A 144,179-nucleotide genomic window follows, 5' to 3' on the forward strand; every position below is an offset into this window, starting at 1 on the left:
CTTATGAACGTCAACCAACTCCTCTCACGTTCGAGAACACCATTCACAGCGGAAGTGCATTTTGGCTGGTGCAATATATTACAGGGCAGTGAACAAAAGACTTTAAATTAAGCCCACTGATTACCTTTTAATCTGTTGAGCTAACAAATAGTTAATCCCCTACTAGAATTCAAGCAAATACACAAAATCAGATTTCTGTTATGCAATACAAAAACCTGTTATAAAAATTAATAGTCTCCTAAAATGTTTTGGGGTTAATTGGAGTTGTTCGCAAATTCGAAAACAGAGTTAATTTATGATAGATGTAGATAATATAAAGGGTTATTCTTCTTTAAGGGAAAACTAGATGTAACACAATAAGTTAGCTCCAATATCTGCTACAGTAACTAAATCAAAATTTTCTACAAATTACTCATAGATTATGCAAAGGAGAATGGTAGCTTCCCAAAATTCTCAAAAACACACCTTTATTTGCCTTGATGTACAAGGAAACTCAGGTTTCATATAGTCTTTGGCAGTAGCTATGTACCACAAATGCTGATTTGCTACAAAATAGGTTATTTATACTTACTCATACCAGTAAGTTTTGAAAGAGTCCGAAAATTCTCAAAAATAATATATTTCTCATGTAATTATACAGTGAAATTAGAAACGATTGTTTTGAACGATGATAGGCCTCCTGTTCTCAAAAATTTTTAAAGAGTACAATTAAGTTTAAGCCTAAAATTGACATGTGGGGATATGGGGTACCATAGAGATTTCCACTCTATTTATTAGTGAGCACAATACACATAAATAGTGTAATCGTTATGAGCGTACAGAGCATTCTAACTCTCCTTGCCTCCTGTTGCAGCAGTCTTCCTACTTCCTACTCTCTAGTCAGGGACGTTATGCTACCACTGAGACCCCCCCCCCCCCTCACCACTACCTACAGTGCGGAGCACATGAGGAGAGACTGCTGGGCCATCGCCTATCAGAAGATGGAGATGGATGTGTGATAGTGGATGTGGTGGAAGACACATCATAGTCAGTGAGGTGCACCAGGGTTGCAGGACGTGCCCGAAACATGACTCCGGCAGTACAGCTAATGGGTTGCTGCTGGCAGCAGTAGCAGATAAGGATGTATTCACAGTAGCATCTCTAATGGTTGCTGGCTCAGCGGCAGTATTTGAAGAGGGAGCCATTTTGGCGGCGTTGCCTTGCATTGTTGCATCCACAGGAGGTGTTGTGGGGCCTGTGTTGGTGTAAGTTGTGGCAGTGTTGGTGAATGTACGAGTATAATTGCTCACATTTAAATACTTGCTGTTTCTATGAAACTGTAAAACAGTGTTAATGTAAGAATGGAAATAATCTTTGATGTGAGAATTACTAGCTTTTTTTTGTATGTTGTCATCCTACTGTTAATGTTCTTATAGTTCTATTGAAATTTTAATGTTTAAGTGACAAGTAAATTCAATTATAAATTTTCAAGTACATGTATTTTAAATTGTAATGTTTATTGACAAGTCCTATGTCATTTTGAAGACGTACTATAAGGACGCTAATAAATTGAATTGAATTGAATTGTACCGTCTGTTGAAAAAACGGGAAGAGAGTTCTGCCATGTCAACTTCTGGTGGGACAGGAGTGGTGCGCATGAAACCGTGTGTGACAGTGCTTGCACATGACAGCCTGTCCATGTAGGTAGCAGTAACCAAAAGGTGGGCACAACATTATGTGACGAATATGTCGTCAAGAAGAAAGTCATGGAGATTCACATGCACTAGGAAATCGACTAACAGGTACATAGGAGGCAGTGGGACAGGGAGTATCTCTTGTGACAGCTACACTAAGGCCATGCCAGTTTAAACTGATTCACCAACACTGTTGTTTGTTTTCCAGCAATTTCGGTATCACAAATTTTTGTACCTCGTCTCAACACTCAGTATGGTCCTGTAAATGGAGGTTATAGGGCGGTTTTCGCTGCGTCTGTACTTAGCATCATATGAGAAAATGTGGCCAGATATTTATGAATAAAAATTTGTTGTGTCATATGATGGGAGGGAGGGCACACGGATGTTTTATAAACGTGTGCACATGCGTGTGACTAGGTCTGGTAAGTCCTGGTCTGTGGGGTCCATTTCACGCACTACAAGTTCAGTGGGTAGGATGAAGGGTTCTCTGTATAGTAGTTCCGCGAGTGACGCGTCAAGGTTTACCTCTATGTGGTTACTCTACTATTCACAATAAAGTGCCTGGCAGAGGCTTCGAAGAAGCTTCAAGCTGTCTCTCTACCTTTCCACTCTCGAACGGCGCGCGGGAAGAAGGAGCACTTAAATTTTTCTGTGCGAGCCCTTATTTCTCTTATTTTATCATGATGATCATTTCTTCCTTTGTAGGTTGGTGCCAAACGAATGTTTTCGCAATTGGAGGAGAAAACTTGTGATTGAAATTTCATGAGAAGATCCCGTCGCAACAAAAAACACCTTTGTTTTAATGATTGCCACTCCAATTCACGTATCATGTCTGTGGCACTATCTCCCCTATTTCGCGACAATACAAAACGAGCTGCTCTTCATTGTACTTTTTCGATGTCATCCGTCAGATCCACCCGATGCGGATCCCACACCGCACAGCAATACTCCAGAATAGGGTGGACAAGCATGGTGTAAGCAGTCTCTTTGGTAGACCTGCTGCACCTTGTAAGTGTTCTGCCAATGAATCGCAGTCTTTGGTTTGCTCTACCCACAACATTATCTATGTGATCGTTCCAATTTAGGTTATTTGTAATGGTAATCCCTCAGTATTTAGTTGAATTTATAGCCTTCAGGTTTGTGTGACTTATCGCGTAAATGAAATTTAGTGGATTTCTTTTAGTACTCATGTGAATTACTTCACACTTTTCTTTATTCAGGATCAATTGCCACTTTTCGCACCATACAGATATCTTATCTAAATCATTTTGCAATTCATTTTGGTCATCTGATGACTTTACAAAAAGGTAAATGACAGTATCATCTGCAAACAATCTAAGACGGCTACCCAGATTGTCTCCTATGTCGTTAATATAGATCAGGAACAATAGAGGGCCTAACACTTTCTTGGGGAACGCCGGATATTACTTCTGTTTTACACGATGGCTTTCCATCTGTTACTATGAACTGTGGCCTTTCTGACAGGAAATCACGAATCCAGTCGCACAACTGAGTCTATATTCCATTCGCACGCAGTTTGATTAGAAGACGCTTGTGAGGAACGGTGTCGAAAGCCTTCTGGAAATCTAAAAATATGGAATCAATTTTAACATCCCCTGTCGATAGCGCTCATTACTTCATGAGTATGCAGAGCTACTTGTGTTTCGCATGAAAGATATTTTCTGAATCCGTACTGATTATGTGTCAATAAATCGTTTTCTTCGAGGTAATTCATAATGTTGAACACAATATCTGTTCCAAAACCCTACTTCAAATCGACGTTCGTCATATGGGCCTGTAATTCAACGGATTACTCCTGTTTACCTTTTTGAGTATTGGTGTGACTTGAGCAATTTTCCAGTCTTTAAGTACGGATCTTTCTATGAGCGAGTGGTTGTATATAATTGCTAAATACGGAGCTATTTTATCAGCATACTCTGAGAGGAACCTGACGTACACAATCTGGACCGGAAGCCTTGTATTTATTAAGTGATTTAAGCTGCTTTGCGACACCGAGGATATCTACTTCTATGTTTCTCATCTTGGCAGTTGTTCTTGATTGGAATTCAGGAATATTTACTTCTTCTTCGTCGGTGAAGGAGTTCCGGAAAACCGTGTTTAATAACTCTGCTTTAGTGGCACTGTAATCAGTGACTTCACCATTTTTATCGCGCAGTGCAGGTATTGATTGAGTCTTGCCACTGGTGTGCTTTATGTATGAGCAGAATTTCTTTGGGTTTTCTGCCAGACTTCGAGACATTTTCATGTGCTGTGCGAATGCCCAGAAAATCCATGGAATGGCCTCCACCCACGATTCTGAGTGGCACATGAAAAAAAGTTTCATCTTCTGATGCCATCGCTCCATGAGGCCATTGGATTGGAGGTGATAGGCGGTTGTGTGGAACCGATGGCATCCACATAGGTGGCATAAGTCGAACAGTTGGGATTCGAACTGCTGACACTGGTCCGACGTTAAGGAGACTGGGCAGCCGAATCTGACAATCCAATTGTTGATGAAAGTTTTTGTTACAGTCTCTACTAATATGTCAGAAACGGGGATGGCCTCGACCCATTGTGTCAAGTGATTTATCATTGACAGAATGTAATGATAACCACGCGTTTTGAGGAGTGGCCCTATGATGTTAATGTAGATGTGTTAGAACCACCGTTTTGGAATCGGGAATTTACTAAAGGGGGAGGGGGGAGAGGGGCTGTGCGTGGCGACCAGTTTTTGCCTGCTGGCATGGAATGCAAATCCTGGCCCACATGGCACAATCCTTTTTTATTATTATGCCAGACAAATTGTTCCATGATGAGGCATACGTAGGGCACATGCTGGGATGTGCAAGGTTGTGGAGAAGGTCAAAAATTGTCCTGCAGTACGGCCCTGGGACGACTGGTTGGACCTGTCCATCCGAAAGATCGCACCAGATTTATTTGGTAGAGGCAGGTAGCGTGCATTGTTGCAATTGAAGTCCGGTGTCTGCTTTGTTAAACGAGCTGCAGAGATCGGCGTCCTTTGCTTGTGCATCTGCAATCCTATCAAAGTCCATCTCGGCTGAGGTAGCTACGATACGGGGAGCATAATGCCCCGCAATATTATCGGCACCTTTGCCTGTTACACATTGGTAGCGAACTATGGTACAAAATCTAGGTGACGGAATCTCCTGCGTGCAGAATCCGCTGACGGGTCGCGGAATGCGTCTGCCAATGTGCGATGGTCTGCATATATGGCGAGGGGTCTCCCCTCAACATCATCTTGAAAGTGACAAACTGCTTCATATATACACTCCTGGAAATGGAAAAAAGAACACATTGACACCGGTGTGTCAGACCCACCATACTTGCTCCGGACACTGCGAGAGGGCTGTACAAGCAATGATCACACGCACGGCACAGCGGACACACCAGGAACCGCGGTGTTGGCCGTCGAATGGCGCTAGCTGCGCAGCATTTGTGCACCGCCGCCGTCAGTGTCAGCCAGTTTGCCGTGGCATACGGAGCTCCATCGCAGTCTTTAACACTGGTAGCATGCCGCGACAGCGTGGACGTGAACCGTATGTGCAGTTGACGGACTTTGAGCGAGGGCGTATAGTGGGCATGCGGGAGGCCGGGTGGACGTACCGACGAATTGCTCAACACGTGGGGCGTGAGGTCTCCACAGTACATCGATGTTGTCGCCAGTGGTCGGCGGAAGGTGCACGTGCCCGTCGACCTGGGACCGGACCGCAGCGACGCACGGATGCACGCCAAGACCGTAGAATCCTACGCAGTGCCGTAGGGGACCGCACCGCCACTTCCCAGCAAATTAGGGACACTGTTGCTCCTGCGGTATCGGCGAGGACCATTCGCAACCGTCTCCATGAAGCTGGGCTACGGTCCCGCACACCGTTAGGCCGTCTTCCGCTCACGCCCCAACATCGTGCAGCCCGCCTCCAGTGGTGTCGCGACAGGCGTGAATGGAGGGACGAATGGAGACGTGTCGTCTTCAGCGATGAGAGTCGCTTCTGCCTTGGTGCCAATGATGGTCGTATGCGTGTTTGGCGCCGTGCAGGTGAGCGCCACAATCAGGACTGCATACGACCGAGGCACACAGGGCCAACACCCGGCATCATGGTGTGGGGAGCGATCTCCTACACTGGCCGTACACCACTGGTGATCGTCGAGGGGACACTGAATAGTGCACGGTACATCCAAACCGTCATCGAACCCATCGTTCTACCATTTCTAGACCGGCAAGGGAACTTGCTGTTCCAACAGGACAATGCACGTCCGCATGTATCCCGTGCCACCCAACGTGCTCTAGAAGGTGTAAGTCAACTACCCTGGCCAGCAAGATCTCCGGATCTGTCCCCCATTGAGCATGTTTGGGACTGGATGAAGCGTCGTCTCACGCGGTCTGCACGTCCAGCACGAACGCTGGTCCAACTGAGGCGCCAGGTGGAAATGGCATGGCAAGCCGTTCCACAGGACTACCTCCAGCATCTCTACAATCGTCTCCATGGGAGAATAGCAGCCTGCATTGCTGCGAAAGGTGGATATACACTTTACTAGTGCCGACATTGTGCATGCTCTGTTGCCTGTGTCTATGTGCCTGTGGTTCTGTCAGTGTGATCATGTGATGTATCTGACCCCAGGAATGTGTCAATAAAGTTTCCCCTTCCTGGGACAATGAATTCACGGTGTTCTTATTTCAATTTCCAGGAGTGTAGCTAGCAGTTTTCTGGGTATCCATAAGTTAGTGAGAGAAAAACCTGAGTAGCTGAATGATTCCACCAGTCTCTTGCTGTAAAGCAGCCCCAATCGCGTGATCGCTAGCATCAGACACGATGATTAGATGTGAATCGGGTGATGGGTGGGTGAGGGTCGTGGCATGTAATGGATATTCTTTTATTTTGTCAAAGGCCCTGTGCATTTACGGTGTCCAATTGAGACGTCGTTTACCAGACGTATTCTTGCCAAGCAATGCTAGTGTGAGTGTTAGTAAAGTCTCGGCGCCGTGTGATAACTGGTTCCCGTAGAAATTCATGAGCCCCAAAAACTTACACAGCTCGTGTTAGTTGTTGGGAGGTGTGAGGAGGCGTATCTATTCAGTCTCCTCAGGAGTACGATGCACTTCAGATGTGTCAATGTAGTTTCTGACAAAGGTCGCACAGGGTTGCCAATGTTAGCACTCGTCACTATTTATCATGACCCCTGAAAGGCCAGCTTATCAAACAAGATACGCCGGTGGTCTTTGTGGTATTGCTCATTTTTCAGAAAGATTATAACGTCATCAAGAAAAGCGTAAGGAAAAGCCGAATTAAACAGTATTCTGTCAATAAATATTTGCCATGTCTGTGCTGCACTTTTTAGTCGATGCAGCATATGGAGGAACTCAAATAGACGAATGGCGTAATTATCGAAGTTTTCAGTACGTCTTTGGTCACCATCAGAATCTGCAGGTACGCTGTTTTGCAGTCGACACACTAAAAATATTTGCACCGGTCAAGACGTGGAGGTAGCAGTAGTCGCCACATACGCCCCAAGTACCATTATTTTTAGGAACTATTTTAACGGGGAGGCCCAAGCACTGTGTGATGACCTGACTATGCCAGCACACAAAAGTTCCTCCACCATAGCTTTAGGCCCTTTAAGTTTGTGGGGAGCTAGACGTTGGGGGTGGTGATGGACAGGAGGACCTAGTGTGGCCTCAATTTGGCGGACGATACCGCCCTGCACAGCGCTTATTATGTGTAGTCTAATGAGGGAGCATGGAATGACTCCAGGAGACGGGGCGCAATGTGATTTGCCGTTGCTGTTAACATCACATGGCATCATCTCAGGAATGCACGCAAGTGGGCATTGTGATACCTCAACAAACTGAGAAGTGTAAGTAGTATCGGCATCAATAATCAATGTCGAGATGACAAAGGTCGTCGAGGCACTGCTGAGCTTCATGCAGTGATGCAGTGGCATCCGCTATTCATCTCCGTAGTTGTTCATTGTTGAGGCATGTGACCTCACTGTCGTGATGTAATGGTGAATACTCGGCTGCCTTTAAGCATAGCTGGTTGAAAAGTGGTTCACTTTGTAGTGTCAGGTCGAGTGGTGTGTCGAGCAGTAGCAGCAAAACCAGATAGTGTGCAGCTGACAACACCACTCATCGGATGCTGGCCATCCCATCGTAATAGGAGGACGCAATTTAAATCTGACAGTAGTTTCTAGTGTTGGAGGAAATTGGGTTCCATGACTGGTTCAGCTGACTCTGCCACTAGGAATGCCCAAGCTATTTGTGTATCTGTTCTGAGGTCGAGTGTGATGTGGGCAGTTCCAGCAACTGTGATTACAATGTCCACGGTTGCGAACAGTTGCAGTGGCGACAGCGACAGTGTAGCAGGCATGAGACCCAGCAGTAGAGCGTTCACATCAGCCATAGTATCAACGAGGAAATATGTGTGTAGGTGCCTGTCATGTTCGAATAATTGGCAACCACCTACCTATTGAAATGCTGCAACAGTGCTGTTTTGTCATGGTGTGCAGAGGTGTTTTGTTAGTGAAGAGCGGCCAAGTGCACCTACATCATGTAGCCATTCTAATTTGGGTATGAGCAGGGTTGTCTGCAGCACTGTGTGTCCTGCCCAGATCTGGTGTGAAACTAGCAGCAGCGTAGTTCTGTGTTGGTGTGGAAGCAGGCGATGCACTTGGACAGCGCAGCTTTTGTTTATACACAGAGTTGGGGTGGTGGTCAGCTGGGGGGCGGGGAGGGGGGGAGCAACAATCTCACCTGTCACAGTACGCGACTGTTGTATGCTGGAGCCGTGATAGGCAATTGGGGTGGTAGAGGCAGGGGCATGGCTAGGTTCGTGTTGGTCCGGCCATCGTTGGGCAGTCTGTGACTGTGCAGGATGTCAGGACAGCTCACTTGCGATTGCCCAAAATAGGTTTCAGTGCAGGTGTACTTGGTGTCAACTGCAGCACAATTCTGTTGATAGTTGATTAGAATGCGGTGCTGTGATAGTGCCTGCATTCTGCCAATGAGGCGAAGATTAAACTTTAGAGATGCCTCCTCGTGTGCTAGCATCACTGTCTGGGTGTTTTCTGGCAGTTTTAAGAGCCTAAGTGTCCATACCTTGTGATCAGGCGGTAGTGTTTGATCGGTTAAAGTTCGTAGGCGGAGACAGAACGAAGATGGCCTGCTGTTGACCAAAGTAATCTCATGGATGAAGAGATGTAGCTGCTGTTCAAGCATGTGTGTTAGTCATCGTAGCAGCAGTGTCTTAGCAGTTTCATATTTGTGGGAAACTGGAACGTTCAAAAGCAAAGGGAAAACCACATTGTGGGAAAATGTGCATGGAACAATGGTAGTTTCAGATAGTTGTAGATGGTATGATGGTCATCAGTGGTTTAATTTCGAGCCAAGTGATGAGGAGATTCATAACGCAGCGTGGGTGGCGTCAGCGTCATGTGGCAATGTGCGTTGAACTCAGGTGGTTGTTTGAAGAATGGCTGCGCATGAGTGAAGTTCCAGGGCTGACACAGTAGATACGGCTTTTCCACTATCAGCCTGAGACAGCGGAAAATGTATATGAGAATGCACATGAGGTAGTGGCACCATAAAGAAGGAATGCGTGGTCCATTTATTATCCAGTGGTACCAACTGTGTTTCATGGAGTTAGCGCAGACGTGCAGTCACTGACGACATGGCTGCCGCAGGTGTGACGTCACTCGAACTGGGAAGCAGCAGTATCTAACCAAGCAGAGGTAAGGTCGTGAAAAACGCGTTCTCGAAGTCCATAGGTGGTTTTGGTGCTGGGTGTGGGTGATGCAAATGTGAAACACGGTGCTGGACTGGAAACGAGCCAATTGTGATGCCTGTCATGGCTGGTGCAGCTGGGATATGAGTGACATCATAGCCTGTCTCACGGTACTCGCGTTTAGTCGCAACGGTCGGAACCAGGTTGGGAAAATCAGATTGCACAGGAACAGAAAGAACATGTAAAGTTTGATCCTGCAGTCTGCTGGCAGATGGGTGATGAAACAGAGCGACAGAGTGGTACAACACAGACCTTTGTAGTTCAACCATAATGGTAGTGTGGAAAACATCATATCGTTCAGGTCATTAAAGCGAGTGTTATAATGCTCATAATCACTAGTACTGGAACAACTGATGTTTTTCCCTGTGCAGATGTTGAAGGTACTTAGATTAACATTTGTTATGGAAGCAGGTGGCCATTGTTTTTATCATGTTCTCTGCACCACTCTTGTCTGAAGTACCAGGAATAGATCCACTCGGTCTCCAATCTGGAATGTTTATTGTGAAGTCATCGGTAAATTCGACACTCGTCATGGCACAGTTCACTGCTTGATATCGGCAGTGATGCGAGGTTGGTCCGAAGATAGTGTAAACAATGAAGGAGTTGTTGCTATGTCGTTCGGCAATGTAGTATCGTCGAAACCTTGGTGGATATTTAGAAATTTTGCACACAGAATGTTCTTGGAATTCATGAGCACTAGTTGAGAGATAATGTTGACAATGAAGAAACAGTGGGGTTGTACTGTTTGTAACTGCAGCATTCTCGACAGCGAAAAGAATATCACAGATTTTCAACTTAGCAACAAAATCGCGGCGCGATGTGGAAACTCGGGGTCACTGCTGTGGGAGATGGGGTACCAGACGTGTGAAAGCAGAATAGTGACACACCATAGAGACACGATTTCCGCACTATTTATTACAGAGCACAATATACATGACTAGTGTAATCGTTACAAGCGCACAGAGCATATTAATTCTCCTCGCCTCCCAGGCTAGGGATCTTCTTTTTCTCCAGTCAGAGATGTTACACAACCACAGATGATAACAGTACGAGCTTATCACAGTACTTATATTCTCTATAGGTATTCAGTGAGAAAGTATAATGATGCTGGAAGGTGTAGAAATCTGGATCACATACTTTTGGACACAATGATTGCTTTCTATATATATGTCGCCTTTATCCTTTCTAATGTTGTTATTTGTGTACTATATGTCAGTATTAGCAAGATATTGATTCCTAACAGTGCGTTTGGTGTCAGGGAAGTGATGTGCTTTATTTCATAAATAGCCATTATTATTTGCATTGCCTTCTTAGTTATGTACTATGTGAAACTTTTTGCACTCGATTGTTTCATGATGTCTAGTTGCGATTTTTTTTCTCTCCTGTATGAAGATCTCTTCTCAAGCAATTAGTTTATCTGTATTTCTGAGCATCATCATTTCTGTTTTTGCCGCATTTATTTTGAGGTCATGTTTGTTGCACCAATCTTCAATATCGTTTATTATTCCATGTAGCTTTGTAAAGCCTCTTGAGCTTATTACAGTATCATCTATATATGGTTATGAGGTTCATCCTCCTTTTGGGATAGTCTTACAATTTCTTCCACGGAAAGGATAAATAACAATGGACTTAAATCGGCTCCCTGAAGTACTCTTCTTGTTGGAGTATCAACTCTAATATTAGAGAGAGGTTGTCTGAGATCCTTATTTCGATCTAGTGAAGTATTACACTTATGATTCATGTTCATATTTTGCTTTTGCTGAGGGTTTCCTCTAGTGCTTCTGTCAATAACGTTTTGTTTATAAGGTCAAAGGTGTTTCTGATGTCTATAAATACTACCTAAAACTTTTCTCTCTGTTCAAGGACTTCCCGTATGCTATTCAGCAGGAGTTTTATTGCTGTCACAGTTGATCTCCCTTTCCTAAAACCCAAATGGATTTTTGGGAGGTGTTCATCGATTCTTTTGTTTAGTCATTCCATTACTATTTTTGTGAATGTTTTAAAAGGTACAATTTCTAATGCTGTGCCACTGTATTTTTTGGGGTCCTTGGGTCTCCTTTCCCCTTATATAGCACTTTTATTATTGATTCTCTGCACTGTCCTGGAATGGACGTTGCTTTGTGCACTTGTAAAGTTTTGTCCACACTGTTGTTTGTATTTGGACTGTGTCTTTTATACATTTGTAAACAGGCTGTCAGAGCCCATAGCTTCTTTGTTCTTGGTGCTGTTAATGGTATCTTTGACCTCTTCTATAGCCAATGTCCCCATTCCATGACACTATCTCTTGTTTGCCCTCTAGTTTGAGTTGCCTCCCATTCTTTCATATCACTGTAAAGTCTTTCAACTCGTTTCCTGGAGGTAGCACAATGTATGATAATAATAATAATAATAATTTTGTTGTCACTGGGCCATTACAGCAATAGACAATGTCAAGCATGTACACTTGATAATGTAAGAGAAACAGTAGGCCATTATTAGGATTATAGTGTAATGTTACAATTAGTAAATTTTTTATGTTGTAGAATGGGTGGGCTAGTAACCAGTCATACAGCGTTTGTTGGAATGCTTGTTATGATAAATCTTGTACAATTTGTGGAAGTTTATTAAATAATTTGTGCCCCATGAGTTCATAGCTGTTAAGTGTTTTTGACAGTCTGTGGTGTGGAGTTTACATACATCTATTGCTTTTTCTGTTCAAACAACAAACAATGTAAATTACTAGTGTGTTTTGCTTCTGGTAGCTTCTTCTTTGTATAAAATAAAAATTTTGAGTGTGTATTTGTGTGTTTGTGTATAACATTATCACAATCAAGTTTTCTTGTTCAAAAAAACAAAGGTTCACAGTTTGCATTATGGCAAGAACCAGTAATTACTCCAATAACTTTCTCCTGTATTATTAAGATGTCATGCACACAACTAGCGTTACCCTATAAAATAATATCATACTTTATTACTCTTCGGTAAAATGAAAAATTGGATGTTTAATACATATTTCTGGTATACAATCCCCAAGTTGCCTTAACAAATAGATTACTCTTGACAAATTACAACTAATCTAATTTATTGTCTAAATATACCCCTAAAACCTTAAATATAACTTGTATCATGTGATGGAAGCTTGTCTTTTAGACTAAACACATTTGTTGTGTTTTGTTTTCACTTAGCAAGGATCCATTTGCCTTAAACGAACAGGATGCTTGACCCTGCAGCGGAGTGTGCGCTGATATGAAACTTCCTGGCAGATTAAAACTGTGTGCCCGACCGAGACTCGAACTCGGGACCTTTGCCTTTCGCGGGCAAGTGCTCTACCAACTGAGCTACCGAAGCACGACTCACGCCCGGTACTCACAGCTTTACTTCTGCCAGTACCTCGTCTCCTACCTTCCAAACTTTACAGAAGCTCTCCTGCGAACCTTGCAGAACTAGCACTCCTTTCTGATTCTAAACTGTCTGATGATTCCAATTTTTTATTACTTTTATAACGAAACTAAGTGAGATCACATTGAAGGTAAATATACTTGTATTTGTTGATGATCTACAAAACTTTTTTGAAAGTAACTGTGATGAACTGATATCAGGTTTGGTGTTATTCTTTCGTTCTTCTTCAACTGATTTAATAAAGAAGCATCATTGAGTTTTTGGGAGCAGATATCATTGATTTAATAAAGAAGCATCATTGAGTTTTTGGGAGCAGATATCAATCTTTTGTTTCTTGGATTTTTGCAACAACTTTTATTAGTTTCCTTGCAGCTTTGCACTTATTGGAGGAATTCTCCATACTGCTGCAATTGTGTGCTTTTTTGGCTTCCACAATCGCTTTTTTATACTTATTGCTACATGCAACATAGGCTAATCTGGAACAGTCAGTTTTCAGACTATTAAATCTATTGTACAACAACATAGCCTGATATTTCAAATTTGTCAGCTGCTTAGTGTAGCATGGATTTTGTTTGCTTGGAACCTTGGTTTTGAAACCTTTGTCAATTAATTTGCATTTATTTATGAGGATGCTGTCATTAAAATGAATCAAAAATGCTTTAAAAATCCTATCAAATACTACGTCTGCTGACAGATCATTACTTAAAATATATTGTGTGTCATCATAACATTCTCCAAACCAGTCTCTGTTAGCAAGACTCTTACAAAGCCTTTTTCATCAGTGACAGGCCTGGTGATGACAACTTTTGAGACAGGCCCTGTTACATTATTGTTGTTCTGTAAATTAAAGAGACAGAATTATGACCAGAAAATGGAAACACTGTCACATCACATGATTCTTCAGTTGTTTTAAAATGGACAGAACTATTGTCAAGACAGGCTTGGTCTCTTGCTGGCTATTCTTAACAGAGTGTAAATTACACTATCTTAGTCGCTTTTTTCAGTTCTGTAACATTACATTTACGTACTGTTATATTAAAATCGGCATTGAGATCTCCACCTATTACAATGTATAATGCATCCATCTTGTCCTTCTAAAGCCATCTAACAACACATCCAATTTTTTTCTAAAAATACACTGATGATAACCTTAAGTGATTTGTAGACGGTGGTTATTGCTAATTTAAAACTGTCCATAACTATACCAGCACCTTCAAAGTTTTTCAAAAAAGATATTTTGATTCAATTTAATAACAGAGCCATGGAGAGAATGAATAACATAACTTGCCACACCACCTCTTAGTGCAATTTTCTACAGTAACTCTTGACTATACAATAGTTACCAAATTTAACAACTGTAAGTTCACTCTCAGTAACACAATTTTCACTCAACCAAAAAATATCAACTTATTCTCAAGTTCAAAATTATTTACACTAAACTGTTTATCATTTACTCCTTGAATGTTCATATAGCATTTTCTTAGATCAAAACTGTTATTCTTTTTAAGTTTAACATTTTGTTGAGGGCTATAAAATCTTTTACACTACTATTACTTATCTTATGGGCTTCTTCTACCTGCTGCCTTCAATAAAAAAATCATTTAGATAGAGAGGAGGCATTGTTTTTCATTTATCCACAACATTTGTCACTGTTTCGTCTACCTTGGCTCTCTTCCTTCTATTTGATGGTATTGCTGTTGGTGTTACTGTTGCTGCTACACTGCTGTTATTGGCGCTGCTTCTGCCACTGTTGTTGATGTTTTTACTGGAGTTAGCGCAAATGCTGCAAGTTTCGTCAGTGCTGGAATAAATGTTGATATTAATACTGATGATGTAGCCATTGGAGCCTGGTGTATCCCCAGATGATTCTCCATATGTCTCTAAGGTGGATGGTGATGTATCAGCTGCCAGATTTTGAAAGGGATGTTCTTCATTTGGATCCAATGATGATGCTGCAGGTGAGTCTGATGTTTGGTGATATTGTTGCTGTCAGTACCGTCCTTGGCATAGCTGCTTTAACTGTTTTGTAACAATATTCACAATTTGTTTGGCTATCAGTTGCTTATCTGTCTGTTGAGATGCAGTATGAAACCTGTGACCAACAGAGTAGGTCATTTGAGCCTCCGCCCCTCCAGCCTATTAAGATAACAAAACCATGTTGGTTTATTCTGGTACAGTCTGCAAATTTTACTAGCTTCCATACTTCTGACAATGGGGCACTTGGTTCCATAATACTGCTTGCTTTCAGCAGTGTTGAATGGTTAATAATTTTAGTAAGTCCACGCCCAAGGCCGTCTGATAACACTAGTATTTTACTTACATGTTTTGTAACGCTAGTCCAGCGCTGTTCCGAAGTTTGTTCACGTTGGTTAACGAACAGATTTTTACCACTGTGCACTTGGGCTCTATTGAGACGTGAAACTAAAAGACTTTCCACATTTTTTTATCTTATCACTATATGATTCACTGTTGCAGTTACTGGTTGGGTGCTTGTATTGGTAATATTTATATTTTAAAGTACGTATCTCTTGTAAAAGCACTGTAATGATTACATCTTTATGGTTCTTTTTCCTCCAGTTTTTGGCCCAGCTCACCACATTTTGCACAAAGCCACACTTTTCTTTTCGAATGTATGCTAACATAGTTGAAGTGATTCTATAATTTAAGAACATTATATCTTGATACCATGTTTCTTACAGGAATAGGCATTTGTGTTCAGAAATTTTCATGGTTCGTTGTAAAATTGTGTATTGGGTCTAGATGTGTTCTTTTATAGACACTTTCAACATCACTGCTGCTTCTGTTTGCTACTTTTTCGATAACATAACATGCTTTGAACATGTTTTCATAGCATACATCGTCGTCTTATCGAGATGAACACTTTTGTCTGTTTCCCATATGTTCATTTTCAAATCCTACACATTCCTGAACTACAGTTGGCGCTCTCTTGAGTTTCTGTTGAGCTGTTTGCATAGTCATACGACTTTCTTCGATTTTGTTATGTTGCAGGATACTGGTAATCCCATTTTCTTTTGTTTATTTATATATTCCATATTCCATTAATCTGTATTGTGATAAATCACAAGGATGTGGAACGAGTCATAATTGCATAACACAGATATAATACATGTATATAAAATGACAAAAATGCCCCATAAAATGATTAGTAAACTTGACAGTTAAAAACAAATCAAAGGTATAGCTCAAGTAATATAAAACAATTACTGAAAAAGAAAATATAGTACTTCGTTCACTTAAACAGTTAAGATGAGTTACTGCAAAATACATTTAAACAAAGTTTTAAGAACATAAACACCAATCACAATATAATTTACAAAAAACATTCATTGCTTTATCTGCAGGTACTCTTCAACAGAGTAGAAGGAATTTCCCATTAGGTATTCTCTTAATTTATGCTTAAAAGTAGGTAAGACATTAATGTGAACTTTAATATCTAAAGGAAGAAAGTTGAAAATTTTTGTGGTAGAATAATGAACACCTCTTTTTACAAAGCTTAAACGTTTCAGATCCCTATGTAAATTATTTTTTGACCTAGTATCATGATCACGACATTCACTATTAGTTTTATAAGAGACTGGTTATTAGAAACATAAATCATCAAAGAAAATATGTATAGAGAGGTGACTGTTAATATTTGTTACTTACAGAACAGATTTCTGCAAAAATATTGTAGATAAACACCACTCATAATTCTCTCAGCTCTCTTCTGTGCAGTAAATATTTTCTGGATAAAGGATGGTTACCCCAAAAAGGATGGTAACATGATAGAGTGTAAATAACTAAAGTAGGCAGCTTTGATAGCGTCCACGCCACCAGTGGGGGTGATTACACACAGAGCATAACTTGCCGCACCAAGCCTTCTATGTAGGTCTAGGATATGAACAGACCAGTTCAACTTGCCATCAATTAGAATGCCCAAGAACTTAGATGATACATGGAGTAATATATTTAGTTTACCACAGTGTAACTGGCATACTTCATTTTCTTGCTGAGATGTATGAAATTGCATAAACTGAGTTTTTCAATACTTACAGTAAGTCCATTGCACTTAAACCAGTGTAGGATGTCAACAAGTACAGCATTATATTTATTTTCTAGGTCCTTGTTTGTTCGACTTTCAAGCTGAATAGCGATGTCATCAGCAAAAAGAGTAAATTTACACTCGGTGTCTGTACTAAGTGAGAGACCATTGATGAAGATAAGAAAAAGTAAAGGTCCCAAAATGGACCCTTGAGGCACTCCACACTTTAATATGTCCCAATCAGATGAGACGGGACTATCATCAGCACCATTAATGATCAATTTCTGTTTTCTTTTTGTAGATATGATTCTATCCACCGATCCAAGCTACCTCTCAAGGTATAAGAATTTGCCTTCTGTAAGAGAATGTTGTGGTCTACACAGTCAAAGGCCTTTGACAAGTCACACAAGATTCCAATAGCCGACATTTTAGTATTTATTGACCCTAAAATTTCATTTGTGAGACAAAAAATAGCCTGATCATAAATCGGTAGCTAAGGTAGAATATTCAAAATTTCTAGGTGTATGCATTGATGAGTGGTTGAACTGGAAAAAAACACACTGAAGATCTGCTGAAACGTTTGAGTTCAGCTACTTATGCTATTAGGGTCATTGCAAAGTTTGGCGATATACATTTCAGTAAACTAGCTTACCATGCCTAATTTCATTCTCTGCTTTCGTATGGCATCATATACTGGGGGAACTCATCATTGAGTAAAAGAGTGTTCATTGCACAAATGCGTGTAATCAGAATAATTGCTGGAGCTCATCCAAGATCATCCTGCAGACACTTATTTAAAGAGCTACAGATCTTAACTGTAGCCTCACAATATATATATATTCGCTTATGAAATTTGTTATTAACAATCCAAACGAATTCAACAGTAATAGCAGTGTACATTGCTACAACACTAGGAGAAAGGATGATCTTCACTACTCAAGGTTAAATCTAACTTTGGCTCAGAAGGGGGTACATTATGCTGCCACAAAAGTCTTTGGTCACTTACCTAATATCATCAAAAGTCTGACAGATATCCATATAGCATTTAAAAGGAAATTAAAAGAATTTCTCAACGGCAACTCCTTCTACTCATTAGATGAATTTTTGGATATAGTAAGTGGGTATTTTCCCCAACCCCAACAAAAAATTAAAAATATTGACTGTCATGTAATATTTTGTGTAATGAAAGATCTTGTATAGACACCTTTTATTAACCTGATACGTTCCACATCATTACAAAGTGTCGTATTCATGATTTATGGAACAAGTACTAATCTAATCTAATCTGTGCTTTGTTGATCTATGTTTTTGGAAACCAAACTGGTTTCTGTTGAGTATTTTGTGGTTGTTAAGGTGTTCTACAATTCTTTTATACATTAGTTACTCCAATACTTCTGAGAAACAGTAGTGATATTGGACAGTAGTTAGATAAATTGCTTTTACCATTACATAATGTCTTCTGCAGGAATTTCAGTCCCACAAACTTCAGAATGTTGATCTACACGATACTTATTTAAATCCAATCTTTATAAATGATTTTACTGTCTATATACATTACCGCATCAAGTTCATACAGTTCTTTCTGCAGATCATTTTGTATTGTGTTTTGCATTAAGTCGCAAAGAACAGAATACTTTCCGCCTTTTACATGAATAGTTTCACATATTCAGGACTTTTTTTTTACGTTTGTCATGTTCGATACACCGCTTGAATAAGTATAAACATTACCAGCCGCCATATTGTCTTTTCCTCTAGCTTATTTCCTTCCCTTTCCCAGAAAGTTCTTTTCTTTTAAGTTATTCTTGTAGTTTTATAATTTTCCAATGGAACTTCTGAGAGTGTAGGGTTTTCCAGTACTTCTTTCGCTCGTCTCCACTATTGAAAGTCGAACCATTGTTGTTTCGCTCTTTTATTCATGAGGTTGGCAGCTTATCTGAGGAGTTCTCCTACTGCCTGTGTTGCTGCTACCTCTAGTCGCGCGTTCTCTGTTAAGGCCCGTCCACACGTTACGATCTGTCTGCGCAAATGTCTGCGCACATCACATCTGCGCAGACAGATCGTTGCGTGTGGACAGAAGATTTGCACCAACCTGAGGTGTGTGCAAACCTGGAAGTTGGAGTTGGAGGTTTGAGCGAAACCTCTCAAATCTGTGGGTTCAAACCACATCTGCGCAGACAAGTTGGAGCGTGTGGACAGGAGATCGCCGCAAATCTGGCGCGAAACAGCTGTTTGCTCAGTCTAGTGTTTGCGTGCACAGGGCATTAAATTGGCTGATACTCGTCAGTGTTCTCAAGAGTTTGTAAGTGAATTCATTGAAATATGTAGAAACCACCCATGTTTGTGGAAGATTAAAAGTAAAGAATATAGTGACCGAGACAAAAAGACTGCAGCATACAATGCTCTAATTGAGTTATCCAAAGTTCAGAAATCTAGATCTGGTGTAGGAGTAGATCAAGTATACCAGCCAACGTTATGGTATTTTGATCTGCTTGGCTTTCTTAGTGATCAAGAAACGCCAAGACCAAGCAGGAGTACAATTGAAGATGAAATTGGAGTGTCAATGTTACCGCCAGCCGTTCATGAGGAGAAATTGCCCTTCTTATACAAGTATTTTTTCTCATAATATGAAGGGTTACAAGCTCTAAGAGATAATTATAAGTTTCGACATCCATCCGCAAATAATTTCGCCAGTCGTTAGGTTCGTCCTGCAACTCTCTCAGTAAATTTACGTGAGAAAACTGCTTTCGCTTTAGCAGCCACTGTCTACACCATTTTGCCCGCTTTCTCTGTTTCCTGCGGTTGGTCTGAATGTTTTTTGCAACACAAGTTGCGAACACAGACCACAACAGAACTTCCTCCATTTCTATATTTCAAAATAACTGAATTAAATGTTTGACGTTTACGGGGAGCGTAGTCGCTTGCCACTGATATTTCTTTTCTACACCGACAGATGGCGGGCGAGTAGTAGATTGGGGTTTGTGTCGTGTGAACACACCACATTTGCAGCGATCTTTTGCATGTACAGACATCTGCACCGATGTCTGCGCAGACAGATCGTTGCGTGTGGACCGGGCTTTAGCTTTTCAGTTTATTTTATGTTGTCTAATTTTTTCCACCTTCCCGATGCGTGTATTCTCTTGGCCTGTAAGCTCACTGGTGCTGGCATGTATCTCGCAACAGTCTCATTGAAGACTATCGACTTTGGTTACGAGTTGATTTGTTCGATAGTCAACCTGCGTGTTTACAAAGTTCTGAATTTGAAGAGTGTTTCCAAACACGTGCAAAATGGAAACATCGAAAAAAGCTCGGCAAGAAGTTTTATTAACAGCTCAGCAAATATCCCTTGCTAAAGTTTTAGCATCAAATGATAAAGCAATACGTGACAAAGGCATTAAAAGATTAAGCAAATGGATAACTGCCAGATCAGGTAGCAAATTAGGTGAGACCAGGTCGTTCATATCATGACAGTTATTCGTTAACATTCATGTTACTTAGCTTTCCTTCAGTACGATCAATATGCATACTTGAAATATAACTTGTATGTGTAATTTACGTTCAACATATAGTTTCCGTCCATTTTAATGGTAGTGGAGTTTATTTATTGTTTCAATGTGACTTTCGACGTAAGTAGTTAATTTTCCATTTCAGAATTTACCAAACAGGATTTGATGACTATATGGAAAGGTTTATTTTACTGCATGTGGATGGCTGACAAACCGTTGTACCAGGTAACACACTTTAATGTATGGTTATATGTTTATTATATAACGAACATCATACCATGTAACTTTTCATATATATATATGTGTGCCCAAGCACTCGATATAATACCCAACATGCCATTTACACTGATTTGTTTACAGGAGGAGTTAGCAGAACGAATTGCAAATTTAATTCATTGTTTCAAGAAATTGGAACAGGGATTACTTTATGCTGAGTGCTTCCTTCTAACATTGAGGCGGGAATGGTTTGGAATCGACCAACACCGTTTGGATAAATTCATGATGGTAAAATTTGTAAATACTTTCTAAAGTTAGTGGCTGTGATTTTCTGGATAGTAAATTATGCGAGCTGATACATTTTGTTCATATTAGAAATAACATCCAAAAGTAAATCGTAGCAGGGAAGCAATTAGTTACATAAGTTGGTCATAATTTACAAGTTTCTTTGTACGGAGTATATGATTATTTAACAATTAAGATGTAGGAACGTGGACTGACTGCATTTACTCCCCATCCGCCATCGACAAAGAGTAGTAGCTAGGCGCTACAGTCTTGAACCGCGTGACCGCTACGGTCGCAGGTTCGAATCCTGCCTCGGGCATGGATGTGTGTGATGTCCTTAGGTTAGTTAGGTTTAAGTAGTTCTAAGTTCTAGGGGACTGATGACCTCAGAAGTTAAGTCCCATAGTGCTCAGAGCCAGTAGTAGCTGCATGTGTAAACCCACAGCCACACCAACACTGAAAATATCACAAATTAAAATTTTCTGTATTTCACCATATGTAGATTATTACAGAACTCTAACATTTATTCAAGGGATATCCATGAAATTTTGAGTGCCACCATTAGCTGATAAATACTAGTACAACACAAGTCTGAATAATTGTTGTCATTAGCACTTGCTTCTGTGAGTTAAGTCAGATTTGTACAGTGCCAAATGGCCATGTTTTTATTAACAACACCAGTTTTATTTTTAAGTGACAGCAGTAAAGCATATGAAATATAAATATGCACTGTAGAATAATCAAAGGCGGGTCATTCCACATCAAATCACCCAATAAAAAATAAATTTTACACCCACCTCCTTAGATTTTCATGAAATTTGCCTCAAATGTTTCTAATACCATCCTGACAACACCAGCAAAATTTTTTTGCTGTATCTCTTATAGTTTTTTTTAAATAAATTTTTTAAGTTTTATGTTTTGCGTTTTCCGAACCTTCCAAAATGGTAAATTTAATTTGTATTCAAAACTTTAAAATTGCTTATCTTAAAAACTCTTCTAGATAACATCATGAATTTTTGCAGCAAGTGTATTTATTATACATATTTGAAGATAAAAATGATACTATTAAAATATATTAATATTTTCTATGAAAAAAATATATATATGTGTATTTTTTTCTTTTCTTTTTTTTAACGGATATTTTGTTTTATAAGAATTGCAATATCTAGAGTCTCAGACCTGATAGAATGCTCAAATTTGTTTTAATTTACTCTTAAACATATAGGCTACTTGATAAAACAAAAATAATGATGGCTTTTTAACATATTTATTAATTATAGTAGATTACATTAGAATTATGTACAAAGATATTGTACTTACGACACTTATGTATAACCAAACTGATTGCTTGAAACATTGAATTTTTTGAGTAATTTTGTCTTTTTAATAAACATTAATGCTGATTCAAGTTGTTTTTCCACTTCATCCAAGAGCTTTCAGTTCTTTTGATACAGTCTTTATTGAAGTAATACATTCTTCCAGTGCTGCTTGATTGAGGTGCGTCTACTACACAGACTATGTGCTCCAAAGGCACTATGCAAGAATCTTCTCTTTCAGGCCAATAAAATGATGCAGCTGGTCCTGAAGGATGTAGAAATAGAATTTCTGCATCTTCTTCATCATTGAATATTGTTTTTACCAGTCCAAAGTACCAGTTACCATCATAATTTACAGCCACATAGCTATTTATGGATGGTTCAACACGAACCCAATCAGAAGATGAATGGAAAGAAAAGAGTAAGGAGGGTTTTACACTATCTGTAGTCCTTCTAATTTCAAGGTTGTTTGTTGCAAGTGGTTTGAAGTTATGAAAACTTGTTGTTGCAGGAATGGTTCGGGTTGCTGAACAACGGTTTTCTAGTTTTAACCGTAGCAAATCAGCTTCTTTTTTGTCAATAAAGTGAAAATGAACACATATCGATTACTGTCATTATTTGTTCTTTGTCTGAAAGCTGTAGACCAGCTTTCCTTAAAATTCTTTTAATAGTTCCTCCTAGGCCATCACAAATTGACTTCCCATGACTTGTTGAAAAAAAAGAGTGTTGGGCCTTCAAATTAAAGTCTCTCAAGTGCTCAGTCAAATTTTTAAAACTGTTTCTATTTTTGTACTGCCCAGCACAACCATCTGTAAAGTATTGAACTGAGTCAATGTCAGTATGATGTGATGACAGACACTTTGTAATTTCTTTTTGTACAAAGTTAACAAAACCAGTATCACGTTCTTGGTCATCACTAATAAAACTTTGGTTGGAAACAAAAACATTGTTTTCCTCATTTCTTAGAAAAACTCCAACTGGGTGTAGAGTACAACCACCTCTATTCCAGTGGTAACTTTGGATCTCATTTTGTATAACGAAGGAATAATTTTGACTGAAACCCATCACAATAATTGCTGTTTTGGGTGGTGGGTCTTCTTTCAATCTTTTAAAGGCTGCTGATTGGGATTTTGCTATAAACGAGTGCGGGGTGAGCTTTTCCAATGACCTAACCAATAAAGAAATTTAGTCTTCAACACTGATAAGACTGTTTGATCATTTCTGCCCTGTCTGTGTTAACCCACTGACTGATTACAATTTCTTCTTCTAAATCATAATCTTCACTTAGTTTTTCAGATAAGTACTCAGTTAGTGCAGTATTTGCAGTACAGCTGTCGCAATGACGTAGCATGCAGTTTTGGTTTTCCGTGTTGCACACAAGCATCTTAATTAGGTCTTTATAAGATTCTTCAATTTTCACAGCATCCAGTAATAGTTTAACATTCTGGTGGATACTGCATACACATACAGTGTGTGTGCCTGCAGCACCAGCAAGGATACACTATTTAGGTCTGAAGAAACAAAATTTTGAAAATCCTACTTCTACCTCGGGATTCGCCCATTAGAAAGAATAATAGAGTTCTCTCAAGTTACACAAAATGAGTATTTTTTGCATGTACACATTTTTTTGAACACTTACTTTATCTTTTGTTCCAGGTAGCACTCTGGAACTTTCATCCTTTTCATAAAAATCTGTTACAAGTCTTACTGTATTTTCAGAAAGAGTTTTACCTTTTTTTGGACCAGGAGTTTCCAAAATACCCTTTTCAGATTTTAGCTTTCTAGCTTGTCGCACCATGTACTCACTTACATTAAATTCTTTCATCACTTTATTTTGACTCCAAGAATCTGGAGCCAAGGTCAGAATCTGGATTTTTCTAGACCTCCCAACAGATGAAATCTTCTCTTTCATAAGAGAAATCATTACATCAAAATCCTTTAATTCAACCATGACTTCATCATCTGTTTCACTTTCATTGACTTCAACTCTTTATTTTTCCTCACAAAAGTTACGGCATGTTGAGCAAAACTTTTGTCCAGGTTTTATGCTAATATTTTTTGGCAGTAATTGTTTAGAAAGATCCAAGCCTACACTTCTCAACGATTTTTTGATGGGCTTTTTGCGTTTTTTTAGTGGGTCTACACATGTTGTTTGATACTTTTCAGAAACATTTAAAAAGTAGTAGCTGTGGTATGAACATATATTCTTAAATCGTAAGTGGCTCAAATCTTTTTCTTCCTCGCTCAATTCAGATACCGGCTGTAACTGTTTTGAAGGTGTGTAGGTTGTTTGGAAACAGTCAGATTTTTTAAATAACCCTACGCTACAGGTTTGAATATCTGACATACTGATTTCACTTTTGGTCTGATTACTGTTCTGGTTACTTTTATAGGATATTGGAAAAGAATCTCTGTAAACTAAGTAACGGTACTTACTGAAAGTTCGAATACACTTAATAAAATATTATCCAAGCACTATTTAACACTAATAATTTTTTACTTCAAAACACAGGAGTAACAAAACAAAATCCAAGCATACATTGTTACTCGAAGAAGACAAAAACTTATTTTCGGTGTATAAGTCACTTGGTACTTTTTATTTTTAAAATATAATTAATATTATTTTAAAAATTAGATAACTATTAAACAGGTTAAAAAGCCAACATAATTTTTCTTTTATCTAATAGCCTATACAATTAAGAGTATTTTAAAACAAATTTGAGCTTTCTATCAGGTCTGAGACTCTAGATATTGCAGTTTTTGTAAAACTAAACATCCGTTAGCTAAAAAAAAAAACTTGTAAATTTTTATTCATTTGGAAGGTTTTAATATATCTTTATGGCAATTTTTTTTAACATTTAGATATAATACACAAACTTATTCCAAAATTTCATACTGATATCTTGAGTATTCTTTAATATACAAATTTTTTTAGTTGTGAGGACACGTTTAAGTTACGATTTCCGACTGCTGAAACAATGCCAAATCTAAAAACTTTAAAAATTTATAAAAAAACTATAAGATAGAGAGCAAAAAAATTTTACAAGTGCTTTCAGGATGATAAAAGAAGTAATTGTACCAAGTGTCATCAAAATCTGACATGGTTGGTGTCAAGGCCTGGGTGACTTGACATGGAATGACCCAGGCAAAAGTACATGTGAATGACAGACCCTGTGTCAAAATTATGACGACTTGCATGGGTAGGCCCTAATCAAACAATATTGTGAAAAGGAAAGTTGCTACTCATCATATAGCTTGTGAGTTGTGTGTGTGTGTGTGTGTGTGTGTGGTTTTCTCCTCTCTAATTTTGACAAAGGCCTTAATGGCTGAAAGCTATATTTGTGACAGTCTTTCTGTTGTGCGTTTCTGCGACCCAGCATCTCTGCATTGTGGTGAGTAGCAGCTTTCCTTTTCATGATATGTGTAGGCTCCAGTTAGCTGCACACCACAATGTGGGAGATGCTGTCATTACATCTCTGCAAGCCACTGTAGAGTGCACTGTGAAGAGAACAATGCACTTTCCTATTCTAGTCATAAGTACAGCATCCCAACATGTCTTAATCAATCACAAATTGTTATAATGGTTATTGTGTGGGACATACAATTGAGGCAATAGAATCAGTTTAGCCACCTGACATGATCGTCATTGAAGGGGAGTTGGAACACATTATCCTGACAATGTTAAATTTAGTGACTTGGCCTCCCTGTATTTCAGGAACCACTGTAGCCATTGACATGAAACGTTAACAGGACATTAAACTGTATGTTTTGAGTCTACTGAACTACAATAATTGCATTTCAGCACTGCTTTCAGAAATACAATTTTTTAATTACACGGTTAAAATTTTGTGTACTTTTTTTATATGTTATCCTAAATAATTTTAATTATACATAACATTATGTTCTTCTTTTAGTTCAGTAGACTCAGGATTTGTATGTTATTACTCCCTGAAAATTTGAATATTCTACTCGAAGTGGTTTCTGAGATTTAGGGGAAATGTAAATTTTCAGGGACGGCTTCTAAAGTTTCTAAAGACTATAACTCAATATATGCTTATTTTTTTATTTTTAGTCACTTAGAAGCACCCTGCACCATACTGTCTATCTTCCTCTTTAACATTTTTCCATGTTTTTTCTTCTTTCTGGACTCCTTAGTGGCCAACTGTGCTGCATACTCTGCTTTATCAATGTGAATCTTGTCCATATGTTGAAGTTCTCTGATGCAGTTTCCTCCAGGATTAATTCCCATATGCTGTAGCACTTTCACCCTACCAATGTTGCCATCATTAAAAACAATAATAGCATCACTGACACCCCATTTTAGCGTCTTCATTCCAACAAAAACAGTTTTTGGCAAGCGAGTCCATATAAGAGTATTGAAGGACTCGGGATTTTGAGTCTGACCATGCAGACACTTCTTCAGTGATTCAGGATTTGCCAGGTCTCGGTTAATAGGTTTTATGATATCCGTGACTGCTGCTTGGATGGAATGTTTCAGTTCTGGGCGTTGCGGTAATTGCACCATGAATCAGTTCCATGAGGTCAAAGGTGGTGTACTGGTTTTTCATCTGCTGACAGTCTGTGGAAGAAGTTAGTCCATACTGCTTGCTTCATTTTCAATAGTTCCTCAGTATTATTTGTAACGGTCATGCCATAATACTGCTGTAGTTCATTAATCATTTTGTCTGTAAGCCTGCCTCTTATGGTTTTACCATCAGAAAGTTTGTCTCTCAAACTTTGCTTCAGCTTCCTCAACCTGGTGCCCATCCTCTTCTGGACATGACTAACTCTGTTAACCTTTATAACACAGCAGTCCACAGCCTTCTGTATAAAAAATTACCGATAAATTAGATCTTGAAGTAATGCATGTAAAAAATTTAACATTTTCAAATGGTGTAGATTATATCCAAAAAATAAAATACTTCCCATTTGAGTTTGTAAGTGATATATATCATTTTATTTGGAAAATTGCAAATTTTATAATGAGATAAAAATCCGAAAATGTGAAAAAAATATTTTTCCCATTCTAACTCCCCTTAAACTATTCTAGCAGGATTACATGCAAAGTCTCTATATTAAAGATCACTGAGCATGAAAGTTAACACTCCAGTATTGGTGAACTGACTGTCTACAATTTTAGTCATTGCATAGTTGTGAATGTCATTGATATTCTCCTATAATATGAACAAGGGGTGCTTTCAATCTCTCAAGAGAGCTAACTTCTAGACCAAGGGCAGTGCCAGGCAGTGCATTATTCATCTGTTGTACACAGGTTGACAGTGTCAATTTTGTTTAGCCAACGAAAGGACAGTTGTGTAATTAACCTTTGAGCAGTGCCGAAACAGGTGATGTCAAGCACTGAAATTGAAACTGTTCTGTATTCACTGTACATTGTTTGTGATTTCTTTCAATTTTTGGGACAGCAGCTTGACAGTTTGTTTACTTCTGTTTTGTAATAGAGGTTGTGATGATACTTGTATGTAGTGGCATCTGAGGTCACGGTTAAGTTGAAAGATGACAGTTTGGTTGTGAGCTGGCGAAACCAACAAATGTGATATAAAAAGAAGATATTTATTAAAATCGAGGTTATGGTGACAGATTGTTTGTAGAATCACCCAAGATCCATCGTGAAAGGTGATGGTTTGGTTGAGATTTGGTGAAGAGAACAAATGTGTTGTTATGCTGGGAAGTCTGCCTCCATTTACCAAACAATTAATGTTGTTGAAACTTCCTGGCCAAAACCACAGCTTACCTTCGTCAGTGTTCGCATGTTAGAAACATCTCTGTATTTTGTGTCAATATTTCAGTTATATTTTATGTGCCACCAATTTATTTTTAATGTTACAGCAGCTATCTTTTAAGTTTACCAGTTTTTCTTCTCTCCTCTCTCTCTCTCTCTTTTTTTTTTACAATCAGTTGTGGAAAAGCTCTGTAATGTGCCCACATGCCATGTGCCAATCTTGCTCCATTAAATAGGCTACATAAGTAATAACACTTATGTCTGATCAGTAGTGTTATTCTCGAGCAATGCTTACAGAAAGTTGCACAAGTCTCTTATTTGTGGTCTCCTTTGCAACTTTATTACACCTTCCTAGATTCTTCCCAGCATTAGAAGTTACACACACACACACACACACACACACACACACACACACACACACACACACACACACTTATACATACAGAGAGTGAAGAAGATAGAGAGACATTGAAAGAATACTATGGACCAAAAAAAATTCATATTTGTAAAAGTATGATTTAAGTGAGAGGACCATAGTGAATTAGTTGGGAGTAAGAGGCTGAATGATAGCAGTAGTGAGGGAAGTAGACAAAGGCAGATGATGTGGTTGCCGGAGAGGGAGTACTGGACGTTGCAGGGAGCCATTTCATTTGCAGGACCAAGGAATATGTTAAGAATAAGATCATCTTACTTGGACAGTTCAAAGAAGCAAGTGTTAGGAGATGGTGATCTGTACGTTACCACTTCTGAAGCTCATGTTCAAGTCATCAGAGCTGTTCTCACCTGTGTTCTTGGCCAGTGTATGGTAAACCTTACTTGTGTCTTTAGTGTAACAGTGCCTATTCATTCATCTGGACCTCTGGTCATGTCCACCTAAAAGGCTGTGTGAAAGTTGTTCAGCTGGTATGTAATGTGGCTGCTTTTAGAGGTAATATTGCTTATTATGGTGTAAAAATAAAAAATACCTATTACAGGACTGGAATAAGTTATAGAGGTTGGGTGCATGGGACACACAGTCAAAGCTCTGGTAGATAATGTGATGTAGTTGTTCAGAGCATGTATATTACGTAACAAAGGAACCAGTCCTTTATAGTTGGTCTGTAGGAATATTAGGGATCTTGGAGGATACACTTCTTGACCAGGTTTTGGGGGAACTCATTCCATATAATGTACTGAGTAAGAAATTGCTCATCATTGCAGATGAACAGTCTGCAAGAGGCAAGGCTGTGCTGGAGACACTTTTTGGTGCAAAAGCATTGACTGATATTTGATGAGTGGAGTTAGTCATTTCATGTATGCAGGGGCTTTTATGAGCTCGGGGGGGGGGGGGGGGTTGACCTCAAGGAATATGGAGTGTTTAGCTAAGGACAACGAGGCAAAATTAATGGTAAATATGGAAATGCTGCAGTGAATGTGAGCCTTGGTCCTGCTTTTATACCATGAAGATATTGGAGGCTGAACCAGGTGAATAAAGGGTTGAGAATTTGAGTGTGTAGAAATGTTGCTTCTAGTTGGCATATAAACTGATCTTTGTTCCAAAGTACCAGGCCAGTGCTCATGTCATGACATCAATTTGTTTTTATATATACCCTTCGGAAGAGAAGTAGTTGTGAGTTATACAGTCTTTCATAATTATAAGAAGTGTGATGGAAAGTTTGTAATCAGCAAGACATGGGAAGGTAGTCTTTGGTTTCAGGAAAGCCATGAGCATGGGGAATGTTGACATATGTATGGAGGCATTGAAAGTAGTAACAACTCAGAGGCCAGGTAGTTATGGGATAAGTATTGTGGAGAGCACTGGGGGATATGGTTAGTGGCCCTAATGTAGAAAGTTGGCTGCAAACAATATTGAAGTTGGTCAACTAGACCATAAATTTCTTGTGTGATGTCACAGTAAACAGACACAGTGGGGTGTCCACAGTGTTTTATAATTGTAGATTTTAGGATTCTGGGGATTGGAGATCACATGAGACTACATAGCAACATTGATGGAGCCGTTGTCTGTTGGAGAATCACGTGTGAAGTATCTTTCAAGTTTGTGGATGCATGCTCATTCATCTTTAAAGATGTCTGTGTTGTTGGGGCAGGGTATGGAGGTTTCCAGTGGATAGGAGGGCAGTTATAGTCTGTTCGTAAACTGAAAAGCGAGCAGTACTTGTTGTGGAAGGAAGAGGCCTTTCCCAGAAGAATGCTTCAACTGCCATACAGGTTAGCTAAAAACAAGTTTCTCGTCAAGAAGTACAGTGTAACGTGTGCTGATTTACGTATATTCTGTTCTTGTTCATTTCTCTGGACTGTAGTTGTATTAGTTATTAATTCCTTTACTCAGTATAGTGTTAACACATTTAGTGGAAAATAAAACGCTTCCAGGCATGTATGTGGACCCTCTGTTTTAAAAGGTGCACTGCAGAAGGGCCGGTGTAACTGTGTGAAACGGCTTGTAGTTGCTCCATGATATGTAGATGGGTAGAGGGAGTGGGCAATTGCTTGCTCATCCATCAGTTTGCAGACAGATTATACAAACAATCCAACTATTACCTCCCCCTTATTACTCAGTATTGCCACAGACTGTAACAGCTGCATTAAATCCTATCCTCAGGCTTTGAGTACTGTTTTTCCTACCTTCAGATGAGGATTGTGCTCCCCAAAATCCTTCCCACTTCTCCCAAATTGTTATTGTCACCCTCACAATGTATGAAACATCCTAAACCATGGCACTCCTATCTCAAATGCCATGTTACATGGGTCATATGCAGGTGAAAGACCATTGCGCAAGAACTGTCCCTTGCACTCACTCAGCACACCCTCACTTCACTTATCACTAGAGTCTGCCCTTCAACAACTCTGCCTTTCTCCAGGTGGCGTTTTGTTTTCACTTCTGACTCACTCACCTCATCTGCACTACTGTTTGGATTTCCTCTCTATCCTATACTGCTCCTTCTACATTCAGTCTTTCTCCTATGTGTGTTTCTAAAAAAAAAAAAAAAAATATCAAGCTGAGCTACAGTGTTTCAGGTCTTGTTTAAATGCCTATTTACTGCTCAATGACTAGTTACGTTTGTTTATTCCATTGTTTTTATCCCAAAAGTTTCATATCTCTGCAAACCCATACACTCGGAAATAGCCATTTAAGTGCTAATTTAAAGTATTAGAAAGTAGCAAAATATAATAAATTACAAACAGCATTCCTGTTAAGTCACTGTGTTAGGAATCGGCAGTGCCAAACAAAATGTGGAAGTTTGCTGTGGCTTCCTTTTCGCTTGTGACTTTTAAAACTATTTACGCACTTAATGTGAATCATATTACAGTGTTATATAATGTTAATGTGTTTGTTGGACTTGAATTATATGATGATGCTCATGTAAGACCCACCAAGGTGTTAATTGACAAGGCAAAAATAGCATTCCTTTTTTTTTTTGGGGGGGGGGGGGTGAGAGAGAGAAATCCCATACCTTGCTGAGTTTATACCCCTGTCTGTGTTAAATAAATTCAGTACCTACACTTATTATCAAAAAATTTAACCATATAAAGTGTATCAAATGAAATTTGTAACTGAATTGGAGATTTATTGAAAATTGTGCACTTCGCAAAATAAAAAGAATAATATAGTGGAAGCCTCTAATACCAAGTCACATTTATAATCAGACAACTCATACAAACACCTGAGCATAAAAATTTGTAGGCATATGAAAATAAATGGTCACATAAATTCAGTGGAAGGTAAGGCAGGTGGCTGACTTTGGTTCATATGCAGTATACTACGGAAATGCAGTCAGTCTACAGAGGAGGTTGCTTACGAAAAACTCGTGCGACTTGTTGTATAATACTTCTCAAGTATTCAGGACCTGTACCAAGTATGACTAACAAAGGATATTGATCATATACACGGGGGGGGGGGGGGGGGCAGCACAAATACTCATCTGATAGAGGAGCTGTTGAGTTGCAGACAGACACAACAAAAAGACAGCTATACATTTTACATTTTGGCCAAAAGGTCTCTTCCTAAAATAGAAAACACACATTCACGCAAACACGACTCGTACACACTGACCACTGTCACCAGCCACTGAGGCCAGGTTGCAACTGTGCTTAATGGAGGTAAGAAGGAAGCTGGGGAGGTGGAGGATGCAGTGCTGATTGTGGGAGCATGAAGGGACACCGTGGGGACACAGTACGGCTGCTAGATGAAGTTGAAAGGTTTAAGGGGAAGGGGAATGGAAAAGGAGAAAAGTAAAGGGGAAAAAAGAGTAGTTGGTGTAATAGAAAGCTGTGTAGTGCTATTTGTGGGAGCATGAAGGGACACCGTGGGGACACAGTACGGCTGCTAGATGAAGTTGAAAGGTTTAAGGGGAAGGGGAATGGAAAAGGAGAAAAGTAAAGGGGAAAAAAGAGTAGTTGGTGTAATAGAAAGCTGTGTAGTGCTACAGTGGGAGCCGGGAAGGTGGTAAATGGGTGAAGTACAAGAACAAGCAAAGGTTGAGGCCAGGGTGGTTGCAGGAAAGTAGGATGTTTTGCAGGGAGTGTTCCCATCTGCACATTTCAGAAAAGTGGAGTGTTGGTGGGAAGGGTCCAGATGGAGCAGTATGTGAAGCAGTCATTGAAGCGAAGCACATTGTGTTGGGCATCATTTTCAGAAACTGAATTGCCCAGATGTCTCTTGGCCATAGTTTGTCAATGGCCTTTCCTGCGGAAAGACAGCTTGGTGGTTGTCATGCCCACATAGAAAGCAGCACAGTTGCTGCATAGTTTGAAAATCACATGATAGCTTTCACAGGTAGCCCTACCTTTGCTGAGATAGGTGATGCTTGTGACTAGAATGGGGTAGTTGGTGGTGGGAGGATGTATGGTACAGGATGATTGCTGCTTAGTTTGTAAATCACATGATTGCTTGCACAAGTAGCTTAGCCTTTGATGAGATAGGTGATACCTGTGACCAGAATGGAGTAGTTGTTTGTGGGAGGATGTATGGGACAGGTCTTGTATCTATGTCTATTGCAGGGATATGAACCAGCAAGGGGCTGGGGGCAGAGCTAGAGTATGGATGGCCAAGAGTATTACGTAGGTCCTATGGGTGGCGGAATACCACTATGTGAGGGGTGGGAAGAATAGTGGGTGGATATTCCTCATTTTGGGGCATGATGAGAGGTAATCGACACCCTGGTGGAGAATGTGATTCAGTTGTTCCAGTCCTGTGGTACTGAGTCACAAGGGGAGTGCTTCTTTGTGGTCGAATAGTGGGAATGTGGAAGACAGCAGGTGACTGGACAGACAAGGCACAGGAGATAAGTTTCTATGCAAGGTTAAGAGGATAATTTCAGTTTGCAGAGGCCTAGGTGAGACCTTCGGTATATTTGGATAGAGCCTGTTGGTCCATACAGATGTGACAGTCACTGATGGCTAGGCTGTATAGAACGGACATGCTGGTACAGAATGGGTGGCAGATGTCAAAGTGGAGGTATTGCTGGTGGTTGGTCAGTTTGATGTGGATTGAGGAACTGATGTAGCTATCTTTGAGATGGAGGTCAACATGGAGGATGGTAGCTCATTGGGTTGAGGAGAATGAGGCGAAGCAAACGGGGGGAGAAGTGTTGAAGTTCTGGAGGAATGTGGACAGGGTATCCTTATGCTCTGTGCAGATCACAAAGCTGTCATCAGTGAATCTGAAATAGGTGAGAGGTTTTGGATTCTAAGTGGTTTGGAAGGCTTCCTCTAAGTGGCCCATACCATGCAGGTGTCCATTGCCATACCACGGATTTGTTTGTAGATAATGGCTTCAAAGTAGAAGTAATTGTGGGGATCATGGTGATCGGGAAAGAAATTGTAGATTTGTAGTCTGTTGGGCATTTGGAAAGGTAGTATTCAGTAGCAGCAAGGCCATGGGCATAAGAGATGATAGTGTAGAGAGAGGTGCCATCAATAGTGACAAGGAGCGTGTTATGGTGTAAAGGACCAGGAACTGTGGAAATTTGGTGGAGGAAGTTGTTGCTGTCTTTTATACCGGGTGGTCAGAAACAGTCTGAAAAGCTTGTAAGGGTATTTGGCGGAGGGAAGATTGTGCTGAGAAATAATTGTCAAGAAAAAAATTCAAAACATTGCACTTTTTCAGAGTTATGTAGTGTGAAAGTTAGCCAATCAAGTTTATGTGTGTGCAAATTCAAGCACTTGCATACACCAACATGTAATGCACCAACATCTGTGGGTCCTTGAGGTACCACTTGTTGAAATGCTCATTACTAGTTAATATGTGCCTTTTTCAAAAGTTATTAATTTAAACCAGGTGAGCAAAAGTTATAATTATCCAGTTTGGGGAGAACTAATTTGGCAAGACTGCTTCTGGCAGGCTGCTTCAATTTGCACCTGTGATGGCCTGATTGGTTAACTTCAGTGCTAAATAACTCAGAAACTGCACATTGTCACAGACTTCTTTCTTAACTCTTATTTCTCTGCGCAACACCCTTACAAGATTTCCGGTCTGTTTCTGACCTTCCTGTATTGTAGGGTAGATTACAGGTAATGGGCTGAAAGTGTTGGGCCATGAGAGCAGAGTTGCTCTCAGTGGGGACACAGTAACCGGCCACAGTGGGGCTTCTGAGTTGTTTGTTTTTACAGACCTTAGGAAGCATGTAGAAGGTAGGATTGTGGGGAGTGATAAGGGTGAGGAGAGAGTGAGTTACAGAGGAGAGGCTCTAGGATAGCCGTAAGGATTTGAGAGGCTGAAGGTCCTGTGGGATTTCTGGAATATGGTCACTGTGGAAGGGTTTATAGGTGGATAAATCTGACAGCTGGTGGAGTCCTGCCATGTAGTCCCTCTGGTTCAGAACACAGTGGTGAAGCCTTTGTTGGCAGGTGGGATTGTAAGGTTGTGATCAGTTTTTAGGTGGTTGATTGCAGTTCTTTCTGTGGATGTAACGTTAGGTTCCATGTTGAAGGATTTGGAGACTGGCAAGGTTTGTGATTAAGAATTTCTGGAACGTTAACAGGGGGTGATTAGGAGGGCAGTTGGGGTGAATCATAGTTGGATGGAGAAGTGAACTGAATCAGGCATGGTTCAACATTAGCTTTGGGTTGAGTCTGATTGGTAGGGTTGTTGGTGAAAAAGGCTTTCCACTGTAGGGACCAGGAGAAGGAGAGAAGGTCTTTAACAAGTCCAGTGCGATTGAATTTGGAAGTGGGACTGATACTTCTGTAGGGCTAAGGTTTTTGGAGGAAAGGTTTATGACTGTGTTTCAATTCCATTTTGGTTCTGCATTCTGTATGGTGGTAGGAAGGAGTTTCTGAGGGAGTGGTAAATGTAGTAGGTCTGCAAGGCAGGGTTTATTGGCAATAAGGGGATGTTGGGGAGATTCAGAGGCTGTCGTAGAGGTGGTGGAAGAAACAGCTGGACCACCTAGTTGCTGAACACATGCTGCCCAACCTGTTGTGCTCCACTTCAATGGCTACTTGACAGCCTGCACCATTGAGGTCCATCCTACTAATGACAGCTTTTCTGTACTGCGCTGGTGGGAACTCTCCCTGCAATATATCCTTCATCCACACCCACAGATTGCTTCTCCCGTTAGGCATAAGTGCTTGCAGTCCTGTCTCAGTGGCCGTGTGTGTGTGTTCTACACATGCACTTGAGGTAAACATGCCCAGGAATCCACATATTTTTCTGTCAGAAGCACATGCATACTGATATTTGTCTTCAGGCATTGTCATCCACACTGGAGAGACCATAGCATTTAGGGTGCCTGTTCATGTAATTCTGAGTTATTTCATACGTGGAATATTTACAAGCAGACCTGTCACCCATAGACCATTTTTAGTCTTAATTGGCGTGGTTGCAAAATCTGCACATGCAATGATTTAGTTGACAGGCATATGACATACCTTTCCACAGTGAGGGATCCATCACTGGCTTACTAAAAACATATCAGTTGGAGAGTATGAAGCAGCAAGAAATTTTCGTCATCCATCTTCTGATTGATTTGATCTCCTCAGCACTGCTATATCTCTCTCTCTCCCTCCCTCTCTCCCTCCCTCCCTCCCTCCCTCCCTCCCTCCCTCCCTCCCTCTCTGCTGTGCCAACCTTTTCATCACAAGGTAGTGCTTATGCCCCTCAATTATTTGTTGGGTATATTCCAATTTCTGCCTTCACCTCTAGTTACTAACCTCTACAGCTCCCTCTAATACAAAGGAAGTGATTCCCTGATGTCTTAACACATGTCCTATCATCCTGCCCCTTCTTCTTGTCAGTGTTTTCCACATGTTTCTTTCTTTGCTGATTCTGCAGAGAAACTCCTCATTCCTTATCTTTTCAGTCCACCTATTTTTCAACATTCTTCTGTAGCAGCACATTATACACTTCGACGCTCTTCTTTTCCAGTGTTCCCGCAGTCCATGATTTAACCATACAATGACATGCCCCAAACATACATTCTCAGAAATTTCTTCTTCTTGAAATACTAGTAAATGTGTCTTCAGCAGCAGTGGCTGTGCTGATCTGCTTTTTATATCCTTGCTTTGTCCATCATGGATAATTTTCCTTTCAAGGTAGCAGACTTTATTAACTTCCTGTACTTCGTGATCACCACTTCCGATGCTAAATTTGTCACTAATATAATTTCTGCTACTCCTGTTGAGTTTCATCTTTCTTCGTTGTACTCTCAATCCCTATTCTGTGTTCATTAGCTTGTTCATTCCGTTTAACAGATTTTGTAATTCTTCATCATTTCCACTAAGAACAGCAGTATTATCAATGAATATTGTTTCATGCTGAACTTTTTGCTCACTCCAAAATCTATCTTGTATTTCTTTCATTGCTTCTGAGATATGCAGATTGAGCAATATAGGTGAAATGTTGGATCTCTATTTTATGCCCTTCTTAATCTATTTAATTCTCGGGCTTCCATCCTCATTGTTACCTCTTATTTCTTGTACATCATTCCCAATAGCTTACAACTATTTCTCTGAGAATTTCGAACATCTTGCACCATACAATTACAGTTTTGTTAGCGGTAGGCATTGTAAGACATCCTGTGAAACATTAGTAATGCCTCCTCTGAAAACTACCTAGAACAGATAGTTCTGAACCCTACTCATAATGGAAGTATATTGGATCATATGGCAACAAATAGACCTGACCTATTTAAGACTGTCCACATTGAAAACTGGCATCAGTGATTGTGACAGTAATCATGTGCAGTAATCATGATGCGGTTGTGGCAACAATGATTACCAAAGTAGAAAAGACGACTAAAGCAAGCCGAAAGATATCTACATCTACATCCATACTCCGCAAGCCACCTGACGGTGTGTGGCAGAGGGTACCCTGAGTACCTCTATCGGTTCTCTCTTCTATTCCAGTCTCGTATTGTTCGTGGAAAGAAGGATTGTCGGTATGCTTCTGTGTGGGCTCTAATCTCTGATTTTATCCTCATGGTCTCTTCGTGAGATATACGTGGGAGGGAGCAATATACTGCTTGACTCTTCGGTGAAGGTATGTTCCTGAAACTTTAACAAAAGCCCGTACCGAGCTACTGAGCGTCTCTCCTGCAGAGTCTTCCACTGGAGTTTATCTATCATTTCCGTAACGCTTTCGCGATTACTAAATGATCCTCTAACGAAGCGCGCTGCTCTCCGTTGGATCTTCTCTATCTCTTCTATCAACCCTATCTGGTACGGATCCCACACTGCTGAGCAGTATTCAAGCAGTGGGCGAACAAGCGTACTGTAACCTATTTCCTTTGTTTTCGGATTGCATTTCCTTAGGATTCTTCCAATGAATCTCAGTCTGGCATCTACTTTACCGAAGATCAACTTTATATGATCATTCCATTTTAAATCACTCCTAATGCGTACTCCCAGATGATTTATGGAATTAACTGCTTCCAGTTACTGACCTGCTATTTTGTAGCTAAATGATAAGGGATCTATCTTTCTATGTATTCGCAGCACATTACACTTGTCTACATTGAGATTCAATGCCATTCCCTGCACCATGCGTCAATTCGCTGCAGATCCTCCTGCATTTCAGTACAATTTTCCATTGTTACAACCTCTCGATACACCACAGCATCATCCACAAAAAGCCTCAGTGAACTTCCGATGTCATCCACAAGGTAATTTATGTATATTGTGAATAGCAACGGTCCTATGACACTCCCCTGCGGCACACCTGAAATCACTCTTACTTCGGAAGACTTCTCTCCGTTGAGAATGACATGCTGCATTCTGTTACCTAGGAACTCTTCGATCCAATCACACAATTGGTCTGATAGACCATATGCTCTTACTTTGTTCATTAAACGACTGTGGGGAACTGTATCGAATGCCTTGCGGAAGTCAAGAAACATGGCATCTACCTGTGAACCCGAACGACTGTGGGGAACTGTATCGAATGCCTTGCGGAAGTCAAGAAACATGGATCTACCTGTGAACCCGTATCTGTGGCCCTCTGAGTCTCGTGGACGAACAGCGCGAGCTGGGTTTCACATGATCGTCTTTTTCGAAACCCATGCTGATTCCTACAAAGTAGATTTCTAGTCTCCAGAAAAGTCATTATACACGAACATAATACATGTTCCAAATTCTACAACTGATCGACGTTAGAGGTATAGGTCTATAGTTCTGCACATCTGTTCGACGTCCCTTCTTGAAAACTGGGATGACCTGTGCCCTTTTCCAATCCTTTGGAACGCTACCCTCTTCTAGAGACCTACGGTACACCGCTGCAAGAATGGGGCACGTTCCTTCGCTTACTCTGTGTAAAATCGAACTGCGGAGTTTCCTCTTTTGAGCGATTTTAATTGTTTCTCTATCCCTCTGTCGTCTATTTCGATATCTACCATTTTTTCATCTGTGCGACAATCTAGAGAAGGAACTACAGTGCAGTCTTCCTCTGTGAAACAGCTTTGGAAAAAGACATTTAGTATTTCGGCCTTTAGTCTGTCATCCTCTGTTTCAGTACCATTTTGGTCACAGAGTGTCTGGACATTATGTTTTGATCCACCTACCACTTTGACATAAGACCTAAATTTCTTAGGAATTTCTTAGTATTTTCTGCCAAGTCAGTACATAGAACTTTACTTTCGAATTCATTGAACGCCTCTCGCGTAGCCCTCCTGACACTACATTTCGCTTCGCGTAATTTTTGTTTGTCTGCAAGGCTTTGGCTATGTTTATGTTTGCTGTGAAGTTCCCTTTGCTTCCGCAGCAGTTTTCTAACTCGGTTGTTGTACCACGGTGGCTCTTTTCCATCTCTTACGGTCTTGCTTGGCACATACTCATCTAACGCATATTGTACGATGGTTTTGAACTTTGTCCACTGATCCTCAACACTATCTGTACTTGAGACAAAACTTTTGTGCTGAGCCGTCAGGTACTCTGTAATCTGCTTTTTGTCACTTTTGCTAAACAGAAAAATCTTCCTACCATTTCTACTATTTCTATTTACAGCTGAAATCATTGACTCAGTAACCGCTTTATGATCGCTGATTCCCTGTTCTGCGTTAACTGTTTCAAATAGTTCGGGTCTGTTTGTCACCAGAAGGTCTAATATCTTATCGCCACGAGTTGGTTCTCTGTTTAACTGCTCAAGGTAGTTTTCAGGTAAAGCACTTAAAAAAATTTCGCTGTATTCTTTGTCCCTGCCACCTGTTATGAACGTTTGAGTCTCCTAGTCTATATCCGGCAAATTAAAATCTCCACCCAGAACTATAACATAGTGGGGAAATCTACTCGAAATATTTTCCAAATTATCCTTCAGGTGCTCAGCCACAACAGCTGCTTAGCCAGGAGGTCTATAGAGACATCCAATTACCATGTCTGGGCCTGCTTTAACCGTGACCTTCACCCAAATTGTTTCACATTTCGGATCTCTGTCAATTTCCTTCGATACTATTGCACCTCTAATCACTATAAACACACCTCCCCCTTCACTGTCCAGCCTGTCTCTGCGATATACATTCCAATCTGAGTTTAGGATTTCATTACTGTTTACGTCTGGTTTCAGCCAACTTTCTGTCCCTAGTACTATATGGGCGTGGTGACCGTTTATTAAAGAGAGCAGTTCTGGGACCTTTCTATAGACGCTCCTGCAGTTTACCATTAGCACATTAATATTGTTATTCCCTGTTACATTTTGCCTACTCCTACCTTGCCGCGTCTCAGGAGGCGTCTTGTCGGGCCTAGAGAGGGAATTCTCTAACCTAAAAAAACCGCCATGTGCACTCCACACGTACTCCGCTACCCTTGTAGCTACTCTCACAATTAAAGCTTTCGGCCATTAAGGCCTTCGTCAACAGTAGACACACATGCACACACATACACACACACACACACACACACACACACACACACACACACACACACACACACACACGTGCAAACGCAACTCACACACACGACTGCAGTCTCAGGCAACTGAAACCACACTGTGAGCAGCAGCAGCACCAGTGCATAATGGGAGTGGCGACTGGGTGAGGGTAAGGAGGCGGCTCAGTTGGGGAGGGGGAGGAATAGTATGGTGGGGGTGGCGGACAGTGAAGTGCTGCAGGTTAGACGGTGGGCAGGGGAGAGGTGGGGAGGGAGGGGCGCAGGAGGTAGTGGAAGAGTAGAGAAATAAAAAGACTGGGTATGGTGGAATGACGGCTGTGTAGTGCTGGAATGGGAACAGGGAAGGGGCTGGATGGGTGAGGACAGTGACTAACGAAGGTTGAGGCCAAGAGGGTTACAGGAACGTAGGATGTATTGCAGGGAAAGTTCCCACCTGCGCTATTCAGAAAAGAGGGACTGGTTCATCACTGCAGATGTGACGACCATGGGTGGCTATTCTGTACGGAAGGGAATTCTTGGTATGGAACAGGTAGCAGTTGTCAAAGTGGATGTATTGTGGGTGGTTAGTGGTTTGCAGAGTATTGATGTCGACATAGATACAGTGTAGACTTTCATGGCCACTATTTGCAATCTTGGTGAGTTTATTTGTATGGTCCTTAAACCATAGTTTAGGTATGTTTGTGTGCTTAATGTTTTGTCTCCAGAAGGACACAAAAGCAATTATCATCTGGGCAACACAGATAAATTGGCAATACCAGTTGATGCACTGGGACCAAGGAACCACTAAATTTTATTTTCTGTTGCTGGAGCTTTACCAAGGTCTATTCATTATAATGCTAGGAAGTATAGAGAAGGTATAGAAATTCAAAAACACAAAATGCCTTCAACATAAAAGCAGGACTGAAATTAGACAAGTTGTCATCCGTAGTCCTAAATAAACCAAACAGACCAACTCTTTAGCAGAATAAGTTCTATATCGCACATTGGTGCGAATCTGCATTCTTAAGCAGTGGCATGGTTTCATATAGATGGTTTGACTTTGAGCTTCTTTGTGTTAGTACACCATCTAACAAACTCTTTATAATCTCTGAGGTTGTCTCCAGCATTAGCTGTTGTTGGGCACCGAAACGTGCCTTAGACCACATCCTAATGCCCATCCGACTAAAATCACAAATAACATCTAGCACATTTTAAACTGTCAAACGCTTCTCTAGGTCAACAAATCCTATGAAAGCGTCTTAATTTATCTTAAGTATTGTTTCCATTATCATGTGCAATATCCAAACTGCCTCACTGATTCAAACCAGTTTTCATCTTACAGATCCTTAGTTTTATTTCCCATTTTCTGTATATTATTCTTGTCAATAACTTTGGTGCAAGAGCTGTTAAGCTGATTGTGAGATAGATCTTGCTCTTGCTATTTTTGGGATTGTGTGACTGATACTTTTCCAAAAGTCTGGTGGTATATCTCCATGCTCATATATTATATACATCAACATGAATAGTCACATGGTTGTCAGTCCCCAAAAATTTTAGACCTATGTCTTCCAAATCCACTCCCATTTCTTGTGCCAACATGTGACTAGACAGTTCCTCCCCCTTGTAGAGGCCCTCAAGTTTCTCATTACACATATCTGCTCTCTCTCTTCTGCTTTTAACTGAAGAATTCCTATTGCACTTCTGATGTTGACACCCTTCCTATTAATTTAATCTGTGCTGATGACGTCTTTTTCAGTTTTCTTCACATTTTTTGGAGCTGTTTCACGTCTCTTCCTTAAATTTCCTGTTTATTTTGTTCGTAAGTTACTTATATTTGTGTATTCCTGTCTTTTGTGAACATTTCTGCACTTCTTACTTTTGCTGTTGAAGTGAAGTACTTTATCTATTACCCAAGGTTTCTTCATAGTTACCTTCCTCATACCTATACTTTTTGTTCCAAGGTCTCTGATTGCACCGGTAAGAGATGTCCATTCCATTTTAACTAAATTGTATAGTGTGATTATTCCTTACACATTATCTACTGCCTTAAAGAACTTCAAATTGACTTGTTCATTCTTCTACTTCTTTACACATTGATACTTTGTGACAACTCTCTTAAATTTCAGTTTACTCTGGCAGTCCAAGACCAATGTGTTTTCATATTTAGCATACAACTGATAGCCTATTTTCACCACTGGACCCAAAGATTATTTCTTGGGACATGTACATTCTTGTTTTTCCATGATAATTAACACCATGCTGAAATTTCCCCCATTCAGAAGAATCATTGCCTCATAATTACAGTAGGTTCTTTAGCAAGATGTTGCCAAGATTCAATGACGACCAACTGGCAAAGTGTGCGAAAGCCCCAGAAAAAAAATTATTTTGCCCTAAACAATCTACTTTTATTATTTTGATTGTTGTCGGCATTACTTAAGTTTAAAAAAAAGTGACTGACAGCATTTATTTATCACATATAGAACTGTTCCAATTCTAAACAGCTTGACTTTCCTTTAACAGGAGTATACTTAATGGTGTTTCTGTCTGTAGGCCCATATAACCTGCAATGTTATCTTACAAATAACAGCAGATAAACAGCCGCATTCATTTTGTCAGTCCAAATGATGACTATTGTGTTTCCCACCTTATATGTAGTTCAAACAAAAGTTAATGTAACATATGATAGTCATTCCATAAGTCATGGTAACTATGGTATATCTTGTGATAATACAACTACATGAGAATTCCATGATGTGCATTGAAGCGGTATGACAGTATGTATGTGAATGCCAACACAAAATAGGGTTCCAGTTCAGGAAGTCTTGATAAAGGTTGAAATGAAACACACGCATTGGAATGCTGTGTAAATTTATTCTGCACAAGTACAAGTGGAACAAAAATGAATGAAAATTAACTACTGTGCTTCAAGATAGTCCCCCAGTGCATATACAAACATTGTTGCCTGTGTTGGATGCCATTGGCATTCCCATCAGTGTGTTGCCAAAATTCATTGAGAACATTTGTCCTGTTGCAAAGTGCGTCCCATGCAATGGTTTCCTCAGTTGTGGAATGAGGTCAAAGTCGCATGGACTGAGGTCTGATGAGTAGAGAGGGTGTGGGAGGACCATCTTGTAACACGGCCAACCTCACAATAAATGTCTCAGGTGATGATACTGAGCCATATTCACATGTGGTCGCAATGTGTTGGCTGATTTCAGTAATATTTTACGTGAGCTTTCAAATGTATTTATTGTGCTTACAGTGATGCCATACTTCTGTGCGATATACCATAGTTGCCATGACTTATGAAATGATCCATGTATATCCTCGTCAGTCATTTAAGATTCAGTGCCAGATAAAGGCCTCCTCTAGACTTTTCCATATATTGTGATCTTCAACTACACACAGCCATGTTTCTCTTTCCATTAGATTATCTTGGTGTTTTAGAGTCTTTCTGCATTTAGCAAAGAACTTCCTTTGTCCAGCTATTATCCAGTTGCCCACAGTGGGGTGCACATAAGAAGGGAGCAGCACAATGCATTCGGAGTGGACAAGACAGAGAATACTTTGTGATGTCACCAGTGTCCTCTTTGTCTCTACCTCGCAACTCATGCTCCAGCCATTGCCTACCTTGGTAACTGGCAACGCAAGAGTGAGCATTACACCAGGTCACAGTTTCTGCTTCTGACTCTGCCTAACAGAATTTATGTACTCAGAGAACTGTCACTGTTGCTTCTTAATGTAATACTTATCCTGTTTCCTTTATGACACCCATAATGAACACTGTAGTTGCTAAGTAACATCACAACACCTGGACTAAAACAAAAATCAATGCTCAATGTCCTACATTCACACCGATGTATCTGCTATAGGCATACACACCAGAATGACACTATTGGCTGGAGTGTCATGTGATGCACTGCTCCTTGCCACTGAGCGTTGCCCACGACCCGTCATCTTACGGCCAAGTGAGGTAGCACAGTGGTTAGCCCACTGGACTCACATTCGGGAGGATGATGGTTCAAACCCGCCTGGCCATCCAGATTTGGATTTTCCTTTATTTCCCTAAATCGCTTAAGTCAAATGCCAGGATGGTTTCTTCGAAAGGGCACAATGATTTCCTTTTACCCCCTTCTGTAATCAGAGCTTGTGCTCCGTCTCTAATGACCTGATTGTCGATGGGATGTTGAACACTAATCTCCTCCTCCTGCGTCGTCTTATGTGCATACCACTATAAATACATGTACTGTTCACCTTTATCTCATTTTTATTAGACAGTAGTCCATGTCTCTCCGGCATAAGACAAACAGGTAGTATGCATTAATTTTTTTAAGCTTTCCATTTCACACACATTGGAAGCTTAGTTTTAAAAACTCTTGTTTAGTTTACAGGAAGAACTCTTTTACTCTGACATTTATTTATTCCCCAGGCCACCAACTCATTAGCTTTAACAGCCTTAAATACCAAAACTCCACTACTGACTCCGTGACTTCATTGTTAAATTACACTGTTTTCTTTTCAGTGTGTTGGTTATACACTATTTTAGTTCTATTGCCAGGTCCACTTTTTATATATTTCTGTTGATAGTGGTTTCTGAGGTATGTGGTCTGAATATTTATTTACTTGTTTTATAGCTTTATGCTAATGAAATAAAAGTAATGAATTCTTCTGAAATTGTTTCAGCTTGTTCGTCGATGCGTACGTCAACTGTTTGCATACTGCTCGTCACACTCATGGCCCAGTGAAACTTATGAAGGTATTTCTGGCTTGTTGGAACGGGGCATCACATCGTCTGCTGAGTCATCCCCATCGCTGGGTTTGTTATTTCATATGGCTGACATAATACTCGAAGAACTGGCAAAAGTGGAAAGCCCTGAAAAGGGCCTTCATGCTGTTCTCTTGCCCTTTGCTGCATTAATTGCTTGCAGTAAAGATGGACGGATTCGGCAGCATGTTTCAGAAAGGGTGTTTCATCACTTGATCCAGCAGTCTCCACTTGGTATTGAATTTCAAGAAAAATTTGAAGCCTGGAAACAGGTTTGTTAAATCTTTATCATGATTTACTACCAACTGTGTGTGTGTGTGTGTGTGTGTGTGTGTGTGTGTGTGTGTGTGATTTGAAGCAGCTGCAACATTATGGCCCAGCAATTTTGAAAACCAGCAGATTTTCAGTGGCAATATTTTTTTTAAAAAAAGAAAAAAGAACATTGCTCAGAATTTGACTTGGATTCATACAATATTGTTCATTATAAATTCTCAGTGTGATTGTTTCAAAGATGATGGTAAAATCCTATTGGTGCATCTTTTACACTTTTTTCCTAATGACATTTCCATCAACATGATATGAAACTAAAATTCTCAATATGCAGCATTTTGCACTTTCGGAACTTGTCATAAAATGTAGTTGAAGACAATGATATATTTTATGGAAGTTATTGAAGTGCTGAAGTGTTTGCTCAATTTAGTTCCAGGCCTCAATGATAAAACAGTTAATTCCTCAACAAGTTATGAGAATAAAAATTACAGTTGCAGTCATGTAAATAAGGATTTTTGCCATGTAGATGAGGGACTAAATAAAGGTACTAAGTCATCAATGAAACTCTCGCTATCTTGAGTGGGTCAGCAGAGTTTTACAGGTCATGATAAAATTACTGCTTGTTTGTACGAGACAAATTGAAAGTGTTTGCTGGACTTGGAAAAAGCCTTTTGTGGACGATGCACTATCAAGCTATTGAGTGTGCCTCTAGCACCAATACAGTATTTGTTGTGGGTTTGTCCCCTCTCTTTCCAATCTCTTCAAAGGTTCTCCCAAAATACTGTAAGATTAAAACCTGTGAAACACATACACAGGATATAGTATGGGGTTAGGCGTATCGACATTTTCAGGGTTGTTGCTGAGAATGAATGCTTTTAACATATGCATATTTGCTAGTTTCACAGCATTGTGGGAAAGCCTCTGCAGTATTTAAAAGGAAAGGAGAGGAACCTATGAGAAACTGGTGCTCAGAGTTGGTGTATGAGGTGTTCTTGCACTAGGTAATCATTAGCACATTACTCTAAAAAGGCAGAGATCTGAGAGCTAATCCCAATCTGGCTCTCATTTAAAAACTTGTCATGAATCAATGCAGCATCTTCTTTGCATAGAATGATAATTCACTACCAGAAAGTGTTGCTTGTTTAAATACGGGATACTTGGTCATCTTTACTGAATTACATCACCTTGCAGTGTTTAACAATTATAATAGTCAGTGCAAGAAGATCCCTGACAGCTACACACTGCAACTGTCAGGAACAATTTATGCCAATCCCCCTGTGGGTCCGAAGGTTAGAATAGGCTTAAGGTATCCCTGCCTGGCGTAGGTGGTGACTAAAAGGAGTCTGTCACTTTTCAGCCCTATAAGGTCAGGTCCCATTTTTTTGTTTGACCTGCCACTTTTCAAATTCTACAGAAGTAGGGCCATATGAGAAAGGACGCCTTACGTGGGGCATGAGTTATCAATTTAGATTCAATCTCCTGAACCTCTTGTCATCACTTAGCGTCTCCACCTGCAATTCAACTATTTAGGCAAGGACACTTCCGGGGTATGTCATCTTCTTCCGTTGTCTCCTGTCCTCTTTTGCCCCATGACAGTATTGGATTTCTCTGCGCCCAATGTTCAGCACAGTAGCCAGTCTGTTGTGGTGGGGCCATCATGTACCCATTTGGTGGTTGGCCCCCTGACAACACAGGGATTGCACTGCTGATGCCTGAGCTGTAAACTCCCCACGTATGCCAAGGAGTAGATGCCTGTCTTCCTGGAGCATCAGTACTCCCAGCAACGGTCATCATGCTGTGGCTGGGTGGCACCCGTGGGGAGAGCCTGTGATCCGAGTGGGTGGCATCAGGGTGGATGACCCGCATTGAAGTGGACTAAGTCATCTCTTGCTGGTGACTGTACGGTGCCAGCAGTCTCTAAGAAGAGCAAGATTGAGTTCAATGCTGAGAGATATGACCCTAAATCGTTTCCCTCCCTCGCTGCACCATGGTAAGAACGTAGGGCTACAGAAAGAAGAGAGGCATATTCACTTCGGTGTGGGGACTCCTTTCTACTTATGAAGCCTCAATCTTTTGTTGAACACCTTGAGGATAAGTTTGGGGAAGTGACAGCACTGTCAAGATTAGAAGCGGTGCAGTCTTGATTCAGACAGCATCCCCAGCCCAGTCCCGGTCGTTACTCGCTTGTGACTGGCTGGGTGATATTCCCGTTTCCGTCACTTCCCATAAAAGCCTCAACATGGTCCGGGGGATTATTTTCCATCGCGACTTCCTCTTTCAGTCTGATGAAGAGCTCGGTGCCAATCTAGAACAGTGGGGTGTTCATTTCATTCGTCGCGTTTACAGGGGACCCAAAGATGACAGGGTTGCTACCGGTGCCTTCATCGTGGCCTTGAGAGTGATTCATTGCCTGAAAAGGTCAAGGTGATGGTTTACTGCTGTGACGTTAAACCATACGTCCCTCCTCCCCCTATGTGGTGCGTTAAGTGCTGGAAATTCGGGCACATATCTTCCCGCTGCACTTCCAATGCCACATGTCGAGACTGCAGACGTCCACTGCATACAGATACTCCCTGTGCGCCTCCTCCCACGTGTATCAACTGCAGAAAGCAGCACTCCCCCTGCTTGCCAGACTGCATAGTACTCCAAAAGGAGTGGAAAATTATGGAGTGCAAGACCCTGGACCGGTTGACTTACCAAGAGGCTAAACGTAAATTTGAACGATTACACCCCATTCAGTTGACATCCACATATGATGCAGCTACATTACCATCGCCATCACAAGTACCAGTCATACCACACACTGTGCCACGGACAGTGGGTCCTCTGGGCCTCCAGAATACATCTTCCCCCTTCGTGGTAGGGGGAAAATCTCCTTCCATTGCTCCAAAAGAACTTACTTTGGGAGCAAGGCCCCCCCCCCCCAAATGCAGGGGACATCGGTCCCCTCCCCTCAGTCGGAGAAGCAACAGGCTCCTCTCGTGCGGAAGGGGTCCCTTGGGACTCTCTCTCCCAAGGTCTCCACTAATGCCACAGCAGACACTCACCAGTGGCTAAAGGAGCCAAAAGCTGCTTGATGAAGAGCTTCAGTCTTTCTCCTTGCACGAAGCTACTTCAGAGAAGTCCGCCCAGCAAGCCCCTAAAGAGAAGCGAGAGGACAAGCAAACAAACAAGTTTGCCAAGAAAAAGGACCATCCGGTGGCCCCAACAGCATCACTCCCTACTAATTCCGCACCTGTGGATGAGGTGGAGATCTCAGCATCCCCTGAGGACCTGGAACTCACAAATGCCTCATCCACAATAGGAATGGATACAAATACTCACTCGGTGGCACCAGGTGACCCTGAGGCGTAACGTACCTCCTTGCACACTTCCATGCCTTCCCAGCCTCACGATAACGTCATCCTCCAGTGGAATTGCTGCAGTTTTTCCACCACCTGGCTGAGCTATTTCAACTGTTAAGCTTTACACCTGTTTTCAGCATTGCCCTCCAGGAAACCTGGTTCCTGGCAATGTGGACCCCTGCTCTTCGCAGCTATTGGGGATATTACAAGAACAGTAGTGACTATGAGAGTGTCAAGTGGAGTTGCATCTATGTCCTGAACTCAGTATGTAGTGAACCTGTGCCCCTCCAAACCCCTCTTGAAGCTGTAGCTGTCAGGATAAGGACGACCCGGGAAATAACTGTCTGCAACGTATACCTTCCTCCAGATGGTGCAGTACCCCTGAACGCATTGGCTGCCCTGATTCAACAACTCCCTAAACCTTTCCTACTTTTGGGAGATTTTAATGCTCATAACCCCTTTGCCTCTTAAATATTGGGGCCCCAAACATTTCAGTATCTTATGTCACTTATTTGGCCATTGATTTATCCCTTTGCAGCCCAGGACTTCTCCCATCTGTCCGCTGGAGAGCCCACGATGACTTGTGTGATAGTGACCACTTTCCCATCTTCCTGTCAATCCCTGAGCACCATTCACCCAGACATCTACCAGGATGGGCTTTGAACAAGGCAGACTGGGAAGCTTTCACCTCTGCTGTCACTATTGAATCTCCCCCACATGGTACCATCTATGTGGTAGTTGAGCAGGTCGCTAAAATGATCGTTTCTGCAGCGGAAAACACAATCCCTTGTTCTGTAGGGTGCCCGCGGCGAAAATCATTACATTGCTGGTCACCGGAAATCACTAAGGCCATTAAAGAGCATCGGTGAGCTCAACATTGACACAAGCAGCACCCTTCTCTAGCTTGCACATTGCCCCGATACAGCTTCTGGGCCAGATCAGATCTACAGTCAGATGATCAAACCTCTCTCATCCGACTACAAACGACATCTCCTCATCATCTTCAACCAGATCTGGTGTGATTGCATCTTTCCATCACTATGGCGGTAGGGCACCATCATTCCAGTGCTCAAAACCTGTAAAAACCCACTTCATATGGGTAGCTATTGGCCCATCAGCCTCACCAACGTTCTTTGTAAGCTCTTAGAACGTAAGGTAAGTTGATTGTTGTGTTGGATCCTGGAGTCACATGGCCTGCTGGCTCCATGCCAGAGTGGTTTCCGCCAGGGTTGCTCTACCACTGATAATCTAGTTTCCCTTGAGTCTGCCATCCGAACAGCTTTTTTCAGCCGCCAACACTTGGTTTCCATCTTTTTTTATTTACGAAAAGCTTACGACATGACCTGGCGACGTCATATCCTTGCCACATTATATGAGTAAGTTCTCTGCGGCTCGCTCCCAATTTTTATCCAAAATTTCTTATTGCTCCATACTTTCCGTGTCCAAGTTGGTGCCTCCCATAGTTCCCTCCATATCCAGGAGAATGAGGTCCCTCAGGGCTCTGTATTGAGTATGTCTCTATTTTTAGTGGCCATTAACGGTCTAGCAGCAGCTCTCAGGGTGTCCGTCTCACCTTCTGTGTATGCAGACGACTTCTGCATTTTGTACTGCTCCTCCAGTACTGGTGTTGCTGAGTGGCACCTACAGGGAGCCATCCACAAGGCGCAATCATGGGCTCTAGCGCACGGCTTCAAATTTTCAGCCATGAAGTCATATGTCATGCACTTCTGTAAGTATTGTGCCCTTCATCCGGCACCAGAACTGTACCTTAATGATTATTCACTTACTGTAGTGGAGACATATTGATTCTTAGTACTGGTTTTCGACACCCGATTGACGTGGCTTCCTCATCTTCATCAGCTAAAGCAGAAGTGCTGGCAGCACCTCAATGCCCTCTCTGAGCAACACCTACTGGGGTGCAGATTGCTCTACACTGCTGCAGCTCTACAGAGCCCTTGTTCAATCCTGCATTGACTATGGGAGTCTGGTTTATGGCTCAGCGGCGCCCTCAACATTGCGTTTACTCGACCCAGAGCACCACTGTGGTGTTCGACTGGCAACAGGAGCTTTTAGGACGAGTCCGGTGACCAGCATTGTTGTGGAGGCAGGGGAGTCCTTCCATTGAAGGTTAGGTGTGCACAACTGCTCGCCAGTTACATTGCACACATTCATAGTTCTCCTGAGGATCCAAATTACTGTCTCGTTTTTCCCATCCATGGTGGTTCATTTTCTGCATTGGAGGCCCAGGTCAGGGCTTAAAAGTGGAGTCTTTGCCTTTACCACCTATACTCGAAGTCCATTCACATACAACTCCATGGTGTACACCTAGGCCAAAGCCTCGCCTGGACCTTTCACATGGTCCAAAGGACTCAGTTAACCCAGCGGCTCTCTTTTGTCACTTCCTCTCGATTCTTGACATGTACTGGGGCCAGGAAGTGGTTTACACTGACAGCACAGTGGCTGATGATCATGTTGGCTTCGCGTATGTTCATGGAGGACATATTGAACAGCACTCCTTGCCAGATGGCTGCAGTGTTTTCACTGCAGGGCTGGTGGCCATTTCTCATGCTCTTGAGCGCATCCACTCGTGCCTCTCTACACTGACTCCTTGAGCAGCCTACAAGCTATCAACCAGTGCTACCCCTGCCATCCTTTGGTAGCGACCATCCAGGAGTCCATCTATGCCCTGGAATGGTCCATTTGTTCCGTGGTGTTTGTGTGGACTCCAGGCCACGTCGGAATCCCAGGAAATGAACTTGCCGACAGGCTGGCCAAACAGATTACATGGAAACTGCTTCTGTAGCTCGGCATCCCTGTAACTGACCTGCGATCATTATTATGCCACAAGGTTTTTCAGCTTTGGGAGATGGAATGGCATAATCTCAGTACACACAACAAATTATGTGCTCTTAAGGGAACCATGAATGTGTGGGAGACCTCCATGCAGGCCTCTCACAGGGACTCTGGTTCTCTGCATTGACCATATGTGGCTAACACATCGCTACTTCCTCCATCGTGAGGACCCACCTAGGTGTCACTGTTGTCCACATCTTGCTGGACTGCCCACTTTTAGCGGCTCTGCAGTGGACTTTTAACCTTCCCAGCACCATACCTTCGATAATGAGCAACAATGCCTCAACAACAGATTTAGTTTTACATTTTATTTGTGTGTGTGTGGGGGGGGGGGGGTTATTCTACCATCTGAGGGTGGGCATTTGGCCTTCTCTCTGATGTCACCACCCTCCCTCCATTTGAACTCTCACACTTTCTTTGCATATGTTTGTTTTGGTAGTTGTCTTTTCCCTAGATGTGTTCATCTCAAAATGGCTCTGAGCAGTATGGGACTTAACATCTGAGGTCATCAGTCCCCTAGAACTTAGAACTACTTAAACCTAACTAACCTAAGGACATCACACACATCCATGCCCAAGGCAGGATTCGAACCTGCGACCGTAGCGGTCGCGCGGTTCCAGACTGAAGCGCCTAGAACCACTCGGCCACACCGGCCGGCTGTTCATCTCACCTTTATTATTGTGATCAGCCAGCCCAGACCGTATGCTCTATGGTTTTAATACCGTCTTCTACTTTTCCTTGTGTTGTATGTTTCCCCAGTTTTTTTGTTTGTTCCATTCGTTTTCTTTTTACGTATGGTGTTGGGTGTTTTTGTACCTTGAGCCTTGCTTGCGTCAGGAAAAAGAGACTGATGACCCTGTAGTTTGGTCCCTTTATACCCAAACCAACCAACCAACTTATGCCGAGTCAACATGTTCCACTATCACTTTTCATTTCCTTCAAATTCATTTGCAAATGGTATCTATTAAGAAAGACTGTTGTAAACTTCTGTATAAACTTTTGTTTTTCTTATTTTACTGGCCTGGTCATTTTGTAGGATTTCTATGAGGGGAACTAGTATATTTGTCACACACTGTTTAAATGTATTTGTTCTTGGAATTTTAAAATTCGACTTCTTAGTGTTGCTTAAAGCCTCTTGTGTCCACTGCTGACTCTGAGTAAGTATCTCTGTGACACACTCACACTGACTAAAAAGGCCATGATGAAATGTGCAGGTCTTCCTTCAATCTCTTCTATCTCTTGTATTAATTTTAGGCTGTTTAGTAAGTCAAGTTCTGGTCAGACACGAAGATTTTGTAAAGTATCTCTGTCATAGGTAAATACTTCCTTATAATTCTTCCATTGAATGGCTGGCAACTGTTTGAGCTACTCGTTTTGTTTGACTATTACATTTGTATCACTCTGCTTACATACTCTCAAATGTTTTATGATTTTAGTTGATTTATCATGAACGGTGTAATCAAACAATAGTGTGTCTTTGTAGTTGTATTTCATAGGTATCTACAAACACCTGTACATATGTAGATTGTTCTGGCCCTCTGAATTTGAAACCACATCCAGCAAGTAACAAGGGCCAACAATGAAAATGTCTCTCAGCCGATAACAAGACATTCTGGTTTTCCAAACAAAGCATGGAAGTAGAAATGGTTTTGAATGATATATGTGACTATAAATACCAACTATATTTTGTATCTTCTTGTGCCTGGCTTTATATCTACTACAAATGGTCTCTACTAGCCACATTATATGAAAGGAAGAGCGTACTTTCGTACCACTTTCATTTCTCCCCTTTCCTGTTCCATTCATTAATGATGTGTTAGAAGATTAACAGTTGGTAAACTTCCATATGAGCTTAGAGTTCTCCAATTTCACCCTTGTAGTCATTTTATGAGATACATGTGATGGCGCAGAAATAATGCAGGAATTTCGAACTACTATGAGTAGGTTTATTTTGGTCATTATAAAATGTATTTACACAAATGCAGCCTGTAAGTTAACCAATTTAAGAATTGCAATTATTTTTTAAAAATGATATCATAAAGAGATTGTCCTCTTTTGTGTACACACATTAAAAGTATTTCCTTAAAGTTATGCTTAACTTTTGTCAAAGTATCCTGTGAAACAGCAGAAATTTCTTCACATATTGCATCCTTTAGAATATTGAGAGTCAACAAGGTTTGCAGCCATATATTTTGTATTTCGAATGACCCCCATAAGAAATAGTCAGAAACCAACAGACGTGGCATGCCGGACAGTGGAGACCACCAAAATGTGAGATCAAATATTGAGGAAACATTTCTCGTACAACTGCCATGAATGAATTAGTCATTTGGACTGTGGCTCCATCTTCTTGGAACTACATTTCTGCCACGTTGATCCCCAAAGCCTCAAGTTGTGCCCACAAAAAATTGTGTAGTATTGTGACATAACATTCAGAATTTAATGTTGCACTCGTGCCACTGTATTCTTCAAAACAATTGCATGATTACAGGCTGTTTGAAATATCCATAATCATACCTTTATTATAAATTCCAAAAGTTGCATAACAATAGCTTACTCTTCCACAAACAGTAGCTATAACTCAGTTTTTAGACAGCACTGTTGCCCAAATACTAGTGCCTTCAGTGGAAATTTAGCATTGTTTCCACTGTCAGTGCAAGGTTTCCATTCAATTTTCTTCCTTCCCTTGCTATACAGTTTGTCTGTTACGATTCTTGTAAGTGGCAGTGTGTGTGTCGCATTGATATTAAACATACCCTGTGATAGGCAGTCATAATTATATTTTGCAAAAGAGCAGATAACAAATATCAGAATTGTTGGAAGTGTCTTCATGTACTACATTGTCATAGCTAGAGGTCTGCGCGGATAAGAAAAGTGCAATCCGCATCCACAAGGTCCTAATCCGCAACTGCATCCGCAGCAATTAATCTGCATCCGCTAGTTCCTTATCCACATCTATTTAAGTTTTGAATGAGTAATTAACAGTAATAGACAGTAGTACTTAGAATTATGGTATGTAATGGCATAGTTACTGTTAGGGTGCCATTTCTGTGACAACTTAACTAATTTTGACTTCATAAATCACAGGAAATGCTCTATACCTACTCTAAAGCAGACTATTCCAAACAGGAAAGCATTGGCGCTCCGGATCTCGTGAGATTGGAAACGCTATTTAAAAAAATAAAATTCAATTTAATAGTATTAAATGATGCAAATAAGTGTATAGAAACAATTATATTTCGCTGCTCTTGTGCCAAGGCAGCTGAAAATGACGATGGTTTTAAACTATTACTAGCACATTGGATCATTTACCGACAGTTTTTTTGTACTCACTGCTTGGATGTGTCAAATTTTGAAGCCATTCATGTCCACTGATGATTATATTATAGCTTACGTGTTCAGGCCTCGTCATTTACAGGTGAAAATATAAGTTAAACTGCCAGCAATAATTGACATTGTCTGGAAGAAATAACTCGTCTTCCGAAGAGTGACAACAAAATCAGTGGTTATAGAAATTAGGAGTTCATTTAGCTTTAGCTAAAAGTATGATTGAAATCTCGAACCTAACCTTTTGGCTGATTTATCGAATTAAGACCTAGCGATAAATGAAATGTCTGTTTCATTCTCAACTAAACAAAGTTTTTCACACTATAAAACGTCCTCAACATTGGTCTAAATTACTAAGACAAAATTTGCAGTAGATTTCGCAGTTAATACCTTCTATGTTAAAAAATAATTTTTTTCAGAGTTTAATGGTACTGCAAACGATTTCAAGATGTCTATATAAAAACCACTGTCCCATAACTTCAAATGTTAGGCACTGTTCCCTGTTAAGCAATACCGAGTTACAGTTAAAATGTTCAATTTTGTTACGAATTTCAGCCCTTATCTTTACTATCTGGCTGGTAAATTAAAAGACACATTATTATTTTGGATGATTTGAATATTTTGTAAGTTTTCAATGTGATCAGAATAATCTTTCAAGAGCTATGGCAGTCACAGCTTGTTGGTGGTCGTGAGCCATAGTTTGAAGTCCCACTTGTAATTAATTACAAGGCCCGCCGTGCCACCACTCCGGCCGGGCTGTTTCACTGTTCACAAAGAGCGACAATGCTCAGCAGCTGCAAATGTTACTGTAGTGCACGCTAAAATTTAGGTAGGCACTTATGAGATCATCATTACCTAGTTTAATGATATTGACGTGTTAGCTGTTGAATGTTCTTGTTGCGAAGAGTAAAAACTTAAAATTGAGCTCTTTAATATGAAAATTACAACAAAACAAATTGCTTGTTAAATATTTCCTTAATTACCTAATGCAACTTAAATGTTCTTGTTGGGAATAGTAAAAATACTAACAATTTGTCGCAGAAATTCTTTACTATAAATATTACAATAAAAACTCACAGGCTTCAGATTAAATATTTGCATCTTCTGCTTGCTTCTGATTCAAAATCTGTAAAAGAAAGAATCAGATGAAAAAAAAATTGTAAGTAATTCAGATAAGCCCAAAAAATACAGTGAAGTAAGAGAAGCTGTACAAGTACCTTTTACTTTGGAAGATTACTATGCAGGAACAAGATGTCATCAATCGTCTGTGGCTTCAAAGACATGCGTCGGTCCTGCTGTATTTGTCCCGCAGTAGAGAAGCTTCTCTCAGATGACGCACTGGATGCTGGAATGCAGTGCACAAAGTATGCGAGTTTGGATAGACGTTTTCACGTCCATGCCACCAAGCTATCAGGTCGATGCCTTCCGAAAATTGGACTTTATCATTCGTATATCTGAGAATTTCATCTGACGCAAAGATCTCTTGTCGATTCATCTTCTGAGGAATCTTCAAATTCATCAAAAAGTACATCAGACTTCTGTATTTTGCAGGAATTCCAGATGTTGTTTCCTCCTTATCTTTTAACTGTGGACAATTTCTCGCAACATAATTTTTCGCTTCCTTTACAACTTCATTGTTTTCGGCACTGCTAAGAAATTTTAGGTTTTTATATTTTGGATTCAAAAACATTGCAAGTTTATGGGTTACTGCTATGTCCCATTTGCTGATTAAAATAGATTTGGCTGTACTCTTTAAATCTATCAGAAATGGGCTGTCGCCATCATTTTTTTCAAGGAAGGAGAGAAGTTGTAACTTCCACAACACACATAAATAAAGCGTAGGGGTTTTGGAGGCTTCGAGATCACAAGAAGCTATTTTAAATGGTGTCAGAAAGGTTATTATATCTTCCAACATCCTCTTGTCTATAGAATCAATCAAATTATCTTGATTTTTCTCTGACAAAATTGACAGAACTTCAAACCATTGTGAATTAATAGACTCAAACATATCCAATTTACTGTTCCATCGTGTGTCTCCTTTCAATGACTTCTGAAGGTGATTCTGAAGACCAGATCTTTTAAAGAAAGTTGTGATAGCTCGACAGGAATTTATTAGTCGCTGCACGTCACTCTTCTCATCATTCATATCTCCTCGAGTCGTGTGCTCCAGCACAGTATTAAGAATGTGTGCTGAGCACGAGAGCCTCTTGTATTGGCGAAGTGCTGCCACAATATTTGGACCTCTCTCCGTAACGAACACGATGTTATTCACAGCACTGAATAAGTCGAACGACCATAGTATCTTAATTCATTCAAGTTTAATGTTTTCTCCTGTTTTTTTAATCTCACTCTAAAAATTTCTGGTGCACAACACTCGATCCTCAAGTTTCACTTCTTCATAATTAACATAATGTGCAGTCACTCCCATATAGTTTATTTTACGGTACGAATCAATTCATAAATCTACAGTTAGTGCTCCACCTATATTTCTGAATATATTCTTCACTTCTGCGGAGACAGTTTCCCGCAGACGATCGGCTGTTTCCTTCAAATTTCTGGATATGGTGGTTGGATGAGGTAGCAGTTCCTTAGCACTCACTGCACGGTACTTGGCCCCCACATCAATAAGAAACTGTGCCGTCTCGAGAAACCCAGATCCACACGCAGCTTCGAATGGTAAAATGTTTTTGCTGACGAGATTGATAAGTTTTTCTGTCACGGCTGTCTTCAAATTTGGCGGAACTTCAGGAACTTTCACGTCTCTCATGGTATTTAAATAAGTAATTATGCTACTTTGTCCAGCCTCACATGAATGTTTTAGCAAATTTGAAGTTCCACTATTGTGTCCAGTGTAGGAATATACTTTTTTACATGCAAAACAAGCCACTATATCTTTTATCTTTTCATTGCCATCAAATACGTATCCAAATTTTTTCCAGATTGGCGATTTCAATTTGTTTTCCTTCACTAATGTAAAAATCACCTTTTTTCACCTTACACGAAATTGTATCCATCGATATGGTGTTCATTTGAAGAAAGAACTCTCACTGATATTTGCTATGATGCACGTTGTCACTCGGTCACTACAAAGCGCTAACTGAAGGCAGCGGAAAATTGCAACGGGCACCTGTCTGGTAGACAGTGGGCAGGTTTGCCACCCAGAGAGCACTTCACAGGCCACACAAAAGACACGGTCATGGAAACAGATTAGGCGCAGGTCTCTTGGGTACAGCTACATCGGTCGTAGCCAGGGTCAGCCCCTGTCCTCAGCGGACAACAGACATCGGCTCTACCCGGGCCCTGCAAGATTCCAAGAATGTCAACAGACTTGAAGTTTTCAACTAACATTACAATATACGTATTGGGCAGCTGCCTTGCTCATTATCCGCAGATGACCGGATATCCATGCCGGTCGCGATTTTATCTGCCAAGTAACAAATACCACGGATATCCACATCCGCGCAGACCTCTAGTCATAGTATATACTTGAAACAAACATAGTGGTTGATGGTTTCCATAGGTAACTTAATTTATGTGATTAAATCTTGTCCTTCACCTTGCAATATCTAGACGGTTTTACATTTGGGATCTTCCTGTATTATCATCTAGAGTAAAAATTAATTAGTGTGGAAAAAGTAATTCAATTTTTAACACTATTACTGCAAGTTCGTGTATAGTATAACGCTCTATTGCAATCTAGCATTACCGTCTGGCATGATTTTTTGAAGTTTGACCATGTGCAAACCTAATAGGAAGAGGGTATCAAACAGTATTTTCTTTTCTATGGCAAGTAATAGAAAGACTAACAGACTGAGTTTTGGAGGTAGTGAAAGTAATGAAATGCATACAAATAAAATAATCTACGGTCACCAACCTAATTAGGCATAATACTTTGAAACATTAAGTTTCAAGAAAAATGAACATGGGTTGCTGAAGTGACTTACGTTAATGCTCCTTTTCAATAGTACAATGTATACACACAACTAATGAATGAACTACCTGGTGGCTAGCAATAGATATTACACAAACCAGCAAACATAGAGAACTACAGGGTGGCACATGAAATGTGTTACCAATTGTTTCTTTCACAATTTACGACTCACATTAGATATCCCGCTGGGATCTCTACAGCAGTACCAGCAGAGCTTGGAAAAACAAATGAGTTACGAAATGACGTGTCATTCACGATACTGCCAGTAGGAGACTAGTAAGCAGCAATGACTGACAATGGAAGACTGACAACACAGCAACGATCGGCCATTGTGTTACTTTTTCATGAAACGAAAAGCCTTGTTGTGACTCAGAGGCGTTTTCGACAACAGTTTAACACACAATGGATCCCTTGCAAGAAGACCATCCACAGGTTGTACGATAAATTTGTACAGAAAGGATCAGTATTGGAAGCGAAGCGACCTCGGCCTAAGCATGTTTGTTCATCGGAGAATATTGAAGCAGTACGAGTTGCTGTACAGAGAAGTCCCAGGAAATCGTGTAGAAAGGGAGCAGTGCAACTGGGAATATCCAGACGCTCCGTTCAACGCTTTCTTAAAAGTGACCTCCATATATAAAAGATGACCTGCGCACAGAAGCTCACTGAAGAACACAAGCAGTAGAGACTACTGTTTGCTCAGTGGGCGGAGGATAGGGAAGAAACTCTCAACAACGTTTGGTTTTCAGACGAGGCGCATTTTCATTTAGACGGTGTGGTTAACAAACAAAATGTACGCTTTTCGGCCACTGAAAACCCACAAGTGCTTCATGAACGACAACATTATGTTCCGAGGATTACAGCGTGGGCAGCAATTTCCAGTCACGGACTTATTGGACCCTTTTTCTTTGAAGAAACTGTGAACAGTGAGCGTTCTTTGAGCATGCTTCGCAATAGCTTCATTCCACAGCTTCTTGCTACTGCCTTGCCCTTCAACACGCAGTGGTTCATGCAAGATGGAGCAAGGCCACATACTGCAAACACTGTTTTTACACGAGCATTTCGACATGCAGATCATTTCACTCAGGTTTCCAGGTCGCTTCAATGATGGACAAGATCGGCCCCCCAATAGTCCATGTGATTCTTTTCTTTGGGGGTACCTAAAGGAAAAAATTTTCCCGAAATATCCACGTGATTTAATGGAGCTCAGAAGACTTATTCATCAAGCTTGCAGTGAAATTACGGAAGACATGTGCTGTAGGGTAATCACTAACTTCAGTGTTCGTTTGAAGGAAGTTAGGAAATGAAATGGTGGACATATTGAGCATGTGCTGAGTTAGAACAAATCTCTATGGACGGCTCTTCATTGTAGTATATGTTCCTTTCAGATTGTATTGGCAATAAAGTTTATATTCAAAAACAAAATGGTAACACATTTCGTGCGCCACCCTATAAATAATACTTCACTCATAGTAATAAAAGTTACTATTGCAATCATTAATTGATTCAGTACTAATTCAACATTAAGATGTTACTAAAGACACACTGGACTGAAATTGGGCATGGAAAGAGTTCTGATTTCAGCCAACACATACATACCACAAATGAAATTAAATAATTCTACACCTATACTTATTATGCCTTCATTATTAGCAATGTCACAGATTTCTTTTAATAGCAACAAAAACGCCAATTATCTTTCAATTTGAGAATAGATTACTGTGGGGAGCCATAAACTGTTACTTACTCTACATGCAAACTCTGGCACCAGTTGCAGTTGAATAACATTAAATTTTTAGCCCCACTTGCAGTAGTTTATGTTTTAAAGCTTTAACACAAGTTAGTCAAATATTAAGCTCAAACAATTTCAGAAAATAGTTCATAATACTAATCAATTCACGCTACTTTTCACCATAGTCCAATATAAGTGCCTTTCTCACTACCTGTGAAGCAGGTAGCTTTGATAACATTCAAATATTTTGGCACTGAACTTTAACACCTTTAGTGCAACAACAAACCATTATATTTTCAGAAACATGATGCTTGGTTATCTGTACGTTAAGGGCAGGACCCTGCATTGGTTTGTGATTAGGACAAATTTTAAGGTGCAAACACAGTTTTATGTCACTGGAATTATTATTGAAGGAAAAAACAAAAAAAGAAAAAAAAAAAAACACTCACTCCAATATACTGGTCCATACTGTGATACATATCTGAATTCCAGCAGTTGGTGGAGCAGTGGCGCAATAGTGGTGGCAAGGACATGATGGCTAAGTGGTCCCATGCTCTTGAAGTTGAATGCTCTTTATAAATTCTTCTTGTCAACATATTTCCTTCATTTCAGAGCCATTCCATGAAAACAAGGGCACCATACACCAGCCAAAACCACATCCGAGGCAATTTCAACATAAATTTGCTTCCCAATGCCTTACTTGGCACCTCCATTGTTAACAGTACAACATCTAGCCACTGACTGTGTAACATGCTCTCTCTCTTGCCGCCCAGATTGACTGCCAAATCCACCTTTTCCCAGGTGCCAAGCCCTTCCATAGTACAGGGGGTTCACTACGTCTTTTAAGTTACATCGTACAATTTCCCTAATTATGAACCAGTATTCAAAGCACAATTTCTCTTTTACGAGCACACATATTTTTTAAAGTTTCATTATTTTTAAACATTATTAAGTTTTTACAATAGATATACTTTACAAACTTCCACTTCCCTCTGACAATTCAAAGATCTTAATCTACATCTACATCTACATTTATACTCCGCAAGCCACCCAACGGTGTGTGGCGGAGGGCACTTTACGTGCCACTGTCATTACCTCCCTTTCCTGTTCCAGTCACGTATGGTTCGCGGGAAGAACGACTGTCTGAAAGCCTCCGTGCGCGATCTAATCTCTCTGATTTTACATTCGTGATCTCCTCGGGAGGTATATGTAGGGGGAAGCAATATATTCGATACCTCATCCAGAAACGCACCCTCTCGAAACCTGGCGAGCAAGCTACACCGCGATGCAGAGCGCCTCTCTTGCAGAGTCTGCCACTTGAGTTTATTAAACATCTCCGTAACGCTATCACGGTTACCAAATAACCCTGTGACGAAACGCGCCGCTCTTCTTTGGATCTTCTCTATCTCCTCCGTCAAACCGATCTGGTACGGATCCCACACTGATGAGCAATACTCAAGTATAGGTTGAACGAGTGTTTTGTAAGCCACCTCCTTTGTTGATGGACTACATTTTCTAAGCACTCTCCCAATGAATCTCAACCTGGTACCCGCCTTACCAACAATTAATTTTATATGATCATTCCACTTCAAATCGTTCCGCACGCATATTCCCAGATATTTTACAGAAGTAACTGCTACCAGTGTTTGTTCCGCTATCATATAATCATACAATAAAGGATCCTTTTTTCTATGTATTCGCAATACATTACATTTGTCTATGTTAAGGGACAGTTGCCACTCCCTGCACCAAGTGCCTATCCGCTGCAGATCTTCCTGCATTTCGCTACAATTTTCTAATGCTGCAACTTCTCTGTATACTACAGCATCATCCGCAAAAAGCCGCATGGAACTTCCAACACTATCTACTAGGTCATTTATATATATTGTGAAAAGCAATGGTCCCATAACACTCCCCTGTGGCACGCCAGAGGTTACTTTAACGTCTGTAGACGTCTCTCCATTGATAACAACATGCTGTGTTCTGTTTGCTAAAAACTCTTCAATCCAGCCACACAGCTGGTCTGATATTCCGTAGGCTCTTACTTTGTTTATCAGGCGACAGTGCGGAACTGTATCGAACGCCTTCGGGAAGTCAAGAAAAATAGCATCTACCTGGGAGCCTGTATCTAACATTTTCTGGGTCTCATGAACAAATAAAGCGAGTTGGGTCTCACACGATCGCTGTTTCCGGAATCCATGTTGATTCCTACATAGTAGATACTGGGTTTCCAAAAACGACATGATACTCGAGCAAAAAACAGGTTCTAAAATTCTACAACAGATCGACGTCAGAGATACAGGTCTATAGTTTTGCGCATCTGCTCGACGACCCTTCTTGAAGACTGGGACTACCTGTGCTTTTTTCCAATCATTTGAAACCTTCCGTTCCTCTAGAGACTTGCGCTACACGGCTGTTAGAAGGGGGGCAAGTTCTTTCGCGTACTCTGTGTAGAATCGAATTGGTATCCCGTCAGGTCCAGTGGACTTTCCTCTGTTGAGTGATTCCAGTTGCTTTTCTATTCCTTGGACACTTATTTCGTTGTCAGCCATTTTTTCGTTTGTGCAAGGATTTAGAGAAGGAACTGCAGTGCGGTCTTCCTCTGTGAAACAGAGTAAAGAACAACTACTTCATAGTTACATACACATAATTACATTGTTTAAACTACTTACAATCGATGGTGTTACAAGGTGTGGGAGGGGAACTTGTACATACGCAAATGGGGGAGGGAGTGACAGCCTGCATCCACATATTTACTTCTGTCGGCCAGGTAAAATATCTTGACGAGGAAAACGTAGCCATATAATAAATAATGAAACAGTTGTGTTTGTTGTGTCGTTTCAGGCTGGATTTCCAGGGAACAGTTGGCGTGACATGGTACCAGTGGATGTCAGTGATAATGAAGGTGATGAACCAGATGAAGAACAGGATGAAAATGAAATTTCTTCTTCAGTGACTGGAGAGAAGTTTCTAGACCCTAGAGCTGGGAAGGTTGATATAGTGTTGCCAACTATAGACTTTGATGCTGTTGAAATTGCTTCATTACTTAAGTCACAAATGCAGAAGGCTGCTAATGTGAAACAGAGGAAGGCATTGAAAGTTCTTGTATCACAGTAAGTGCCCAGATGAAATTCTAGTTATGCTACCCCTTTTTTCGTGCTTTGCTGTTCATTTACAGCAGGCTACACAAACTTTTATAAAACTTGAAATAATCTAATTACCATGAAAGATAATAAACTACAAGTATTTGATTACATTGTACAATATAGCTTACAAACTTGATCAAATAGTTTGTGTACTCTGTTTAATTATACAGGCCAGTATGACCAAAGATGATGCCCACTGATTTCTATTACGTGTTTGTAATTCTTATTTTTGGTTGTAAGATTGCAACTTTCTTCCAGAAGCTGACGGTATAGTTGTAATTGTATGTACTATTAGTGGACACTCTGATCACAAGCCTTACACTATATAGACAATAATAATCACACCACTAACTTCATTTGTTGCACTTCCCAGTTCATGAGCCAAAATTTGGGAAAGATAGCTCAATGATTAAAACAGTGGGCTCCAAGCTAGGAAGAATGGGGTCCAAGTCCTCAAATGGCCTTCATCAGATTTTATATTGCTTATGAGCAACAGAATTAGTAGGGCATAATGGTTGTTTTCAAGCAGATAACAGAAGCTATGCATCTTAGGATGGACACTGAGAATGAGCCTGCTCCACAATGGCTCAGCCATTGGCTACAATTCAGGGCGACTGCTCAAAGCAGATTTCAAGATGAGCATATCTCTCTCCTACCTGACCTGCTCTACAAGTGCCATAATATCTGTTAAATGTGCCTCAAACCATTCTGACAGCTCAGGGGTAACGGACAGGCGCAATGTGTTGTTGAAATTGCAGATACTTGTGCGGTGCTGTAGGCAAACAATTAGATGGACATGATTCACGGTAGTTTCCTGTTTTTCTCCCTCCACACGGTAGTTTCCTGTTTTTCTCCCTCCATGAAGGCAGGTGTATCTGGGGTCCAGTTTCTTCACACACAAATGTCCTTCACAGTGGAATATGTCCACTGTTTGTTTGACCAGTGTCTGTCAAGTAAAATGAACTGCCTCATCTGTTTTTCAAAGTACTCTTACCACTTCATAAGTTGTAAGGTGTGCTGTAAGGTGTGCTGTAACTCATTAATCCAGTTGAAATTGTGAGCATAAAAAGTAGTTTTTCTGTGTCCGTAAAATCTTTGTCCCTGTGGCATGCAGTTAGCAGGGATACACCTGTTGTACAGTGGCTTCTGTATGCTACAAGGAGGAGGTGAATTTTTGCTTGGTGTGGCTGTTCACAGTTTGTGGTTATTCAGTATTGAATTAGCAAGTGATTTCCTACACTGTGACCTGTCTATCCACTGATACGATATATGATGGTGGTGGCCCCTGACATCAGCATGTTGTCTCCTGTGGCAGTTGACTGATTTGTTTTGTCCCAAACTGAGGTGCACCTTTGACGGTTTGATACTTGAAATTCCCAGTGCCTACATGCCTTACATGTAATGTTACATGCTCAGTCACCCACAATGAGCTGTGTGTTTACCATGTGCATTGACCACATTGAAGTTGACTGTCACACTTATTCCCAGTCGAGAGACATCCCAGTCATAGGGAACTGCAAACTGTTCCATTTTGCATGGTGGGAGGAGTGCTCTCTCTCTCTCTCTCTCTCTCTCTCTCTCTCTCTCTCTGTGTGTGTGTGTGTGTGTGTGTGTGTGTGTGTGTGTGTGTGTGTGTTTTCTTCTTCCTGGTCATCTTGCTGTAGCAGAAAGTGTTCCTGCTGAGTATACTGTTTCCAATCTTGCTTTAAAGATATTTTATTTGTTGACTGGTAGTACTGCAAATTTATATTCAGTATGCAACCACACTGAAAATAGTGTGTATTCATAAACCATACTACATCACCACAAAAAATAAAGCAACTTATGATATTGTCTCTGCTTTGCGGTTGGTTCTAAAATTATGAATTTTGTATTCACTTACACAATCCTAGTTAACATCTTTGATTTGTGCTCTGTATAAGGTGCGTAATTTTTTTATCTTTTGAAACTAGTAGAATCTTTCAAGCATTTTTACTAACTTTTCCAATTCTCTTGACAGATTTCTTACTCTTTCTAATGGCAAGTATCCACTTGGGTTTAAGAAACCACCAGGATCCACAGATCGTCCCAGTCGTGCTGACCACCAGGAAGAACTCTGGCAAGCAGCAGAAGATCTAATTGGATTTGAAGAAGATCTGCTGCGAAAGGACCCTAATGATGAAGGTGATGATAACGGTAGTTCACAACCACTCAAGAAAAGGAAGCGTCCTGATGCTGATGCTGAAACAGTTCAAGGCAAAAGAAAGAAGCATAAATTGTCTGAGGTAAATTCAGAGCACCCACATGATTTGCAGAAAAGCGGTGGTGACCTAAAGAAACCAAAGAAAGGCACCCACAACTTGAATAAAGGAAAGAAGTCTTCCACAGTTGTTAAAAAAGCTGGGGAGGAAAACCAGGGAAATGAATTAACATCGGAGGGTAATGATAATGTGACATTTAACAATAGTGTTGCAGACTCAAAAAGATCTAACAGAATAGTACTGTCTCAGAAAAGAAATGAGAATGATGATGGACCAAGTAAACAAGTTAATGCTGGAGTGCAGTTATCTGACAAACTTCTGAAGGGGAAGAAGAAAAGGAAACTTAAGGCTACTCCTGTTGAACTGCTCACACATACAGCTAGTAATGCCAGTCAAACAAGGAAAACCAAAAAGAGTAAACAGAATAGTAAAGCCTTCAATGTAGCACAGAATGATGAGAACCACTTCCAACATTCTGATCTGGATTTAGTTAGTGGTGCATCAGATTGTAATCAAATTAATAATGTGCGTACAACAAATACTGTTACAGGCGGTAGCAACTTTTTACTTGCTGCTAGGCAGAGTCCAGAAACACGTGCAAAAAAGAAACTAAATGGCTCAATCCATGGAGAAGAAATGGGTTTGTGCATAGGAAATACCCTCCAATCTCTCAGAAATAATGTAAATGTAACTAAGATGGCCACAAGGAAGAGCCTGCCTTTACAGCAGACCTCTTCGCCATACATCCCAAAGAAACGAAACAGTCTTTCATCATGGATTGTAACAGAAGTATCACAAGTAAGTCAACTACATCTGAAACATTAATAAAATGATGTGGAACTTCTTTCAGAGTCTTATCTCTTCCAACTAATTTGTGAAAATGAAATTAAAGTCTGTGTATCTACTTTATTGTTTTTTATCTTATAGGTTTATAATGTTGTAGTTTTATATGGTTTATTTAGACTGATAGACTTTACTTGTGTAATTTTTTATGTAAAAAATTATTACTAATGAGTTTTTCACCTCAACAGCCATTTAGTATGAATGCAACTACAAAAGAACTTCCAGAATCAACCACTTGCACTGCTACAAATTCTTTGCCAGGAACCGCACCAGAAATCATGAAGAGTTCTGTTAAAACACCGAAGAAAGAAAAGAAAGCAGAAAATGAATATAGTACCAGTCCAAATGAAAATTCTTTGCTAACAACCACACTGGACTCCAACAGCAGTTGTGCCAAAACACCAAAAAGTGCAAAGAAAGTGAACATAGTTCTCAATAAAAACACAGCACATGGTAAAAATTCTCAACTAGTCTAATTTTACCGTATGCAAAAAAAAAAAAAAAAAAAAAAAAAAAAAAAAAAAAATCTATTTTTACTGATTAGAAATGTGGGATACATCAGGGTATGAACATAAGGTTTATTTTTCACAGGTAACGATCTGAGACATTTTTGACTGTAATTAGGTTGGGGGGGGGTGGGGGGCTAGAAATAGCTTAGCAATAGATCATGGCCGGCCAAACGCTGCACAGTGTGCGGAAGTGCTGCACATGTGCGCACGTGTGCGACAGCGACATCTCTTATTAGACATGTGTCCTAAATGAACGGCGGCGGCTCCACTTCCATGTTTGTGGTACAAGCAAGAGCGCAACATACCCAGTCTCGTTTACCCCTGGTAACCGTAACCTTAACAGCAAAGGTCGAGAGATCTATGTTCTCAGTTGTTTAACAATGACTGGGAACTGCAATTCTTTTTTGTAGCCGTTGGTGAAAACTCACAGTGTTTGCTATGCCGCCGAATAATAGGCGGCCAGCGTAAGTTTTCAATTGAAAGACACTACAATACATATCACAAAGACGAGTGTAGTGTACTCAACAGTGAAGAACGGCAAGCAAAATTAAATGTCCTTAAGAAAATGGGTGAGACACATCAACTCGATTATCATTTCACATGACCAGTGATAAATGTGTTTGGATTTATTCCTTTCATAATTAAAAATTATTGTTTACTCGCTGTGCATTATTGCCTCATTCTGCTCCATGTTACATTATTATCAGGAAAGTTGGCAATTAAACCAATTGTTCCAATGTATACTTACATTTAGGTTTTTTTTTTAATGTGTGAAGGGGTACGCTCAGCTGAAGTCGATAAAACGTAACATTCATCTAATTGTCAGTTATTATGCAGATTTCAGACGGAACTGATGAAAGATGTAGCAATAATGGTACTGAAATAGCAGGTGATCATCGAGAGGTCTGCGGTTATCATTCTGTTCAGAGGTCAGTGAGACAGAAATTATGTGGCAGTAACTGAGGGCACCGAGAATTAGTTATAGGAAACCTTTCATTAGTTTAATGTTATTTGAAATCATGAATAAGTTTCATTGGAAGTTGCAAAGTGCTCTCTTTCTTAAATACTAGATCAAAAACATTACGCATATTTACGTGCCGTCAGTCAAGCTGCCTTAATGAAAACCCACAGTTGTTAACTATATTACTTATCTTACTGGGTTAAACTGTTAACATAAAAGTAGAAATCTCAATGAGTAGACTGTGACAGTATTTTAAATGTTTAATACGCGAAATACCTTCCCATGGTTGGCTTGCAAGCTGTGGAAAGAGCACTAGAATGCGCCGGTACGGAGTATACCAGCAAGTGGATAAAGCGACATCTGTGCGTAGAAACATACACTACATGAACGCTGACGGCTGCGGCGTGCACACTATGACCCGGAAGTCGCACATGTGCAGGAGCACCGCACGCGTGCAGAATTTCTGGCCGGCCCTGCAATAGATGGAGACTGCTTTGTTCATGGATTTGTGGCAAACAACAGAATGTTTGCTTCACCTTTGTGATATTGAATCTGGATTACAGTGAAAGGCCATTTTGTACATGGCACTAGTATTATAGCAACAGAGATTTAAATTATAGAGTTTTAATAATGAGCTGTAGACAGTTAGAAAGAACTAAAACTTGGAAAAAATCCACATGCTTGTAGAGGGAGTGGTAAAGAGAAAGGTGTAGTGGTGGTAGTGGAAATATTAGTAGCAGTAGTAGTAGTATGTCAGAAACGGAGAAAATTCTGATAAAAAAATACAGAGATATTCTAAGAAACTGAGAACAAAAAAGGAAAGAAGTTGCATATATTTAAAAAATGAGATTTATATTGGAGGGCCAGTAGCCATCTCTGTAGCTTGGAAGTACTTGTTGAGGAATTGGATGGGATCCACATTTTTTCAAATCATTAATAATGGGAGGCCCTGCTATTGTAATGCATTCCATGTTCAGCAACAGAATGTTGTTAGGTGGTATTATTAATTTACACAAAGCACTTTGATGCAGAGACTGTAAATATCTAAAGAGATTATCTGTAATAAGTGTTTTCCTATAAGCCATTTCTGCATGTTAAACTATGAAACTGTTTGTTTTTAAGACATACTTGCATTTGAGTGCAAAAATACATTTCTTCTCTTCCATATCATATTCTACAACTGCGAAACCCAGCCATCTTGCCAGTTGGTGGAATGTTCGTTGGAGAATAGGTCCAAGACTGGCCCTTGGATATTAGGAGATTTTCTCCCGTGCTTGGGTCATCTACGAAGAAAAAGGGAAGATTAGAATTTGATGTGCTGTCAACAATGAGACCGTTAGAGACAAAGCACATCTTCAGATTGGCAATGATGGGGAAGGAAATTGACTGTATACATTTTAGAGGACGCACCCCGTCAATCACCTTTGATTTAGGAAAACCACAGAACACTGTTTCTTAATGGTTTGATGAGGATTTGAACTGTGGTCTTCCCAAATGCACCCCCTTAATCACTGTTACCTCACGTAATGAGCATCTACGAGTTGAGTATATAGAATTTCCTCTGACATGTTAAACTGGAACTTGGTAAATCCTATTCATTTCCTTGTTGTGTACAAAACATCATAAATAGGACTAGCATGTAGTGTGTGAAAGAGTAACTTTTGTACCAGTTTCCTCAATTCTTTATCTTCACATGTAAGAATATTTGAGTAGGGGGGGGGGGGGGGGGGGTAATTGCCAGTGTATAACCCAAGCACATGCACAACAATACAGGCAAGACAGGGCACTTGAGCAAAAACTACAATTGTTTAATGGTTGACCCTTACCATTGGATACATGAAAGCATCAGCCACAAAGTTAATTTTAATCGAAGTTTAGGAATACTGGAGTAGAGTCACAAAGACAAAGGTGCTTGAAGACGGTTGTCCTTGAAATTAGGGCTAGAACTATTTCGAGTATTACAGGACGTAGTAAATGTCTTAAACATAGGATGAATGATACCAAACAGTCAGTTGTATGTGTTGTTAAAACAAGAAAATTGTAAAACTATAGATGATTTTGTATGCATATCTTTAAAAAGCTGGTAGAAAGCAAAAGTGTGGGAAAGGAAGCCCTTTGTAATATAGAAACTGCAATGAAAGCATTTGTATTGGATAACTGGCCAAATGAATGTAATTATTTGAAATGTTACTAAATCCATTAACTTGCACTACTGTTCATTGATAGAGAAAAACTGTAATTATTTTTCTGTGTGCTAATGATTTTATCTGTGGTTTGATGAATAGATGATTCAAACGTGCTATTAACTGCAAGTAAAATACTGTCACTTCATTACAGAAAGTTTCTCATTGAAATAATTGCATAGTTGGCTATCTTGACAGCACACATTTTTACTCTTTGTTTTCTTCAGTCCAATATGAATTTACCAAAAGCTTTGTTAACATCAAAGTGATTTTCCTCAATCAAAGGCAAATGAAGACCTGAATTGCTGCAACTGTTAATTATTACAGTACTCTCTGATATTCTTTCACAGTAAGGCATACCACAATATGTCCTTTTAGTGAATACAAGTGAAATTTGAATCATCATTGTCCACACAGTACTAACACTTTAAATAGCCTTTTTGTTTAACAGGAAGAAACAAAGAAAATTGATTGGTATTTCAGGCTACACTGCAGAAAGTTGTGATATGCATATAGATGGCTAGCTTTGTTACAGTTTACCATGTCTATAGGAATACTCATGCTATAGTGGTCACTTTCCAAAGAGTAAATGGCACTCATATTACATTGCCTTGTATTCTAAAGAGATTGGAAATGGTATTGACACATGGCTAGATGCAGTGAGAGCCTGAAAGAAGAGATGTTCAAGAAAAATGAAGGATAAGGTTCAGTGCTGTTGTTCTCAATATTGGGTTAAGTTTAGTCATATGGGGGGAGAGGAGATGGATACGTGCTGTGTTATGAAAAATAATCAGTCCTTGACAGGAATAGTTTGATGAAACTGGGGGCACACTTGGAGATAAAACTTTTTGGCAGTTCTGAGAAGTTGCAGAAGCAGAGTTTCAAACTAAGGGAACTGTTTTGTTAGAGCTGTGGCTGGTGTCATTTGAGTCTAGACATTAGAATCCCTTGCTTAAGCTGGATTCATGTAAGAAGAGAAAACTGTTGATGGCAGAGCACAGAGTAATTCCATAGGGGAAAAAACTATTAAATTTTTTAAATTATGCACAATTTGTTGCTGCACCATATGGAGGATGAGGACTTAAATATGGTTTACACATCAGCAAAAGCTTGAGGATAAAAAGTTAACCAGTTGTGAAACTTCGTTCATTCATTGTTCTTTCGTGGCACTCTGTCATGCTGTTTTGCTGTATTGATTCATTTCTGTATTTTGCATTTCATTCTGCAATCCCTTTTTAAGATATTAACGTTAACTCATTCATTGTCACTAGCTTGGCAAACAGTATTTCTTACAGCCATTGAGTTGGATCAGGCATTTTCTTCCATTCTTTACCAATTTGTCAGCAGGGTAAATGAGAGAAGCACAATTTAATACACGAGCTTTCCAAAGTGCTCAAGTCTCCAGTTGATTTGATGACCAAGCCCATATGTGGATATGCACTTTAGCATTTTTTGACTGTGGTGCCGTGAATCACACCACCACCCAAGATGGAGATCTGACAGCTGCCCAATAACTGGCATTGGCCGCCAGACAGCACCTCTAATGTCACAGCTGCCTTTTAGTTATGAATATGGACTCTGCTTGTGATTAGTTTGCCTTGTTAGCAACTGTTAAGTTCTCTCACAGAACTTATGGCTCTAAGCTCTATTGCTGTTGTAACAACACAACCGTGTCTACGAGCTGATTCCAGTGTGATTTGTTTGGTAATTTCATGTTGCGTTCCTTGGTCCGATTGTAAAGAATTTACCTACATACAGGAAAATGCTTGATTTTTGGTTTAATGCTTCATTCAAGTTTTCCTTGCTCTTAACTTTCAGATATCAAGTTAAATGAAACAGCAGAGTATTGAGAAAATAACGATAAGATTCCTTCATATTATAAAGTTAGTAGTTGCTTGACTTTCCTTCCTTCTTATTAGGATCACAGGACATTGTGTTGCACTGAATGGAATATTTACATTTCTTCAAATAGTATATTCAGTGTTTATATGTGCTGAATTAGAACTGTGCTCTACCTGGTCATAGGAGATTGCAGCTTTGATTCAGTCTCTAAGGGGGAACAAAAGGAAGTTGTACATTTTTAAATTCCAGACCAACACTTAATTTTAACTTGTGATATAACATTGTTTCACATAGCCTGTTATAAAAAGCATGAGAGTGGATGTATTTCATTGTAACTTTCAAAATAATATTCTTGTACTTAACTGATTAAATTGGACTGTGTAGAGAAAAGGGTAACAAGCAATATTAATTTAAGTGCTTTAATAAAGAAAATGTTTATTAATGAAATATACATCACTTTATCTTGTTCCAGATTTCCGTGACTACCCCAAAGCTGTCAAACAGAGTCCCAGTATTCCTTTTGATGCCAACAAGAAACCAGTTCAGGGAGTGCTTAAAGCAGGTCATTTACCAAGTCCTATCAATCCTTTCTATAGAAAGTCACAAAGACTTAAATTGTAACTGCTGAAATTGTTTGCGCTTAACAATGTTTTTCTTGTAATTGTAAATACTTTTGTAAAGGACCTCAATGTAATAAAGCAATATTTTTATTATTTTAATTAATTTGTTGGTTCTTTATGGGAGACAGTAGTTATAAATTCCTGAGAACAATTATATGTGTAAACGGATAGATAAAAACCTACTCACCAAGTGGTGGCAGGAGAACACACACACAAAAAGGTTTCATTGTTATATGAGAACAGTTGCAGTGTGATTTACAGTTGTTGGCATCCGATGTTTAAGGTCCAATGTTGTTGCAATAAGTACTGTCTGCAGGCAGCCACCACAATGACCCTCTCTGCAGTGATAGAAAATTGTCGAAAAATCTACCTCCTAAAAAAAAAATAAAAAAAAGAAAGAAAGAAAGAAAATTTAAAAAAAAAAAAAAACAGATATCAAACAATGGGAACTCCAGGTAGGAAAATCAACAATGTAGCAAAAGACAGATTTCTACTTACCATAAAGAAGACACATGAAATTGCAAACAGGCACAGTTAAAAGACGCTTACATAAAGCTTTCGGACACAACCTTCATTAAAAGAGAGAGACACACCAGTCATGTGTGCTTCCTTGTGTATGAATGGTGTATGTCTCACTTTTGAAGTGCTGATGAAAGCTATGGTCAAAAGCTTTATGTAAGTGCTTTTTAACGGTAACTGTCTGCAACTTAACGTGTCTTAAAAAGTTAAGTATCAATCTGTCTTCTCTTCGTACATTGTTAAATCTTATGGTATACATTTTTATAACGTCTCTAAGCATGTCAAAAATCTGTTCTTAGTTTTAATTTTGGCCAGAGTTTTACATTTTTTATTGAAAAGTGCAAAATGAATGTGTTCAGGACAGTTTCCACATGAGATCTGGCAGGCACAATGCTTTGCACTGTGGAAATGGCAACACAACACGGACTGACGATGGCACTATTGCTCCCAGTGATATATTGGTGGTGAGAGCTATCCAGCTGAATATTTTACTAATGCAAGCTACTTTATATCAAACTATAAGGTCAAGTTACTGAAAGAAGTGTTCAACTACATAACTTGAACTCCAGTTTGTAGGGCCATACAGGGATACAGTTGAATCTCTAGATTTCAAGATACACAATTGATTACAAAAGTAACAATGAACTAATAGTTCTGACATTGTACAGTGTAAAGGGTGTTCAAAGGGAAAGATACAAAACAACACTAGGGTATAATTGAGGTCTTTATTCAAAAGTAATCACCAGATGCCTGAGTATAACTGTCCCACTGTTTCACAAGCTGACGGATTCCATGTTCCAGAATTCGTATGGCCCTGACAGGAGCCAGTCCTCCACTGTGTCCTTCAGTTTGCTGTCCAACATGAAGCACTTCTCTCTGAGATGTTTTAGCAGCCAAACACATCGAAGTCACAGGGCAGATGCTCAAGCTGCTCCCACTTGAACTTGACCATTACATTGGGTGTGACCGCAGAGATGTGTGGAAATACATTATCATGGAGCAGACTCAGTCCCTCTGTAATCAGCCCAGGTTGTTTGCTCTTCATGGACTTTTGTAGGCTACGGTGTGTCTCAGTACACATCACTGTTAATGATTTTTTCATGCTCGAGGAATTCGATGAGTATCAGACTTCGAATGTCGAAAACGACAGTGAGCATCATCTTGCCTGCTGAGGGCACAGCTTTGAATTTTTTAGGGAGAAGTGACAACACATATTTTCACTGCATGCTGCCCCGCTTTGTCTCTTGCTCGGGAGTGATGGCACCAGCTCTCAAAACCAGTGATAATCCGCTCCAGGAAAGCAGAGTCTTTGTGATACCAGAGCAGGTATTGCAGTGCTAGCCCTGTATGCAGTGCCTTTTACAGTTCATTGAGTTGCTTCAGAATCCACTGCACACACACTTCTAGTAACCGAACCTGTTGTGCACAATTGTCCACACTGTCCCAACACTGGCCTCCACCATTACTGCCAACATTTGCATTTTGACACACCAAACACTTTCTACCAGGTTATTCACCTTGTCGATGAGTTCGACCATGAGTACTGTGTGTGCCTGGCCTAGTCTCAAGTTGTCACTTCACAAAAATGGGCACGCCACTTTCTCACTGACCTTTTGGACACACTGTCTCCCCCCACTACACAGCCACCATAAGTTGAAGAATATCGGTGGTTTAACCCCTTCCGCAGTAAAAAATCTGATGACGCTTCACTGCTCCTCAGTCGTTGAATTTTGCAATGAAAACACTGTCTGCTCCCCTCCTGCATCACGCGCCTGTGCATATGCACAACCACACCACATTTGCTCCCCTAGATGTGTCGCTCTGTTATACCAAAGTACTGTCAGTTATGAAGAAAATGAAAGAGAAAAGGTTATGATAAAGGTTTGCCTGGAGGAGGAGAAGCAGGAGGAAATATGAGGAAAGGTAAAAGAAATGAAAAGAATGGTATACCATGAAGGAAAATGGTGCAGAATTTAAATAAAGGCTAAGGAAAGTATGTGATATGAACATTCTGGTTCTTATCGAAGGAAAGATACAATGACAGAAATCTAAAGGGGAACATCTGAATTAAATGCTGCTGAACTGATACTAAAGTATTTCAGTGTCTGTAGTACATCGTATGTTCATCAAACTATCGTTCTTATGTGAGCTTATTTTCAATATGGAAAAGTCACTCCCCTTGATGAAGAATGGTGTGAGTGCATGGGGGCTGTTGGATACGTCTTAACATTACTGGAACTTTTCAAGTGGTGATTCTAACCCTATGTGCACATGCAGTTAAGACCACGTTAACAACTTTGAAATATGTCAAATCATTGGCATGGTGGACATAGCAGCATCATACCTATCACCCAAGACAGTTGGCTGTAGTGCAATGACTGCAGAACATTCCCTGGACTCGTAACAACTGTATTCCAGAAGAACTACACCACACACGGACAATCTTCTGTCACCTTTAGGCCTGATACACATACTGAGCTCTTGGGCTGCTGTGTCATGTGACACCACAGCAGTGCTCATAGCACATGTCAAACTTAGTGTTCATGATGTTAATGTTTATAGATAAAACCACTGATATGAATCGCACCCCTTTTGCAACAAGCCAAGCCGACAAATTATACCTCAAAACATGCATTTTATGTTCACGCACTGTGAACATTGTTTCTTTACTTAAGACATTTTACAGTACCTGCCTTAAAAACTTCCATTGCGAAATTCTAAATGCGCTATGTTCATGACATGACAATAATTGTAAACATCCAAATGTGGGATACCAGGCATCTTGAAATGGCGCCACGAAAAACGAAATGCCCTCAAAGCCAACTGGTTGCAGCTAATTCACTGTAAGTTACCCTCAGTTTCAACAGTTGTAGTGTTCTAATATTTCTTAGGCAGGGTGCAATTCGAGTGCCTTGCTTTATGTCATACGAATTTCTTCCATGTGTCAGATTGTCCCCTGTTGCTCATTTGTGGACTACATCATGAGAAGATTGTAGCTTTGTTCAGTTGGCTCTAACAAATAGACTGATGACAACACCTCAGATCTGAGCAGAGCTTACACGCAAAATGACACCATGAACAGAGTACAGCAAAGTGTGTTATCTTTAGTTGCCATGTGACATTTATCGTTGACATCATACCTCAGTAACAGAGACTTGCATGGCCTACAGACAGAATCATGTGATGTTAGTTGAGCCATGAGTCTTGCTTCTATTTGTAATAGTCAGATTGGTACCACCATCTTCATAGATGTCTGGTGACAGGTCACAAAGCAGCAATTCTTGAGATCCATCTCTCTCAAGCTGCTGACATCATGGTATGGGAAGGTGTTGGATATGTCAACTGAAGTAATTTGTTAACTGTCAAAAGAAGGCTGTATGTTTGTCAGCTTGTGGCAAGAATGTTAAATCATGTTAATAGTAAACCATTCATGACCAGGTACCAAATACCAGCAGGATAATGAAAGATCCCACACAGCAGTTCACACAGCAAATGCCCCTTGTGTGTCCCCATAGATTGTGGCTGGGATACAGTGGTAAGAAGCATTCTTTGATGCTAGCCTCCAGCCAACAATCTTCATGAATTGTAAGAGGGTATTCGTGCCCACAGGTGTCAGACCTCATACTGATGTTGATGGTGGACATCAGTTCTAAATGGAATGAAAGTTTAATCATTTAATACTCATCTCCACATATTCCATAACAATCCATCTTATTGCTGTAATGTTTTGCGATCACAAGAAACAGCTTAATTAAATTAAACAAGGTGCCTAATGTTCACAACTTTTGATTACTCTGTTCACTGCCTCACAGAGCAAGAGAATACAGCATTTTCATTTGTTAAACTACTTCTAAAACCAAACTGTATGCTTAACAGCAAATTATGTGAAATGAAATGATCAGTTACTGTTATATACCAGTGGCATAGAAATAGGTCTAAATATGTCTGAATTATCCCTTTACCGCTTCCTATAAAGCAGTTTCACTACTGAGTATACTGAGTGAGGTGGTGGAGTGGTTAGCACACTGGACTCACATTCGGGAGGACGACTGTTCAATCCCGTCTCCAGCCATCCTGATTTAGATTTTCTGTGATTTCCCTAAATCGTTTCAGGCAAATGCCGGGATGGTTCCTTTGAAAGGGCACGGCCGATTTCCTTCCCTAATCCGAGCTTGTGCTCCGTCTCTAATTACCTCGTTGTCAACGGGTCGTTAAACACTAACCACCACCACCACTACTGAGTATTTTAATCTTCCAGGAAACTGGCTGTTCCTAAAGGAAAAATCACAAATGTGGCTAAATATAGGGCTAAAATATGCAGCACGGTACTTTAGTATCATGCTAGAAACTCCATCATCTCCATGAGAGTCCTTAGCTATGTTTCAAAGAGCCTTGGAAACCCATTTTCTAAGAGACAAACAACAGAAAATCCAGGATGGAATATAACAAGATTGTGAAAGTATGGTCTCAGTTGCCTGAGACTGCAGTCATGTGTGTGAGTTGTGTTTGCGTTTGTGTGTGTGCATGCATGTGTGTGTGTGTGTGTGTGTGTGTGTGTGTGTGTGTGTGTGTGTGTGATCTAATTTTGACAAAGGCCTTGCTGTCCAAAAGCTATATTTGTGACAGTCTTTTTGTTGTGCCTAACTGCGACTCAGCATTTCACAATATTGTTACATTTTCTAAGAGAGTTTTGTGATTCCTTGTAGCAAGTATGTTTGTATTTAACTCACCTGCTATATTCAAAAGGGATTGTTAATTAATGTGCATTTATCTGACTTATGAGTAACAAAAACATTTTTACTATGTATTGACCTTATATCCTTGACCCTGTGCTGTTGGCAAGACACTTACTTCGTGACTGACCACATTGTTTTAATTTTATTTTGAGAATTAACCATTCCTTTGCATACCACATGCTTTTAACCTTTCTAAAGACATTGTAAAGAGCTGACAGTGAAGTTTGGAATGCGCTACTGCAGCTCAGTTGTGACTACTACTGACATTTTGATGTAATGCTCACTTTTTTCTACATATCATGAGCTCAAACATAATGAGGTATATATGTATGGTGTCTGCTCTTTTGGACATGTCCAAAAGAACAGACACCACGATGGATCATGACAGCCGTGAAGAATGGAATTTCAATGAAGTACAAACATCAGTTGTGTATGGGACATTTATAACACTGGGGAGAGTTGAAAATGTGTGCCCTACCAGCACTTGAACCCGCGATCTCCTGCTTACTGGGCAGGCACTCTAAAACCTAAGTCATTGAGGACACAGAAATTAGCGTGGATGCATGGACTTATCCCAAGCATGCCCCCCAGCAGACTCACATTCTCAACTTACTCCACACAGTACGAAAGTAGTGCTCCCTGCCCATTAATCTCAATGCTCATGGCAAGACCTATTCCTGTATGAGTTCGAGCGTATGTATACGTCTGCACAGAAATGATCCATAGCTTGTGGTCACCATAATTATATATGTATGGTGTCTGTTCTTTCGGACATGTCTGAAAGAATTACATATATATGGTGTCTCTTCCTGCGGACATGTCCAAAAGAACAGACACCATACATATATAATTACAGTGATCACAAGCCAAGGATCATTTCTGTGCGGATGCACACATATGCTTGAACTCATGCGGGAATAGACCTTGCCATGAGCATTGAGATTAATGGACAGGGAACACTACTGCCGTAGTGTGTGGAGTAAGTTGAGAATGTGAGTCTGCTCGGAGGCGTGCTTGGGATAAGTCAGCGTAGCTGCGCCATTTCCTGTGTCCTCGGTGACTTATGGATTAGAGCACCTGCCTAGTAAGCAGGAGATCCCGGGTTCGAATCCCAGTCAGGCACATTTTCAACTCTTCCCCTTGTTATCTATGTCCTGTACACAGCTGATGTTTGTAATTCATTGAAATTTCATAATGAGGTATCTTGAACAGAATGAGCTCCTCTGTGCTAGCCAGCAAACTTGCATTTTTCTCACGTGACATATTGAAAGCTTTGGATCAAGGCAGGCAGGTGGAAGAATTATTTCTTGATTTGTGGAAAGCATGTGACTCAATACCACAACTACACTTATTATTGAAAGTATGGTCATATCAGGTACCAAGTGAAATTCGTGACTGGATTCAGGACATTTTGGTGGGGAGGATGCAGCATGTTGTCTTTGATGGAGATTCATTGTCAGGCGTAGAAGCAATTTTGGGTGTACCCCAGCAAAATGTGTTGGGACCCTTGCTGTTCACGTTATATATTATTGATGTTGCAGGCAATATTAATAGTAACAGACTTTTTACAGATGATGCAGTTATCTGTAGTGATATACTGTCTGAAAGAAGCTGCATAAATATTCAGTAAGATACTGATAAGCTTTCAAAGTGGTGCAAAGATTGGAAACTTCCTATAAATGCTCAAAAGTGTAAACTTGTGCAGTTCACAAAACGAAAAAACAGTATCCTATGACTGTAATATCAATGAGTCACTGTTGGAATCAGCCACCTCATACAAATACCTGGGTGTAACACTTTGTGGAGATATGAAATGGAATGATCACATACACTCAGTCGTGGGTAAAGCAGGTGGTAGACTTCAGTTTTTGGTTGAATACTGGAGAAGAGCAACCAGTGTACAAAGGAGATTGCTTACAAATCACTTTTGCAATCCATTCTAGAATATTGCTCAGGTTTGTGGGACCCATACCAAATAGGACTAACGGGGGATATTGAACATATACAGAGAAGGCACAGGTTTGTTTGATCCAATGGAGGTTGTCCCAGAGATAGTGAAGATACCAAACTGGCCGACTCTTGAAGATAGACATAAACTATCCCGAGAAAGTCTACTAACAAAATTTCAAGAATTGACTTTAAATTATGACTCTAGAAATATACTACAACCCCCCATGTATTGCTCACATAGGGATCTTGAGAGTAAGATTAGATTAATTACAGCATGGACAGAGACATTCAGACAACTGTTCTTCCCACACTCCGTACATGAGTGGAACAGGAAGAAACCCTAATAACTGGTACAATGGGACATGCCCTCTGCAATCCACTTCACTATGGTGTGCGGAGTATAGATGTAGATGTCATTTTCTTATCCCATTAGTTATTAGCCACCCACGTTGCCTGTTACTGCTAGTACCATGTTTTAGACCTTTTAATGGAAAGCTGCTTTCTAAGCGCATGAGAAATGTAATGAGGTAAGCATTAACTTTATCCTCTATGTTATCAGCTCTATAAAAGTCACGACACTCTGGTTCTTTAATGATGTTCAGAAATACCTTTGTTATACTGGAATAACATTTCTAAATAGTTTAATGATATTCAATGGAAACCTCGTGTTGTAATATGAACAGTAGAAGGAAAAGGATAATTTCCTACTCACCTTAAAGATGACATGCCGAGTTGCAGACAGGCACAATGAAAAGACTCTTTATGATACAGATTTAGCTTTCAGCCAAATCCTCCTTGTGAAAAGAAAACATACACACATTCATCCACACAAGCAAGCACACCTCACCTTCAGTCCGTGCTGCCAGAGATGGTGGTCATATGTGCGTGGGGTGTGCTTGCTTCTATGAAGGAATGTGTGTATGTTTTCAAACAGTGGAAACTCCAGGTGTTTTCAAACAATGGAAACTCCAGGTTGAAATATCAATAGTATTAGGAAAAGGATGGATTGCTGCTCACCAACTGAAGCTGCTGGTTGTAACAGTCAGGTGTGCTTGAGATTTGTTTGCTTGTGTGAATTTGTGCATGGTGTCTATGCTAAAGAAGGCTTTGGCCAAAAGCTATATGTGTAACAATCCTTTCATTGCATCTGTCAGCAACTCTACGTGTCTTCTTTAGGATGAGTAGCAATCTATCCTTTTCCTTATACTGTTAATTATATTTAACGTGCATGCGTGCGTACGTTTGTGTGTGTGTGTGTGTGTGTGTGTGTGTGTGTGTGTGTGTGTGTGTGTGTGTGTGCGCGCGCGTGTGCATGCACTTAAATTTCTTTTAGTGTTAAAATTTGTGCATCATGGTCTGAAAGGCCATGTACCCTTTTACTAACAAGATACCTCTTCTGATAGTGAAAAATAAACAGAAATGTCTATAGTTGTGCTACTGATCCCCTGCACTCAGTCTGGAAAATCTGCATCAGATGATATGAACTTAGGTCTTCCAGCATGTTTTTCCTTGTACAATCACTTACACAATTGATATTAAATGTCACCATACCACTAATTTTTGATATTTTCTACAAAGTGATCCAAAAACACTAGCTTGAGCAAAAACGTCCTGAAATCACAGCTAGGAGACCTATAGATAACTATAATTAAAAGTTCAGTTTCAATAACTTTAGCTGTCCCTGCACAACAATCAATGATTTGTTTAGTACAGCGCTTTGATACATCAACAGATTCAAATGGAACCGTTTTTCACATACATGGCCACTCCCACCCTCCAAAAGCAGCTGCATGAAAAATAGCCAGCAAATATGTATTCCAGTATAAGCAGCCTCTGAATTTCCACAGTAAGTGGCACTCTGGTATGTCAGTAATGTCCGAATCAACATCTATAAGCAGTTCACTAACCTCATCTCTAACACCCCTTATATTTTGATGAAATATGCTAGTTCCTTCATTATTTTGATACCTTGCCTTTTTTGAAGGGGAGTCCTTTGTTAGAGAGACATCCATAAAGCAGGGATACCAATCAGCTGACTTCAGTCTAAAACCAGTTATGACAGGAACTTTCTCATCAGTGATGTCAGTGCAGCCCAATACCCTTATCACCTATAAGTTTTGCCAACTTCCCTTTCCCATACCTATTGAGGTCCAGTCCATGCCTGATGAAACAGACTCAACTGGCATCATAGCAATGTAAGCCACACCCTCCATCATCAGTGCCTTTTCAAACCCCATGTTAATACACCTAACAGCTGTATTAAGAAGTGTCTTATCATGATGCTGAAACAGCTGCATTAGGTGAACATTTGTTCCACCAGTTTGAGTAGCTATCTTTTCCAGGTCACCTCATATGGCACCTCATGTGGCACTATCAAGACTATTCCCAGCTCCACCCACAATTCCATTAGATAAGTTGAAAACCATCAGAGTCACAAAATGTTTTAAAACCACATACAACAGGCCATGATTTTGATACTATCGCAAAATTGACTTCACTATGATTAAACAGAACAATCATTAAGGTAGTAGTCTCTGTAAATATTGCACTATCCCACTACATCTACATACTAGTGGTAATTTTAAAGAGGACAATTACAGCAGCAGATATTATATGGATTACACTTATGGTATGCAGACCGGCATTGTGTAATGATGACACACTGATGACATCAGCTAAGTGATTGTTTATTGAACTTTATAAACGATAGAAGCTTTTCTCTTGTAGACAGGTGACAGAAGGGATTTTTTAATAAACAATTAATTTGGGCTGAAGTTATTTGTACATCTTATTGTTGTTACCTTTTCATGTGACTGAAACACCAATCAATTCTGAATAATACTTTCTCTAATTTTTAAAAGCTTAAAACCAAAACTAATTTCATAGTTCTGTGACCATTTTGTTATAGTAAACAAGCAAGCACCATCTGGATCACAACTTATTGTTTACTTACAACTGGCTTTGGTCTGCACTGCAACTCATCTTCAGGTCTGATGCTGCAAGGTCCAGTTCACACAACATTGACAAACTGCACTTTGTGGTGTCAGACCTAAAGGTGATCTGCTGTGCAAATTGAAACCAGTTGTCAGTAAATAAAAGGTTGTGATCCAGATGGTGTTAATTTATCGAAACTAATTTCTTTTATTAAATGAATTTCCATAACAAATATTACATTTTTTAGTGAATACTTTATCTTTTGACACTGCTTCCATTCCTACAGCATTTACATGCACCTCATATCTGTTTGCTGTAGTACAGAATTTTTTAGTCTGTGTTTTCTTCCTCTTTTGCTACATATAAATATGTGGGGCGTAAATAGGTCATATCAACCACAATTAACACCATCTTTGGACTCTTATTGCTCTGCTGAACCTCCATGTTAGTTTCAGGCTGTGTACACATTTATGACTAACTACAAAATATCTCTCTATGTGGAATTTAATGGAGATAGTTACTGCATTCGACCGATAATCATATCTCGTTCCCATACTGGGGCCCCCGACGTTTCTACGTCTTCTGCGACTTCCGAACCAGGTGTTGTAAATCAACAGGTTATGCACACGACGCCATGGCTACCTCACCCAACACTTTGTTCGAAGATTTGGAGGCCCAACTAGGACAACCAGGCCACTCCAATCCTTTGCCAATGGCCGGCTCTCCACTAATCGACAGTGATTTGTGATCTCCAACAAAGTTACCCTCAAACTTTGTTGTTCTACAATGGTTGAGTGCTGCACCGTTAACTCAAATAATGGACTCAGGTTTCGTGTCACCAGACTGTGCTCGCCAACGTGTGAAATGTGATGTGGATAATTATCAGAACTATGTACCTGCCGATTGATCGTGTAATGTTCAAAGTGATCTACAATCGCACAAGTACTTTGACTCTCAACGGGCTGCAATGTCAGTTACAGTCGTGCCGTATGCAATGCCACCATTTGTGCAAAACGCACACGCTATCAACTGCTATAAACCTATTCCAGTTTTGCCTCACTCACAAACTAAAAATAGGCATTTTCATGCACCATATTCCCCTTGCTCACCCACCAGACCTGTTGCTCAGTTTTTCGACCACTTGGGCTCAAGTACACCTTACGGTGCTTCACCTTCCAGGAACATTTTAACGCAACTATGTGATCTTCAACAAGTTTTACCAGAAATTTATAGTCCGACCACACGAGGTGTGTTCCCAGTGTGCACAGAAAACGCACACTGTTGTCGCACAAAGTACTAACCCGTCCCTCTATCCCCCCCCACCCGCATGGGGGGGCCCCGATTCCGACTGTTCAGCCGCTCGCCTCTCCCACAGTTCCACCTGTGTCTGTTGTGCTGGCCTTCCGTGTCATTTCTGAGGTGGACAGTTTCAAATCTGTAACTTTAACCTCCGGTCCAGTTTACGGGACCGCCACACGTGTTATGCAACTGCTCGTTCCCACAGTACCGTCCATGCATGCCGCGGCATGTTTTCATGACACATCAAGGACAATGCAAGCCGCCATTGCTTCGGACGTGCTTGTCAATGGCACATCTACACCTGTGGTGCCGGGCTGCAGTACGGCCCCTCCTACCATGGACCAGCAGGCCTTTCAAGATACACTGAAGCTGCCTTCATCGCCCCCCCCTCCATCCCCTGGCCATCTGCCGAAGCTGCCCTCTTTTATATGCTTGTGGAGCATCTGTTCAAGTTACATCATGTGTCCGACGACAACTTTAAATTCCTATGTCTCGTCACGCACCTCCGTGATCACTCGGACTTAATTTGTGATCTACTCCTCTTGCCACCACCTCCACCGAAGTATGAGTTCGCAAAGAAAACAATATTAGACCGACTTGCCTGCTCACCACAAGAATTAATCATCAAGATCTTGTACGAGGAGCACCTTGGGGACCGAACTCCATCACAACTCTGGCACCGCCTTCGATTACCTGTGAGTGAACATACGGTGCCAGAGGTTAATCTGTGGGGGGTATGGTCTGCCAAGTTACCTACTGACCTACAGAATCACCTGCTACTGCTCTCCTTCGAATCAATCGGCTCTCTTCTTCACATCGCACACCAGCTGTATGCACTGCTACGACAACACCAACCAGCACACCACTCACCACTGGTTGGCACAACTGCTCCTGCTTACCAGCTGTCTGTGGGCAGAGGCAGAGCTCGCTCCACCTCCATGCCGTCTACACCTCCTTCTCCATGTTTTCCGTGGACTTTCTACATTGCCGACATTGATGAACCAATTCTCGGTATGGATTTTTTTGTCACATTACAAACTCTCTCCTAACATGGTTCAGGGCTCAGTGCTACATCATCCCACTAACACTCAGATACTGTGCTCCCGCACTTATGTTCCACGTTCTGTATCTCTTGCGACATGTGAGTTAGTACATGAATGTTCCGCCCTCGCGGGCAATATTGTGACCTGCATCACTAACCTACTGTCAGAATACAACTTGGCGGCACAAATCTGCCAGGAAAACAACGAGCTGAAACAATAAATAGCACACACTTACAACGAGCTTGTCGCGGCTCGTACCTCGCTGCTGAAACTGCAGTCCACAGTGCCGCCACCTAATTGTGTTTCTCCAGCAGACACCAGCTCAGACACTCAGCAGGTTAGTCCAAAAACATTAATTGCGTGTGACAATTCACGTCCGGTAGACGCCACACCCCTGACGCGCTTGCCACATTCACTGCTATGTGTTTCAAACAGTAGTTCTAATGACAGTTGCAGGCGCGATATGACCACACCCACAGCGCAGGTAGCCACCCCGCGTGTTGATAAACATTCCCCCTCTCTTGCGCACCAGCCATGTGACTCTGCAGACATTGCTGTTCCCCACGCAATGCCAATGCCTCCTTCGCCCACACTGGTTACCCACTGCAAGGCTGACAACAGACAGTTTCTGCACATCCCAACCCACTCCACACCACGCGCGCAACCGACCTCGCCAAACAAGCGCACCCCGCACTCACGTAATAGACATGTGACTTTTGTGCTGCCTTTTCCCACTCGCACTAACAGTTACACCTCGGTGCGCCCCACTCGTCCAAAAAACTTCACGTCAGGACATTGCGCAGTCTCATGTGCAGTTCTCAGTTTCTTCCGTCACTGACACACACTAGATAGTTACTACTGTCAGCCCTCCTATTAGGCACAAGGTTAGATGCCTCAACCCCATTAAGTTGCACACGGCCCAGCAGCAAATTAACAAACTTTTGGAGGCAGATATCCTGCAACTGTTGGACAGCAACTGGTCTTCACCAATTCACCTCATCACCAAACATGACGGTTCTTTCTGAATGTGTGGTGACTACAGACCCTTAAATGCTCGTACCATCATGGACAATTACCCAGTGCTGAACATTAACGATTTCACTCGTGTTATCGGGTGCCACAATCCTCAGTGTTATTGCCTGTAAACGTGCCTATCACCAGATTCCCGTTGCACCAGAAGACATTCCAAAGACATCTATTATCATGCCACTCGGTTCGTTCAAATACAACTTCATGCCAATCGGCCTGAAAAACGCAGCACAAACATGGCAACATTTCATCGACTGAATCTTACGACAGTTTGAGTTTTGCTTTGCATATCTGGATGACATACTCATTTTCAGCAAATCGGCTGAGGAACACGAAAATCATTTATCCAAGGTCCTCCTGACCTTGAGCTCCAACTGCGTCAAGGTCAACAAGGACAAATTCCAACTGTTCCAGTCTTCTGTCACATTTTTGTGTTACACCATCTCCACAGACGGAATACAGCCTCCCAAATCCTGCGTGCAGGCCATCACGTCACTTCCGCCTCCGGCTACCTAAAAAGAGCTCCGACGTTTCTTGGATACAATAAATTACTACTGTCAGCATCTGCCTTCTGCTGCCGCCCTGCAGGCCCCGCTGACAGACTAGGTGTTGGGCAAACAGTCTTCAGGCCTTAAACCAGTTCGCTGGACTGAACCTATGCTGGAGGCTTTCAAGGCTCTAAAAACTTCCTTAGCTCACGCTGTGACACTCACCCATCCCAACCCGTTGGCCGAGTTGTTCATCACTACGGATGCCAGCGACATCACGGTGGGGGCAGTACTACAGCAACACAAAGGTGACATGGTTTCTTCTCTTCATTTCTTCTCTAAAAAGCTGTCTACAGCTCAGAAGAAATATTCCGCTTTTGATAGGGAACTTCTGGCTGTCTATGAAGCCGCCAAACACTTTCACCCTGACGTCGAGGGCCATTCTTTCTTCATCCTTACTGATCACAAATCACTAGCGGACGCTTTCTGCAACCCTCCTGAGGACCCACCCCCTTAGCATTTCCGCCACTCTGATTTAGTCTCTCAATTCACAACAGACGTCCACTACATCAAAGGCACAGAAAACATCCCTGCTTATTTTTTCTCTTGGATCAATATTGTCTCACACATCATCAACTTATCCAACCTGGCCACTCTCCAGGCCTCTGACGAGGAATCTCAAGCTTTCCTCGTACATCCTCTAACATTTCTTGTGTTTACCAAAGCTAAGTTCCCCGGCATTTTGGATGATGTGTGGTGTGATTCTTCTACCGGCACCATGTGGCCATTGCACCCGCCCACATTGCGCCAGCAAGCCTTTGACGCCTTGCATAACCTCGCTCACCCTGGCGTCCATGTCACCACACAGCTCATATTCGAGCATTTCATTTGGAAAAATATTAAGCGGGACTGTCAGACCTGACCACGCAGCTGTGTCTACTGTCGACGCAACAAAATCGGCCGCCACACCTCCCCTCCACTAGGCAAGTTCCACATTCCGCAAGGAAGACTTTGTCATGTACATATCGACCGTATCGGGCCCCTACCACCATCGGAGGGTCACAGATATATTCTCTCCACAATCGACCACATGTCTCACTGGGTGGAAGCTGTTCCTTTACCCAACATCACCGCTGAAACTGTGGCCAAGGGTTTCGTCTCCTCATGGATTGCCAGGTTCGGTTGCCCAACCACCATCACCACTGACCAAGGTCGGCAGTTTGAGTCTGCCCTGTTCACCATTTTATGTAACATCTGCAGCATTAAAAAAATTCATACAACAGCCTACCACCCACAAAGTAATGGGTTAGTTGAATGGTGGCACTGCACCCTCAAAACTGCCATCAGGTACCATGACTGCCTCTGGTCTGAGGCGCTTCCATGGGTGTTACTCGGTCTCTGTTCAACCTTTAAACCAGTCTTGCAGGGAACCATCTCTGAATTCATTTTCGGAGAGAACCTGTCCTACCAGGGGAACTTATCCTGCCTCAAGCATCCAGGGATTTTTCCCCCTCCCCAGATTTCATTAGTTGCATGTGCACTCACTTCAAACATGAACAGCTACACCTGCCTATCAGCCATTCCCTGCCAGACACTTGCTCCCACATTATGCTCAGGGATGATTCTATTAGATAACCCCTGTAATCACCCTACCCCAGCCCCTTTAAACTACTCCAGCAGGGTGACACAACATTCGGCATTATGGTTAAAGATCGTCCTCAAACTGTTTCATTTCACAGGCTCAAACCTGCTTTCGTGGACTCCGACACCCCTCTGCCTTCTCAGTCGGACCCTCCTGATGACTTTTCCGCTGCAGAGACTGAAAATACTTTGTCTCATCTCATGGTGCTGTTTTCTCCAACTCATGATTCGTCGTCACCATTCGCAGGTTTTCCAGGCACGTCACCATCCACGCCATTTGCGGGTTTCACTGCCACTTTACCGACTGCAGGGGCTCGCTCTCCCACATTCAACCTGTGCTGCAATGTGCACCACACCATGTGGACGACGTGTCGATCGTCACCTTCGATGGCCGTGTGCTCGTGCTCCTAATAGACACAGCGGCCTCGCCCACCAACGGGCAGTTAAATGTCAGTGTAGTGCATAGCCTGTCCCTCCCCCGTGAGTGTGACCCGTCAGAAATTCGTGTGTTCAGCTCCTCGGATGGCTCAATCTGAATTCGGGGTGGGCACTTCTGCACCACACCACAGGCCATTGCACACACCTGCTCTCGGGCCAGCCGACGCGTCGTACAGCCCTGCTGGTTGACTGACTAAGAGGTGGAACTGCCGCCAATCACTCCGCCTCCGCACTCTGCCTTGACCAAGACGGAAATCCCAGTCCAGCACCTGCTACCTCGCATGACTACTACCGACACCGACACCCACATGACCTCCACTCAAGCCTCACAGGTGGTACTCCATACTGCGGGGCGGGGGACTGCTGTGTGGTGTTGATAGGTTGTATCGACCAAGATTAACACCATCTTTGGACTCTTATTGCTCTGCCAAGCCTCCATGTTAGTTTTTAGTTCCGTTCTGTGTCTCAAGCTGTGTACACATTTATGACTAACTACGAAATATATCTCTATGTGGAATTTAATGGTGATAGTTATTGCATTCGACAGATAATCGTATCTCGTTCCCTTATACGTAATTGCAGTGTTTGTGAAAAGTTACTCCTGCATACTGCATGTTCATCCAATTTGTGTGTTGAAATTTGTGCTATTTATGGCAGTGTGTTAGTGAAGTGCCTATCTTTTATAATGTCCTCCATTAAGTCAGTTGGCTGTCGCCAGTCAAAAAAAATTAGGTGTGCTTTCGTTGGTTAAGTATTTAGCTCACTTTGATTCTGATAGATGCGTGTTAATGGTATTAGTTTATATATCATTATTCGTCATACTATGGAATTAAAAATCTATTGTGGGGCTTGCATACTTGTATGGTGACTATTAGTAACGGATTCATTCTGTGTGGATATAAAATTTTAGTTAATTTACAGAATACTTACAATTTTATGATTTTAGTTACTTCAAAATTTACATGAGAACTTGTGTATTATGTTAAAAACTATCAGCTTTCTTAATCTTTTATTAGGGCACAGTAATTTCTGGTAGGAGCAATATTGGGGGACTTCATGTTCTGTTGCAAGATATATGAACATAAAAGTTTCTTACCAGTTTTTCTAATGAGATATTATTAAAAAAACAGCAGTTAGCTGTTTGTGTTCCAACAAGAAGTTGATGCAGTGTCAGAGTTAATTAAGCAAAAACTAATTGAAACAGTTAACTCTGTTGTTTCAAATTGTCTTGCTCACAGTTCTTTGTAGTCAGAAGGTACACTTACTTGCAATGACTTCATAACACTGAGTTCAGTGAGATTATGCCAGGCTGATACATATCTGCTCTCGTATGTTTCTCCACTAAATTCTCTGCAAGAAAATTTACAATGGGGGCAGAGTCAGTAATTTATACTACTACTACTACTAATAATAATAATAATAGTAATAACAACACACATCAATTAAACAATCAGAGGAAAACGAAATCTTATGACAGCCACCAGAACAAGCACAAATAGAACACGAAGTGACACACATGTTAGATATAGAAGAAAAATTTCAGCTGACATATATAGAATACAAAGACACAAATACAGACAGTAGACCATTCTTGCATAGACCCCTAAATAACCCACAAGTCGAAACAACAATAACAACTATCAACGCAATCATACACAACAAAATAAATGACAATACAACTATGGAAGAATTACAACTACTGGTTTATATAGGAGCACTCACTACACTAAATATACACACTAGGCAGAGATCGTAATCAACCAACACACAGAAGAAACCCACAAAACCAGCATGGCAACACAGGCTACAGATCAGAATAGAAAAACTAAGAAAAGACATAGGACAGCTAACACAATTTATAAGAAATGAAATATCAGACAAAAAACGAAAAAAGTTAGGTAAAATCTCACAACAAGAAGCGATAGAGCAATTAGATGAAAAGAAGCAGAAATTACAAGCATTGGCCAAACGACTTAGAAGATACAAAAAAAGTGAAAATAGAAGGAAACAAAACCAAACATTCAACTCAAACCAAAAGAAATTTTATCAGACAATAGATAACACACACATTAAAATAGACACTCCACCAAACATAACAGACATGGAACACTTCTGGAGCAACATATGGTCAAACCCGGTACAACATAACAGACATGCACGGTGGATACAAGCAGAAACAGACACATACAAGATGATACCACAAATGCCTGAAGTGATAATTTTGCAACATGAAGTCACCCGATCAATTAATTCTATGCACAATTGGAAAGCCCCTGTAAAAGATAAAATAGCAAATTTCTGGCTAAAGAAGTTCACCTCAACACATTCACATCTAACTAAATTATTTAACAGTTACATTGCAGACCCATCCACAGTCCCTGATACACTTACACAAGGAATAACTTATCTGAAACGTAAAGATCAAGCAGACACAGCAAACCCAGCAAAATATCGCCCCATAACATACTTACCAACAATATACAAAATATTAACTTCAGTCATTACACAGAAATTAATGACACATACAACACAGAACAAAATTATAAATGAAGAACAAAAAGGCTGCTGCAAAGGAGCACGAGGATGTAAAGAGCAACTGATAATAGATGCCGAGGTGACATGTCAAGCTAAAACTAAACAAAGTTTGCTACACGACGCATACATTGATTACCAAAAAGCTTTTGATAATGTACCCCACTCATGATTGCTACAGATATCGGAAATATACAAAGTAGATCCAACATTGATACAGTTCCTAAATATAGTAATGAAAAATTGGAAAACCACACTTAATATCTAAACAAATTCAAATAATATCACATCACAGCCAATACAGATTAAGCGTGGAATATACCAAGGAGACTCATTAAATCCTTTCTGGTTGTGCCTTGCTCTGAACCCACTATCCAACACGCTAAATAATACAAATTATGGATATATTATATATAAAAACAAAGATGAGGTGACTTACCGAACGAAAGCGCTGGCAGGTCGATAGACACACAAACAAACACAAACATACACACAAAATTCAAGCTTTCGCAACAAACTGTTGCCTCATCAGGAAAGAGGGAAGGAGAGGGGAAGACGAAAGGAAGTGGGTTTTAAGGGAGAGGGTAAGGAGTCATTCCAATCCCGGGAGCGGAAACCTCCCGGGATTGGAATGACTCCTTACCCTCTCCCTTAAAACCGACTTCCTTTCGTCTTCCCCTCTCCTTCCCTCTTTCCTGATGAGGCAACAGTTTGTTGGGAAAGCTTGAATTTTGTGTGTATGTTTGTGTTTGTTTGTGTGTCTATCGACCTGCCAGCGCTTTCGTTCGGTAAGTCACCTCATCTTTGTTTTTATATATAATTTTTCCCACGTGGAATGTTTCCTTCTATTATAAAAATTATGGATATAATATTACTGGAACATACCAACACAAAATCACACATTTGCTATACATGGATGATCTAAAACTACTGGCAGCAACAAATCAACAACTCAACCAATTACTAAAGATAACAGAAGTAGTCAGCAGTGATATAAATATGGCTTTGGGAACAGACAAATGTAAGAAAAATAGCATAGTCAAGGGAAAACACACTAAACAAGAAGATTACTTGTTGGATAACCACGGCGTCTGCATACAAGTGATGGAAAAAACAGATGCCTATAAATATCTAGGAAACAGGCAAAAAATAGGAAAAGATAATACAAATATTAAAGAAGAACTAAAAGAAAAATACAGACAAAGACTAACAAAAATACTGAAAACAGAATTGACAGCAAGAAACAAGACAAAAGCTATAAATACTTACGCTATACCAATATTGACCTATTCATTTGGAGCAGTGAAATGGAGTAACACAGAACTAGAAGCACTCAATACACTTACATGATCACAATGCCACAAATATAGAACACATCACATAGATTCAGCAACAGAAAGATTCACATTAAGCAGAAAGGAAGAAGTAAGGGGATTTATCAACATAAAAAACCTACATTATGGACAGGTAGACAATTTAAGAAAATTCTTTATAGAACGAGCAGAAACTAGCAAAATACACAAAGCAATCACTCATATAAATACATGGCTACACCATTGCAATTTCATAACCATTTCTACAATCCTTTAGATCACATAACATCAACAGATACAAAGAAAGTAAACTGGAAAAAGAAAACACTACATGGTAAGCACCCGTATCATCTAACACAGCCACACATTGATCAAGACGCATCCAACACATGGCTAAGAAAAGGCAATATATACAGGGAGATGGAAGGATTCATGATTGCAATACAGGATCAAACAATAAACACCAGATATTACAGCAAGCATATTATTAAAGATCCCAATACCACAACAGATAAATGCAGACTTTGCAAACAACAAACAGAAACAGTAGATCACATCACAAGCGGATGTACAATACTAGCAAATACAGAATACACCAGAAGGCATGACAATGTAGTAAAAATAATACATCAACAACTTGCTATACTATATAAACTAATAAAACAACACGTTCCCACATACAAGTATGCACCACAACATGTACTGGAGAATGATGAATACAAATTATACTGGAACAGAACCATTATAACAGATAAAACAACACCACATAACAAACCTGACATCATACTCACCAATAAAAAGAAGAAATTAACACAACTAATCGAAATATCCATACCCAATACAACAAATATACAGAAGAAAACAGGAGAAAAAATTGAAAAATACATCCAACTGGCTGAGGAAGTCAAGGACATGTGGCATCAGGATAAAGTTGACATTATACCAATTATACTATCAACTATAGGAGTCATACCACACAATATCCAACAGTATATCAACACAATACAGCTACATCCAAACGTATATATACAACTACAGAAATCTGTAATTAATGTAATGGAAGGAAACATTCCACGTGGGAAAAATTATATATAAAAACAAAGATGAGGTGACTTACCGAACAAAAGCGCTGGCAGGTCGATAGACACACAAACAAACACAAACATACACACAAAATTCAAGCTTTCGCAACAAACTGTTGCCTCATCAGGAAAGAGGGAAGGAGAGGGGAAGACGAAAGGAAGTGGGTTTTAAGGGAGAGGGTAAGGAGTCATTCCAATCCCGGGAGCGGAAAGACTTACCTTAGGGGGAAAAAAGGACAGGTATACACTCGCACACACGCACATATCCATCCACACATGGATATGTGCGTGTGTGCGAGTGTATACCTGTCCTTTTTTCCCCCTAAGGTAAGTCTTTCCGCTCCCGGGATTGGAATGACTCCTTACCCTCTCCCTTAAAACCCACTTCCTTTCGTCTTCCCCTCTCCTTCCCTCTTTCCTGATGAGGCAACAGTTTGTTGCGAAAGCTTGAATTTTGTGTGTATGTTTGTGTTTGTTTGTGTGTCTATCGACCTGCCAGCGCTTTTGTTCGGTAAGTCACCTCATCTTTGTTTTTATATGAAATCTGTAATTATTGATACATGTTCAATTACCCGAAAGTTCCTAAATGCAATGTAACATATACCGTACAGTTAAAAGGAAGTCACGCTTGATCAAGGTCCGCGTCACTTTCCATTTTTAACCAGACATAACATCTGAGAAAGGAAAGAAATAATAATTATAATAGTAATAATATTGTGTGCCTCAACAGCCTGGCACAGATCTCTCTAGTGGACACCGCTTTATCAAATTGCATACCTCTGAGCCGAAGGCACCCAGAGTTCTCATGTGGTGAACCATCCAAGTACTAACCAGGCCCAACGTTGTTTACCTTTGGTGATCAGGTGAGAACCAATGTATCCAAAATGGCAAGGCCATTGGGAGTAATTTATAGTGACTTCAGGTTAAGGTATCTTTTATCAATTATGTATTCTTAGCAAACAAAATGGCTTAGGTAACTGAAATTTGGAACCATTACTACAGCATTAAGATCAGTTAATAAAAACATCATTCCAGCCACTCTTTGAAACGAAAAGCGTTGTTTTACAAATCTGACAGAAATTCGTTCCTTTATGTGGCACAGAAAAACAGCAACCATATTTATTTCTAAGACTATTACCCCTGTAATCCTTGCAACATAGGTGTTACAAGCCAACTTGGCACATAATTCTGTGTAAAGTCACCACATACTGTCACTGGATGCACCAACTTGACTTTAGTATCATCTGAGTCCAAATGCCATGTGATTCCTTCACCAGGCTGTACTAATGACCTCATACAGGCTGCTATTGCTGACCGGTATCCTGCTCATACACAGTGGTGACCTGTGTCTGGCAACCTCCTGAATGCTTCTGTCACAAATTTTGGTCCTTCCTAGCTACCAGCCTGGGTTGATAAATGTATTTTGGGAGGAGAACATAAACACACAATTGGATTTACCTGCATTAATTTTAGCCCAATGGTTGTAGCTTAGAGAACGATCACACACCACTGCAAAATAGTTCCTAATTAAAAAATTCACAAGTTTTTAAATTCTTTGCGGACTTGTTAACTGCAAAACCAATAAATGAATGTAGCTAGAGTTGATTATATCCAGTGAGCTAGGTGAAACGAAGAATACTTTTGAAACTCAGATTATATCCAGTGAGCTAGGTGAAACGAAGAATACTTTTGAAACTCAATAGCTTATTCATTAAAAACGTAACACTTTTTTAGTGGCACAAGTAATCTCAGAAACTCTAGCAGGCAGCCAGAAAGCAGCCTTGAAGCATCTCTCACAATTCGCAAATAATTGAACAAACTGTTAAATTCCCCTATGTGAACCAATACTCTTCCCTATGAAGCCTTCAAAATTGTTGTATAGACTCACTCACAGAAAAATTCTAAGTCATGATGTGAATTGGACTCATGAAAAAATCCAAATCACAACTTTGGCATTATGCTGCTACTTATCATTCAGAAATGCAAACTCACAAAATTTACAAACTTGCATTCTATAGGCAAAACTCTTCGACCTTTCAAGTCTAAAAAAAAAAGTCACTTTCCACACTCAAACACCTATGCCCAACTTACTATGCATTACCACCACTACTTCTTTTAGCTTGGCTCCTACTGGTTGCTTCTATCATCTTTCTCCCAAGATGCCACTCAGTCTTACTGACGTGCATTACATTACAATCCAATACAACTTTTAACTTTTGGAAAATAAAGAAGAGAGCAAGATGGAAGGGGGCCACTATGTCGACGTGCACATGTTAATGTATCCATTCAGTATACTGTATTTGCCTAGTGGTGATAGTGTGTGACATCTGGCCTTGTCCGTTGATATGGACTACAAGCACATACCTGGGTGTGCGAGGTCGTGGATAGCCAGGAAAACTGTTGGACAGGAAAGGGCCGGGATAAGGGGACCCATAGATGTAGCACATAATACAGGAAGTGAAGAGCCTGGGAGGCGGTGGGACACCAGGATCAGTGCTGCGTTGGGGTCTTGTCACAGATTTTGAAGTTCGACCTTGTCTGCTTGTCTTCATACCAGCTCGTCCAAGTCCAAAGGAGAAGTGATGAAGTTCAGTCTGTAAAAGTAATCCACAACCACGTTGTCTGACCCCCAGGTGTACTGAATGCCAGTGGGATATTGCGAATCATGTCCATATGGTGGAGTCTCCTCAGAGGCAGGTCCTGTGCTGGGTTGCAAGTAGAATCAGCAAGCGGCTTATGGTCAGTAAAAGTCGTAATTGCGTACCCTTCAACATCCTCATGCAAGTATCTCATGACTTCATAAACTTCCCACTTACACTGGGAAGCTGTAAATTTTTTGAGAAGAACCAGAGTGGTTGGGTTGTATTGCCAACATGCTACTGAAGGACAGTGCCCATCCAAGTGTCACTCATGTCAGCTGTGACAGAGATACATGAGTCTGGGACAGAGTACGCAAGTGTGACAGTGTTCAAACATGCAGTCTTAAGAGTGTTGAAAGCTCGAATCGTTTTGTCCAACCACTGCACCCTACATTGCCCAGAGGTGTTTATTCCAGCCAAAGCATCTATGAGTGGTCCTTGAATAGAAGAGGCATGGGGTAAATATTTGCAGCAGAAATTTTTCATACTGAGAAAACAGTATAAATTGTGCTAAGTCATGGCTAGTGGAAGATCACAGATGAATTTGACGCAATCAGTAGTCAGGCGGACGCAGTCAGCGGTGACAGTGTGTCCAAGAAAGGTTGCAATTGTGCTGCCCAATTGTGATTTGTCATAGTTAATTTCTGTGCCATTGTCATGTATGGCAGCCCGAACCTGGTCCTCAACAGCTGAGGAGAAACGAGGATGTTGTTGAGGTAGGTGTAGCAATATGGGAGATTGAACAAGACGAAGGAGAAGTCAATGAATCTATGGCATGTCTGGACCACATTTTTCAGGCTGTAAGGCATAAAGTGGCAAGGCATAGAACAAATGGCATAGTACTTGCTGTTTTAGCAGGTCATCTTTGAACATAGGGACCTGCAAGTACACTCACAGCAATCAGGAATACTAAATACTCATGCCCCTTTAAGCAGTTGGGCAAAGTATGAGATGTGGGAGATAGTGCATTTGTTGATAACGGTGCAAGCATTTCTAATAGCCACCACATAACTGGAATTAACTGTCTTTCTTAGGTACAAGGTGAATAGGTGATGACCACTTACTGTTTAAGGGATGTACAATACTCGTGTTTAAAAGGTCATTAACAGCCGATTTCTCATGGCGTCATTTTTTTTGTTGTAGGTGGTGAGCCTCGTGGCACACAGGAGGGCCTTCTGTCGTCATTATCCCAGGGCAGGTGCTATTAGTGATTGCACCTAATTGTACGTCTTGTGCATGAGAATAAGGAACACAGGTGTCCTCGTGTGGTATGGGGGCACAATCAGACACTACACTGGGGACGTGAATGTCACTAACCTTAGGGTGTCGATGCTGAGGCACCAATAGGTGCGTGTCGACTGCAGGAGTTGTGTCAGTAGCATTTGCTGGTCACAAACAGGATAGGTGACAGATTGTAGTGAGTGTCCATCAGCTGTTTCAGCTCGACATTGTGAGTGCGTGGGGCATCAGTCTTGAAGCTCTGAATCTTAACCTCAACCAGTGAGGAAGTAAAGTGAGCAGTCAGTGTAGAGCATTCAGAAAGGGCAAGCCGAAGTAGATCACTATTTTGTGAATGGGTGGGGGTCAAAGCACCAAGTGAACCTTGGATGTGCGTGCCAGTAGCATGGTGCAGTAAGGCTGCCATTTGTAGATTTGGTGGTAGCCCAAAATGCTTGAGAGTACTGGTTCGTCAGTGTCACCTATGTGGAATGTCCAAGTAAACTCCACCCCAGTGTAAATTGGACCAGAAGTTCAGCTGCACCGTTAACATTGAAGTGGGATCTGTTGGCTATGCATAAGGAGGGTTTTGCCAGAATGGTGGGTGGGAGCATGCAAATGGTGGTGATGATGCTGGCATCTGCCCCTGTGTCACCAAGAAAGTGAAGACTCGTAAGATCATAAGATCCAAGGTGTAGAGTCTGGTGGCAGTGTTTCTGACTGCTGCTCACGACGGCACCGTGCACACTTGTCGCGAGCTGTGCTATCTAGACTGGCTAGCATGTAGAGTTTGCATAGGTGCAGGCCAGCCAGCAGTTTCTCGTTGTGTCATTAAATGCTACCAGAGCAGGTAGGTAGGGTGGAGAGTGAGGCATTCATCACCCATGCCATCTGTTGTGGAATGCTGTTAAGTTGGTTGCACGTTTAGGTGGAGTGTCAGTGTTCAGGAATCCAATGCAAGTAGTGCCCATTGTCAGCAGCTGCCAGGTGGCTGCAGATTGTTCTGATGTATCAAGTCTGTTCTGGTACATCCCCTGCCATCCAAGCATATCTGAGGAGGTGGGGTGGCATGTACAGTATTACCAACCTTGTCTACTACCAGTATACTTGTGACTGGGAGTAACCATCTAAGGCAAATAATTCTGTGAGCCTGGTCTGTAAGTCAAGTTTACTTTCCAACAGGCAGCGCATGCTTCCACATAAAAGAACAACTTACCTCACTAAAAGCTCAATGCTTAAACGAATCCAGTTTCTCTTCACCATTTACACTGACTGAATTGTATGAGACCCTGAAACAAAGTAAACATGGTAAAGCACCTGGTCTGTATAATATACACCTGGAATTTCTGATAAACATGGGTAAGAGTGGAAAAAAGGGCTGGTCTACTTCTTCTCCAACATCCTACATAATGAGTCACTGCCCACTGAGCTAAAGAGAACAAAAATAGTGGCAATTTTGAAACTGGGTAAACCAGCTAACCGCCCTCAAAGTTTCAGACCAGTTTCCTTTTTGAGCTGTTCTTATAAACTTCTGGAGAGGCTCATTTATGATAGAATTAGCGGCTTCAGTCGAGGACATATCCCTGCTGAGCAAGCTGGTTTCAAGCTACAGAGAAGTTGCTGCGACCAGGTACAACTTTCATGGAAGCTAGTTTCCAAAACAGTGTGAAGATATCTGTCATGTTTGCAAACCTAAGCACAGCATATGACACAGTCTGGAGTGAAGAGATGATATACAAATTATTAAAAACAATCCTATGCTGAAACACTGTAACTCTCATCAACACTACAATAAACAATAGATATTTCTGCACTTACTTGGGAGAAAATGTGAGCAAGAAGAGGAAATTAAGTATTTAGGGGCACCGTCTTAGCTACCCTATTATTCAACCTACATATCTCCGATCTCCCCAATACCAGGTCTACAAAATTCTGCTACAGAGACAATATTGCTCTTGCTTGTAGAATCAAAGATCTTGGACAAGCGGAGACAATTCTAACAGAAGATCTAGCCGTTATGAGCTCCTATCTTATAAAGTGTCGACTCAAACCCAGTATAAGTAAAACTGAAGTATGTACATTCCATCTGAACAATAAACAAGCTAACACAGAGCTCAGAGTGAAACTTAATGAAAACACTCTTTGTCATAACAAATACCCTAAATACCTTGGTGCGCCCTTTCATATAAAAAGCAGCTAGAAAATATCACTTTCAAGACAAAAACTCAGAACAATATTATTCAAAAATTGTGTGGAATGACATGAGAAGCTTCAGCAGATACCTTGTGCACATCATCCATTGTCCTGGTCTTCTCAGCAGCCAAGCATTGTGCCCCAGTGTAACTGACCAGTTGCCACACACCAATCTCGTTGACGTCCAGTTGAATCACCTATGTGGTTAATAACTGGGATGACCCACCAAACACCAATTTATTGACTTCCTCTACTGAGTAACATCCATCCACCTTCATTCCACAGAAGCGAGGCCTTGCTTAGGGAATACCGCAAGCTACAGGAGTATCTGGAATCATCCATACAAGAAGACATACAAAGTCTATGACGAAACAGACTCAATTCGAGAAACTCACTATAATGGCAAGCAGAACAGCTAGATGCCAGTAATATCGAGGTGAGAGACATACAGAATCAGAACTGTCCACTTATTAAAAATCCTGAAGAGCATGAGTCATTCTGAAAGTATAACTGTGATACTGCTGGCACAGAAATTGACAGGAAGCCCTGGGTCAAATTAAACAGAGCTTGCACTGGGCATGGTCGATGCATAGATGCACTTTACAAATGGGGTGCCACAGAGTCTCCAGTTTGTGACTGTGGGGCTCCAAACCAGACACTCGACCACATTAGAGAGGAATGCCCCTTGCGTTCCTGTCAGGGGTGTTGGAGCAACCTCATGAAAGCTGATGACACAGCTCTTATATGGATTAGGAACTAAGATATAGATATTTAGTTAGTTTTTATATGTAGTTTTGTCTTGCAGTATTCTTGTTATATACATAAACTAATGCTGTATACCTATATTTTTACAGTACGTGAATAACTAAATAATCTTTCCAACAGGTCTGATGACTGCAAGAGAGGCTAGAGTTGTAGTTCATGCAGAAGTTTCACTAACCACAGTGCCCAGAAAAGTTACGTCAGGCATGACCTCTGGATCCACTGGTGCACATTGGTGGCACCAAAGCTGCAAGGACGATCTTGAACTGAGATGCTTTTGTGAATAATATGATGCATTGCTTCAACTGGCAGATACAACAGTCACTAATGAGGCCTGTGGAATTGTGGATATGGCATATGCATCAGATGTTGTCAACGAGAATGCCGTGTATGTCAAGTAGATTGTCCAACAGCACAAACCACATTTTGGGGCTGTCCTTCTGTAACTGAGGTAGCTTTGGGAACCTGCACATTCGGACGTGTTGTATCATTGGAGTTTGAGTCAACACGTGGTGAGACGTGGTCAGCAATGTAGAAGTGTGCAGTGATTGATCCACAACGGCAGAAGCAAAATTTGGGTTGAGTGTGCAATGTGGAGAAAGAGTGATCTGCTGTGTCACCCGAGGTCGACTTAGGGAGGGAGAGGGTGCAAGCAATGGCCACAGGTGATGCATGACGCGGCAGGCACAGGTGCAAAGTCACCTGATGCGGCTGAGGTGACTGGTCATCAGGTAGTGAGTCAATAGATATGCAAAAAACGAATTTGATAGCATAACTGAGTACTGTGACCCATTCAGAGAATAATTTCCTGCCACCTGCTGAGGGAAAATATCCGACATTGCAGTTAGGCAGTGCGAGGTAATATCTGGTTTTGGAGAGAGTAAACCAGTCTGATGCAACCGGTGAAACTGCGATGTTTATCTGAAAGACGCTTGTTCAATGTTCCGATTACGAACATAGCTGAACTGAAGGCACACATCGTGCAACGCATTCTGAATGTGACCCTTGTGGCACTCCAATCTGTTGTGGAACATGCTGTTTCTCGATTTCATCTTGTGAAAGGAAATGGTGGGCAGTATTTTGAACCTGTCTTGTGCTAGTCTCACTACAATGAAAAAACCGATTTCATTGTTGCTTTTTATGTGGTTTTTGGCTTGGGGATAGTTAAAAGCCGATTTTATTGTTGTTGTTATGCCGTTAATGCCCTCAGAACAATTGAAAACAGATTTCATTGTTGCTTTTTATTCAGTTTTTGCTCAGGACAGTTGAAACCCCGATGCCTTTTACGCGGTTTTTGCCTCAGCACAATTAAAAACCGGTTTTTCCCATTCGATGTGCTGTAACATTGCCGTGGTGGATGGTTTTACAAACGTAACAGTGCCACGACTTCTAAATACTAAACCTGTGCGGTCATGTACACATTACGGTAGGTTCAATATGCAACTCACATCATAACCGTCGTATAGCGATTCATCAGTCATTTTTAGCTGAATCCTTTTACGTTATGACACTTACAGCAGAATTTAGTAGGAAAATTTTGGTGAAAATTATATTGTTTCCATAACGGTCCTCCCTTCTTCGGTAATGTACCGTTGAAATTTGACATCATTCTGAGCAGCGGTTCTTTTTATGTAGCGTTTTGGAACGGAACATTAATCAATCACCATGTGTTGTAAAGTGGTTTAGGCCTAGTGTGTTAGGTTATTATTAAGCACAGTTTTTCAATAGGACAGACTTGTATTTTGAAAGCAATTGTGCTTCGTTTCCTTCAACCATCCGCTTTTCAAGAAACTACTACGAGTTGCCTCCCTCTTCAGATCCAGAGTACGTTCTTGTTGACGCCTTCTGTAGATCGTTATGTAACTTGTGCCCATCTACACTTACAGCTATACTCACAAGGGAACCTCCCCATCGCACCCCCCTCAGATTTAGTTATAAGTTGGCACAGTGGATAGGCCTTGATAAACTGAACACAGATCAATTGAGAAAACAGAAAGAATTTGTGTGGAACTGTGAAAAAATAAGCAAAATATACAAACTGAGTGGTCCATGGGTGACATAGGCAACATCATGGACAATGTGAGCTTAGGAGCGCCGTGGTCCTGTGGTAGCGTGAGCAGCAGCAGAACGAAAGGTTCTTGGTTCAAGTCTTCCCTCGAGCGAAAATTTTACATTCTTTATTTTTGCATAGTTATTATCTGTCCGTTCGTTCATTGATGTCTCTGTTCACTGTAATAAGTTTAGTGTCTGTGTTTTGCGACCGCATCGCAAAACCGTGCGATTAGTAGACGAAAGGACGTGCCTCTCCAATGGGAACCGAAAACATTTGATCGCAAGGTCATAGGGCAACCGATTCCTCCACAGGAAAACACATCTGATATATTCTATACGACACTGGTGACGGCATGTGCGTCACATGACAGGAATATGTTGTCGACCCACCTAACTTGTACACTTGGTGAATGGGTAAAAAGATTCTTCTACCTTGCCCGATTTAGGTTTTCTTGTGGATGTGATAATCACTCCCAAAAAAGTGATGAAAACATAAGAGTTTGTCACGTAAACTGAAAATAAAAAATTAAACTTTTCACTCGATGGAAGATTTGAACCAAGGACCTTTCGATCCACAGCTACTCACGAGACCACGGCGCTCCTGCGGTCCCAGTGTTCTTGATGTTGCCTATGTCGCCCATGAACTACTCAGTTTGTATATTTTGCTTATTTTTTCACAGTTCCACACAACTTCTTCCTGTTTTCTCAATTGATCTGTGTTCAGTTTTTCAAGGCCTATCCACTGTGCCAACTTATAACTAAATCTGAGGGGGCTGCGATGGGGAGGTTCCCTTGTGAGCAAACCACTGCTTAGTGCACGACGTAGGGTACCTCCCATTGTACGAATTGTTGGGGCGTTTTCCCGTTCAATTCACGTATGGAGCGGCCACCGCGGCCTGCAAAAGAAAAGGGGGAAGGGGTTGTCAAACCGGCCGACTGGGGACAGGAGAGGCAGCACAGGACATATTAATTTCCACTGTCCTGAACATAGGTTTGATGGTTTTCATTACAAAATATACACTTTTGGATTCCACAGAGCGAAATACAATGAGGTGCGATAGTATGGAGAGCCGTGGCACTGCACTTTGACGCACGCTAAGACCAAATAACATTTCCTCGAACATATATGTTTTATACATCAAACTCTTCTGAAAGATGTGCGCTACAAAATTAACATATTTTTGAAAAACTTTTTTTTTTAATTTTTGGCGTCCTACATCAAATTCTCTTGTGGAAGGGGGGTGGTGGTGGTGGTGGTGGGGAGGGGGGACTGTCAAGTTTTTGCCCCTGTTCAATTCGGAAATATCGCAGATCCATGAGTGACTATATACGTTGCGAAGTGCTGCCATAGATTTGAGTCCTAATCTATAATTTACGAAAATCTGCACTGTCATCAATGTTTACACCTTAGCAATAACTCATTCTTTTGCTTGCTGCTGCTTAAAAAAGAATGATACACATTTATTCAGTCAGATTCAAAATGCTGGGGAAAGACATTATTACAACACATCACACTCTACAGTTAACGCAAGAGCGACATAGGATACTTGTTATAACAGCAAGAATTCCGCGCTTTTCGTATTGACGAATTAGATAGCGTGTTGTTCCACTCGTTTCTGTTGCTATAGTTACCCAATGGAAACAATCCATGAGCTGAAACACATGAATCTGCTGTACTACGATTGTCGCTGTTCCGTCCGTGCAAACTGTATCGTACCGGTATCCTGAGAGAATTCGCTTTTGTGAGAACAATAACACGAAGTTTAACGTGTTAAAAAATGTAACGGCTCGCTTAAGGGGCGTATAAAGAAAAACGGGTCTACCTATGAGACTGGTTTGCTTGAAACAGAAAAACAATGTACGAAAAAGATACTGAAGTTATGCTTGTAACGTCAGCTTCCTTAATTTACGGGAACTTGAAAGTGCATTATTCAATAGAGGACGAAACACTACGGTCATTTGCCGTTATTCATGGCGGATACATTAATATCCTGATGGCTCATGGACCGAACGTAAGGCCAAAATATTTGCCATGTATAGAAATGGGCACAAAACCAAAGCATATCACCGCGTATGTAACAGAAGTAAGTACGGACAATCATTACAGTGTACACCAGTTATTGCTATAGAATTTCTTATTGTCTTACGTGAATGAATAACTACTCTTTGGCGTTTTTTAATAATATATAAAAACTGATGATGAAATAGCAAAGAATTTACCCTTACTAAGGCACAAAAGTATAGCACTTTTGCGTGACGTATTTTTGTTTGGATTCTGGTTAGCAGTCACACGTTACAGGAAAATTACATGATTCCCTCATGTGGACTGCAGTTAGGTTTCTTCCATTAAAAAGAACGGTAAATGCCGCGTAATACAACAACAATAGCAGTATGTTGGGGCCTATACTTCTCCATGTTGAACAATACTGTCACACGTTAAGTCAAACGTATCCAGTAACACAACGGATATAATCAGACACAAAATATTGCTGATGACATAATTTCTTTCCTTTACCCGTACCCTATGTATTAAAACTACAATGGCACTGGCCCTGTTTGATGGTCTTACACATGAATATAATTTATTAGCATACAATTGGGAATTGGAATTGTGCGTGCATATGTGTGTGTGTGTAAAAATAAGTATATATGGCAGTATTTGTGTAACAGGTGAAATGGGCGTTCTTTGGCAACCAGTACCATCTGTTGGTAACATCGAACTTAGGAATCAACGTTTATGACCAAGAAGGTCAGATCTTCAAATTTACTCATCCATGCTGTGATGGCCCAAGGTCTCCAGGGACTTTTGCAAGGGGCATTGCACTGATAGGTGACCAGTTGCTCTGTGTTGGTAAGTACAAGCCCAGAAGATATAAACATTGATTAACTCATGAGTTGTCTCTCTTGAAGTTTGATAGATGTATGCATTGTGAAAGAGTGAATAATTATAGGTACATTACCACTAAGATCTGTCTTCAGATAGTATATTTCAGCCATGCTTTTAAACATGCCATTATAGTTGTATCTAGTTGTGAACCATCATACAGAGTGACAGTATGTAGCCCTATCCTTTTGCATTACAACTGATATTTAGGAGTCTTCATTGATAACTCTTAATTTTGAGTCAAGTTCTAAAAAAAAATACTGCAGTCGATAAATAAAAGAGCACATACCGAGCCAAATAGGAGAGGCACTGGTAATTCATATTAAAAACTTGTATCATCAGATGAAAGCCCCCCCAAAAAAGAAATATCTGATGGATCGTAATTTTACATATCGTATGCAGTAATGCATTCTATGAGCTTTTTCTGTAGTATTTATGGCAGGGAGTATATTTAGAGATAATGTTACTAAAAGTATAATTTCACAAAACTGTCATGCATTCACACTCATTCATCATGTTCCATAGAACCCTTATAGAAAGAGAAGCCTTAGACATGAGGAATGAGTCAAAATATGTATTAACAAAAGACGAATGACATGCAGGAATGTATCTATATACAGTTTTAGCCACAAACTATCACTATAGACCCTACAGCTTAATTGGACTCAGTGGTAGGTGACACACTACCAACCAAATGTCTGAAAGTTCAGTCCCCAATTAGAGAAGGTGTTGTATGACATCTATGACTTACTTCACTTATGGCATGTATTTGTTAAAAATTATTTGTGAAAACTACTGAGTTGCGTTATGGTTTAGAGTCCATTTAAACTAGAGCTTTGCACCAGAGTTCATAATCCTACTCTGAGCACTGGACAAGTAAAGAACCACATAAAGAATGGAACACATCCCAGGAATCCCCAGTTTTGTGTTATCCCTAGTAGTATTGCAGGTGGTCAGTAGTAGTATCATAGACCATTTCAAGCCTGAAAAAGACATCTATTTAGCTTTGTTTTGATAGGAAAGCCACGTGCATAGCTATTTCTGGCAGCGACAGGTTAACTATGTTATCTCCTACAACCTAAAAGAAAGTGACTATCATTCCATCTGTGTTTGAGAAGCCACGTAATGAATTGCTGTGAGGTCTTCCCTACACGTATTGTGGAGTATTACCCGTATGAACTATGACAATGATTGTTAGCAAGTTTGAGTACTATTAATTAAATGTCTTTTTCCTTAAGTTGAGATGTCCCATCACCTAAATTAAATTGCATAGACCCCCCCCCCCCCCCAAATTCTGTTTTTACAAAAACAATGAATGGAGAAATTTTTTGGTACAAATCTTTTTTCTCAAAATGTTTACCTTTAAGTTTTATTCAATTTTGCGTTTGTTCAAAATAAATTTGCAAGCATTTTTTCCACTCTGATGTCAGTTCCTCAAAAACACGGTTTTGTAAGGATTCAGCAGCTTCTCTCTGTAACACTAATGTGTTGACTGAACCTACTCGTATCAAATCTAGCAGTACTACAGAATGAGTTGCACTAGTTCTGTTTACACAGTACTCTTTATTGAGAATTCTTGAACATATTCGCAGTTCAAATATAATAAATTTGCTTGCAGTGGAAACACTTCTGTCCACAAATCAGCACGGATTTAGAAAGCATCACTCATGCAAAACTCAGCTTGCTGTTTTCACATGATATACTGCAAACCGTGGAAGAAGGGTAACAGGTAAATCCCATATTCCTAGATTTCTCAGAAGCATTTAACACAGTGACTAGGTTCCCAGATATGAGAGTGTCTTGAAGACTTCTTAGGTAATAGAACCCAGTTCATTGCCCTCCACAGTGAGTGTCCATCAGAGACCAGGGTATTATCAGGTGTGCCCCAGGGAAGTGTGATTGGACTGCTCTTATTTTCTATATATGTAATTGATATCCCAGACAGAGTGCTTCTGTTGCATGACTGCAGGAGGATAAAAGATGATATGGACAAAATTTCTAGTTGATGTGGTGAATGGCAGCTAGCTTCAAATGTAGAAAAATATAAGTTAATGTAGAGGAGTAGTAAAACAATCCAGTATTCTTTGAATACAGCTCAGTAGTGTGCTTCTTGCACAGTCATGTCAATTGAATATCTAGGCACAATCTTGCAGTATGATGTGAAATGGAATGAACACATAATGACAATAGTACAGTAGTAGGGAAGCAAATGGTCAACTTTAGTTTAGGGACGAATTTTAGGGAAGTGTGGGTTGTCTGTAAAGAAGACAGCATGTAGAACACTGGTGCGGCCCATTCTTGAGTACTCTCGAGTGTTTGGAACCTGCATCAGGTCAGATTAAAAGACTACATTGAAGCAGTTCAGAAGACAATGCTTAATTTGTTTCCAGTAGATTGAATGACCCTCCCCCATGAACCATGGACCTTGCCGTTGTTGGGGAGGCTTGCGTGCCTCAGCGAAACAGATAGCCGTACCGTAGGTGCAACCACAATGGAAGGGTATCTGTTGAGAGGCCAGACAAACGTGTGGTTCCTGAAAAGGGGCAGCAGCCTTTTCAGTAGTTGCAAGGGCAACAGTCTGGATGACTGACTGATCTGGCCTTGTAACACTAACCAAAACGGCCTTGCTGTGCTGGTACTGCAAACGGCTGAAAGCAAGGGGAAACTACGGCCGTAATTTTTCCCAAGGGCATGCAGCTTTACTGTATGGTTAAATGATGATGGCATCCTCTTGGGTAAAATATTCCGGAGGTAAAATATTCCGGAGGTAAAATATTCCCCTATTCGCATCTCCGGGCGGGGACTACTCAAGAGGATGTCGTTATCAGGAGAAAGAAAACTGGTGTTCTACGGATCGGAGCGTGGAATGTCAGATCCCTTAATCGGGCAGATAGGTTAGAAAACTTAAAAAGGAAATGGGTAGGTTAAAGTTAGATATAGTGGGAATTAGTGAAGTTCGGTGGCAGGAGGAACAAGACTTCTGGTCAGGTGACTACAGGGTTATATACACAAAATCAAATAGGGGTAATGCAGGAGTACCGTATTTACTCGAGTCTAAGCCGCACTCAAATCTAAGCCGCACCTAAAAAATGAGACTCGAAATCAAGGGAAAAAAATTTCCCGAATCTAAGCCGCACCTGAAATTTGAGACTCGAAATTCAAGGGGAGAGAAAAGTTTTAGGCCGCATCTCCAAATCGAAACAAAAGTTGGTCTACTGTAATATGAGACAATTTAGGTCGAATGAATGACGATACAGCTACAGTAGTTTGGTTCGAGTCGTAAGCTTAGCAGTTAAGCTTTACCAGGTAGCCATTGCTATGCGTCAGGCTCTCCGTCCGTATTTATACGGCTACCCTTCCTTTTTCACGTGCTTCGTCTGGTTTGAATTGATTGCTTATTTTTCTTTGATCTGATAAGCGCAGTTTTCTCTGTTATAGGTGTTTACGTCACTCTACGCTGAAAATGCATTACTATACTGTGTCATGCATTGTTTGTCGTACTCTGATACTGCGTGTTTACGGCCTGTTGCCGATCACGGCATGGCTTGCTTTTGTGCGGGCTGCCGCCACTTAAAAAAAAGAGAGAGAGAGAGGAATCGTCTCATTAGTGAAACAATGGCAAGAGACTGCTACTTGTTGTTACTTGCACTGCTACTTTCTTTGATAATGATCAACAAGAACCAAGTAGACTGCATATGATAGATGTTCTGAACGGGAGTTTAGGGAAAATTTTTCTCCGTTAGAAAATCTTTGCAGGCGCCTCTTTAGGACATTACATTCTGCACAGAAATTACAGTCATCTTAGATTTAAAAATCTAGTCAAATGCCTCGCTTCATTTCTGACTGTATCACTGTTTAGCATAAGAATAATACGAATATAAACATGATATGATATGTATATTCTTCCGCGTTTGCTGTTGTCTCACTAGTTTTGTGGTTTATTATGCAGACAGGATTTAAATGAGATAGCAGCAAACATGAAACAATACATGGCAAAATGTTTATATTCGTCTTATTCTTATGGTGACGAGAATACTGCATGTGATTCACAATTTATAAAAGTTCCTATTAGCAACCGTCTCTTCTCACAGATAGGAAAAAATTCAGAACGTAGAGTTGGCCATATTGACAAACATCCTAAACATTCTTGCCAGTCGGGTTTTCGTAGTACATTGAAATGCTGCTACATTCGAAGATGAACAATACGGACTTTGTATTTAAATCGTTAGATAATGTATGAAAATGCAGTGGTCGAAACTCGGCGCGGAGAAAAAAATCTTGTCTTCCACCTTTTTTTTTTTTTTTTTTTTTAAATTTATTTACTAACGCAGAGGTTTTGGTGCCAGTATTTATCTTTGTGCCTACAAAGCATGCCTGTGTAGCGCTACATATATTCAACAGCAGAACTAAGTTGTGGCAGCACCCACCAACATTTTTAAGAGCTTCCGCTTGCTTTGCACTCGATTGTAAGCCGCAGGCGGTTTTTTGGATTACAAAAACCGGAAAAAAGTGCGGCGTAGATTCGAGTAAATACGGTAGGTTTAATAATGAATAGGAAAATAGGAGTGCGGGTAAGCTACTGCAAACAGCATAGTGAACGCATTATTGTGGCCAAGATAGATACGAAGCCCACGCCTACTACCGTAGTACAAGTTTATATGCCAACTAGCTCTGCAGATGACGAAGATATTGAAGAAATGTATGATGAAATAAAAGAAATTATTCAGATAGTGAAGGAGACCAAAATTTAATAGTCATGGGTGACTGGAATTCGAGTGTAGGAAAAGGGAGAGAAGGAAACATAGTAGGTGAATATGGATTGGGGCTAAGAAATGAAAGAGGAAGCCGTCTGGTAGAATTTTGCACAGAGCATAACTTAATCATAGCTAACACTTGGTTCCAGAATCATAAAAGAAGGTTGTATGCATGGAAGAATCCCGGAGATACTAAAAGGTATCAGATAGATTATATAATGGTAAGACAGAGATTTAGGAACCAGGTTTTAAATTGTAAGACATTTCCAGGGGCAGATGTGGACTCTGACCCTAATCTATTGGTTATGACCTGTAGATTAAAACTGAAGAAACTGCAAAAATGCGGGAATTTGAGGAGATCGGACCTGGATAAACTAAAAGAACCAGAGGTTGTACAGAGTTTCAGGGAGAGCATTAGGGAACAATTAACAGGAATGGGGGAAAGAAATACAGTAGAAGAAGAATGGGTAGCTTTGAAGGATGAAGTAGTGAAGGCAGCAGAGGATCAAGTAGGTAAAAAGACGAGGGCCAGTAGAAATCCTTGGGTTACAGAAGAAATATTGAATTTAATTGATGAAAGGAGAAAATATAAAAATGCAGTAAATGAAGTAGGCAAAAAGGAATACAAACGTCTCAAAAATGAGATCGACAGGAAGTGCAAAATGGCTAAGCAGGGATGGCTAGGGGACATATGTAAGGATGTAGAGGCTTATCTCACTAGGGGTAAGATAGATACTGCCTACAGGAAGATTAAAGAGACCTTTGGAGATAAGAGATTCAGTTGCATGAACATCAAGAGCTCAGATGGAAACCCAGTTCTAAGCAAAGAAGGGAAAGCAGAAAGGTGGAAGGAGTATATAGAAGGTCTATACAAGGGCGATGTACTTGAGGACAATATTATGGAAATGGAAGAGAATGTAGATGAAGATGAAATGGGAGATACGATACTGCGTGAAGATTTTGACAGAGCACTGAAAGACCTGAGTCGAAACAAGGCCCCGGGAGTTGACAACATTCCATTAGAACTACTGACGGCCTTGGAAGAGCCAGTCCTGACAAAACTCTACCATCTGGTGAGCAAGATGTATGAGACAGGCGAAATACCTTCAGACTTCAAGAAGAATATAATAATTCCAATCCCAAAGAAAGCAGGTGTTGACAGATGTGAAAATTACCGAACGATCAGTTTAATAAGTCACAGCTGCAAAATACCAACACGAATTCTTTACAGATGAATGGAAAAACTGGTAGAAGCTGACCTTGGGTAAGGTCAGTTTGGATTCCGTAGAAATGTTGGAACACGTGAGGCAATACTGACCCTATGACTCATCTTAGAAGCCAGACTAAGGAAGGGCAAACCTACATTTCTAGCATTTGTAGACTTAGAGAAAGCTTTTGACAATGTTGACTGGAATACTCTCTTTCAAATTCTGAAGGTGGCAGGGGTAAAATACAGGGAGCGAAAGGCTATTTACAATTTGTACAGAAACCAGATGGCAGTTATAAGAATCGAGAGGCATGAAAGGGAAGCAGTGGTTGGGAAGGGAGTGAGACAGGGTTGTAGCCTATCCCCAATGTTATTCAATATGTATATTGAGCAAGCAGTGAAGGAAACAAAAGAAAAAATCGGAGTAGGTATTAAAATCCATGGAGAAGAAATAAAAACTTTGAGGATCGCCGATGACATTGTAATTCTGTCAGAGACGGCAAAGGACTTGGAAGAGCAGTTGAACGGAATGGATAGTGTCTTGAAAGGAGGATATAAGATGAACACCAACAAAAGCAAAACGAGGGTAATGGAATGTAGTCAAATTAAGTCAGGTGATGCTGAGGGAATTAGATTAGGAAATGAGACACTTAAAGTAGTAAAGGAGTTTTGCTATTTGGGGAGCAAAATAACTGATGATGGTCGAAGTAGAGAGGATATAAAATGTAGACTGGCAATGGCAAGGAAAGCGTTTCTGAAGAAGAGAAATTTGTTAACATCGAGTATAGATTTAAGTGTCAGGAAGTCATTTCTAAAAGTATTTGTATGGAGTTTAGCCATGTATGGAAGTGAAACATGGACAGTAAATAGTACGGACAAGAAGAGAATAGAAGCTTTCGAAATGTGGTGCTACAGAAGAATGCTGAAGATTAGATGGGTAGATCACATAACTAATGATGAAGTATTGAATAGAATTGGGGAGAAGAGGAGTTTGTGGCACAACGTGACAAAAAGAAGGGACCGGTTAGTAGGACATGTTCTGAGGCATCAAGGGATGACAAATTTAGCATTGGAGGGCAGCGTGTAGGGTAAAAATCGTAGAGGGAGACCAAGAGATGAATACACTTAGCAGATTCAGAAGGATGTAGGTTGCGGTCGGTACTGGGAGATGAAGAGGCTTGCACAGGATAGAGTAGCATGGAGAGCTGCATCAAACCAGTCTCAGGACTGAAGACCACAACAACAACAGATTGGATGATCACGTGAGTGTTACAGAGATGCTTTGTGAACTCAAATGAGAATCCCTAGAGAGGAGGCGATGTTCATTTCATGGAACACTACTGAGAAAATTTAGAGAACTAATATTTGAAGCTGGCTGCAGAATGATTCTACTGCCGTCAATGTGCTTTTCGCATAAGGACCACAAATATAAGATGAGAAATTATGACTCTTATACAGACACACAGATAGTTGCTTTTCTCTCACTTTCTTTGAAAGTCGAACAGAAAAGGAAATGACTACCAGTGGTGCAAGGTACCCTCACCGCCGTGCACCCTGTTGTGGGATGTGAAGTGTATGTATATGTAGCTCTAGGGATATGAAATCTCTTGGATGCCCTCCCTCCACAGGCTGCAGGATATCACATGATAAAAGGACAAGATGAAATTTGCTTGAGTGCTGATTTCTAAATCTGTGCTGATTTATTCATATTAGCTTTTCTGTATCAAGGAAATTTATTATATTAGAGCTTATAATATGCTCAAGAATTCTCCAGCTTGCTATTATTAAGGATATTTTTAATTTTGCAGGTCTGTTCTTTTAGCCCTCTTTATGTACAGGAGTCACCTGCACTTTTGTGTATCAATCAACATTAACTGTTTTTCACCTTTGTAAAGCAGTGGTTGTGATGTCTCATCTTACAAAAGAAACAAGTAATCATTTTATTGAATGTTATTTTGATTCAGATTCTTTGAATGACCAGACAGTTGATTCCTGCTTGGTTACCAGCTCATATAAATATATTCAAGTTTCATTTCCTCGTAAAATGTTGTATAGGGATTTTGCATAACTTTAGTCAAATTTTTTTGAGCATATGCCTAAATGAGTTGACACTTACCTATTTTTAAGCTTTGGTCAAATTTTATGAAATCTATCATGCCTCTCATTTCACGGTAAGTCCCACGATGATCCTGTTCAATCATGTTTCACACGGCATAATTGTTGTTTTTGAAATAACAACTAATTCTGACAGGAGACTAACTGTGATGAAATTCTGCAAACCAGTTCTAAACAGTCTTTTTCTGAAGTTGATTGATTGCCGTAAGTTGAATTTAGTGATTCAAGGCATTGTTGTCGAGCTAGGTCTTCACCAAAACCGTGGAAAAGCACTCAGTGAAAAACCTAACATGAAATTTCCACTTTTTCATAACACATTTGCTTAAACAGTAACTGCAAAGAAGCTACTTGATGCATTCCTGAGCTGCCATTATTTTAAACAATAAAAAGTGACACATTCAAAAACAACAGTAATGTCATATCCCAGTATCACGCTCTACATCTACATCTGTATTGTGCAAACCACCATGAGGTGCGTGGCAGAAGGTATATCCCATTGTACCAGTTACAGTTTATAAGTGTTTCTTCCTGTTCCATTCACGTATGGACTGCAGGATGTATGATTTTTTGAATGCCTCTGTGTGTGCTCCTATCTTCACAATCCCTATGTGAGTGATGCATAGGGTGTTATAATATATTCCTATAGTAAACATTTAGAGCCGGTTTCTAAAACTTTGTTAATAGACTATCTCAGGATAGTGTACCTCTGTCTTAAAGAGCCTTCCAATTCAGTTCCTTCAGTATATCTGTGACACTCTCCCACAAATTAAGCAAGCCAGTGACCATTCGTGCTGCCCTTCTCCATATACATTCAATATCCCCTGTTAGTCCTATCTGGTATGGGTCCCACACACCTGAGATGTATTCTAGAACTGGTCGTACAAGTGATTTGTAAGCAATTGCCGTTGTATATTGATTGCAGTTCCTCAGTATTCTACCTATAAACCAAAGCCTACCTATGACTGAACCTATGTGATCATTCCATTTCATATCCCTACAAAGTGTTACACCCAGGTATTTGTGTTAGTAGGCCAATTCCAACAGTGACTCATTGATATTATATCCATAGGATACTATGTTTCTTTTCATGAAGTGCAAAATTTTACATTTCTGAGCATTTAGAGCAAGTTGCTAATCTCTGCACCATGTTGATATCTTATCAAGATCTGACTGAATATTTATGCAGCTTCTTTCAGATAGCACTTTATTATAGATAACTATATCATCTGCAAAAAGCCTAATTTATTATTAATATTGTCTGCAAGGCCGTTAATGTACAGTATGAACAACAAGGGTCCCAGCACACTTCCTTGGGGCACACACAAAGTTACTTCTACATCTGATGATGACTCTCCATGCAAGGTAACATGTTGTGTCCTCCCTATCAAAAAGTCCTCAATCGAGTCACAAATTTTACTTGATACCCTTTATGATTGTACTTTTGGCAATAGGCATAGGTGCGGTACTGAGTCAGATGCATTTTGGAAATCAAGAAAGACTACAACATGATTGCCTCGATCCAAAGCTTTCAGTATGTCGTGAGAAAAGTGCAAGTTGGGTTTCACACAGTTGATATTTTCAAAATCCATGCTGGTTGGCATTGAGGAGGGTATTCCATTCAAGACATATCATTATGTTTGAGCTCAGAATATGTTCTAAGATTCTACAACAAATCAGTGTCAAGGATATTGATTGGTAATGTTGTGGATTACTTCTACTATTTGTCTTGTAGAGAGGTGTGACCTGCACCTTTTTCCAAGAACTGGGCATGGTTTTTTGTTCGAGAGATCTATGGTCGATTATAATAATAATAATAATAATAATTTTATTGTCGTTCAGCTGATTACAGCAATAGACAAAGTCAAGAGCATATATTTCTACATAAACTACTATATCAAAGTAAATTGGTTTACATAAAATAGGTACACGTTAGTATACAGTAGTTTCATCTTCAAAGAATTCATCAATGGAGTAAAACGGATTGTTCACTAGTGTTGTTGTTGTGGTCTTCAGTCCTGAGACTGGTTTGATGCAGCTCTCCATGCTACTCTATCCTGTGCAAGCTTTTTCATCTCCCAGTACCTACTGCAACCTACATCCTTCTGAATCTGCTTAGTGTATTCATCTCTTGGTCTCCCTCTACGATTTTTACCCTCCACGCTGCCCTCCAATACTAAATTGGTGATCCCTTGATGCCTCAGAACATGTCCTACCAACCGATCCCTTCTTCTGGTCAAGTTGTGCCACAAACTTCTCTTCTCCCCAATCCTATTCAATACTTCCTCATTAGTTATGTGATCTACCCATCTAATCTTCAGCATTCTACTGTAGCACCACATTTCGAAAGCTTCTATTCTCTTCTTGTCCAAACTATTTATCGTCCATGTTTCACTTCCATACATGGCTACACTCCATACGAATACTTTCAGAAATGACTTCCTGACACTTAAATCAATACTGGATGTTAACAAATTTCTCTTCTTCAGAAACGCTTTCCTTGCCATTGCCAGCCTACATTTTATATCCTCTCTACTTCGACCATCATCAGTTATTTTGCTCCCCAAATAGCAAAACTCCTTTACTACTTTAAGTGCCTCATTTCCTAATCTAATTCCCTCAGCATCACCCGACTTAATTATACTACATTCCATTATCCTTGTTTTGCTTTTGTTGATGTTCATCTTATATCCTCCTTTCAAGACACTGTCCATTCCATTCAACTGCTCTTCCAAGTCCTTTGCTGTCTCTGACAGAATTACAATGTCATCGGCGAACCTCAAAGTTTTTATTTCTTCTCCATGAATTTTAATACCTACTCCGAATTTTTCTTTTGTTTCCTTTACTGCTTGCTCAATATACAGATTGAACAACATCGGGGAGAGGCTACAACCCTGTCTCACTCCCTTCCCAACCACTGCTTCCCTTTCATGTCCCTTGACTCTTATAACTCCCATCTGGTTTCTGTACAAATTGTAAATAGCCTTTCGCTCCCTGTATTTTACCCCTGCCACCTTTAGAATTTGAAAGAGAGTATTCCAGTCAACATTGTCAAAAGCTTTCTCTAAGTCTACAAATGCTAGAAACGTAGGTTTGCCTTTCCTTAATCTTTCTTCTAAGATAAGTCGTAAGGTCAGTATTGCCTCACGTGTTCCAGTGTTTCTACGGAATCCAAACTGATCTTCCCCGAGGTTGGCTTCTACTAGTTTTTCCATTCGTCTGTAAAGAATTCGTGTTAGTATTTTGCAGCTGTGACTTATTAAGCTGATAGTTCGGTAATTTTCACATCTGTCAACACCTGCTTTCTTTGGGATTGGAATTATTATATTCTTCTTGAAGTCTGAGGGTATTTCGCCTGTTTCATACATCTTGCTCACCAGATGGTAGAGTTTTGTCAGGACTGGCTCTCCCACGGCCGTCAGTAGTTCCAATGGAATATTGTCTACTCCGGGGGCCTTGTTTCGACTCAGGTCTTTCAGTGCTCTGTCAAACTCTTCACGCAGTATCATATCTCCCATTTCATCTTCATCTACATCCTCCTCCATTTCCATAATATTGTCCTCAAGTACATCGACCTTGTATAGACCCTCTATATACTCCTTCCACCTTTCTGCTTTCCCTTCTTTGCTTAGAACTGGGTTTCCATCTGAGCTCTTGATATTCATACAAGTGGTTCTCTTATCTCCAAAGGTCTCTTTAATTTTCCTGTAGGCGGTATCTATCTTACCCCCAGTGAGATAGGCCTCTACATCCTTACATTTGTCCTCTAGCCATCCCTGCTTAGCCATTTTGCACTTCCTGTCGATCTCATTTTTGAGACGTTTGTATTCCTTTTTGCCTGTTTCACTTACTGCATTTTTATATTTTCTCCTTTCATCAATTAAATTCAATATTTCTTGTGTTACCCAAGGATTTCTACTAGCCCTCGTCTTTTTACCTACTTGATCCTCTGCTGCCTTCACTACTTCATCCCTCAAAGCTACCCATTCTTCTTCTACTGTATTTATTTCCCCCATTCCTGTCAATTGCTCCCTTATGCTCTCCCTGAATCTCTGTACAACCTCTGGTTCTTTTAGTTTATCCAGGTCCCATCTCCTTAAATTCCCACCTTTTTGCAGTTTCTTCAGTTTTAATCTACAGGTCATAACCAATAGATTGTGGTCAGAGTCCACATCTGCCCCTGGAAATGTCTTACAATTTAAAACCTGGTTCCTGAATCTCTGTCTTACCATTATATAATCTATCTGATACCTTTTAGTATCTCCAGGGTTCTTCCATGTATACAACCTTCTTTCATGATTCTTAAACCAAGTGTTAGCTATGATTATGTTGTGCTCTGTGCAAAATTCTACCAGACGGCTTCCTCTTTCATTGTATAATTTAGCTTTAAAGATATTTACAGCCAGTTCTTTAAAGTCAGCACTTAGTCTATTAAACATCCTTAGTCCAAGAACTAGGTAAGAGTTATGCGATTTTGATAATCTATGATATGGTATGTCTACAGATGTTCTGTTTCTAGTATTATGGCTATGAATATCACTTCTCAACACAAAATTAGACACATTGTTTCTAATGTACATTAAAACATTGTAGATGAATAAGTTTACTACTGTAAGACACTGCAATTTAATAAACAGAGGTTTACAATGTTCTGTTTTATCAGAATCTGTTATTATTCTTATTACTTTCTTCTGTAAAAGTAAAATGTCATTTACATGACAGCTACTACGCCACAGTAAAATTCCATAAGAGATGATGCTTTGGAAGAAGGCAAAATATGCTGATCTCACATAGTCATTGGGAACATGTCTTTTTAAATTTCTAATTAGATAAATAACTCTTGAAAGCCTAGCCAATATATTTTTAATGTGTGGTTCCCACGTCAATTTATTGTCAATAGTAACACCTAAAAATTTAACAGTTTCTAATTCCTGGTAGTTAGGAATCTCTCTGAGGCTAAAGTAAAGTGTCTGGGTTTTGTTTTCATTTAGCAAGAAGCCATTAGCTTTGAACCATAATGAGGACTGAGCAAGGGTATTTTCGTTCAGTGTTTTCAGTGTACCTAGATCAGAGCTTTTATGTAGAAAAGTTGTGTCATCAGCATACAATATTGTATGAGATTTTATGAATAAGGGCAGGTCATTAATCATTACTATAAACAGTAAAGGTCCAAGCACCGACCCTTGAGGCACTCCGAACCTAACATTAACCAAATTTGATTTCTCCCTACCAATGCACACAACTTGTTGACGGTTCTCTAGAAAAGACCTGAACATATTTACACTGTTGTCATCAAACCCATAGTAAACTAGCTTATTCAGCACAGTGTCATGCTCTACGCAGTCAAAGGCTCTGCTCAGGTCACAAAATGTAGCCTGGGCATAGTCCCTAGCCTCGAACACATCTAGGACTAATTTTACGAGGGAGTCCATTGCATCTGTTGTGGATTTACCTTTCCTAAATCCAAACTGTTTATCACTAATTATATTTAGTTTACCCAAGTAGGCACTAACTTGCTCATACATAATCGTTTCTAAAATTTTTGAAAAAACTGGGGTCATGGATATAGGTCTGTAACTAGCGGGACAGTTCTTTTCCCCTTTTTTGTATATTGGCACAACTCTAGAAATTTTTAGTATGTCGGGGAACTTACTTTCAACTAGGCATTTGTTAACACAAAAGGTTAAAGGATAAATCACACAATCAATAACATCTTTCAACAAATTACATGACATATCATAGTAATCAACACTAACTGAAGGTTTGAAATTTTTCACTATTTTTAGGATATTATTTGGGCTCATTTCTGTGAAAGTGAAGGTGCTTGGGGGAAGCTTTTCAAAGCAGCTGTCCATAATACTAAGTGCATTTTCAGGTGGTTTGATTATTGAACTACTAATTTCTTCAATGGACTGAATGCAATATTTATTAAATTCTTCTGGGGTAATGGCAATTTCCTCTTTGTGTTTAGTGTGTGCAATGGAGTTTATTACACTCCAGGCCTTCTTGCATTTATTGTTAGATTTTTCAATGTTTACTATGTTATGCAGTTTCTTTGCTTCATTTATTGCCTTCCTGTACTTGCATTTAGCTTTAGCATACAGGTCTTTATACAGTTCTGATTTACTGGTTTTGTACAGACTAGAATACAGCATAACAGTATTTTTCAGTTCCCCTAACTGTGGAGTATACCATTCCTTTGTTTTCCTTTTCTTGTAATTACTACTAATATTCACTGTACATTTTTTCAGAGGGATGCTATTTTCAAATACATTTAAAAACTTTGTGAATACAATATCAGCTGAACAGTGTTGAAGCCTAATAAAACATATGTCCCAACTGAAATAAGTGAGGGCATGTCTAAACCTATCCATCCTCTCTCTGCTCACTGGTCTAGTAATCACAGTTTTAGATTCTGGTTTGGTGCAGTCTGAAGTTACATTATTAAGACTAAGATATACTGCATCGTGGTCTGAGAAAGGGAAACTAATTACATCAGTGGACATACAAGTTCTCTTAATATTTGTAAATATATTGTCTAGACAGGATAAGCCTCTGGTAGGTTTGCAGTTAACATAGTACATGTTAAATTGTCGAAGCACATTTTTGAGCTCTGTCACAGTTTTTCTGTCCTGCAGGACATCAAAACTTGAATTGATATCCCCTCTAATGACAACATTGTATTTTTTCCATTTCGGTATACATATGTACATTAAGAGTTCCTCAAGTTTCTCCAGAAAGATATGGGGTCACCACTAGGTGGCCTGTACACTACTACTACCATTAGCTTAAGGCTCTCAATTACTAGACCTGACATTTCAAAATGCATTTCATCACAAAGGGTATTGAGATCTATCCTGCCACAGTTTGGTGCAACAGGTGTTTTTGCATATATTGCTACCCCACCACGTAAGTGCTGTTTTCTGCAATAGCAACTAAGTAGTGTGTAATCATCCAATACTTTGTACCCAAGCTCATCCTGTTTACACCAATGTTCACTTAAACATCGAATATCTATCACGTTTTCATTTGAAAATTCGTTGACAATTAAGTTTTTATCTGCCATGCCCTGAATATTGAGGTAGCATATTTTAAACTCTACTTTAGGCATTTCTTTTTTTGTGTATTCTCTTAGTTGACATGACCTACTGTTACTGCATGAAAGTTGACCAGGTTGTGTCCTTATGTTACTAGAACACCCAACCTGGTCTATGCATACAAGTTTTTTGTCATCTCAGTTGAAACATAATCCAAACACATTACTGGTCTTTTTTCCTTCTCTAGCTTATCCAATACGATTCCGATAACTGTATCACTTAAAACACGTTTACCTAGATAACTGAAATGTTGACCATGCTTGGTATGCCATTCTCTGCTACAACTACTGGTGTTAATTAGGGAAACATTCTTAAAGTGCTTACAGATAGCTTTGTACTCCTTGTTTGTCTGCTCCACTTCCTTATTCACACATGACCACTGGGGCAAATCATGTCGATGTGGCACGTTAACAACAATCACGTTGGTGTGGGTTAACATTCCGAAAGTCTTCTTCAGTGTCGAAGTAGCAATCTTCCTTTCGTTTCTGCTGACGTCGTTTGCTCCGGCCATTACCACTACAAAGTCTCTGTCCGCGAGGACTGTGCTTTCTTTCTTGATTGATGTTGAAACATCTCGTAAACCAGCTCCTGATTTAACAGTACCTTCTATTTCAAACTCGTTAATCACACGGGGTCCGCTTTCCGTTAACATAGCTGCTAATCCTCTGGCGTAACTGTCTGAATAAATCTTGATTTTACGTTTTTTCTTATACCTTCCTTGGCTGTTCGCTAAGTTTTGAGAGTCCTGCACCACCTTATCAGATGAGTGTGCTGATACAGTTTCTATGTCATCTGTGTTTTGAAGCGAATTATATTTGTTATTTAATGGTAACACAAAGTCCTGCCTATGTTTATTGTTAATATGTTTGTAAGCGCCCACCTTCGTTTTTACAGTTACCCATCTACTGCTAGGCCTGTTGTGAGCCGTTTTAGTCGTAGCTTCACTTTCTGGCAATCCTTCCATAGGTTTGGGGATATTAAGACATACCTGATGACCAATCTCTTCCAATTTAAGCTTGAGTCTTCTGTTTTCATCATTCAGAATTTTTGTGTCCTCTCGTAGCTCAGTAATAATTAACAACAGATCATTTTCGGAGGATGAAGCACCGATTTTCACATCTTTGGTTTTTGTTTTACCACGCCATTGCTCCGACTTGTGTGGATTTAATTCATATTTCTCGTACAGTTTTTTTAATTCATCCTGTAAGAGTCCAATAATTGTAATATATGATAGGTTTTCCTTTTTGATACTGTCGGTCTTCCTTGCTGCATCACATGTACACGTTTCTTGACCATTAAGGGATGCAGCCCTTTGTTTACAATCCGCACAGTTCCACATAGTCGCACAATTATTGTCGCTTCTCAGTGAAGGATCAATCTTTCCGTAACGAAAATGAAATTTATGGTTACACTGGACACAGACGAAGCCACTTTTAACAGGTTTCGTGCACTTTTTGCAAGATAGACACTGTAAAACACTATTTTCGCGAACTTCTATATTCAATACTTCCGCAACTGACGCCATCTTGAAAGGGGCTAACTCAACCACAAATTCAGTATAGAATCTGACAGGGATTCCACTGGGGGCTGGAGCCTTCTTCAGTTTTTATGATTTCAGCTGTTTCTCAACACCACTGACACTAATACTTATTTCTTTCATCTTTTCAGTGGAATGAGGATTAAATTGGGGCAATTCTCTTGTGTTTTCTATTGTAAAGGAACATTTGAAAACACAGTTAAGCTTTTCAGCTTTTGCTTTACTACCCTGAATTTCAATTCCTGTTTCATTTGCTGGGGACTAGACACTGTTCATTCAATATCTCTTTCTCATTAGTCCCATACTTTGTTTTGCACCTATTATGCAGAAATCTCTGTTTCTTTAGCAATTTCTTTACAGTGACTGTATACTATGGGGGTTCCCTCCCATTATGAACTGTTCTAGTGAGCACATATCTATCCAGTGCATGGTAAGTTAGTCTTTTAAAGTTGTGCCAGTGTTGCTGTACATGTTCCTGCCCTGTGCTGAAAGCTTCAAGTTCCTTATTGAAATGTGACACTACTGATTTTCTGTCTAGCTTGCTGAACATATAGATCTTTCTGCTTGGTTTAGTTGTACTATGGTAATCATCGTTGCTGCTACTGCACCTGGTCACTATTACCAGTTTTGATGTGGACATCCTCAAAGAGGTCAAGTCTGTTCGTTGCCATTGGATCTAATATATTTCCATCATGAGTGGGGTTCCTAACTACCTGTTCTAGGTAGTTTTCAGAGAAGGCATTTAGTAAAATTTCACAGGATGTCTTATCATGCCCATTATAACGAAACTGTAATTTTCCCAATTAATTGTTAGATGATTAAAGTCTCCACTGATGATTACATTATAATTATGATTGGGGAACTTACATACAAGTGAACTGAGGTTTTCTCTGAAGGTTTTGGTTACACCAGGAGATGAGTCTTGGGAGGGAGGGAGGGGGGGGGGGGGTCAATGGCCAATAGAAAGATCCAATGATCCCTGGCATTGAGTCTTGTCCAAACAATCTCACGTGCAGCTTCAATTTCTATCTTGTGTCTGTATATGTGTGGATGGATATGTGTGGATGGATATGTGTGTGTGTGCGAGTGTATACCCGTCCTTTTTTCCCCCTAAGGTAAGTCTTTCCGCTCCCAGGATTGGAATGACTCCTTACCCTCTCCCTTAAAACCCACATCCTTTCGTCTTTCCCTCTCCTTCCCTCTTTCCTGATGAGGCAACAGTTTGTTGCGAAAGCTTGAATTTTGTGTGTATGTTTGTGTTTGTTTGTGTGTCTGTTGACCTGCCAGCACTTTCATTTGATAAGTCACATCATCTTTGTTTTTAGATACATAAATAGGAGTGTGGATAAGCCACTAGTAATGCATTATTGTAGCCAAGATAGATACAAAGCCCACATCTACCATGGTAGTACAAGTTTTTATGCAAACTAGTTCCACAGATGATGAAAGAGACTGAAGAAATGTATGAGGCGATGAAAGAAAGAAGTCAGATAGTTAAAGGAAGCAAAAATTTAATAGTCATGGGGGACTGGAATTCAATAGTAGGAAAAGGAAGAGAAGGAAAAGTAGTAGGTGAATATGGACTGGGAGTAAGGAATGAAACAGGAAGCCGGCTGGTAGAATTTTGCACAGAGCGTAACTTAATCATAGCTAACACTTGGTTTAAGAATCATGAAAGAAGTTTGTATACATGGAAGAGGCTTTGAGACACTGGAAGATTTCAGATAGCTTATATAATGGTAAGACAGAGATTTAGAAACCAGGTTTTAAATTGTGAGACATTTCCAGAGGCAGATGTGGACACTGACCACAACTTATTAGTTATGAACTATAGAATAAAACTGAAGAAACTGCAAAAATGGGAATTTAAGGAAATGGGACCTGCATAACCTGAAATAACCAGAGGTTGTAGAGACTTTCAGAGAGAGCATTAGGGAACAGTTGTCAAATACAGGGGAAAGAAATACAGTAGAAGAAGAATGGGTAGCTTTGAGAGATGAAATAGTAAAGGCACCAGAGGATTAAGTAGGTAAGGATTAAGTAGGTAAAAAGATGAGGGCTAGTAGAAATTCTTGAGTAACAGATGAGATATTGAATTTGATTGATCAAAGGAAAAAATATAAAAATCCAATACATGAAGCAGGCGAAAAGGAATACAAAAGTCTCAAAAATGAGATCGACAGGAAGTGCAAAATCGCCAAGCAAGGATGGCTGGAGGATAAATGTAAGGATGTAGAGGCATATATCACTAGGGGTGAGGCATCAAGGGATCACAAATTTAGCATTGGAGGGCAACGTGGAGGGTAAAAATCATAGAGGGAGACCAAGAGATGAATACACTAAGCAGATTCAGAAGGATGTAGGTTGCAGTAAGTACTGGGAGATGAAGAAGCTTGCACAGGATAGGGTAGAATGGAGAGCTGCATCAAACGAGTCTCAGGACTGAAGACCACAACAACAACAACAACAACAACAACAAGATATATACTGCGTACAGGAAAATCAGAGAGACCTTTGGAGAAAATAGAACCACCGGTATGAATATCAAGAGAGAAGATGAAAAACCAGTCCTCAGCAAAGAAGGGAAAGCAGAAAGTTGGAAGGAGTATATAGAAGGTCTATATCAGGACGATGTACTTGAGTTCAATATTATGGAAATGGAAGAGGATGTAATGAAGATGAAATGGGAGACATGATACCTTGTGAAGAATTTGACAGAACACTGAAAGATCAAAGTCGAAACAAGGTCTTGGGAGTAGACTTCATTCCATTAGAACTACTGGGGAGTAGACAACATTCCATTAGAACTACTGGTAGCCTTGGCAGAGCCAACCTTTACAAAACACTACCATCTGATGAGCAAGATGTATGAGACAGGCGAAATACCCTCAGACTCATGAAGAATATAATAATTCCAACCCCAAAGAAAGCAGGTGATGACAAGTGTGAAAATTACTGAACTATTAGTTTAATAACTCATGGCTGCAAAATACTAACACAAATTCTGTATGGATGAATGGAAAAACTGGTAGAAGGTGATCTCAGGGAAAATCAATTTGGATTCCATAGAAATGTTGGAACAGGTGAGGCAGTACTGACCCTATGACTTATCTTAGAAGATAGAGTAAGGAAAGGCAAATCTAATTTATAGCATATGTAGACTTAGAGAAGGCTTTTGGCAATATTGAATGGAAAACTCTCTTTCAAATTCTGAAGGCGGCAGGGGTAAAATACAGGGAGCGAAAGGCTGTTTACAATTTGTACAGAAAACAAATAGTAGTTATAAGAGTAGAGAAACACAAAAAGGAAGCAGTGATTGAAAAGGGAGTGAGACAGGGTTGTAGCCTATCCCCAACGTTATTGAATCTGTATACTGAGCAATGAGTAGAAGAAACAAAAGAAATATTTGGAGTAGGAATTAAAATCCATGGGGAAGAAATAAAAACTTTGAGGTTTGCTGATGACATTGTAGTTCTGTCAGAGACAGCAGAGAACCTGGAAGAGCAGTTGAACAGAATGGACAGTGTCTTGAAAGAAGGATATATGATGAACATCAACAAAAGCAAAACGAGGACAGTGGAATTTGGTCGAATTAAATCAGATCATGCTGAGGGGAATTACATTAGGAAATGTGAAATTTAAAGTAGTAGATGAGTTTTGCTATTTGGGGAGCAAAATAACTGATGATGGTCAAAGTAGAGAGGATACAAAATGTAGACTGGCTATGGAAAGGAAAGTGTTTCTGAAGAAGAGAAATTTGTTGACGTCGAGTGTAGATTTAAGTGTTAGGAAGTCTTTTCTGAAAGAATTTGTATGGAGTGTAGCCATGTATGGAAGTGAAACATGGACAATAAATAATTTAAACAAGAAGAGAATAGAAGCTATTGAAATATGGTGCTACAGAGGAATGCTGGAGATTAGATGGATAGATCACGTAACTAATGAGGAGGTACTGAAGAGAAATGGGGAGAAGAGAAATTTGTGGCACAACTTGACTAGAAGAAAGGATCGATTGGTAGGACATGTTCTGATGCATCAAGAGATCACCAATTTAGTATTGGAGGGCAGCATGCAGGGTAATAATCATAGTGGGAGACCAAGAGATGAATACACTAAGCAGATTCAGAAGGATGTAGGTTGCAGTAGGTACTTCGAGATGAAGAAGCGTGCATAGCAGAGGGTAGTATGGAGAGCTGCATCAAATCAGTCTCTGGACTGAATACCAAAACAACAGTATAAACCTGATAATATATTTCAGTAATAAAGGTAGCCTGACGTAAAAATACTGTAAAGAGCTTCTACTAACACACATATTTTGTACAGTTGTTACATTCCAATATGTTATTGAAAATAATAGTGATAAAAATACTCAGAACTTGATTAAAAGTTTTCATAATAATAATAATAATAACAACACATACAACTTTATATAAAATATTCATTGTTTTAATATTCATATAAGGTAAATTTGAATGAACAGTCAGTTTTCAGTAAGACATTCGTCACAGAAAGCATTACATTATTTTCCATTTCTATCTTTCTTGCTTTTTTTCTTTTTTTACATTCCTAATTGTAGTTTGGAGACAAATAGTTACATAATTATCAATAAAATTATAAATATGAAACAACAGTTTTCAGTGCAGGCAATTGTTTTTGAAAGCATTAACATTTGTTTTCTGACTTTAGTTCTTACACGTTGTAGTTTAGACACAAGTAGGTGACACAACTTTATTACATTTTCCTTACAATTTGTTTGTTTTATAGTCATTTCTTGCTGGACTGAACATAGAGTGCAAACATTTAGTCTGTTTTATTGTTGTTACTGTTTTTGATGCACTTTGCCACACATTGAATGTGCCTTACCACGTTCACCCAGATCTGGCACAGAAACAGCAGGCCTCGTGCGTATCAATAGTGTGAGGTTTATAACTTTCAAGCTCCAATAGGAGTGGAGATACAGATAAAAATGTTTTTTTCCAGCCTCTGGCATATAAGCTGCCTGCCTGACAGGCATGTGGTGTGGGAACAGTATTGACTTGCCAAATCAACCTGTGCTGCAGGGCAGCCTACATGTCAGGGGAAAGAAATAGTTTTCCAGGCCCCAACACATAGACTTCCCTGCATGATAGGCATGTTGTGTTGGAGTGGGAGTGGCCTGCTTTATCCACTGTTTTGCATGGCGGCTTGTGCATCAGGGGCAAATAAATGATTTTCAACCCCCTGGTGTGGCTCCTGCTCTGCATAACAGGTGTGTTGTGGGAGTAGTATTGGACTGCTTTAATGAGCTGGGGAAAGGTTGAGATGAACAGAGCGGAGGAGGGGCGGACAGAACAAGGGGGACAAGGATATGGACAGAGAGAGAAGAGGAAGGGGAGAAGCATGAGGCAGGCGAAAGGTATAGGGGGATAGTGGGCTAGCGGAAGGTGAAGAGTGGGAGACGGCAATAGAAAGAGAGGAGGAGGAGAATATGGTCAGAAGGAGGGAGGATGGAGATAAGGTCAGAGAGAGGGGGAGGAGGATATGGTCAGAGGGAGGGGAGGGGGGGGGGGGTGAAGATATGGTTAGAGAGATGGAGTTAAGGAAAAGGAGAGACAGACAGAGATGGATGACAAGGTGGACACAAAGGGGGGACAGAGGTGATGTGTTCAGTGTATGTGTCGAACACATACACAGAGGAAGCCCTGGGGAAAAAGCTAGTATGCAGTACAAATGGAAACTTCTGGAATATTGTGGAAAACTTTCATGACTCACCTGTTGGTTTTTTATTTGCATGTGTTGTGTGCCTGTTAGCTGAGAAAGACTGTATGAAACGCCTTGCATTGAACTATAATCCAAAATCATTTGTGGCCTCTTATCAGCCCTGTCACTGATTTCATCATCATGGTGGAGTATGCTCATTAGTACAATATTATTGTAATAGAAATTATGATAGAAATATAATTGTTCACAGGAGTGACATTTGTGGAGTAAAATGAAGATCTATGAACCTCCTTGTTGATCATATTTTGTGCAAGCTCTGGCTTATATTTCCTTATAGTTTCCAACTTTGTTAATTTCTGTTTCAGAAGTTGTCCCAAACTGTATGAGATAAAAAAAGTTGTCACATATGGTATTCTGACCTTGCAACTCAGAAGTGAGATCAGTAATTACCTTCATTACCTGATTTTTTTCCTAGTGCCATTCTGCTCTCCTTTCCTTTATAAATTTGGGCTTTCAGTACATGTGAAAACTGCTGTCACAGCGTCCATATTTTGAGACCATATTTTGCAAGTTTACTTGAGATATACTGTTTGAATGAACAGCAACCTCTGAATGCTCCTCACTGCTTGTTGATAGTAACATTTTCTTAAAGATTGTAGAATTTATGATGTGCCTCTATCCTCTTCTCCTAAACACTGCAAAATGCAGCAAGTTTATTAGTTTGTACATTTTTCTCACAGTGGATTTCTTAGCAAATCACGAGACACACAATATCGTGCAGGACGTTTCATTTGACATAATTGATTGAAATATTTTGTGCCCAGTATCCTTGTCCCACAAAGGTTTTGTAGATTGCCATGTAATTGATATGCACCCCACAAGGAATACGAGTCCTAGTACGCAAGAAAAACAGAATAATCAAGTTTTGCAAAACAGAAGCATCAATTTTTGTCCATTGTTGACTATAAACTTCCTGCCCTGGCATCTCCAATATATAATTTTGAAACACTGTACAGAATTCTACTTCAAATGAACTTTTTACATAATTTATTCTGCTGGCTTCATACCTGTTAACTCCTGCTATACTCTTGGTGGCATTCAAAGCTGATAGGCAGCCATGTGCTAGTGGGTCTAACTGCCATACTGTATTCCCATTATTAGAAAGAAAAGACTGTACAGTATTTTGTACAAGTTGTGGACTGCCATCGGAATACTTACTGTCAGTGGCATTACTAACATGATCTTTAAATTTGGAAAGTGATCCTTAAGCTGCTGAGGAATTTATTAATTCTGCCACTCAACATCAGTCAGTGATGTAGTTACCATACGGTCACAATTCAGATTGATTAGCAACAATAAAGATTCAAATAATTGAGGAGTATTTAACATTCCTTGGGAAGGAGTAAAAAAGTAATCCCATTGTTGTAAACACAGAGGCTTTGTTGATTTGGCTATGAAGTTTTCTCGACACAGTCCTTGCGTAAAGTAAACTGAAAGTTTTTTATGCTTTGTTCATTGTTCAAAGTAAGTTGGAACATTAAAAATCATTATTACCGTAAAGTGGAGCTGCTGAGTCACAGTTAGGCACAACATTAAGACTGTCACAAAATGAGCTTTCAGCCGATAAGGCCTCCGCTATATGGTAAGTAGCAACTGTCCGTTTGATAATATTGTTTCAGAAAACAAACAAAAACCGACATTAGAGGAACAGTAATCATACAGGGTGATTCAAAAAGAATACCACAACTTTAGGAATTTAAAACTCTGCAACGACAAAAAGCAGAGCTAAGCACTATCTGTCGGCGAATTAAGGGAGCTATAAAGTTTCATTTAGTTGTTCATTTGTTCGCTTGAGGCGCTGTTGACTAGGCGTCAGTGTCAGTTGATGCTAAGATGGCGACCGCTCAACAGAAAGCTTTTTGTGTTATTGAGTACGGCAGAAGTGAATCAGCGGCAGTTGTTCAGCGTGCATTTCGAACGAAGTATGGTGTTAAACCTCCTGATAGGTGGTGTATTAAACGTTGGTATAAACAGTTTACAGAGAATGGGTGTTTGTGCAAAGGGAAAAGTTCTGGACGGCTGAGAACGAGTGATGAAAATGTAGCACGCATCCAGCAAGCATTTGTTCGCAGCCCAGGAAAATCGACTCGCAGAGCTAGCAGAGAGCTGCAAATTCCACAATCAACTGTATGGAGAGTCCTACGAAAAAGGTTAGTTATGAAACCTTATCGTCTGAAATTGGTTCAAGCACTGTCTGCAGCTGATAAGATTAAAATAATCGATTTCTGTGATTTTATCCTTGCTCAAATGGAAACAGATGAATCTTTCGTTTCAAAGATTGTGTTTAGTGATGAAGCAACTTTCCACACTAACGGGAAAGTCAACCGTCAACTACCTGAGGCAATGGATCGGCCGCCAGGCAGCCCGTGACAGAGCACTTCATCACTGGCCTCCAAGAAGCCCTGATCTTACCCCCTGCGATTTTTTCTTATGGGGGTATGTTAAGGATATGGTGTTTCGGCCACCTCTCCCAGCCACCATTGATGATTTGAAACGAATAATAACAGCAGCTATCCAAACTGTTATGCCTGATATGCTACAGAGAGTGTGGAACGAGTTGGAGTATCGGGTTGATATTGCTCGTGTGTCTGGAGGGGGCCATATTGAACATCTCTGAACTTGTTTTTGACTGAAAAAAAACCTTTTTAAATACTCTTTGTAATGATGTATAACAGAAGGTTATATTATGTTTCTTTCATTAAATACACATTTTTAAAGTTGTGGTATTCTTTTTGAATCACCCTGTATTTATGTTGGGAAATTGTTGCATGTGTCTCCAATAAGTTTTGTGACCAAGCTATTAAAATATTGCCAAGCATTTTTATATGTGTGTTGTTCATACATTCTCAGACAAAGTAAATGAAAATTCTGTAAAGTTATCTTGGTATTTACATAATGAGAAATGAAATTAATAACCATTTTTGGTCATATAGACCTCAATAGAACACTGTTAATGAACTTTAACTGCATTTTGGTTAGAGGAGTGTTAAGCAGTATTTTTTGTGACATGTAGAATAAAAATAAATAAAATGAAAAAGCTGCACAAGCAGTCACTTAAACCATGTCACTTGCAGTTCCGTTTGGATGAAGAACTCTAATTTCTAAGATCGAGAGTCCTCTTCAAGAATGCAAGCATTGAGCCACCAACTTTTGAGAACTGGCTCTATTAGTTAAGACAAATGTAACAAATCCAGCATCAGTAATGCTTAAATCTTCTGTGAAAGAATGCTGTTTAGAATTTACCATCAAGGAGTATGGTTTAATTATAGCCAGAAGTATAAACACTGAAACTCAAGGAGTATGGTATTAGTCTCTTGGCTGATATTTGAATTACTGAACTGGGACAATAACACTCCCCTTGCTAGTATCCTATGTTGTGCATAATTCAAAGTGGAAGCCAAGAATGGTTCCTTGAACAAAATCATACAGTTGCTTGAGTAACATATAATTTTCCAGTGCCTTTTTAAACTGGCTTCAGCAGCAAGCCTTTTGACAGAACTCTCTAATCTATTGCAAGCACTTTCACCTTGTGCTGTGACAGAATAGTGTGATTCTGCATCAATATTCTAATTAGTCTTATGAAGGCACGCGTTGAGGAGTTTTTTCCTGTTTTATATTTTGCGGCACAGTTGCCACAAAGGTAGAACATATAAAATATGTTAAGACAGTTTTTGCTTCAGCTCCAACTGAATGTTCCACCCCTATGAAACTACACTGTAAGTATGTAAATGTCTTTATATATGAATTATTTTTGTTGTTCTTAAATGGTAATGCAATGGTATGTCCAGTATCTTTGTAAAAGTGATCTATGGATTACGACTACTACTACTATTACTATTACTGAGATCAGGTTTGACTTCCAGATATTAAACTCAAGTGTATCATTTGTAAGTAATCATAAATGAAATATTACTTCAGATTTTTGAGTTCATTGTTTCCCTCGTAATACAGAACAAGAAGGTACTGTAGTCTTGACTGATGGTCCAGTGGTAGGACTGGATTTCATCTTAAATCACAAATGAGTAACTTTCAGCAAAATTATAACTTGTAAGTTATTTTGTATAACCACAAATCTGGTTTGCCTCACTTTGTACACTGAAAATGAACTAACAATGAAAGCTGAGGACTGGTTTTTTTTTTTTTTTTTTTTTTTTTTTTTTAAGTCACTTCAGTGATGAGTCATTTAATGTTGCAAAGTAACTAGCTGAACAAATTAATTCACATGTGAGAAGTTAAGAATATCTTCCATATAAGGGGCAGTCAAATGAAAACTGAGGAGCACCTGCCACAATGGAACCAGGGGATGTGTTGTGTACATAGTTCCGCGTAGTCAGCGCTAAGCACAACAGCGCACGCGCAGCGCTCGTCCATCTCTGCAGTATGAGATGGCGCTGCCATAAAGACGGACCAAATTCTGCTTCCGCCAATCCGCGTATTAATATGTAACATAGCCAATGATATTGCTGCTAACGTAGAACCTTTTCTCCTCGCGGATCACACTCGCACAGTGATACCTGAACGCACGAGGTATTATAACGAGTGTACAGACCTCCGATTAGTCAGTCTGCGATTGTCTGCATTAGTCTGTAGTCAAGTTTCAGCCTGTGCCTAATAAGATTAACGTACCAAGACCAAAGGAACTTCAGATTGTCAATTGTAAATAGCATCCAGAACCAAGTTAAGTTATTTTTATGCTTATTATTATTTTAATAAATGTTTGTGAAAATTAATCAAGTTCTGTTTGAAGTTGGTCATCGTCAATCTACTACTCTAAGCATGCAAGTGGCATTTCTATCGTCTGACCTAACGGCAGAAGATAAACACGCCACGATACAACCACGAGACATATTGCTGACACTCGCCTACTTCGTTAGAGCGACAAGTCAAATAATCTGATGGTGTGTGTACCGAAGGTCTTACAGTATGCACATCACAGGATGGTTCCATACAAAAGTAATAACCACACATGTAAGACATTTATCCCACTGGGAGACGAGACAGTCAATTCCTGTTTCGTAGACATGGTCGGCCACCAACAGATCCACAACTGGATCCCCCCCCCCCCCTCCCCCTGCGGGCCAAGGGATTAGAATAGATTTTTCAAAATTTTCCCGAAGAGTGAGCCAATTGGTGAAGGGTGCCTTACATGGTGTATCATGTCCATCGTGCATTGAGATTTTTAGCCCACTTTCTCGTCGCGCCATTGCAGTCCTGCTCATCCTCCATCTCATGGGCAAGGACACCTTCGTGGGTGCGTTTTTCTCCACCCACAATGCAGTGTCATTTTCTGCGCTGATGATGACCATGGAATTCTTTGCATGTCATATCCAGCATGGTAGCCAGACCGTTGTGGTGGAACTGCCATGTACCCTGTTGATTATAGCCCCCTGACTACACAGGGACCGCTCTGCTGATGCCTGCACCATTAACTCCTCACCTATGCCAAGGAGTAGATGCCATGGGGCATTGGGATGCCCAGCAATGGCCGTCCTGCCAGGTGGCCTTTGCTGCGACTGGGTGGTGCCCGTGGGGAGGACCCCTGGACGGAGTGGATGGCATCAGGGCAGATGACGCGCAATGAAGCATACCACATCATCACTTGCTGGTGATCAAGCGCCAGCAGTCCCTAAGTGTTCCAAGTCTCAGTCCAGTGCAAGGAAGTATGATGCTAAATCGTTCCCCTCCCTGGCCACACCATCAGGAACGCCAGGCTAAGGATGGCAGCAAACCTTATTCGCCCCGGTACCTTGTATGTACAAGAGCTGACTGGGACTCCTTTGTCTCAATGAAGCCCCACTTTTTTGTAGAGCATTTAGAGGACAAGTTTGGGGGGGTGGAGGGCTTGTCCAAAATGCGGTTAGGGCCAGTCTTGATAAAAACGGCATCCTCTGCCCAGTCACGGGCATTACTCACTTGTGACAAACTGGGGGATGTTTCCGTTACCAGCATGCCTCATAAGAGCTTAAATATGGTCCAGGGTATTATATTCTACCAGGACCTTGTTTTGCAGTCAGACGACGAGCTGCGCACTAACGTAGAGTGACGAGAAGTTCATGTCATCTGACATGTCCATCGTGGTCCGAGATATTATCAGATTGCCACTGGTGCCTTCATCTTGGCCTTCGAGGGTGACACATTACCCAAGAAGCTCATGGTTATGGTCTGCCACTGTGATGTCAAGCCATATACTCCTCCCCCAATGTGGCACTTTAAGTGCTGGAAGTTTGGCCATACATCTTGCATCTTCCAGCATCACATGTCGAGATTGTGGACGTCTATCCCATGCCAATACTCCAGGTGCCCCATCTCCCACAATTGCAGAGAGCATCATTCCCCTTGCTCGCCAAACTGCAGGATTTTACAGTGAGAAAGGAAAATCATGGAATGCAAGACCCTGGACTGACTAACCTACATGGAGGCCAAGAGGAAATTTGAGCACCTACATCCAGTGGCTATGACCACCTCTTATGCCGCCACTACGAGAACAGCTGTAGCCCTATCAGTTCCGCGAATTCCAGTCAGCTCTCAGAAACGGAAGACTACACCTGCCCCCTTGATGGTGGGGGCACTTCCCTCCCTGTTGCTCCCACACCAACCTCGGGAGCACTGTCCTCCCAACCATTGGGGACACCAGTCCCCACTTATCAGCTGGAGAAGCGTCAGTCTTCTTCGGCTCCTCTCGCTAGGAAGGGGTCCCTTGGGTCACTCCTGTCTCGGGTTTCTGCTAGTGGGAAAGATGACACCCGCCAGTGGCTAAAGTGACCAAAAGCAGCTGGTTTTAGGGCTTCATGATCATCCACAGGCCCGGAGACTGAATCAGTGAAGTCCTCCCAGCCAGAGAAACCCAAGGATCAGCGAGATAAATCCAGAAAGAAGACCCCCAATACCAAGGGAATTGCGGTGGCACTCACACCATCGCTGCCTACAAGCTCTGTGTCTGAGGATGAGGTGAAGATGGTGTCTGCTGATGACCTATATCTCGCCAGACCCTCAGACGAATGGATATAGCCAGTTCAGGAAATAAGTCGGTGGCAGCAGGTGACTCTGTGGCATAGACTACCTCATTGAGTGTTTCATGCCTTCCCAGTCTCACGATCACGCCATCCTGCAGTGGAACTGCAGCAGTTTTTTCCACCATGGCAACTGTTAAGCTTTACACCTGCTTCCTGCATTGACCGCCAGGAAACCTGGTTCCTAGCAATGTGGACCCCTGCTGTTCGCTGCTACAGGGGATATTACAAGAACTGTAACGAATATAATAGAGTGTTGGATGGAGTTTCGTTTATGTCCTGAACTCAGTATGTAGTGAACCTGTGCCCCTTCAAACTCCTCTTGAAGCTGTAGCTGTCAGGACGCGGACTACGCAGGAAATACCTGCAACAAATATCTCCCTCCAGATGTTGTGGTACCCCTGAATGTATTGGCTGCACTCATTGATTGAATCCCTAACCTTTCCTACTTTTGAGAGATTTTAATGCCCATAACTCCTTGTGAGGCAGCACCATGCTTACTGGCCATGGCAGAGATGTCGAAAATTTACTGTTCCAACTCGATGTGTGCCTCTTAGATACTGGGGCCACCACGCATTTCAGTGTGGCTCATGGCAGTTACTTGGCCATTGATTTATCAAATTGCAGCCCAGGACTTCTCCCATCATCTATCCACTGGAGAGCACATGACGACCTGTGTGGTAGTGACCACTCCCCCATCTTCTTGTCACTCCCCTGGTGTCATGCCCATGGATGCCTACCCAGATGGGCTTTAAAAAAGGCAGACTGGGTAGCCTTCACCTCTGCTGTCACCTTTGAATCTCGCCCATGTGGTGCCATCGACGTTTGTGACTAAGCAGGTCACTACAACGATCATTTCTGCGGCGGAAAATGCGATCTCTCTTTCTCTAGGGTGCCCCCAGTCAAAGACAGTCCTTTGGTGGGCGCTGGAAGTCACTGAGGCAGTTAAAGAGCGCCGGCGAGCTCTACTGTGACATAAGCGGCACCCTTCCGTAGAACACCTAATAGCCTTTAAGCGGCTATGTGCCCTCGTTCTCCTGCTTATAAAACGACGGAAACAGGAGTATTGGGAGAGGTACGTGTCGACCATTGGGTGCCATACGTCACCTTCCCAAGTCTGGATGAAGATCAGACATCTTTTTTGGTACCAGACCCCAACAGGTGTCCCTATTGTTAACATCAATGGTGTGCTCTCTACCAATGCAAATGTGATTGCCGAGCACTTTGCTCGAGCCTCTGCGATGGAGAACTACCCCCCCAGCCTTTCACACCCTCAAATGGCAGATGGAAAGGAAAGTCCTCTCGTTCACTACACGCCACAGTGAACCCTATAACGCCCCATTTACAGAGTGGAAGCTCCTCAGCACTCTTGCACATTGCCTCAACACAGCTCCTGGGCCTGATCGGAGCCACAGCAGATGATTAAACATCTGTCATCTGACTACAAGTGATATATCCTTGTCATCTTCAACCGGATCTCATGCAATGGCGTCTTTCCATCGCAATGGTGGGAGAGCACCATCATTCAGGTGCTAAATCCCGGTAAAAAGCCGCTTGATGTGGATAGCTATCAGCCCCACCAACGTTCTCTGTAAGCTGCTGGCTTGTATGGTGTGTCGACGGTTGGGTTGGGTCCTGGAGTCACGTGGCCTACTGGGTCTGTGTCAGGGCGGCTTCTGCCGGGATCGCTCTACCACTGATTATCTTGTGTCCCTCGAGTCTGCCATCCAAACAGCCTTTTCCGGAAGCCAGCATCTGGTTGCCATCTGTTTTGACTTATGTAGAGCATACAACACGACCTGGCGACAGACGACCTGGCATCAGCATATCCTTGCCACATTGTACGAGGGGGAGGGGGGGGGGGGTCTCCGAGGCCCGCTCCCAATTTTTATCCAAAAACTTACTGTCACTCCATACTTTCCGTGTCCAAGTTGGTGCCTCCCATAGTTCCTCCCGTATTCAGGAGAATGGCATTCTGCAGGGTTCTATATTGAGTGTATCTCTATTTTTAGCGGTCATCAATGGCCTGGCAGCAGCTGTAGTGTCGTCGGTCTCCCCTTCTCTATATGCAGATGACTTCTGCATTTCGCACTGCTCCTCCAGTACTGGTGCTGCTGAGCGGCACCTACAGGGAGTCATTCACAAGACACAGTCAAGTCATGTGTCGTGCACTTCTGTCAGCATTGTACTGTTCACCCCGAACCCAAACTTTATCTTAATTAGGATCCACTCACTGTAGTGGAGTCGTATTGATCTTTAGGACTGGTTTTCGATGTCTGATTGACTTGGCTACCTCACCTACATCAGCTTAAGTGGGATTGCTGGCAGCACCTCAATGCTCTCCACTGCCTGAGTAACACCAACTGGAGTGCAGATTGCTCTACACTGCTGCAGCTCTACAGAGCCCTTGTTGAATCCTGCATTGACTATGGGAGTCTGGTTTACAGTTCCGTGGCACCCTCAGTGTTGCATTTACTGAACCAGTGCACCACTGTGGTGTTCGCCTAGCGACGGGAGCTTTTAGAACGAGTCCGGTGACCAGTGTCTTGGTGGAGGCCGGAGTCCCTTCATTGCAGAAGCGACGTGCACAACTCCTCGCCACTTATGTTGCACACACTTGTAGTTCTCCTGAGCATCCAAATTACCATCTCCTTTTCCCACCTGCAGCAGTTCATCTCCCTCATCGCCGGCCCAGGTCAGGGCTCACAATTGTGATTCATGTGTGATCTTCTCTCTGAACTGGAGTCCTTCCCTTTACCACCTCTACTTGAGATCCATTCACGTACATCTCCATGGTGTACACCTCAGCTGAAGCTTTGTCTGGACCTTTTGCGTGGCCCTAAGGACTCCGTTAACCCCACCGCTCTCCGCTGTCACTTCCTCTTGATTCTTGACGTGTTCCGGGCCTCTGAAGTTGTTTACACTGATGGCTCAATGGCTGATGGTAATGTTGGCTTCGCCTATGTCCACAGAGGCCATATTGAACAGCAACCCTTGCCCACTGGCTGCAGTGTATTCACTGCAGAGCTTTCGGCTGTATCTTGTGCCCTTCTGTACATCCGTTCATGTTCTGGTGAGTTGTTTCCTCTGTGTTCTGACTCCCTGAGCAGCTTACAAGCTATCGACCAGTATTACCCTCGCCATCATTTGGTAGCGAACATCCAGCAGTCCATCTCTGCCCTAGAACGGTCCAGTTGTTCAGTGGTGTATGTGTGGACACCAGGACACGTTGGAATCCCAGGCAATGAACTTGCTGACAGACTAGCCAGACAGGCTACACGGAATCCGCTCCTGGAGATGGGCATTCCTGAACCGGACCTGTGTTCTGTCTTATGCCACAAGGTTTTTCGGCTGTGGGAGACACAGTGGCATAACAGTATGCACAACAAACTGTGCGTCATTAAGGAGACTGTGAATGTGTGGAAATCTTACCTGTGGGCTTGTAGCAGGGAATCTGTTGTCCTTTGTTGCCTCCACATTGGCCATACATGGCTCACACATGGTTACCTCCTCCATCGCGAGGACCCACTTCAGTGTCACTGTGGCTCCCAAATGACAGTCGTTCACCTCTTGCTGGACTGCCCACTTTTAGCTGCTCTGTGGTGGACCTTTAACTTTCCCAGCACCCTAACTTTGGTGTTGGGCAACAACTTTAGTTTTACGTTTTATTCATGAGGTTGAGTTTTATCATTTGATCTGAGTTTTAGCCCATGTCCTTTGTCCCTCTGTGTCCTCCACCCTAGGGCTTTTAGGGTGGAGGTTTTAATGTGTTGCAGAGTGGCTGGGTTCTCCTTTTGTTATTCTCATGGTCAGCCAGCCATGGTAATCTGCTTTCTTGTTTTTAATCTCCTCTCCCTGTTTCTTGTGTGTCTCTGTGGTTTTCTTGTCCTCTTTTGTCCATTGTAGTGTTTGTTGTCCTTCCGTCATTCTTCCGGTTCTTCCTTTCTTCTGTTATGGTGCCGTACATCTTCTTTGTTGTCTTCTTTCCCTTGGGTAATTGTTCTACTGGAAAGAGTCCCTTTCCCCCCATTTTAAACCAACCAACCAACCACAACTGGACCCACTTTTGCACATCCTTGTCTGATTCAAACCGATGTCCACACGTGTCTTTCTTCAGGTCACCAAAGATGTGAAAACTACACAGTGAAAGATCTGGGGTATATGGAGGCTGCTGCAGTGTTTCCTAACCAAATCACCGAGGCATAGCCCTTGTCATAGTACTGCACATTGATTCTGATCCCATTGTTGAGGAACTCAATTAGCAGAGTTGCACAACAATGCCTGGCCCCACAATGTCAATCAGCAAATCCATTATCTTGCAACTCTGCTTGTTGAGTTCCTCAAATGTGGAACCACAATGAATGTGCACGCACCGTGAGTACACTTTGTAGAAACTGTGATGTGCCATAAAGTCGAAATGCCCAAGAATGCTGTCAGATGAAGTCATCATGTTGCACAATAATGCCCGCTCCACCCTGCCAATCAGACAAAAGCTACACTTTAGTGATTTGGTTGGGAAACACTACAACATCCTCCCTACAGCCCAGATATTTCATGATGTGGTTTTCACATCTTTGGTGATTTGAAGAAAGACACGCATGGTGTCAGTTTCAGTTGGACGAGGAAGTGCAAGAGTGAGTAGGGCTGTGGATCCATCAGTACGGACCACATTCTACGAAACAAGAATTGGCCGTCTCGTCTCCCAGTGCGATAAATGTCGTAATGATAATTACTTTTGAATGGAACCATTCCATGGTCTCGTTGTGGCACGTGTTCAGTTTTCATTTGACTGCTCCTTACACATGGTTCAGCAATAACATCAGTATCCAGTTGCAAATGACGCACCCCTCCTCCCACCCTCTCAAACTGCCAGTTACCAGTTTGCCATCATACACTGAAATAAAGAATATGCTTCTAGTGATCTATCCCATCCCCTCCCAAAATAGTATTCCAGTGCCCATCTTATCTACACAATATCCTACTATGTCCTTACATTACAACTATCCTCAAGAGTTGCCACGTAAGTCATATGGAAGATACAGTGTAAGACCTACCCACTGCACCCACGTGCACATGGTGCTACAGTCCAAGCCTATCTTATCCTGTCATGGGCTGGACCACATATGAAAGCAGTCATGTAATATACTAGCTCTACCATAATTTTTGTGAAGCCCTTCCTACTCTCTGTGTCATTGTGCACTGAACATAACTCCCTCCGCCTGAGGCCAGAACAAGCTCACTGTAGACACATTGCTATCGCATGCACCTGCTGCCTCTCCCTCCCACCTGTCGGTCACCTTTCCCCATCACTATCTCCCACTCCCCACTTTGTTTCTCCCCTCGCCCACTCCACGTGCCACAACCTGTCAGCCCAGTTGAGCTTACATTATTTACGTTCCTCCAAGGACTTTCCATTAGCATAGGTAATATAGACAAAATGTAGATTTCCTTCTAAAATTCATCTTTACTAATGAAAACCATTTTTAAAAATGTAGTCAAGTAAAATACATGGAAATTGCAGTACTTATTTGTGTTCAACACAGGGAACAGTTCGGGCTATATCTACATATTTTGCTATCCAGATGAGGAGAGTTGTCAGGTACTGGAAGTAGTAAGGCTCTTTAAGGCACATGATCAGGCAGTGATCTCATTAGAGAGTGGCAGAAAAACGATGATTTCCACTGATAACTCTGGTGTTATTACAATATGGGCAATTGACGACAGCATGAGCCATCTTGCTACTATTCCCAGCTTCAGGTAGGTTTAATTGTAGCTTGAACCATGTTAAAAATAGGCCAGCAGTAATTTTGCAAAAAATACATAATGAAAACAGTCAAAAATGTATGAATTTTAACACAACACCTGTGTTGTGACAAATTCAATAGCACTCAGGTGCAAATGACATAGATACAGATTGAATTGCAGTCTCTTTACAGCATTTTGTAATCTTCCTCTAGTTTCAAAATAAGGTGCCATATTTTGACCATTTCGGGCAGCAGTCAGTACATGCCACAGTCTATTTGCAATAATATTACATTTAAGTTCTTGTATTGTTGTAATTTGGTAGTTGAAACTGTATGGCACAAGGGGCTCACTAGGGCAGGCTGCTCCAGCTCAAGTGTGCACTCGTGGGCAGTAGGGCACTCTGGTGGGCAGGGGTGGCAAACTGCTGCCATGCAGACAGTCAGGGAGCCTGGCTATGTCCTGTATGACAGCACTGCCATAACTGAGCACCTGTAAGCAGGGGTGTCCAATGACTCGCACATGCTCAAAAAGTGTACAGTAGAGCTGCCTGACAGGTAGCCAGTACTAACTGTGCCTGCCTGCATGTGAGCTGTAAGCTACTCATGAAGACCATGCCACATGAGGAACAGCCTGTCCTAGATATCAGCTGACTTACAAATTGAATACCTGTATTTATAAAAATGCCTGCATCATTATTGTTCCATGTCCCAGTTTTTACTTCTTTTCCCAGCATTCAAACACTGTTCTGTCAAATTTTATGCCCAAGAAAAGCACAACATTGAAATGGAAATGCTTCAAAAGAAATGTAAGCAATAACACCTCCTAATAATGGCAAGGAACAACATTGCTTAAAGTGTATCATCTCAAAGTGTGGGTGAGTGGACAACAAAACAGAAATAAATGATAAACTCATGGAGCATTCATGGTGATAAAAAGAGTATGAAGCAGTCAACTTATCCGAGGGCAGAGACATGTGAGGTGACGCAGCATCTGTTGCAGCATCTGTTCTGTTTTTGTAAAGTCTTTCAAGATTTGTTGAGGAAAGAGTGTTATACACTAGATCATCTGTTTAGAGATGAATGAAAACTATAAAATGTTACCCACAGTAATATTAGCATTGCAAAATAACATGGGTGATCATGAAATAACTTGCTAAACTGTGAAGAACATTGCAGAACTGAGGACCTCACTGTAGTGAATAACTGTCTTTCAAATTTGGCAAATGCTTTCCCAACCATGAAGACATTACTAATAAGTTTTGTTGCTCAGATTCAGGCAGATGGTAGAATTTGTCCTTAACAGTGGTGATCTGGTAGAGATGACTAACAAAGCTGTTAACAGGTGAACACTGCTTGATGACAAGTGTGATGGTAATGTACATAGGTGCTGCACAGGAGCTTCACTCATCAGCACTTGAAACTGCGTTAACACATTTGGAGCAGCAACCTGCAACCTCTGTAATTACATTTGCATACTTAAAAGAAAGTGGGGACGACACAGCTTTCAAGAGACCCTAAGCAGACAAAAAGGAAAAAACTTACAGAGATTTTAAAGTCTCAACAGTTTTGTTTTTTAATTACAGTGTCAAAAGCTTGTTTGTAAGGTTGTGTGTATGTAGGTACCAATTGCTTATTACATTTTTGTAGTTGTTTATTGTTATTATTACATTCGTATATACATAATTTTTTCACAGAATTAAGGGTTTTCTGTTACAAATAACTATGTATCTAATATATGTAGTACCAGTTTTGCTTCTTTTTTAATTTTTTGCTTATTATTATTATTATTATTTCATTGCAGTTATCTGAGATTGTTCCGGCCATGACTGTCTTGGAATACTAGGATTCCGTTGTAGTAATATTACAGCATTTTGATTTCTCCGTTCTTACACTCTTTTGCGTAATAAGCATACATACACACAACCTTACAAACAAGCTTTTGACACTGTAATTAAAAAACAAAACTGTTGAGACTTTAAAATCTCTGTAAGTTTTTTCCTTTTTTGTCTGCTTAGGGTCTCTTGAAAGCTGTGTAGTCCCCATGCTTTTAAATTGCTGTTCAGCCCCTTACAAATGTATTACACTTAAGTGCCAAAGAAACTGGTGTAGGCATGCATTTTGAAATAGAGAGACATGTAAACAGGCAGAATAGGACACTGGAGTCAGCAAAGCCTATGTAAGACAATAAGTGTCTGGCGCAGTTGTTATACCAGTTACTGCTGCTACAATGGCAGGTTGTCAATATTTGAGTGAGGCTGAACGTGTTGTTATAGTCAGTGCACGAATGATGGGACACTGCATCTCCAAGGTAGTGTGGACATGGGGATTTTCCTGTTAAGACCGTTTCACAAGTGTACCGTGAATATCAGGAATCCGGTAAAATATAAAATCTCTGACATTGCTGTGGCCAGAAAAAGATCCTGCAAGAACAGGGCCAATGACAAATGAGGAGAAATCCTTCAATGTGACAGAAGTACAACCCTTCCGCAATTGCAGATTTCAATGCTAGGCCATCAACAAGAGTCAGCATGTGAACTGCTCAATGAAACATCATCGATATGGCCATTCAGAGCTGAAGGCCCACTCATGTACCCTTGATGACTGCACGACACAAAGCTTTATGCCTCGCTTGGGCTCATCAACACCGACATTGGCCTGTTGATGACTGGAAACATGTTGCCTGGTTGGACGAGTCTCATTTCAAATTGTATAGATCAGATGGCCGTTTATGGGTATGGAGGCAATCTCATGAATCCATGGATCTGTTCAAGCTGGTGGAGGCTTTGTATGTGGTGGACCATGTGCAGTTGGAGAGATACGGGACCCCTGATAAGTCCAGATATGACTGACGGGTGACATGTACGTAAACACCTGTCTGATCACCTGCATCCATTCTTGTCCATTGTGCATTCAGGCAGACTTAGGCAATTCCAGCAGGACAATGCACACCCCACATATCCAGGATTGCCACAGAGTGACTCCAGGAACACTTTTTTGAGTTTAAACACTTCTGTTGGCCACCAAACTCCCTAGACATGAACATTATTGAGCATATTTGGGATGCCTTGAAACATGCTGTTCAGAAGAGATCTTATAGATTTATGGACGGCCCTGCAGAATTTATGGTGGCAGTTCACTCCAGCACTACTTCAGACATTAGTCAAGTCCATGCCACGTCATGTTGCGGCACTTTTGCGTGCTCCCGGGGGCATTACACAATATTAGGAAGGTGTACCAGTTTCTTTTGCTCTTCAGTGTATAATATAGATCTGTTCCTCTTACCTGATGGACCTGGCTGAAAGCTCAGGAAATTCTGTATTTGAATCATCCTTTTTTATGGTCTGATAAATTCATTTTTTAAAAAATTGTTAGCCAGGGAACAGCATCGACAGAGATCCTG

General features: G+C 40.8%; 2 protein-coding genes and 1 pseudogene across 2 annotated transcripts in view; 2 read left to right on the top strand and 1 right to left on the bottom strand.

Moving 5' to 3' along the window:
• Window positions 1-20,088: 20,088 nt before the first annotated feature.
• On the top strand, window positions 20,089-72,903 carry LOC124789566 (ribosomal RNA processing protein 1 homolog). Its single transcript, XM_047256969.1, has 8 exons — window positions 20,089-20,328; window positions 20,538-20,617; window positions 20,753-20,896; window positions 44,927-45,280; window positions 63,307-63,575; window positions 65,608-66,646; window positions 66,880-67,144; window positions 72,659-72,903. The coding sequence occupies exons 1-8, from the start codon at window positions 20,175-20,177 to the stop codon at window positions 72,805-72,807; spliced, it is 2,454 nt and encodes an 817-aa protein (XP_047112925.1). The 5' UTR covers window positions 20,089-20,174; the 3' UTR covers window positions 72,808-72,903.
• Window positions 72,904-94,592: 21,689 nt separating this feature from the next.
• LOC124790457 lies at window positions 94,593-94,711 on the bottom strand (annotated as a pseudogene).
• A 9,638-nt stretch (window positions 94,712-104,349) lies between these two features.
• The window catches only part of LOC124789707 (WD repeat-containing protein 54-like), a 68,139-nt gene continuing 28,309 nt past the window's right edge, over window positions 104,350-144,179 (top strand). The window contains exons 1-3 of the mRNA XM_047257159.1: window positions 104,350-104,758; window positions 105,345-105,525; window positions 140,579-140,792. Of these exons, the coding sequence (XP_047113115.1) occupies window positions 104,531-104,758; window positions 105,345-105,525; window positions 140,579-140,792 (623 nt within the window). The 5' untranslated portion in view covers window positions 104,350-104,530. The remainder of the gene's footprint in view (window positions 104,759-105,344; window positions 105,526-140,578; window positions 140,793-144,179) is intronic.

The sequence above is a fragment of the Schistocerca piceifrons genome, chromosome 3 (assembly GCF_021461385.2).
Source record: "Schistocerca piceifrons isolate TAMUIC-IGC-003096 chromosome 3, iqSchPice1.1, whole genome shotgun sequence".
Taxonomy (NCBI): domain Eukaryota; kingdom Metazoa; phylum Arthropoda; class Insecta; order Orthoptera; family Acrididae; genus Schistocerca; species Schistocerca piceifrons.

Excerpts from the sequence above, each read along its gene's own strand:
- LOC124789566 (XM_047256969.1), top strand. The coding sequence starts at position 20,175 with ATGGAAACATCGAAAAAAGCTCGGCAAGAAGTTTTATTAACAGCTCAG. Across the intron at positions 20,329-20,537 it reads CAGATCAGGTAGCAAATTAG|AATTTACCAAACAGGATTTG; the intron begins GTGAGACCAGGT and ends TTTCCATTTCAG. Across the intron at positions 45,281-63,306 it reads AATTTGAAGCCTGGAAACAG|GCTGGATTTCCAGGGAACAG; the intron begins GTTTGTTAAATC and ends GTGTCGTTTCAG.